Genomic DNA, 144,179 nt, shown 5'->3' with positions numbered 1-144,179 from the left:
GCGCCGCGCCCAGCGCCAGCGCCAGCGCCGCCAGCCCCGCCAGCGCCAGCGCGCCGCCCGCGCCCACGTACCGCACGTAGGGCGACGGCGACGACTGGTACGGAGAGTACTCGACGCGCACGCTCACGTTCACCGACGCGCTCTCGGGCAGCCCCGTCGTCGACACTTCACTTATCACCTCCTTCTTCGCCGCATTCACCGGCGTGTTCAGTCGCTTGCCGGAGCGATACTTCCGGCGCAGCTGAGTGACCTCCTCATAGTAGGACTTGTTGGGGTCCGCGGCGGGCGCGCCCGGGCCCAGGTCCAGCACGCGGCGGTCCGCGCGCGCCCGCACCCGGCCCTGCTCCAGGACGCGGGCCGACTCGCGCGCCTTCGCCGCCGCGGACTCGTTCGAATACTCATTCGATGATATTCGGTTGTCGATCCGCAATAGAAACGGATTATCTACGTTTTTGTATATCGTATTCTCCTCAATTGATTTCGTGTCAATGTTAGCTTTAGTAGCATTGCTTTTTAATTTAGAATTATCCGATTCGTTCTGAATCCTCTCAGTTTTATTATTCAGATACCCGTAGTATCTCAGCAGCTTGTTAATCATTTCAGTACTGTATAAATTAACGGGCGGCAGGCTGTCGCTGATCGTGAACGATTCAGAGAAAGTGCTGTTGTCCTTGTTCTCGTCGTCCCTCGGCTCCGACGACGAGTAGTAGCAGGTCTCACCGGAGGTCGAGCTCTCGTTCCAGGACAGCCAGTCCTTGAGCCACAGCTCCGCGCTGCAATTGATATTGTTTCCGTGCAGACGGAGCGTCTTGAGCTGGCCGAGGTAGAAGAGCAGGTCGTTCCGGATGTCGGTGAGGTTGTTCATGCGCAGGTCGAGGTACTGCAGGTGCGAGAGCGCGGCGAGCGCGGCGGGGTCGGCCAGCAGCGCGCGCGCCAGGCCGGGGCTGGCCGCCAGCTGCAGGCGCGCCACGCCGGCGGGCGCGGGGAAGCCCCCGTCCCCCCCCGCCGCCGCCGCCGCCGCCAGCCCGCTCAGCCGCAGCTCGCGCAGCCGCCGCGGGCCCTGCAGCGCGCTGCCCGCCAGCCGCCGCAGCGGGTTGTGCGACAGGTCCAGCAGCTCCAGCGCCGGCAGCTCGTCGAACGCGCGCTCGTCCAGGTACCGGATCTGGTTGTGCTGCAGCAGCAGGATCCGCAGGTTGGGCAACTCCTTGAAATCGGACGCAGTGAGGTTCCCAATAAAATTGTTGTTGATAGACAAGTACTTCAACTCCTCCGGAAGAGATTTCGGCACGGTCGTCAACAGGTTTCTGTTGAAGTTGAGGAACAGCAGCATCTCCAGCCTGCCGAGCGAGTCGTCCTCGACGGACTCGATGCGGTTGTCGGAGAAGTCGAGCGACTGCAGCAGCGGGTAGCTGTCGAGGTCGCCGCGGCGCACGGCGGCGATGCGGTTGCCGACGAGCGACAGGAAGCGCACGGAGTGGGTGAAGGGGTCGGGCACGCGGCGCAGGCCGGTGCGCGCCGCGTCCAGCTGCTGCAGGCGGCGGCCCGCGCCCACCAGCAGCGCGGGCGGCGCGCGGCCCAGGCGCGGGTTGTCGCTGAGCCGCAGCCGCGCCAGGCTGGGCAGCAGCTGCAGCGCGCCGGGCGCCAGCGCCGCCAGGTCGTTGTGCGACACGTCCAGCTGCTGCAGCAGGCTGTTGTCGAAGTACGACGAGTGCAGGAACCCGATGCTGTTGCGGCTCAGGTTCAGGTGCTGCAGGTTCTTGAGCGGCGTGAGGATGCTCGCCAGCGACGACACGTTGTTCTCCGACAGGTCGAGCGACTCCAGGCTGGTTAGCCCGTCGAAGCTGCCGTCGGATATGCTGACGATCTCGTTCTTACTCAGGACGAGCCGACGCAAATTCGTAAAGTTGTTGAAAAGATCTTTCGTAACGAACTGCAATTTATTTCGGGATATATCTAGGACCCTCAGCGTTTGTGGTTTTAGGATCAATTTTAATTTCACTATACTATTATTACTGAGGGTGAGCGAGCTGATATTCAATTTCGTGAAGTTCAGCTCCACATAACTTTTATTACATAAAGCAAATTTTACCGAGACTTCGAGTTGGGTTTTGTTTTTGTAATTCTCGTGCCACTCGAACTGTTCAGTGTTATCACAACATACACGCTCGTGGAAGGTCGTATTTTTTTCATTCAGTGTAACATTATAGGAACAAGTGTGGCACTCTGCGGGGTACGACCACGCGAGGTGGCTCAGCTGACAGCTAAACAGAACACCCACAAACAAATACAGTTTAAAAGCCATTTTCGAGTTTTTTGTTCCGCGCGGGATTAGGCTGGATTGAAATCCGAGCAGCGTTTCGGTTGTAACATATCAACACAGTCACAGTCACTGGCGGTCAGTGGCATTGTTCCGGGCTCGGGCGGGCGGGAGTGCGTCCGGGCCGGCGGCGCCCGCGGGTCTGCCGCCGCCCGCCCGCCGCCGCCCGCCCTCCGCCGCCCGCCCTCGCGCCGGCGCCCGCAGCCAGCCGACACAACACACATTTTTATATAGTCAACTGACTTCACTGCCACTATTTATGTCATATTCCTCGCTCCGTAATACGTTATTTTGGGGGACGAAAGTATTTGTAAAAGAACGATATCAGGTTATATTTTTGTAGATAGCTCCCCGCCGGGGCACGGTGGGAGAGCATGATTTAAACGATAACTTGTTATTGCTGAAAGCTCTACTTAGTTATCTCAGTATTAAATGAGACGAGCTTGCATTTTGGCCCTTCCCTTTATGCTTACGACTTGTTGCTATTATTTAATGATTGTTCCCTTTTCGCAATATGCCACACTAGATATACACGGTTTAATGATTAAAGAAATACATAGTTTTACAAAAAATTGATTGATCGTAATAACGGTAAATTGCATAATTTGCCTATATAATGCGCATTTGTGTTTACTGGTGTTTACCAAAACATGGCAATTCTGTCATATTAGGTACAAGTAGGTATCATAATTCGATTTATCTATGAAATTCTGCAAATACTTACGCGTGAATAATCATATAATTCGAGATGTCTATGAAATTCACAAACTAATAAACGATTTAACAAAGCATCTCGGCTGATATTAGCTCATATTATAGTGATGTTGATGGCGGCATTAGTCGGAGCCGCAGTTAACGACAGTTTATCCGGTCGGCTCAGGAATATGTTTATTGTTGTTATTGTTTAACCGCGCGCGACACAAAACCATATCAGTTGGAGTCTCCTAATCGTCAGGGGTGAATTATTAAAACGTAATTTGAACAATACTTGTTTGTTTTGTTGGTATATTAATTTAACTTATAGCATAAAATAGAGAAGTGATTAGAAATGCGATAAGTATAATATTTTATGATAGGTATTTTAGGATCAATATTATAATGATGCAATATTACAAAGCCGAATTTGGAAACATTCAGGCAAAATTTTAATAGCCTAGTTTACTAACCTTTAAAATGTTTTTTACCGAATTGGAAAAGACGAATGCTTTATAAATATCAGTATACACACGTAAGAAATATAATTTATCACTCGCCATAAATAAACATTAGCCCAGACAGTTCTATCCAATAATTAAAACTCTGATAATACTGAGTCCGACCCCTATCGTTACTCGAATGTCCGAACTAAGCAAATAACAAAGTTTCCACGGTATTGAGCCGGGCGTATTGAAATGAGTGGTCGCTAAAATCGGGACGTTACACTTTTATACAGCAATGAAAAGTTGGCCGTGGTTTGGGCAAAAAGTTTCCCTCTACCCTCGTTCACTGCGACGTAGCTAAATATTGTGGCGGTTTGTGCCAATATACCTGAAGACTAATTCATTTTATAACTTTTGATAAACACATTTTTATACTTTACTATAATACCTATTAATTTTAATATAGGTACGAAAGATAACCCTTTCGTTCCTATATTAAAATTAGTTTAAGTTTAAAAATAATTTTATTATTGTATCTGCGTAATTTTGTCTTCATATTGCACGAAATTTAATTTGATTTATAAAAGATACTTAATTACCCGACTGTCGAAGGAGGAGGGTAATGTTTTACAAATATATTGAATAATAATAATAATAATAATGCGGCAGGGCAGCTTGTGGCGAGCTGTTGGGCATTAGCGACCCCACCCACCCGATGCCGGGGAGAACCCCTGTTCCTCATCTCTGGCTTGCCTTTATTGGTTGTCCAGAGTGAACACTGACGAGGGACAGGATCTCCCACCTCTTGCTTGCCTTCACTGGCTGGCTTGAGTGGTGTACCGCTAGAGCAGAAATGCTCGGAGGAAGGATGTATATCCAGTAAGTGCTTGTAGGGGTCTTGACCGGCATCCGCGATTGCTCTGAGAGCCTTGGTATACCTCTCCATCCTCAGCACCTCATGCCATGTTGCCCCCTTGTTGCTACGTCACTGTTATGTGCTAGCGACTGTTTTGGGGGGCCCATTTAATGTGTGTGCGAGTCACCCCCTGCCTTTTTATCCGTATGTGAAATATATAGGTCCAGGCAGGGGCCATAGTCCTTCCATAGTCCCAGTTACCCAGTCCATTTAGCACCCCATACCATAACCCTGTATTATTTTTCTCCATATCCTACAATAGTCCTGCACTAACCGGGGATTTTCCTTGGGTTTACTTCTATAGTCTGCACAGGGAAAATCGTCGGTTGGTGTCACATTTCATATAGATTAATGTTGTCAAACGGGCCTCTACATGTTGGCTTCGGCCCCATGCACGCCTTCCAAATGTCCGGGACCCCATGGTCCCGAGATGGTAAAGACACAACATAATAATAAATAAATAATAAATAATAAACCTTTATTTCAGGCATCAGTGGCCCATATTATAAACTAAACACAATACATTTTAAAAATACAAAAATAATAGATAACATAATATACTTAATTATATCAAAAATAAAACTAACTAAACTCTAGCACTAGTAACAGGTGATTTAATAGTCTGTTTCGCCTCCCTGTAGCGACGGAAAACGATTCCCGCAGGCCAGAAGTCTTTGTCCAGTAGAACCTTCTGCTGGTCGGCGGGAACCCGAAGACGGAAGGCCTTGAAGTCCGTCTGCTTGGTGGACTGCAGCCTCTCGATTGCCAGCACCTGGACTGGCTGTTCGGTGCGGTCGACACTCCTCTCCTTAACATAGCGCATGATGTTGTCATGCGCCATATTCGCGTGGACGCGGGAGACGTAGATGTCGACCGTGGGCATGGCGGCCTTCAGCGAGCAGGCGGCCGGGGCGGTGCCGCGCTTGTTGCGGTTCCGGCGACGGGGGCTCCTCTTCTCCACCAAGATGAAGCCATCCTTGTCGACGACCACGTTGCGCGGGGCGCGGGGGGGCGCCGCCGGAGCTCCGGCAGCCGCTAGCGTCACCTGGGGTGCAGCTTGCGGCGCGGCTCGACGGCGGCGGCGGGGGCGGGGGCAAGGGCGGGGGGGCGCGGGCGCGGCCTTCTGCTGGCTCCTGATGGTGGAGGGTGCAGCAGCAGCGGGGCGCGGCGGCGCGGGGGCGGCGGCTCGCAGCGGGCACGCGGCGTCACGTGTCCGCTCGGCGTAGGTCGCAGGCGGCGGGTCATTTACCCGCCGCGAAACGGTGTCAGTTGCAATGCTTGCAGTCACCGGAACTCGCTGCGCTTGCACTTCACGCGCAGGCGGCGGTGACGCGGCGACCGCAGCGTCAGCATTGCGCATCGTCGACAACTCACGTTGCATCGATGCGCTGGCACGTTCCGAGGCTTCTAATTTACCCCGTATTTCATCTATTTCGGCCCTCAACAGGACGATGTCCTTGAGCAGCCGGGTCACATCGACGTGGTCAAATGTAACCGGCGGCAGCTTATAGAGGTCCCGAGCTACGTACGGTGGCCTGCGCCTAAAAGTATACAGGCGGCGATTTTAAAATAGCGATCTCAAGCTCACATGCTGCTCAAGCACATCCACATAAACACCACTGCTACACACATCACACACAACACATCCCCGGATTTATAACAGATGTAGTGGTCCCTTCATCATCAGGGATCGCTATTTTAAAAACTCCGCCTGTATACTTTTAGGCGCAGGCCACCGTACGTCGGGATATCATCCGGATCGGTCTCCTGGAACACCCGGATGATGTCCTGCAGGTCTCTCTTCATGGAGCCATCGCCGCGGCGCGGCACGAGGCGCATGGCGGTGGTGGCGGTGTCGGCGAGCAGCTTCTTGGCGGCGGCAAGCTCAGCCTCCTTGAAGCTGGTCAGACAGATCTGCTCGAGGCTGATCACGTCCATTGTGTCCAGCTTGTTCTGAACGAAGGCGAGCACCTCGCTCACCATGAGGGTGTCCGAGCGCTTAGTTGCGGTGGCCATGTTGCGGTCGTACTCAGTAGTGAGTCACACGTATTGGCTACAGACGGCGCCACTAGAAAGCGACCGTCCGCGCCGATGTCAGAGTTGCAACTGAGAACTTTTTTATGAACAATTAAAGAACAATTAATCATCAATTAAACAAGTTGAAAAAAAAAATTTATGAAATTGGGATAAACCAACACTTACCATTTGAGTACAACAGGTGAATTTTCCGAAGCTGGACCATATTATTCCACTCTATTGTTTTAGGGGTGACAGAGTGTACTAAAACGTATTAACAATAAGTATATAATTATCCTCTTAGGATTTGAACTTATACTTATCCATATTTAACTTTACTAATCTTGGTAACAGTTCTTTACATTAGTAACTTGCAACAGTCTACGTGTACATAGCAGCGCACTGCGGCTTTGTGATGCAGTCGGCCGACCAATTAGGAGTGACGCAGCACACGTCAGCTGACCAATGAGGTGGCAGCTGTCACCGCTGCAGCGCCGATTAGTTACAGTCTCAGGAAATTGAGTGGTGCTTGTGCTTGTACTGACTTGGATCGACCCCGATTCCCGATACATGACGATGACGTTTTCGTCTAGTTTATTAAAATGAAATAATGATTTGTACTGGTATGCACATTATATCTAAGTCTGAGTAGCTAAAAATACTAAACTATACTGAAATCAGTATCCCGATATTTTTCATTAAGAAGGCAGGTATCTGCAAATTTTGGATTGGCTGTTTATGTTTGCACATAAATCACACTCCAACTACAACTGAAACGTATCTAAACTGGTCCAATCAGAAACAAGAGGAACAGGAATCAAACGCAAAACACCCCTCTTTCTATTTCAAGGATATGAAAACGACTAAGCTATACGATACTATCTAAAGAATAATTAGGATTCTCGCAAAGCCTATTAACATGTATTACACGTCGCGACGCCAAATAAAAGGAAGAAATCCTTTGTCTTAGATAAATTACAGCCAGCCTAAGCCATTGTTCCCGTGCGAATGTTCTTACGTAAACGGGTGGAGAGGCTTGATCTAGCTTGACAAAAAAACCAACGAGAGCTGTCATGCAATCAGAACTTTCAAGTTAACGAGATAGAGTCGTGGTTAGCGCAGCAGCGCTTTGGAACTTAGTTTTACCGAACTTTCGTACGATGAAGTGACCCCCTAAGTTCCCTGCTGGCGCCGCTCCCACGGGCCACCATTGTGCCGACTTTCATTCAGCAATTAACAACAAATACATCGGGACTAAGCAGAATCCGGGGTTCTTGGAAAACGTGTAATAGAAGACTTTTTATCGTCATGATGAGTCAACATTCGTCCGTTGCGGGAGGTATATTTCTCACATTGAATTCCACAACACTCCAGCCTTCCTTATCCAACCTCAACCGGCTACATGACTGTATTTTATCCTACACTAGGCTTGCATGTTCGAAGTATCCATTTTCGATTTAGGTTTAGTGTCCGCTAAATTAAACTTCCAGATCATAATGAGATAATATTCGAATGAAAAAGGGTAATTTTAATGCCTCCTATACAGTATACATTTAAAGCAAGATTAGTTTTTACCCGACTGCCGAAGGAGGAGGGTAATGTTTTTCGATTGTATGTTTGTATGTATGTATGTCTGTTTCTTTGTTCCCTCCTGTAGCCTAAACGGCTTGATAGATTTTGATTTATGAGGTATCGTTAGAAGCGTATTGATGGCGCGATGGTTATAGGCTATGTGATGTTACATTAAAATGTATATAGCGCCCTCTAGAGGACATAAAGTCATGATCGAAAAAAATATATTTTTCCGACTATGGCGTGATGGATATCAAATGAAAGAGCTTGATTAGCACATTACAAAAATATGCATATTGGAGGTATTTAAATTACAACACCAAAATTATTGAATTAAAAAATGTTAATAAACTAAAACCGGACTACTGACATAAAATTTCAAAAATAAAAACAACTAAAAAGTTACAAATAAAGAAATATAATTATATACAAACAAAAAACCCGACTGCACGCTAAAAAGATGAAAACAAGCCCCAGTGTTAATGGAAAGTATCGCAGGCGGGGACCAACTTGACCGCCACACAAGGTATGTAGCTATCTACCTATCTAAGTAACATTCAGCTAAATGGCGAACCCTCTGCTGGTCCCCGCCTGCGGGACAGCAGACGGTCGAATGGCGTAGTGGTTAGTGACCCTGACTGCTATGCCGAAGGTCCCGGGTTCGATTCCCGGCTGGGGCAGATATTTGTTTAGTGACAGATATTTGTACTCGGGTCTTGGGTGTTGATATTTATATTTAATATTTATCTATCTATGTATTTGTGTAGATATATCAGCTGTCCGATACCCATAACACAGGCTCTGCCTAGCTTGGGGTCGGATGGCCGTGTGTGAGATGTCCCCACATATTATTATTATCTGTTACCGTGGTGAAAAGATTGGCCAGTCAGACATTGATTGGCCAGGGTGCTTCAGACGCACATAAGGAGCGTGCGATACGTCACTCGACGTGGCTCCTCCCGTGCACCCCACTCAGGGTATTCAGGTAAAAGGTAGTGATTATGAAAGTGTTCAGTTCCGCCGGAGAGATGAGTGCTCGGCGCTACTCAGTTAACTTCAGCCGAAATCTTATTTTTATTCAACCCCTTTGGCATAGAGTCCTGAAGAATTTAGATACTACCCTTCTACGGTTACTTTTCGAAATAAAATAGGAATTTTGTTTTTAAGCTTTTCATTATTTGGAAACTGCAAAAGAGCAAAAAAATTATTCTGTAAATGTTGATTTTATTTGCGTATGTATTGTGACTTCCCTTTTCAGGAAATTTATAACTTCAGCTGACTTCACGGCATGAAACTGAATACTTATCCACTGTTTTTAGTTGTATTTATCTATGTCTATTCAGTTCTATAACGATAGTCTTGTTTGTTTTCACATAAAAAATATATATCGTCTATCTTTATATCTATGTGCGTTTACTGTATGAAGGTACTCTGAGCGATCCGGGCCCGTGTCTTGGAGGCGTCCGACTGGCATTTTCATGAATTGGTCCCACATGGCTTTCCAAAGGGTCTCTTTATTGCGACCCTTAATTTAGGTTATTTGAACTTTTCTTGTCCCATCCCTAATGCTGTGACGTAAGCCGGCGAATTTGCCTCCTTTCTCAGAATACCAACCTTAGCCTTTCGGACCACTTAACTCGCAAATACGGGGAATAAAATGTTGATTGTAATCTGTCAATCGAAAAACTATTAAAGACGTGAGTGAGATATCTGTCTATCAGCCATTTTCTACTCAGCCGGGAATCCAAGCTGCGATCTTCGGTACCTATATCAAACAGGGCTGCTAACTGTTGCCCCATCCAGTTGACATAAGTGATGGTAACATCAATAAGATCTGATCAGAGTCTATATCGGAGTGCCATTGTTTTTTTCTTGTATTCTTGACTGGTGGTTTATAAGAGTGTAGATTACAAAAAAGGCTATGTATCACAAACTTACAGATACTATCCTGTTCTCGAACGTTGCTTTTACGAAGGTAAATAATAAATTATCTCATTTATCTATTTAAAAAAACAATGTATATAGACAGTACATTTTTTCCTTTCATCTATGTTGTTATTGTAACTCTAGAAGCTGCCTTTACGAAACAATATTTATTCCCTCGCATTTATTAGTCTAGACACACAACTGCTTAATATTTATGTTACAGAACTCTTGTAACTTTGCTTCGATTACAAAGACTTGTTTATTTGGAAAGTTACAAAAGTATATATCAAATAAGTTTTAGATAAGTAGAAAGAAACACATAGATTTTAAACAAACAATACAATGGATTGCAAATTAAAACATAAGGCCTAAATATAATAATTCAATTATTATAAATTATAAGAAACTGTATGTACTTTAAGCGCCGATAGTATTACGAAAAATAAACGGTATAAAATCGGTTTGACAGGTATTGTGTTTTCTTTTCTACGAGTACTTTATTCGGAGTATTGGGGTGGGTAAACCCCCTGTACATATTTACAATTGTACATGGGTATCTCTAGCGAACCTTGGAACATGTCCTCTTATTTTCAGCTCAGCCAGCCCAGCTCCTCTGTAAATTGGGTCTGCAAACCAGTGTGTTCCAATATCTGAGATAGACATTGTAATTGAATATCGGCAGCTCAAAGATTACCTAAGTTATTGTGTTTCTAAATCAGCCACAATTGTAATGTCCGATTATATTCACACAATAGCAGTAAACTCTCATTCATCTGGAGCCAGTCAATTCCTGAACATACATACACATACATAATGTCTCTACAGCCGTGTAGAACTGGGCGGGCGGGTCTTTACCTAATGAAAATATCGCCTCAGTAAGGGTCCGTTTCACTGCTGATTTATGTCGCTGAAGTAATATTGAGTAATCTTTATTTTGAAGTTTGAAGTGTAGTTTAACTCAACTCAAAGATGAAGGGTTTGATCTCTTTGCGCTAAAGGTCCAAAGGTTTTGTTCTCTGTACATATTTAAAATCTTTCATAGAGAACTAGAGAACAGAAGTAAAATGATGATGGGCACAAATATATGGAAGCTGGGAACATCACCAATAGAAATGAGTGATACGTCGTTGAAAAGGAATTTTTTGGCAGAATATGAATAACGGAACCGCTAGTCCTGATTTACTGACCAATTATAATAATCGTACCTTGAAAGTTTTTATATTGTATTTCTGTAATTTTAATGTTTTTGTTATTGTTTCACATTCATTTAAATTTTTTTTTTTATTTTTTTTTTTATAACAAAATGATCATTCATTATAATATTATATTTGTTTATTATCTCAGTCAATAAAACCAGTTGAAAGTAATTTCTCCCATTTTAATAATACGTGTTTACGTGTATTACGCCCTAACTGTCATCAGGCGAGAGAGAGTGCAATGCCATAGAAAATTACTTCCTTCCGACGAATATATTTCAAAATGGACAACTTATACGGATTTGTCGTCATAATATTTTTTTGCTCACTTGAAAAGAGCTATCCAACGATGTATGAATCATCTTTATTGGACATAGGTCCCAAAACGCCCATTGATTGAGGCTATATTATTTTGTAAACCAGTATATCTAGGTACTTAGCTACTCCTATTATCTATTCTACTACCACCTACCTACTGCTTGTTTCATGTGAACCCCTGTTAATTGTTGTCATTTAATTATTTGTTAGGTAAATAACGTAACGCTATAGTTAAGTTAAGTCAGATATTGTGCAACAGGCCCTAAGTCTCACAGCTTACTTCAACGCACATACATCTCGCGTGTATTAGGTTATTGCTCGACGCAGTCATCCATTTCTCGAGGCACCCCGCCGAATACATTTATTAAAGTGACCCTCGGCAACTCACATGAATCATAGTCACGGAAATGCCCCGAAAGAAACTGAGAGGAAGGAGCGAGGTAAACTACTCGATTTATGTGATTAAATTATTGTCTGCAGGCCTTTCATATTTATTTGGTTGGTCGTTGGGAATAGGCGTTTAGTATTTTGGGAAATGAAAATGTTGTTGACCGTGTAATTCTCGATGAAACAATTTTATTTATATACGGATATTTTAATGAGAAAAAAATGAGTTCCTCTGTCTCAGTTTGAGAACAAAAGAAACTTGGTAACTCAGAGTAGCAGCAGTCTAAAATGACAAAAATATTTAATATGAGTATACTGTACCACATCAAATAGATCTCATGGGCGCGTGTAGTCTAGACATAGCCTAATTATAACATCCAGTTGTGTGCTTTTACACTGCCGGGCAATGAAATAGTTCCACTGATATAACACCAAATTACTCCTAAACGGAAAATGCTAGCTTAATTACGCCTTCTGCAATATTGCAGAATATTTAATTGCGCATCAGAATATTCCCATGTAAAAACTTAAATATTGTAATAAAAATTTAAATTAAATGTTTTTTTTAAAAATGGGGCATTTGGCAAATAAAAATAAATCTCTAATTATGAGTTTATTATGTGTAAACGTGGTATTTTGATAACTCATTACTTGGTGTTTCCTCCATGTGCTCTCAATACAGCTTCTACGCGATTGGGCATGATGAATACCAGATTCTTCAGCATATGCTGAGGAATGTTCTCCCATTCTTTGATGAGCGCGTCTTTCAAGCCATGAAGTGTAATTGGAGGTGGATCTCGGTCTCTCACAGGTCTGTCAAGCTCGTCCCAAGCATGCTCAATGGGTTTCAAATCGGGGCTCCTTGCTGGCCACTCCATTTTGTGGATTCCTACGTCATGAAGATACTCATTTACAACTTAAACAGTGTGCGCCCGTGCATTATCGTGCATGAACATGGCATTCTCACCCATATTGGCCAAAAACGGACCAGCATGTTCATTGAGGACCTCATTGATGTATCTCACAGCAGCTAGGTTCCCGTTCTGGATTGGAACTAACGCTGTTCGACCCTCTGCAGAGATGCCCGCCCACACGTGAAAGCTGCCTCCGCCGTGTGCCACTTTTTCTTCAAAACATACTTGTGAAAAATGTTCTCCTGGTTGTCGGTATACTCTTTTCCTCCCATCATGATGGTACAGCATAAATTGTGACTCATCTGAGAACATCACTCTGCCCCATTTGTCCTCACCCCATTCTGTATGATTACGGGCGTATCGCAATCGGGCAACTTTATGATGCCGTTCCAGTTTTGGGCCAATTTCTGGCCTGTAAAGCTTTAATCTTCTTTCGGCAAGACGTCTCCGGACTGTCCACTCGCTTATTGGCTCCCTTCGAACATGTAGAAGTTGTTGTTGAACGGCTACTCCCGTCTGATGACGATTTCTTAACATGATTTCCGCAATTAATCGATCTTTTCGGACTGTTGTGCACCTTGGCTTGCCAGTACCTGGTCTTCTCAGGTTTAATCCAGTCTCCCTAAACCTTTAGACCACTCGTCGTACAGTAGTATGAGTCACACCCATTGTTCTGGCCACATTTCTTTGGCTGGTTCCCATTTCCACCATGGTGATGATAGCGCACAATCCTAGCGTGATACAGGCATGATTTATGGGTACGAGAGCCGTAAGACTTTACAATTTTGTAATTCTTTCACAACGACCAAAAAAAAGAATGAAATAAAAAGAAAAACTAAAAACGAAGCAAATGTTTTCCTAAATTTTCAAACCCGAAAATTTTCCTTCTTATCTTTTTTTAACCATGGCTTCGAAAAGAACACTATTATAAAGAGTTTGCATTTAAAAATGTTTGCATAATAAACTATATTTCATTAAACTTTTTAATTCATGAAGCTAGGTTCTATATCTTAGGAGATATTAAGGTGTTTGTCGGCATTTTGTGGGTGGAACTATTTCATTGCCCGGCAGTGTACAAGGGCGTATCGTATGTGTTATAATGCCACGCAGGGGACAACGAAAGTAAGTATATTTTTTTAAATATATTTCACATAATTAGAGCAATTAACCAATTAATTAATTTATCAATTAGCCGCCTGTTTGTACTGTTAAACATAACGTAATAAACAACATAGGTATGTGCTTATTACTAATTGAGTGAGCCAATTCCTGCTCAGCCGACTACAATACACCAAATGAACCGGAAATTTCTGGAAATCAACTCAATCTCCATGTTAATGTTAATGACGTACTCGCATTACCGCGCGTGTCGCGGTGCCGCGGAATTTACGGCTTTTTCATAAATGGCTACCTCATATTTTTATGTTTTTTTTGTTTTTTTTTTATGTTTTAATGTGTGAATTTATATCAGTTATTCTTGAAAGTGTAGTTAGAGGTAAAGTTAGCCTTATTATTCTCGTGTTTAAGCTAAGTATTAGAAAAACTGTAATTCGATGAAATGTTAATAATTTGATGAAAGGGTATAAGTCAAGTATTAAAAAAGAACATTAAATGTTTTATTCAAATATTTAACTGTTGTAAATTGAAAGTGTAAGTGGCTAACATAAATTATAAACCCATTCGTTTACCTTCCTTGCCTTTATCTCCAATATAATTATCTAGGTAAACAACAATACTTAGTCAACACCCCTCCACCGGTACCTACACCACCCGCACATACCATCACTAGTTGAATAATAGTGTACCATATTTTAACGCACAAACCTCCACACGGGAGGCAGTGAATCGTATTTCTTGCGGAACGGCGCGACGTCACTGGAAGTACCATTCATTTTACAAATAGTCTCCCAAACTCACTGCTCTCCGTATGTGGGCCACAGAGAGATAAGCTTGCATTTTGGAAATTAGGTATTCTATGCGGGATTAGTTTTTTATTGCAAATTATTAGTGTTACTTAGTAAAGTATATTATATTTTAATTAGAGTTACTTAGTAGGGTAACGTAACGTACTCGTACCTAGGGACATTTTCGACTACCCCAACTTTGAATGAAGCTATCGCAGCGTACAACTAAGATATTAATGTGAAATTTTCTTTATTCGGTAGGATATATAATCTATTATCACTAGTATTTGTGCTAAAGCTTTAGTGTGGCCAGATTTTATTAAATTAAGATAAAAGTAAAAATGCTTGTTTTGACCCAAGGTACGTTACACGTTTGTACCTTGGGACACTGTTTCCTATAGGTTTGTACTATGGAAAATGCTAACTTCTAAATAACGCCTTATATCTCTGTTCTTATTGATTTACTGCATCTCTCTTCCGTCTAGTATCACTCTGGCACTAATAAGAACAGAGATATAAGGCGTTATTTAGGTGTTTGCATTTTCCATAGTACAAAGCCATAGAAAACAGTGTCCCAAGGTACAAATTTAATCGTGTCCCAAGGTACAAAAAAGCAATATTTAACCAAAATTTAAATATCTTTATTTTTAATTAATAGGAATCTTTCAGATAATTGCCATGTCATAAAATTAAATAACTGAAAAGTTATACGTGACATCCATGTCTTTATTTAAAGCAACACAAAAAACTATACAAAAGCTACTTTTGACTCCAAAAAACTTCATATTGTCTTCACCACACACTCGATGCTGGTATGATCGCGAGACTCACTAGTTTTGCCAAGCGAGTAAAATACTATGCCTAGGGTAGAATTTTAATGTGTTTATTTAGCCGGTTTTAAAAATACAATCAATGTCCCGAGGTACAAGCGTCCCAAGGTACGTTACGTTACCCTACCTATTTAGGGTACAAATACCTCACAACTGGAACTGATAAAATATGAAAAATTCAACGTGTAAGTTACAACGGGTAACTTTTTTAGGAATTCCATTTTATAATTATGTCTAGGCTTAGGTTTCCAGTAACATGAGACTAAGGAAAGTGTATCTAGATACAAATGCCATGAAGATATACCTATGTATATGATATGGAATAGCATAGGGATTCGATAAAATTATGAGTGAAAATAACGTCACCTCCAGTAGAAATTAATTGTGTTACATGCATAGCTATTGAAGTTACAACTTACTGTAGTCAAAGATATTTAACAGAGTAGCTCTTAGTAATTTTCTAAAGAAGTCAAACTTTAATCATGAAACATTTAGTAAATTCAATGAAAAACTTAAAGTATTTTTCGAAAAATTAAACTCTTTAATCCTTTGTTAAGGGTGGCTGATCTTATATATTGTAAGTATGCCATATAATAAATACATTATGTATACTGGATCAAAAGCTACCTGCATCATGCAAACTTTTTTACTAAATAAATCCTTGCTGAAGCTAAAATTCAACCAATAGTTTTTTAACTGGTTGGACTGGGATACACGACACTTTAAGCTAGTTTAATTGTTAGTGAGTGATGTAGTTGTAGATGATATAACTAGCCTTAACACAACTCTAGCTACAGTTAATTGTACATATTTTGTAAACTAGAACTAGGTTTAGGATTTGTTGTTGTTTTCGCAATAAATTACCGTTGAATTTAATAGTATGCAATTGTATAGTGTGTATGTTTTGATATACTAGATTGACCCATTTACCTGACATCGTGTTTTTTTACACATTGATACTGGTCTAGGTTGTGTAGTTGACTTATTACTATACATCATTATTACAGGCACATCTTTGTACCAGTTTTCCTGTACCTCCTGTAGGTTGGTTGGTGGAAAATGCTCTTAACATTAAGCCCACTTTTTGAGGGTTTATTATAAATTTTTGTGCAATAAAGAATTAAATAAATAAGTAAATATAGTACTTCATTACCTTCTTCTATTAAGCTCGGACAAAATTCTAATTTTTCATAAAAAGAATATGCCGTAATATTACAAGAAATCATGTCTAAGACACGGTAGAGTTCACTTGGCTATAAAATATTTACGGCCGCTCACACGCGTAGTCAAATGCGCCCTTGGCCGGGTTTTTTCGCTGGCTTTTTGCACCCGACGAGGCACTCCGTAGTCGCAGTGATATATAATATTTCCACGCTCTAATCTAATGTCAGGGCGTACCCTTCTCACGCTGCCATTACTGCGTCTTACTGCGTGCCGGGTACAACCGGGGCAGTGCGCCAACGATTTTCAGGAAGCTTAGTCACTGGTTCAGTTATTTTTATTCAGTCTTCTGCTAAGAAGCATGTCGACTTAGCTTAGTATGTTCGTATATTGTTAATATAAGGGTGTTGGTGACGAACACGAGACACTAAAGTACGTCTAGGGTTTGTCAGGTGGAAGGACGAGCGGATTAGAATAGCGTCAGTTGCTGACTGCCCATGGTGCGGTAGGCGAGGCTTAGGTGTAAAAAGCACAAGAATGTATTGATACGTCACTCTTTGAAACTCCTGTCATGCACTCCACTTTGCTCAGTAATTATTTGTCTTGAAAATACTAGTTACGATTAATTTAAGCATTACATAGGTTGCTTATGAAAGTTATTGTTATACGCGTTGCTTTTAATATCTAAATAAAAACTATCACTATTTATTCGCCTCACTCTTTACGTATCTAACGTAAATATAATAACGAAATAACATTCTAAATCTAACATAATATATTTTCATAAGTGCGTTACTATTCCCATTTTACTTCTCTATCGGTTCTCTAATATTATCGCCGCCATATTATTTAATCTCTCGCCATTTCTCGGGCTACATTGACCTGAATTGAATAGGACTAACTGGATCAGCGGCGAAGTTCGACATTATTTCTATCGCTTATATTTGTAGATACTAAATTAATCTTCTATTTATAAGGGCCTCTGTATGGTATGAATATTCTTTTTTGTATGTAACTAGTTTTCACATTGCCTAGTTTTTTTTCGGGAAACTTCAGAATAGATACCTAGTCGCTTGGAGGAAAAAATGTACCATCGCATGTATAACATTCATGGTAATTACCAACCAAAAAAAATCAAACTCACTTAGATTCAAACGTCTTCACTCTATACAAGAAACACCTAATTATTTGCATAACCAACCATTACGACATAGGCTTCGAATGTGCAAACAAATGACAGTAGGTGTCGTCCCAACATCGGGCATGCGAGCGGCGTGCGGGTGTATGATTTGTCGGCCTCCGCGCACAATCTGTCGGCCGATAACTCACGCCTGTCAATACAACGACAGAATATAAAACATTAGTGCCGGGCTCACAAACTGGCATATTTCAGGCGTACGGGGGTTTTGAGCGTGGTGATGATTGATTGGACACAGCTCTAGAAGTTTCCAGTGTGGCACGCGCTGCGAAATTGAGTATCTAGTACGTGCTTCGCTGGTGTTCAGCTTTTGATTATAGGAATCATATAACATGACGGTTCACGGTTACTTGAGTTAGGACTAAAATAGCGCTAAAAAGCGACCGTTAATCATTAAATTCTGTAACTTTTTAAAAATGTACCCGCTCGTCTGTAATAACCGTACTTGAATTTGAGTTTAATTATTTAACCATGCCTTTACGAAACCATGATAAATTCTAGGTACTGTTATCAACAGGCCAGGCTATAAAGCGGCTCTGAAGAACTTATAAACAAGGGGCAGTATTAATTTAAACTTTGTATTTTAACTGAAGACAAAAGTCTGCAACCAGTGCGTCGTGTAACGACGTAGTGACGACGTATGGTGCAGAGACGTGGACACTGACGGTAGGACTGGTCCACCGATTTAAAGCACAGCGTGCTATGGAGAGAGCTATGCTTGGGGTTTCTCTGATGGATCGTATAAGAAATGAGGTTATCCGTCAGAGGACTAAGGTTACCGACATAGCTGTCAAAATATGCAAGCTGAAGTGGCAGTGAGCTGGTCATATCTGCCGAAGAACCGATAACCGTTGGGGTAGACGAGTTCTCGAGTGGAGACCACGATCAGGCAAACGCAGCGTGGGACGCCCTCCTGCCCGCTGGACTGACGAGCTTAGGCGGGTGGCGGGTAGTGGGTGGATGAGGAAGGCCGAGGACCGCGTGTTGTGGCGCTCCTTGGGAGAGGCCTATGTCCTGCAGTGGATGATTATTGGCTGATGATGATGATGATGATGATTTCAACTAAATGACTGACGTATTTCACCAGAAAATTGTTAAAGTAATTAAGATTTCAATGGAGTAACTGGTCATTCTAATCTGAATAACTGCTTCTACTGTAGTTTAAAAATAGATTTGTTTCTAGTTTTCTTATTTTTAAAAACCAGTGCGTTTAATGGCACGACGTTAAACTTATAGTACCTATAGTTATTAAAAAGTTATAGTTTAATCAAACGTTTTATTTATTCTAACTGACACGGTTGTGATATTCGCGTCGTGAAAAAGAGAAAGAAAATATAAAAAGCTTCAGCACCCTGGGAATACTGTCTCTTTCTATTTACTCGTCAGCATAAAGCCCCTGACACACATACTGATGAATGGAAACTTGAGTGGGACCAGCTCCTTACTTGTATCACGTTCTGTGATATTTTAGTCTTTTCTTTCTCATTCAGTAACATTGAAAACAACATGAAAAGTATTTTCTTTTCATGTGATACTTTACAAATTAACAAAAAAACATTTTTTTGTGTACTTTTGTTAATTACTGATGTGTTGCGATGGTATAACCTGTGTATTTATTTAAGAATGTTTAGACTTCACTTATTGCTTCCTTTCTAGCTCTGTTACTTTACTTCGGTATGAATCTTAACATTTGCATTTTTTTTCATTTAGGAATGCTATTTACACTAAATTACCGTTATAACACACCGTTTCAAACCATAGTCAATTATTGTCCATTACATTACTGCTACTACTACTAAACGTTCGAAAACTAAGCAACCGCAGCATTCGGCAACAAATTAAGAACAATCGCGGTACAATTTCGAACAGCGCGTGTCGATCCGTTCGGAGGCCATCATTAACCGCGCGGCGATTACGTAACAAAATATACGATACCAGGGGTCACTACGAGTACACTACAGAGGCGCGAGCATAGGATTCGATACTATTTTCGAATCTACACGAAGGGTCGCTTTTACCAAACGCTAAACGTATTTAAATCAAATTTTAAATACATTTTGTACTAACTGACAGACGTATGACAGGCTACTAAATACGTTTAGCGTTTGGTGAAATTCCACCTAACATGGAAAAAACAAATGCCACTTTTGGAACTAACAAATTTGCCTTACATTTTGACAGTGACATTTGACGATACGCAACGTAAACGGAGGTTTCGAATCCTGTGCTCGGGCAACTGTGCAATTATCACAGGATTCGATACTATTTTCGAATCTACAAAAACATATGGAAAAAACAAATGTCACTTTTGGAACTGACAAATATGCCTTACATTTTGACAGTGACAGTTGACGATGCTGTTCTTTTTCCATATGTTTGTGCAGTTTCGAAAATAGTATCGAATCCTGTGATCACGCCTCAGGCCTACTAAAACCACCGAACGATAGCTGTCATGCAATCGGTACGTTTATTAAAGATATACTATGCTACCACAAAAACTTTAAACACTGTTTAACAAGTGCTCAAAGCGAAATTTGACAGATTTTGTAGGCGATTGACAGCAGTAAACATCTGTTAAACACTGTCCAAGTTTTGTGGTAAGGCCCATAAAGTCGTGGATTTGGAGCGCTGCGCTGACCACGACTCTACCTCGCTGTCTCAAGCCAAGCGAACCGAATGCATGACAGCTATAGTTCGTTCTTTCTTCCTAAGCTATAGTGACCCCACATCTCCGGCTGTTTAACGATGGTAACAGTAAACTGGGCCCGCCCGGCCGAGGTCGAGCTACATCGCGCGCTGCAGAGTAAGGGGCAGACTATATTGTTTGGAGTGAGCGGGCAATTTATTCGCAGCATATTCAAAACCAACCACTGCAACAGCAGGGAGTCCAATCCGGGACCCTCGTTACAACAGTCAAGAAATTCTCATAACCGCGTTATTCGGTCGTCTTTTCGGAAACAAACAGTTAACTAAAATACTTCTAGAATTTTTTTACAAAATTTACTTTTAAGTAGAAGAAGTTATGCGGGCAGTTCTTCTTTTTAACCTACATAATGGATAAAAAATTATCCCGAATTTGAAAAAAATAACTTTAGCTTTTTGGTGAACTCTAATAATTTTTATGATAGCTACATTTCTATTCTATCGAAAAAGGTGGTTGGCCGCAAAGTTTAAGTATTTTTTCAAGATTTTCAGAACATAATACGTGGATAAGGCAAAGAAAATTACACCTTCGTCACAGAATCTTTTATTTTATTTTACCGAAATAGTCTTCGTCGATTAAAATGAAACTTTTTTGATACGTTAATAAACAAAATACCATTTTAGAAAACATATGAAGGAATGGATTTTTAGTAATAACAAAATATTTATTAAGTAGTTATTACCACTCTGTCACAATTTCAGCTAAAATGAAGCTTGTTTTTGCTATAAATATTTTTTCGCTACTAATTACAGTCAAAAATTAACAGCATAGACGTTAAAATCAATGACTAAATTTAATATGATTTTTCCAAAGTTGCATTATTTATAACAGAACATAATAAACGACCAAAAATAAGTTGATTACCAGGAGACACCAATCGTTACAGAGTGGTAAACGATGTGACATAGTTGTTATTCTATTAAATATGCGGCAGCGTTTTGGAATAAAACAGTTTAATTTAAAAATAATAATTTAGTAACTTACTTATAAATCATTATGGTTTCAAGTTAGTAAAAAAAATTACTGGAGATATCTTTATTATTAGTATAACTAATGAAATCACACTTGAGAACCTCTGGAGAGGGAAATATCCGTATTTCAGGAACTTAAAGGACAAATTTGTTCCAACTACATAAAATTGTGTTTATGTGCACAAATAATATTTTCGGCAACCTAAAATTTAAGTAACATAATGGAAAATTACGTAATTTGTTAAAGTTTTAACCAGCCATATTTCGAAAATACAGCAGTGGTTCTTAGAACTTGAAAAAAAATACTATTTCCTTTTTTAATTGCCTTTAATGGAAGGACTTTAATGTTATCATCAAACATCCGATAAATCACTCCACCATATTAAACAGTCTACCACATTCATCGTCTGTTCTTGAGAACAATAGCACGAAATTACCTTTTTCACTAACGAAACTTTTTATTAATGCAGCGCAAGTGTATTGGACGTTCCTTTCGCTTCTTACTTTAACCAAAACGTGTAGTTTCTCTTCAATTTTTCTTTGATGAATTTCCTCAGGTTGGAGTGTTTCGTAAGAATGTGACAGATTTGTCGTGTGACAGAGGGGTAAAATGTGTTGCAAAGTCGATTAGCATCTAAACAGTAACATAAAGTGTAATATTCACATGTTGATTGCAAAGTAATTGTTATTACCAATGAGTAAATAACAAAATAATAATTTAATTGTATTTTATTTTAACAATTACCTACGTGACGAAGCTGTCGCCGAATAAACACACGCACCTCCTGTCACACTTTGCGGGTGGCCGATACGCGGTGTCTGGATCTCAAAGGGGAAATCTTACCAAGGGGAAAAGGAGACCTTAAACTCTGATCGATGGCAATAAGGACGAGTGGCTCAAACAAATATTTTAAATGGCAACCTACGTGACAGAATGTAACTACTAAAACATTAGGTAGTAAGAGACAAATTTTCAACATTTTTTTAAAATATTTCTGAAATCATTTAAAAATATATATTTTGTTTTACTAAATAGGTAATATCTTCTGGAGTTTAAATAAATTTTTGTATTTTATGTCGTCATATATATTTTTTGTAACATTATCGAATATGCGCAGGATGAAGTGGCGGGAGACAGCCAAGATTCGTATGAAATACACCTCTGTCACGCGGATTTACCACTTTGTAACGTAATTTTAAATACAAAAATATAAATTTATATTTTTGTAAACGTGCACAGCCGTTGTGTTTTTATACAATGCACGCTGAAATATAAATAAATAAATAAATATTTGAAAAACTCATGATTTTTTCTTCACAACTGATGGAGACTAAGTTATGTAGGTTAAAAAGAAGAACTGCCCATGCATTTTGTTAATAATATTCAGAAATTCTACAATAAATACAAACAAAAGTCAGTAACAATGTATCCACCGCTCGACCAACGCCGCCGCCGCCTCCCCGCTCAGTTGGAAGAAGCGCAGAATTGCTGTCATTAGGGTAACGAGTGCCGACGGCGGCGGCGGCGGCGGCGGCGGCAGTGCGAGGCCTAATGAACGGTCTCGGCCACGCACCGATCCAACCACCCATTATTGAAACTACCCTCTAGTTCCTATTTTAAATCCAACGTTTCATACAAAAAAAAGATAGCTGACTCTAAACCCAGGAACGGTGCAAAACGAATCTCCCATTGAATTACAAATCAACCTTTCCGTAACTTTATAGTGCTAATATGCTTTTAGCGGTTCTAAAAACGGGTTGCGACGGTCCTTTCAGAATATTTCAAAGGTGTCCGACGGACGCAGTCTCGTAGAAAGAAATGGCGACTATAACCGTATCATAAAACTATATTTTTCGGATTAAGATAAGGAACAGAGGAATCAATCGCGCGAAAACTCAGACCTTCCAATATTGAGACGCTTAGCATAGGGAAATAAATGTGGGCCCAGGAAAATGGTGCAGAAGAGAAACTTAAGCTGTTACGTCTGACTGAATACAGTAAAAAAGAGCCCTAAAAGGTGTGCTTGGTGTAGAAATGATGAATAGGTTCATTGTTTGCCCGAACGTGTTGTAATAGTGTTACGAATCAAATTACTTGTGGCGGACTCCTAGCCACTAGTTCAGACGAAGATCAACAGATGGCGCTCGGAACGCAATACAGAGAAGATGTATGGGAACTACGCAAATTACTATGAAAATCCTACATCGCGCATTCGAAGTTTCTCACCTACTCTGCAATATATATAAATCCCCAACGCTAACCGTTGGGCAGCTGCCCGCCAGGCCACACCACCCGGCCTGGTCGGAGGATCCATACTGGTGACCCGGTGAAGAACATCAGCGCAGCCTTCTGAAGACCCGCAGAGCAGCCTCCACGCCATCTTCCATCGACTTTCTCTCCTCACTCAACAGCCGCGCAGCAGAAACCTCAGCAAGCAGCCCCTGGAGCCAACCAGCCAGCATCCGGTCTCAAAGGGCATCATGACCACCAGCATGCAGCGAACGCGCAGGCCTGGTCACACCCTCGACCCACACCAGCAACTTGGCACAGCACCACTGCACTTCGGCCGGTCAGCAAGCAGAGCCATCCTCTCCTGGTCGACGCAGCACCCTGCCACCATGCTCCACTGCAGGCTCATCCCGACTCACCGTGGACATCGCCACTGCAGCATCACCCCGACTCACTGGGGACTCCTCACCGCACTCACAGTCCCGACTCACTGCGGACTACGCGGCACTGGCTGGCAATCAAGACTCTCGGCTGCAATGAAGACAATCGCCCTCCGGTCTCGGTGGGGGAGTGATGTGGCGGACTCCTAGCCACTAGTTCAGACGAAGATCAACAGATGGCGCTCGGAACGCAATACAGAGAAGATGTATGGGAACTACGCAAATTACTATGAAAATCCTACATCGCGCATTCGAAGTTTCTCACCTACTCTGCAATATATATAAATCCCCAACGCTAACCGTTGGGCAGCTGCCCGCCAGGCCACACCACCCGGCCTGGTCGGAGGATCCTCCCTTTGCATGGGGATGCTCCAACACCTCCAGCATCTCCATATACTTGTGTTCATCAATCTACATAACTTGTATAGTTAATTATGTATGAATACTTATCAGGAAATTTTACATTTATATGAAAAATTAAAATGATAAAAATCTCATGAGATATTATTGTTCATGGAAAAAGTCTCAGTATATTTTTTTCTCATTTCCACTACATAAACACAATGGACTTAATAAAATCTAATAAGGAATTTATTAAAAAGTAAACAAACAAGAAAAGAGTTCAATTTCGCGTAAAAATAACTATCGATATAACTTTTGAAGTAATAAGTAGCTTAATTGGGATTTATTGTCGAAATTACTGACCTTTTCGTAACGGGCGCTGAAATATGAACCGATCCTTAGTTTGTGGAGTTCGACCTCTCCAGTGAGTCTGCGAAATTATGCTGTAACCTTGTCTCATTAATATCCATTACTGAGGTTTGCAGGTTTCAGTACTTTAAATAGTTCAAGTGAACTTGTGGCTTGAAAGAATCTCCAAAGATGGGCACTTACGGGCAATGAAAAAGTTCCACTCACAAAATTTTGACATCAGACAACCCCAATTTTTTCTAAAATTGATTTTTTTTTTAAATGAAAAAATATGATTGTTATTAGTTGGTAATATCCTGATGCTCTGTTAAATGTACTCCAATGTTGCAGAAGGCGTCATTAAGATAGACTTTTCCGTTTAGGAGTAATTTGGTGTTTTTCTCAGTGGCAATGTTTTCATTGGCCGTGAGTGTATTACGAATCTTACTGACAGATTATTTATATTGTTTATTTGAACTCAAAAATAAAGACACCGTCACAAAATTTAATACAACACACAAGTATAAATGAAGATATTACAATAAAATAAAATAAAATCTGCCTAAATGAGTTAAACCACAATGAAAAACATTTGCCATTTTAACAATTAAGTTCAGTTAGTAGTTATTTGTGTAGTAACGGTAGTATTTAATTGTGAATAATAGAACTTAACGAGTGAGCAGTAAGGAATCTTCCCAGTAGATACATACTTTACATATGAGTTTAGGTCTGTTTGTTCAACTAATGGCCGCCCGAATGAGACCCACGAAGGATCCATGGGATTACGTGACAATGTGGGGTAGGTACTTTAGTTATTAAAGGTTGGACTTTGACATATTCATTGAAATTTATATGTATTTCTACATGACTGTATAGGTAAGCTTTGACTTATTCTAATCTGTCCATCTTATAAATATTCTTTTGACATTCTAAATTCCATACACATTTGATGACTGCAAACGAAAACTAACTTTACTTACCAGACATAAGTGAACGTCAAAAAACCATTAATAAGATGGACAGAGTATAGTTTAGCATGATGACCAAAAAATTAAAAGTCACTTTTGATTTATATGCCTGATATCGCTCAAATTTAACGATGTTAAAATATTAGGTATTACATCGATCGATAAAAAATGCAATGGTACATTATCACATTACAAAACACGGATAAATATTGCTACAAAATGCTACGACGCTACGAAATGCTACGGCGCTACGGAATGCTACGAAATGCTACGCGGTAATAAGCCTACGACGCTGCTAATAAAGATTACGGTGCTACGAAATGCTACGAAACGCTACGACGCTACGAAATGCTACGAGGCTTATTAATGATAATAATATAATATCACTCATTGATATCACTAAAGAAACGACTCTACCTAAATCTTACCACGAAAAAAGCTACCAGAGTCAAGACGCTTCCAAAGGATTCCGAGCACTACATTAATACAGTCATGTTATATCATTGGCCATGCTAACTTTCTAAACAAGAATGGAATGCTTAAAACCGTTTAGAGGTATATACTTTCTGTACAATTTCTAGTTATCAGATTTTAAATTAAGTCTCTATTTTTTTAATTATTCAATAAAAACTGATAACCTTCATTTGCCTTTTCTATAATTATAAAAAATACATATCATAGATTGGTAGCATGGCCAATTGTTCGATATGCTATAATTATAACATTAAAATATTCTACAATAATACCTTAGATCTTGTTAAAACAAGTCATCATCATTGGCCACGACATCTTGATCAGATGATAGTTGCAGCGTCAATCCATTCGATGGGAAGAGGTTTGTGCGCATCTTTTTCTATGGCTGTAGAGTCCGATTGCAGCTCGACACCTTCTGCCACAGAGATCGCAAGTGTAGCGTGAGTCTGCGGACGGTTCTTGAACTGCACGAAGTCTTTTCTGCCTCAAGCCATCGAGCCAGGCTTCGTCGTGGTGAGCTACTCCATCACACAGAAGGCCTCGCCATTCCGCTCTTGCGATGGCTGCCGTTTCCCAGGTGTTCGGGTTAATGCCAAAGGATAACATGTCACGTTTGCAGGAATCCTTAAAACGGAGCATCGGGCGACCTACTGATCTTTTGGCGTCTGCGATTTGGCCCAGCATCACCGCGCGAGGAAGTCTGTCTGGGTCCATACGTAAAACATGGCCCAGCAATCGCAACCTTCGTTGTTTCAGTGTAGCAGTGATACTACAGGTGCGAGTTATGTCGAGAACTCTTTCGTTGGACATCCGGTCTTTCCAAGTGACATCTAGTATTGCGCGAAGGCATCGCATGTGGAAAGCATTTAGACGGCGTTCGTGCATCGAGTAGGTTGTCCACGTTTCAGATGCATACAAGAGAATACTCAGGACGCATGTTTTGTAGACTAAGACCTTGGTAGAGATATTCAGCTTGTTATTTCTCCATACACGAGCATGAAGCTTTCCGAAGTTGGTCGCAGCTCTGCCTATTCTGGTGTTAATCTCTTTGTTATTGCACAATTTGTTGGTGGTAGTGGAACCGAGATAGCAAAAGTCGTCCACGATTTGAAGGGTGTCCTCACCAAGCATTATCTGAGGCATATAGTCCGTTCCCTGAACCATAACGACGGTCTTCCTACTGTTCACTGTCATACCAAAAAGCTTGCATGCGCTATTAAATTTGGTTATTAATTCTTGAAGGCCACCTTCCGTATTTGCGACTAGTGCAGCATCATCAGCATACAGGAGCTCTCTGGCCAACAAATCCAACCTGTTCCTTTTCGATCTCAACAGGTTGATGTTAAAAAGTCGTCCATCTTTCCTTGTGTGCAGGTGAACTCCGACGTCACAGTTTTTAAAGGCCACCAAGAGAAGAACAGAAAAGAAGATGCCAAACAGGGTCGGAGCTAGAACGCACCCTTGTCTTACTCCCCTATTAACATTAAAAGGGCCCGATTCTTCACCGTCAAAGACGACTGTACCACACATGCCATCGTGGAAGGATTTAATGATGGCTAAGAGAGTAGGTGGACAGCCAATGTGTTCAAGTACACGGTAGAGCCCTTCGCGACTGACTGTATCAAAGGCCTTCTGTAGGTCAACGAATGCTGTAAAGAGGGGCATACGTTGTTCTCTGCATTTTTCCTGTACCTGTCGTAAGGTGAATATCATGTCCGTTGTAGATCTGCCAGCTCTAAAACCGCATTGTGTTTCTGGGTATACTCGATCAGCAAGTGATTCTAGCCTTTTCAGAACCACTTTTGCGAAGGCCTTGCCAGCGATGCTCAGGAGTGATATTCCTCTATAATTGTTGCAGTCCCCCCTGTCTCCCTTTCCTTTGTACAATGTAACAATATTGGCGTCTCTCATATCTTTGGGTATTGCTTTCTCATCCCAGCAGCGCAGAATCAACACAAAGAGTAGCGAAGACACATAACCAGTACGAAGAAGTTCTGCTGGTATCTCATCACGTCCGACGCTTTTCCCTAATTTTAAATCCAAGATAGCCTTATGTAGCTCTTCAAACGAAGGCTTTTCATCTAGATCGAGTGCTACTGGGAAGACTTCAAGGGATTCTAGAGCCGAAGCGCTGATTGAGATAGGTTCAGCGTACAGATCGGTATAATGTTGTGCCCATCTTTCCAACTGTTGGTTTTTGTCTGTGATTGGTTCGCCATTTAGGTCCTTTATGGCAGCACGCTTTCTGATGGTGGGGCCGATTGCTACCTTGATATTTTGATACATTCCCCTATAGTTTCCTACGTCATGGCATTGTTGGATTTTCATGCATAATTTTGTCCAGTAGGAGTTCGCACACTCACGAGAGATGCGTTGTAAATTCGCTTTTGCTCTTTTGTACCTGATTTCGCAGTGTGCGTCAGATGGGTTATTCAGGTAATCTGTGTATGCACTTCTTTTCTCCTCTATAAGGGGGTGTAAGACTTGCTCATATTCGGCAAACCAATCTGTTTGTTTGCGGACCTTTCTCCCGAGAGTCTCTTCAGCTGTCTTCATGACTGTATCTCTAAAGTTCGTCCAAGCGGATTCAAGACTTTGGGAGCCTTGTAGCGTTTCAACGCTCAGCTTACCCTGAACAACTGCGGAAAACTGGCTCCTAGTCGCTACATCAGATAAGCCTGTAATATCAAGTGGGGCTCTTAATTTGCGTCTTGGTCTTGCCGAGTATATTTTCTGAGGCAGAAGTTTCATTTTGGACAGCACCAAAGAATGATCAGTGTCGCATATTGCACTGTGATACGTTCGAGTGTTGTGAATTTCACGCAAGTCACGCCTTCTGTATAGGACGAAATCGATTTGGTGCCAATGCCCCGATCTGGGATGTCTCCATGAAACCTTATGAGCTACCTTATTTTGGAAAAATGTGTTAGTGACGCACAGGCCATGGGAGGTGCAGAACTCGAGCAGACGTTGCCCGTTATCATTCATATTCCCGATGCCGTGTGCTCCAATGCAATCAGACCAATCTGTTGAATTGCTCCCAATTCTAGCGTTGAAATCACCGAGCACAATTATTTTGTCCGAACTTCGTATAGACTCAATTAATAAACGTAGTTCATCATAAAAGCTGTCTATGACGTCAGATTTGGAAGCCAGTGTCGGAGCATACGCAGAAACCAACGTGACCGGACCAGTTGAGGTAATCAATCGCATGGACATCAGACGTTCCGAAGTGTAAGCAGGGGGTTCCATGCAGGCAAGAAGTTTATTGTGCACAGCAAAACCAACACCATAGTCGCGGCGCTGGCTCTCGTGTCTCCCCTTCCAGAAAAAGGTGTAATTTTCTTCTCGTAGGCTTCCTTCGTCAGAGAGGCGAGTTTCCTGGAGTCCAGCTATGTCAACCCGGAGTCTTAACAGTTCTCTATCGATGATAGCTGTTTTCCTAATTTCTGGTATATTGTCAGGAGTAGGGTCTTGACCGGGTATCATTGTTCTCACATTCCAAGTGGCGAAGCGCATAGTCTTTAAGTGCATTTGTTTATTTTTATTTTTCCTTTGTGTTCTAGGTGTTGAGAAAACCCATCCTGTTACAGACACTGTGACGCGCCTGCTGCTCCACACACCTATAGAAGCGCAAGATGAGGGACGGATCAGTACCTTATTGGCCGGGGGCTGCCCAGCTAAGGCAGGCGGTAACTGATCAATTAGCCGCGATGGGCTATCCTACCGTCGAGAGTCACCCCTGGCGCCCGCGCATCACGTCCATTGGCGCAGACTTATCACCGGTGACTGTGACTCCCCGTGTTGTTTCCCACATCTTTCCAAAAAGACGCAGGTGAAGTGACCTCTCCACAGGCCTGGCGCTGCATCGCCTGGGACACATTTAAGAAACACGAACTTGCCCAGCATTCATGCCTCTCTCTCGACCTCAACGTCTTTATCCACAGGAATGAGTGATCACTACGTGTGGAGACGCATCAGTTGCAGGAGTTGCCGACTTGTTCAGGTTGTACCCTACTGTCGCCTACGGTACCCCAGATCCGTTGCCTCATCCGCCGACCTACACCGTACCGAATTCCATCTTCTCCGCTGTAGCCGCCGCTAAGGTCTTCACCCGTATCCCTGGGCAGGGGTCCGCGATATACCCCGCAGAGCTGGGTCCCTGACCGGACTTAGCCACCGACTCCCTCCGGCCTACTGCAGCGAGTGGTGCCCACCCCCGCGACGAGGACGCGCCGGTCAGGATTTACCCCAGTGGGAGGCAGGGAAGATGACCCTACCTCCCCTGCGGCCGGGCTAACGGTTCGTATGATGCCGAAACCGAGGGCTAAAACAAGTAAGTAGCTAGTATACGAGTACATTTGTCATTTCATAAATACGACCTAAACCTACCCTGTGTGTAGATACAATAATATACGTTATGGTTTCAATAAAGCAGTCAATACGCCCATTCACTTAACGAACCTCCCTGGAATGGCGGCGGTGTATAAATTGACTAAGACCACAAACAGCAATCTTTGGCAAAAACAAGCATTTGTAGGTGATATATTCCGGGAGTCGGCACAGTAACAGCAGCAATAATATTATCATAACAACCCTATTCTTAGCCGCTGGAGTGGGCGATCAACTCGTAATAAAAATATATAGCCGTGACGGCAGGACCGCTAGGCTTGTGGTTAGGAACTCTAGATCTGAGACTTTTCCCAGGTTCGAATCATATAGTATTTTCAAGGTGCAGAAATAGTTTATTTTATGTTTTATTTTTAAAGAAACTAAAACTAATTTAACATATGGGTTTCCACCTTATTAGTGTATATAGTGTTGTAGTTTGGTGTTTGAATTTGTTGATGTTTACGTTGGTGACAATGACCAAATGTTTATTTCCATTATAGTTTATTCAGCGCGTAAACGTATACCGCGACATAGAAATTTCAATCCAAACGGAATTAACTTGTTTCAGGTAAAATTATCTAATTTTCCCGAAACTTTGATTGAGGTCTACTTATTACGGTAACGTGTGAATATAGCTTCACATCTGCACACCAAACTGTGAACACTACATTTTCAGTCCAAAATTGGTTTGCTTACTATAGTTTTAACACTAACGTGTTTACGCTCAAACCAATTACTGTTGTAGTCATGTTATGTGAATAACTTGAATGTAATCATAAATAAATTATCTTCTGTTACGTACATATTTATTTTCACAAAGTTTATTACATTTAAACATCACATCTAGCTAACGAGCATAGAGAGATACTTAATATTATATGAATATAGGGCATCCCACGCCGGCCTGTTAGTTCTTCGACAACTTTGTATGTTTTACAAAGTTTTAAGAGCCGCGGCGTAAATTGTCTTTAGTCTAGCTGTTGCCAAATCGAATCTTACAATTTCTGACTGTAAAATTTTACTGCATTTTCTGCTATAATATCTAAGATTTAAAGCTTCCCCTATAAAATATTATGTATAATTTGATTTAGGTATGTAGGTCAAAGATACCGTAGTTTTTTTTTTTCATTTATTTGGAGCCTGAATTGGAATTCCAACACAATTCACGTAAAAATTGGACCGTCAATTCCAGCAAAAAATAAAATAAAAATTACATGCAAGAAAGCGTTTTCCGTTGGTGAGGACGCAGTATCGATCCTCTTGGCTCGTGGTTCAAAATGTGAGCGATGACGTCATTTATTTATGTGAACATTCACCACCTTTGCAGTTCAGGCACCAATGTGACAGTGTAGTAGGCTAATTAAATACAATTAACAATCCATTATATAAATAAAAAGTATAAAGCCTTTTACAGCCGCGTGAGGCACTCGGGGCCGCTGAAAACACGAACCGCTTATGCGTGTGAAGTACCCCGGGTGACCTTGGTTCACAGCTGCCGGCCGTGCACTTGCCATAGTTTTAGTTTATAGTTTTTAGTTTTTATTTATAGTCAGTGGCATCATAAAGGGAAGCGGCTGAAAATCAGCGCGGTAGTAGGTAATATAATTATTATCTTCTACCGCCTTAGCTGAGCCGCCGTCCGTTTCGGTGCCAGACAACGCACACATATCCTCTCCTCTATTTCTTTTGTTTAGTCATAAGGTCTTTGTGTTCATTTATTACTGTTTTTCATTATGTTTTCTTTTTTTTTTTTTTCTGTGTGTGTGCGATGGCACGGAATAAACGTTTTTATTATTATTATTATTATTATGTAGATCAAACTTAAACTATCTATATTTTTCACCTTGACGGGTTTTGAACGAGTACGTACTTGATAGATTGAATGTTTTGTCATTTACAAAAAAAAGTAATTAAATATAAAGACACGCTTGGAAATTCATTCAATGAACATGTGAACACCGTCAATCGTGTCATTATTGTAATAACGTAACTAATATTAAAACTAAAGCATTCACCTGTCTATAGCACTGTATACCATTATATTACATTTCTGTTATTCTTTTACTTTGTTAAATTTAACCCTTTGGGATTTAATTTTTTGTTGAAATACACCCAGCTAGCTTCAGTGATCGTAACTGATCATCACCACTAACTCGTGGCACGGTCATCCATTGGATGGGTGACCGATTTCAAGTGGACGACGTTGGTAACTATTGCGTAACAACTTATTTTCGTACGTTTCGTCAGCAACACTATAAAATCTCTTAGTTCCTATGGCTGGCACCGCCGAGCCGCGTCGCCACATCTGCCGCCTTTCATTTGAAGCTACAGCGAGCTCGCAATGCCTACTCTATTACATCGCATCTGTGTCGCGACGGCTGCCGTAATTGGCGGCCTTTCCGAATTAGGGCGAGGCCCCATTCGTGCGTTGCGTTGTCGGAGCATCGCCGTTTCAATGACTTAAATTAAAATAATATATGTACCTATGTTAAGAGTAATTCCGAATATGCTTTAAATTAATTTACTATATGATAATAATGTATGATATTTTAATATATGATAAAAAATACGAAAGACTTATTTATGTTATAGCAGGATGATCATAATGCTATCACCGAATTAAAGTGTTTATCACAGAATAGGAGTATCGTAACGTTAGTATAATAAAAATAGCTATACTTAAATAACATGCTTAAAATTAACATGCAATTAATAATCAATAACACACACATAAGGAAGTTATATACCAAATACTACTTAATAAAATTAATCGTCCAAAATTATACACTTATGCACTTAACACATTACAATTTACATCCTGTAGGACGACGCGACACAACGCAGCGAACGAAACGAACCAATGAGGCCTCACCCTTATTCGCGCCAATTCAGTAAAGGGTTTAGATGGCTTGATTTATTATTTTTATGCCGTATTGTTTTCCGCCTGGCTGATCGTAATGGGCCCAGTGTCAATGTCTGTTAAAAGGGCAAAATGGTTGGGAAAATGGCGTGATTTCAACATGGTGTTTGAATTGCCTAACCAGAGATAATTAACACTGGGTTAAAGAAATTGTATTTGTTGGTCATTAAATTTTGACAAATGGGTAAAGTATTATGTTAGCAAGAATATGCAGAACAAAAGTAGTACTAACTAGTGAATCTGTATCGCGTAAAATATGAACGTAATACAAATTGAGGGAAAAGGTGCACTCACATCGGCTAACCGTAATTAAAACTCATATGAAAGTAGGAAAGTATAAATGTTTTATAAAACGTATTTGTATTTACTAAAGTTACACTTTATTCAGTATTCACATGGAATTAAAACACGAAAAATTTCACTACAAACTAGGACGTGAAACTTTTCCTGGGATAGAATTTGTTTTGACTTCATTTCCTACGCGATAAAATTTAAGGAGAATGGCCTCGACATTGTTTTGATTAAGGGAATTAATTAAAAGGAATGAGGGCTATTCACAAATGTTGCTGTTTAAAAATACTTAGCATGCACAGGTTGTATTAATTGTAGCCGATGTCGAGTTTGAATGAGATTAGTCGTTCGCATTCTGAATAATTATTCACTGCAAGCATCCACTTAAATACAAATTGGCCCACCAAGAAAATCTTTGTATTATCTCTCATCTTGAATATTAAACCGACGTTTATATTATCAAACAAATTAAGTACGCCTACTTAAGTACATCCAACTGCGAATCGACTTTCAAAATTTACAAACCTTTTCTACCTTTTACAACATTGTTGAAAGCAAGTAAGTATATTCTCATTAAACAACTGCAAGAATTAAATATAAATAACATAATTAACTGAGTCTTCTCGAGTTTTCTTCCATTTTGTTTCTCAGTTGGAAATGGAATTGTTCGCGAGGTACGAACAGTTTCCGTTATCATAAATCTAGCGCTACTTCAGCACTTAGCGCTTTAAAAACTAAAACAATGAATAAATTGCAGTTTTGCCGTCAAGCTGCTTCAGTTGAAATATGCTTTCGAGATTATCTGCTGAAAAAAGATACTTCATATTTTTCGACGATTAAGTACTAGGTACTGATTAAACTCATTAGACCCAAGAAGAATGTTATGAATTAAAAGACATGTCAAAAAAGTTACAGAACGTTAAGAATCGGGTGTGGTTGACAATAAGTAAAAGTTCGGTTGAAAACATAATTGTAGCTTAGGAATTATGCCTAATGCTACAACTTTTCATAAATATATTAAATTCCCATTGTAAATATCTATCCACAAATGAACAGAGATACGTATAGGCACATAATAAGTACATTATGTATTCTGCCGTTGACCTTTTCGAATTCCCGGGATCGGAAGAGCGCAGAGGAATGCCAAATCTATCCGTAGCTACACGTCCCGATCTTACAGTTGAGGCATGTTATTATTGCGTATGGTATCTGGGAATTCAATATAGAGAGACCACGGCCGCATGCCCGCCCGCGACTGCCATACCGATCATACGACGCCATTTTGTAATTAAAAGATGTCAATTGGAGGTTTACACCTTTTGTTTACCGGTTGTGTACTTTTACGGTGGTTGTGTTGGTGTTTTTGGAAGCCAGTGGCTAATTCCTGATTCTTATTTAGGAAATACACATTTAGTGTGTACTTAATAGGTAAATAAAAGCGGCTGAGATTTTTATGAAATTATTTACTTACATCATGAATACGGGAATACATAAATAAAGGTTTTTAAAGCGTTTGAACCCAAGCCCAAAATAGGACGCAACAGATTTTTCCTCAACGACATATCCGAATATGACCAAAAGGAAGTTGCGGAAAAAATGGGTCAGATATTTTCCCCGATAGTTTTCCATTTAGTGAAGAAAGTCGTCGTTTAGTCGACACAGTTGTCGCGTGCGACGTGCCGCCGACAAATATCAGCCGCTTTTACAGAACATGAGTCGCCCTGCGTCGCACAGCCGCCTGAGGGGTCACTACATATGACGAAAAACGTAGTATCAGAGCGATACTGTGCGAGCCACGACTCTATCTCGTTGTATTAAACGTACCGATTGCATGACAACAGCTCTCGTTCGTTTTTCGTCAGTAGGTATGGAGTAACCCGCCTGCCGCTGACTGTGTTCAACGTTCTGAAACTGTGATAAGTTTTGTGAATACAAGATGTTTTTGCTGTTGATTTCTTAAATATATTGCACCCATCATATCTTTTGGCAAGTTCAAAATAATGAAGAGTAATATCATATTAAGATACAGAAAGATTATTTTGAAGCTGAAGTAAATTCACATACTTATAACATAATATCAATATCAATCTATTATACGTTATGTTTATAAATACTGCTTATAATAATTCCAGTCGCTAGATAATTGACTATAATTATGTAGGTACCTTCTTGAATATTACATATCTTCAATATCTCTTCAATATTGATGTGCCGTCACATTCCACAAACTTAACTAGTTGATATTTATGTCTGATATTTCAACGAGCTGATTGTATTATAATAATTATCAACAGAGTTTCCTTTCCTCTAAACATATTATTTGGCCGCGACGTTTTTACTTATTATGTAAAATATTTGTGAAAATATCGAGAGCCCCATTCGATATAAAGTGCTCGATATGAAACAAAATTTCCGCCAAATATTGACTGTCATTTATGAAAATAAGCTTCCAGCAGAAGTTGCTCAAATGCCAGAGAATAAGTTTAAGTGTTACATTAAAGAGAAACTCAGTAAAAAAGCTTATTATAAAATTGATGATTACTTAGAGGACGTTAATGCATGGCTGTGATAAGTAGTTAGCTCTGCTCATATTATTATAATAATAATTATTAAGCTTATATGTATTGTATACCAACTAGTTTTAAGTCTTTTTTTGAAAAGATGGCTCAGGAGTTTCTTGCCTCCGTTCTTCTCCTTAGACAGAAAGAGCCCCCCCTTATCCGAACGGAGAGTAATTTGTAAAAATTGACGTTCATCAGAAAATTTTATATTTGTACGATGAATAAAAAAATTTGAGTTTGAGTTTGAGAGTTTGGCCAATGGAATGAAAAATATAAATATTTTTGGGTGAAGTTGACTCAATAACGCCTTTGCTCCCCGTAGTATTATACAGTGTGTGAGCAGGACCCGTGTTTATTTAAAGAATGATAAAAATATATTATATTATTATCGTCTCTATCTGTAATGTAACCATGACACTAATGAGTTGTGATGCTGTCAGATGAGAAGTAAATTAAGTCCATGGCATTGCAGAAAATTATTAAATACAATTTTTCATTTAGAATTTAATTGAAACTCTGTGAAATAATCACATTACAATAAATGGTAGTGTATTATTATTGTAGAGAGACGAAAACATTATCGTGGTATACACACGATTTCACGAAAGCTTCCTTTAGTTTGTTATATAAGTTAGTTATTATATACCTTTAGTAAGTTATATAGTCATCTTTCTGGTATGAATAAATATACGTGTGTATGTAACTTATTGAATATTAAGCTAAGCTTTTGGCAAAAACTGTTCTCTTTCCATATTGCGATTGTCTTTTAGTGCGTGTGTTTACGCAACAATCACGACTGCTAGGATCTCTGCCGTAACTCACTTTCACGATAAAGCTTTGAGAAATTCAATTTACTTTTGCTACGAAAAAATGTTGTCTTTATATTTTCTCGAACATTGTTCCGCTAACATAACTTTATTTGTACGAATTTCAAGTTACGCGCTCTTTGTTTATCCGATTACGCAGGCCGAGAGAGGTTCCACGGCGACAGTGTTTGTTCAGCTCACATACCAAGTGCTAGTGCGCCACATCTCTCCAATACATACAAGTTTAATTGACTTGTTACCTAGTCGTTTAAATAGAGATATTAACTCATTTCACTCCCGTGCGTTTTAGGTGTACAGCCCGTAAAACCTGGGGTTTGCTCTGAAGTAGCACCTATTACATTTATACTTACGTATATTTTTATGATAGTACATACCAAATGAGTGGTCGTCACCCCTTGTAACATTATACTACTCCATTACCATAACAAAATCTCTACAAACGAACACAAAGGTCATTATCCCGTTTTCTCACACTCAGAGTTTCAATCACACACACTCGTAATTCCTACTTTTATTCAGGCGATAAACGTCCACCGCATATTCATATTCTTCGCATCCACTCGGCATTAAATAGAAACGAGATTGAATAAGAGGGTAGTATTCAATTCTTTGCCGCCCCCGCCCCCGCCCCGCGCCCGCCCCGCGCTGACGAATTCGTTATCAGAAGGCTAATATTCCAATTGAACAGCTCTCTGAGGAGGGGAATTAAGTGATTTTTATAACTTCCGATGGCGGAGGCTGTGCGGGAAGTGTAGGAACCTGGTACTGGGGGTGGCTGGCGACGGTGTGAGAATTCGCCTTCTCTTTTTTTTTACTTAACTAGAGTGTGCCACTTGAAAAAATATTATATATGTAGGTACTTACTGTTTTTTTTGGATTATTACAGTTACATGTTTGTTATAACAGGTATCTGTATAATCGGTAAACCTGTAAAGATGGGAACAAAGACTGTTATGACATTGTAGTCTTTGGGTGAATCTAAATCTTCTCTTTAGACACGTACTTATGTTCCTTGATACCAATTTTCATGAATTTTCTGTAAATACCAAATATTAATTGTTTACATGTAACTTCCACGAACCTCCCCCTAGATGGCAGCACACGGGAGAGTTGCTGGAAAATCTCATTCCAACATCAAGTGGAAGCCGCACTATTACTTTCTCGGAATCATACTCTCCGTGGTCGGAGTTTATTACATAAAGGCAGTAAATTATTTACCCACCGAGTGCGGTAACACCTGTATTCTCGTTTTTTTATTGTACTGTTAATGTTTATGAAGTATTTTATGGTAGAAATAAAATGATATAAATATTTATAACGTTTATAGTCGTACACGAATTGACACCGATATGGGCACAGCAGGGTATAACTGTTTTTGTACGTTCTCCTTTAAATCGAAATTTATAAAGAAAGACAAAGGAATAAATAATTTGTACAATTCATTAAAAAAAATATACTTTGATTTTGATGAAATGACAACAATGACTCCCAAAAAAACTAAAAATATTTAATGATTATTATTAGTATTAATGACCACTAGATTATGATGTGTCATTTATCATGGTCATTTAATTTAACACCCTGTATAATCGTGTCTTCACGTGTAAAAGAGCCATCGCTCCCGAATCCTCTATATTCAGCGCAATACGTGGCGGCTACGGTCCTATATTCAATTTAATTTCAATACATAAGCAATTTCGTTTGTCGTCGGTGCCAAGCTACTTGCGTATTGGCATTATTATTGCTCATTGAAGCTTAGTTGCGAGTACTTACCTACCGAATGATATTTAATAAATAACTATAGTTATGGACGATAGACGTTCATTTCGGTATTTTGATTCACGGCCAATAGCGGTCCTAATTAACTTCCCGGGTGGAAGTAGTGTTTCGGCTGACTATTCTTCTTCAACGCCCTGTATAGTATAACCTGGCGGGCCAATCCAGATATTGTTTGCGCGGATGACACACAGCTCCTTAGGGCCCGTATAAAACAATAAAGAGTGGAGGACAATCGGCAATAATTGGGCCGAAGCGTCCGCCGCACGCCGCTGCAGTTGACACTCGGCCGATCTCGGCCATCGATCGCCCCGATCCAGCTCCGATAAGATTGCAACTGTTACGTAACATGTGAGAGGGATACATGCTGGATAGATGCTGCTGCAGTAAGTAATAATAAGATTATATAAAGTTCAATGTCAATAGTGTACCATAATTGGATGATTATGTGTTTTTTGGTAATGTATTAGGAGCCGAATAGACAGGCAGCTAATGTACCACTACACATTTGCAATTAACAATAACAATCCATAAGCAGCGTCGTTCGTCAGTCGCCTGCCCAACATCTGTCAGATCCCTAAAAATTATATCAGTAGAGCTATCCGGAAAAAACGCAGCACATTCTATTCGATAGTCTATTCGAAAGTGCTGTCAACCTGTCAACAACAAAATGGCGGTGTATTGCGGTGTATAGATTTGCGAAAGTTTGACAGCTATCATTCCATAGGTCATTGTCAGAATAATATTATGAACTCTGTGGTCATTCTTTTCGAAACTCATTCGAAAGGTAAAAAGTGTTCGAAAGTGCTGTCAAGTTGACAATAGTCGCACTCGCATTCGATTCTATTCGTTAGCTCGAATTTTCATGATACGGGTACTGATTTGACTGGTGCGCGACGCTATTTACTGACAGTTTCAACAAATCTATCTATCGATAGCTGACAGTTACTTTCATATGATTTTGGCAGAATGCAACTTTTTATAAATAATAATAATAAATATGTGGAGACATCTCATACACGGCCATCCGACCCCTAGCTAGGCAGAACCTGTGTTATGGGTATCGGACAGCTGATATATCTACACAAATCACAAATACATAGATAGGTAAGTACATACTAAATCTCTCTTTAAACAAATATCTGCCCCAGCCGGGAATTGAACCCGGGACCTTCGGCATAGCAGTCAGGGTCACTGACCACTATACCATTCAGCTGTCATTTTGTTATTATGTTCAATGATGGTAACAGGTGATGAGAATGAGAAGCGAAGGTCCACACGACTTCCGCCACCAACTCGCACTGGATCGGGGCGTCGTCCGGCCCGTGTCTGGAACTAATTGCCAGCGCGTGCGATTGGCAGCGGCGGCTCACGGCGGCACTAATTAATGTGGACCTCGCGTGACGGTGGACACGAGGTGTAATGAACTTCCAGCTGGAGGTTTGATGGCTTCAAGGGCCCTATCGCGAAGTCAAAACGAAGAAACATTTCATCATCATTTCGACCCATTACGTCCCCACATGCTGGGGCAAGGGTCTCCTTCCACTGAAGGATAACAGTTACGAAGTAATTGGTGTCAAACTCAATATACTTAATTTAAATCCGAAAATCGTTGTGAAAACAAGTTCGCGAGATGGAGCCAACACCATGGAGCGTGGGTAGTGGGTAGGCCTCCATCCAAAGGTTGTCTGGTAGAGATTACTATAAGCAATAATGCTGCCTTCTTGTACCGTGTTAGTTATAAGTTCGTGTGATGTATAATTATTTTATTTTGGTGCAAATTAAGTATATTGTATTTGTATTTAGGCTAGTGGAATTTCCTTTTCAGGCTGTAAGAGAAATTCAAACGAGTATAAATTCTGAAATCAATAAAAATATGCATCCGAATCATTGATACTTATTCATGTATTCGATCTCTATATTTCTCTGATATTCGGTATAAAAATGCTACATATACAGAAAATATGTAAATCCAGTTGCAACGATCCATACAAAGTAGATACAAAATACCGCTAACTCCACATAACCGGTGAACTACCGTCGATTTGTACCCTAAAGCGAGTTAACCCATCACATACTGGCGTAAGCTTGCCAATTTCTCACTCTAAGCGAGGGTTACCTTATAAAAGTCCATTTCCTACCCCGCAATGCAATAATATAACATCCTCTATTTATCAGGCAAACCACGCCTCAAAATATTCCGGGAAGCGTATGTTTAAAGTCCGTTTACATTTAGATTTTTATGTATTCAAAGTTTTTGTATTATAAGTAAGTATTCTTAAAGCGGATACATTTCTAAATATTACCCGTAGATACTTAAAGTGAGGAAAGAACACGTTGGAATAGATGCCAATAAGCTGCCATTGTACTCAACTTACACCTGTATTTAAAACCTTTCAAACTACACCTCCGATAAAATTGAAAATAAATTATTAAGTAAAGTAAATTATAAATAAAAGCGGATACCACGTCTGCTAGTTAACTCTGACTATGCCGATATTCTCACGATTAATCTTCATCGACACCGAATCAATTTGCTGCCAGCATAACTATGACACTACTGTTACATATAGCAAGTGAACTAAAAACCTAAGCAGCAGTGCAGTGCAAAGCAGTCGGTTTAAATTCCTCGGTAATATTAACAATAATTCTCTTCTAGCTCCCTCCAAGGTTTGACCCCATAAGATGGAAATTGACCTACCTTTCGGCAACGTACGCAACGAAAACATGGCATTCTGTATTCTTGGTACAGAAATTCACACAAGTGCATCCATTTCTACATACACTTATGAAAATGCGTTTAGTCCGATGCGTAAGATACCGATTGGTGGACGCTTACCTTAAAGAGACTACAATTGTATACGACTAAAAAAAGGTGTTGATTGTACAATATTCCTAAACTCGCCTCCTAATGTGTTTCGGAAACAGAGTCTCGCGGGCGGAGAGTGTTCGGCGCTGGTTCCGTAGGGGGTAGAACAGAAACGAGCCTGCTGTTTATCGAGCCAATGTTCCAATTAACCGCACGGCGTCGCAGGAAATGTATTTTCAACGTCATTTCGGAATGCAAGTTTAAATTCTGTCTCTGGGGGGTTACTCTTGATATGTGTGTGTGGTTTGCGTCTTGAGTACTTTTAAATTGGCACTTAATCGTAAAACCTGTGCATTTTTTCATGACCACATACGGTTTGTTTCTATTAAATTATTTATCATTTATCAGTTATCAGTAAACAATATTAGATAAATAAAGGTAAGGTAGGTTTTACATATAATTAATTATACGAGTTAGCAAAAGTCCCTAATAGCAATTTTTATTTATTATTTATCAATCAATGGCAATGTATGATTTTCTGCAAATGCACATAAGTAATAAAGTTTTCAATCAGTGCGTGTTGCCAGTGATGACTTACGGAGCCGAGACGTGGTGCTTCACCAAAGGGCTTATCCACAAGCTCAGAGTTGCTCAGCGTGCTATGGAAAGGGCTATGTTAGGCGTGTCCCTGCGAGATAGGATTCGTAATGAAGAAATCCGCAGGAGAACTAAAGTTACCGACATAGCCAAAAGGATTAGCACGCTGAAGTGGCAATGGGCTGGCCACGTAGCCCGCAGAGCCGACGACCGCTGGAGTACAAAGGTTCTGGAGTGGAGACCCCGTGTCGGCAAACGGCGTGTGGTCGCCCCCCAACCCGTTGGTCTGATGATCTGCGGAAGGTAGCGGGAAGCAGCTGGATGCAGATGGCGGGTGAACGTTTGGGGTGGCGATCGTTAGGAGAGGCCTATGTCCAACAGTGGACTACAGAAGGCTGAGAGAGAGAGAGAGAGAATAAAAAAAAGCAGCTTTAAATATCTCTCTCTCTCTCTTTTTCACTTGAATACAATTCACGAAATCTGAAATGTGAAATGCGGACAGATATAATTTCCACCCTGCAGGAAAAATGTTTCCCCCTTTCCTTTCTTATAAAACCTGCTATTTACTTCCGTAATCTTTATTATACAACGGGACTGAATACAAAACGGTTTACGACACTAACCCCATTTTGCAGAAGAAAAATGATAATTTCCTCACCGGAGCTCCAGTTTCTCAGACGTTCAAATGAAAAAAAAGAATATAAAACAATGATCATTCAGGCGTATTCTGTGATAAAATACGAGCTGCTACCTGAATGAAAGGATTTGAGTGACTTTGAGAAGGTAACTTACATTATTTTAGGCAAAATATTAGGTGGATTTATTTTTACTGAAATTAAGTAGTCTATAAAGTAAATAAATACTACCTGCAAAACTTAAATTGAGAACTTGGTTAATGATATAATAACGTTAACAGTTGAGACTGAAGTTAACTCTTGCGGATTCTAAACAAGGTACAAAGTATGAGTTAACTTTATTATGTTCTCAGCATATCTCTAGTAGTTTCTGTAAAAAAATAAGTAATAAATAGTTTCAGTAATTATTAAGTTATAATATATTGGCTCATCGATGGAAAATTTCATCATCAATGTGTATATTTTGTGAACGATAAACCTACGATGATTTTCTTCTTTTGTCACCGATTTTCTGGTCCCAAGTTAACTATTGCGGGCTGTAAAGATTGTGAACCCTAAAAGTACCAACTACCAACACATGACGGAATCAGGAAAGGGTGCAAAACAAAAAGAAAAAGATGCCCCCTTCTACCACTGCCCCATTAGGTACCTAAGCGGTCCCTGTGACTCGAGCTATGAAGCTGACGATATTTTGATGACATTTTCCTGAAACGAACGAAGGGACAGATCGCCAAAACAATGTCGTTTTTATGATCATTTGCTATTTTTTAAATGACATCGTTTTATGAGTAGATACACTATTAATGGGACAAAGAATTAACGGAGAGAGGAAACCTATATTTGAATAGTATGGATAAGTATTTGAAATTGTAAATTAAAGCGTGTTGAACACTGTGGCAAACCCTAAACCTAGTGTTTGTCGTCGAATGAAGAGAAGAGAGTTGAGGAGGATATTCTTTGGTTACCGTACCGTGTTTTCAACCATTCAGTTGGTTAAACATTACAAGCTGGATAGTCATGTAATGTGGAGCAAATGCCCTACATTTACAGTAAAACTAGAAAAGTAAAGTTTCAAAAAAAAAAAAGATGTAAGTACTTAAGTATCTAGTTACCTACAAAGATTTAATATTCCTATATATTTTATGGTTAGATAGAGTTTTCCTTATCCGTGGATAAATATCCTTTCCACATTGTAATTGTAGTTTGTATATTACCTATTTACCTACTGGAAAATGTAAAGAGTATAAATAAAAGTACTTATCATTTCCTAATTTTGGAAAGACTCTTTATAAATTACGTACTGTCCAATATTTACGTATGGTTAAAGATAATGTAAATAAAAGATAGTTACCCTATCGATTGACAAAATCTGTTGTTGATAGATTACTTGCCAAGAGTTTGTTAAACTTATGGATGCAATAAATGATTGAGTATTGAGTTCGTAATGACTGAACAAAGATTCATTACACCCGAATGTACGTGGTATGTGGACGCAACACTGCCGGCTCCACCGCCGGGTCACAAGTGTGATGAGCCGGGGGGCAGCAGGCTCGGCGGAGCTACATTTGTGGCTTCCCCTTCATTTGTCGCGACAGGCCACAAGGGTTACTCTATCTTGCCAAAAACCGAAAAAACTAACTAACTTTTTAATGCCTTGAGATAGAGTCGTGGTTCGGGCAAAGGAGCGGTGGTAGCTCAGTCGGTTAAGCGCCCGCTTCTTACGCCAGAGATGCGGGTTCGAATCCCGGCGCTGACATGTACCTACCTACCAATGAATTCTTTGAATTTAAGTACAATGTATACCATCGCTCTTACGGTGAAGGAAAATATCGTGAGGAAACCTGTATTATCTAGATTTAGCACATCTAGATATGTGAACCCACCAACCCGCAGTGGACCAGCGTGGTGGGAAATGGTCCAAGCTTAGGAAGGCAGTTTAGACCTTGGGGATATGCACAAAGGTTCCACTTGAGAGAGCCAGATGCAGGTACTTTCACCCCCACAGAGAATAGAATAAAATAGAATAGAGTCGTGGTTCGGGCAAAAGAGCTCCCAAATTTTGTTTTTAGTATGCTAGAGACCCTCCGTGGAGCCGTACGTCTGAGCATCCACTAATCTCCCTCGCTTAGCCACCACGGGACATAAGCTTAGAGGGTAGGCAACATGACTAATGATCACCCTTCTCACCTATACCTGTACCTGCATGTTATTCGAGTGACACAAATAATACGAGCAACCCTGCTTTTCATGTTAATCAATGGGGTAGGTTTGTATAAAGGGTGTTAAGGGAATACTTGTATTGTATATTACTTTAACTTAACACTGTTCGAATATGCACCAACTATCTTGTATGTTTGGCTGATGGTTTATTATTAAACTACCCTCTATTGTACTTATTTAATTAACGTGTAATATTGAATAAGTTTGTGTATTGTATAAAATATAAATAAGTATAATTAGTTATTAAGTACCTAATCACGTAGAATGATTCATCACGGACAAATCTCTGTGATTTTTGTGATGCAATGATATAAGTAATCAATAATTCTGTAAAATATTTTGATAAATAAATAATATAAGTATAAGTACCTAACCCGCATTCAACAAGCAACAAAAGTATGATATTTACTGTCGAATTCATAGAGAATTTGTCCACGTTAAAACAGCGTTACTGAGGGTTTACAAAGCAGAACCAAAAAAAGATGATTCATAGACGACAAATGACATTATAATCATACTATAACGGCATTCTAAACATCTCAAATTTACAATCAGGATGAGGCTTCTTTAAGCCAACTTTAAGCATATTTTACCAGCCGAATCTAGCCGAAGGTTAATAACGAATATTAACGAGATATTGACAACTGACAGCCGATAATTTAAGTTTCACATTGGTTTCACATTCCCTCGTGTTGTTTTCCCTATGTTCACTCTGCGCCTTCCTTGTAGTTTCCTCCCTGTGATAATTGTTTTCGGTGGTCAGTGATTCAGTGATGGATGTGATGAACAATCTCATTAACATACAGCTGATAGCTCGAATTGATGCCAATAGAGTGCGACGTAGGAGAAAGGTGTACCGGCGAAGAAAAGACCCTTTTACTCTGGACGACATTGAGTTTAAAAAAAGATATCGATTTAACAAAGATACTGTACGGCGTATTACCCATTTAGTTCGCCATGAAATTACGCGAGGGCCAAGAGGGTTGGCAGTATCCCCTGAGCTACAGGTGCTGACAGCATTGCGGTGCTGGGCGAGGAATGAGGTTAGTAGAGAAAGTGTGTTTCCATCTGAGTGAGGATGTGAATGATGTAATTATGCTGACCATTTCTGCCTCTTTATTTTCCTTGCCTCACAAAAGAAAATCTCACTATAAGGCGATAGGTATTACATAGAGGACATCTCGTGTGAAGAAAAGCCATGTACACCCTGTACAGAGTTCATATTTTAATGTAATAATTGTATACGTATTTCACCCACAATAACAAATTTTATTTAAATAATTTTAGGTTCAGGATGACAGTGGTGAGCTTCATGGCATAAGCCAAGCTTCTGTATGCCGCATTTGCGCTAGAGTAGCAAGAGCTCTTGCCCGATTAAGTGACCAGTTCATTGCCATGCCCAACACGCTGCAGGAACAAGAGCAGGTGATGAGGGAGTTCCGAGCAATCAGGAACTTCCCAAATGTAATCGGGGCAATAGATTGCACACACATCAAAATTAAAAAAACTGGTGGAGATATGGCACAATACTACATCAATAGGAAGGGATATTACTCATTGAATGTTCAGGTGACTAAAATTCAGTATACCTTACTACTGTTTTAATAATTATTTGTGGAATGTACCTACCCATTTTGTTTTCACTGAGCCTTTGTCTTGTGCTAATCAAGTTTGGGGCAACCACTCTTTTAATATCGTCTCATGTAACTCATAATCAATAGTAATGTGACTTAATAAAAAATAAACATTAATATGTCTTTCTACTTTCAGGTTGTGTGTGATGCCAGGCTGCGGATCACGGATATTGTGGCTAGATGGAGAGGGAGTACGCATGATGCCCGAATCTTCAATGAGTCCAGCATCAAAGATCGCTTTGAGCATAATGCTATGAATGGCAGATTACTTGGAGATTCGGGCTATGCTTGTACTCCTTATCTGTTCACGCCTGTGCCCAATCCACGCACACCACAAGAAGAAAGATATAATGAGGCACAAATCGCAACAAGAAACACCGTAGAAAGGTGTTTCGGGGTGTGGAAACAGAGATTCCGATGCCTCCTACATGGACTACCTATTTCATTGCAAAATGGAAAAGTGGTCATCATGGCACTTGCAGTACTGCATAATATTGCCATAGATATGGCTGATCATGTTGGTAAGTGTTACTAAGTTTTTTAAGGGGCTAACAGAAAATAAACTAATGTAATTATGGGAGTTTTTTATTTTTTTCAATCTAAATTATAACTAGCTATTAAATTATTAATTAAGTTTACTAAAATCACAGAATAATCACATATAATTGTTGTATAAATAATCAGTCTTATAAATAATTCTTAATTAATTATAATTTTTAATTACAATCTTCTTCCTCTGTTGCCGTCTTCAAATCTGGAAAAGAATTATTCATTAAAATATGCCTTGTATTTTCAGATATCATGGATAACATTGAGGCAGGCAGAAACAACCCAGAGGAGAGAAATGAAAATGATCGAAACATAGCTGGAAATATTGCAAGACAAAATTTCATAAGAAATAATTTTAGATAATAAACAAAAATTTGTACATACCTAAAGAACCACATTTTTTTTCCCAAAAAATTTCTTGTAAGTGGAGAATCCTAGATCTCTTTTCCTCATTTTTTAATTGCATCGCAATTAATGTCTCCATAGGCTTATTTAGATCTATCTGTAAATAATAATACATATTATTAATACATCTTCATCATTCTAACAAAAAATGCAAATGGTACCTGTATAATATCAAAAAATACACTTACATTTTCATTGTCCTCATTCAATTTATTTTGCCGTTTCCTCTTACTACCCTTTGAGCGTTTGGGGTTAGGTTGTTTGGGGGTAGGCGCTGTGTGTGTAGTCTCCGGCTGTGGGTGGCTCTCAGTGAGGGGTAGCTGGGTGGACAATAAGGTGTCCATTTCTATATTGTCATTATTCTGTAAGGAGCAAACAGTTGGGTAATCTTATAAATACATTTTTCACAATGAGATGGATGCAATAAGATTTTAAAGTAAATATGTATACATACTTCTACAGCTTCAGGAGACACCACATAAATTACTTCTATAAGCGGAGATGGTGCCTTTGCTGGTGTCTCTGCAGGTATATTAGCCTGAAAAAGAACACTAAATATTAATGTATGTTAATTTCCTAACTATTTCAGTGGTCTCTGTTGTGTGCAACTTAATATCTGCAAGTCAAAACATGCATGACACCACTATTTCTTTAAAAAGGCATTTCTTACTCTGACTGAGTCGCTGTCAAATTCATTTGAGTCGACAACAAACTCATTTGGCAGCCAGCTCAGTATCTCATCATCGTCGTGGTTGACTGGTGACTGGCTGCCACCCCCAGTTTTCATAATCGATTTTCTTTCTTTGGATAGCTCTTTTTTCTTGTCCATTTTTATCATAGACCACTGGGTCTTTAAATTCTTTACAGTACGTGGTAGCCCAGTGCTGTTCACTTCATTGAATCTGTAAAATATACATACTTATAAATGTCAGGCTCATTAGGGTTTTCTATTACATATCTCATAAAGATTGCTAAATTATTAAAGAGTAATTCCGTGACATACACATTCCACATGTAGATACTTACGTAGAACAAAGTTTGTTCCAGGCATCGGTTTTCTTTTTATTGGTGTTGGCATCCGTGTTTTTATTTTCGATCACCGATACCTGCTCCTTCACCAACGTCTTCAATAGCTCCTATAATAAAGAATAACAGGCTGTGACATCTCAACTGTTGGTAAACACAAATTTATTGAAATGAGTACGTAATAAACCAATCCCGTAAGTAGTAGAAAGAGTTCGTACCTTTTCTTCGGTAAGCCAGTTTGCGCTCCTACTTTTCTTTACAAGTGGCTTCGGTATTCCTTCCATTTTTCTAATGATAGTCGGGAGTCGGGGCTCAGATAATGTATAATAAATGAAGGCACAGCACTGAACAAGGCGATAAATCTATTTAATCTATAATAATTTGTAAGGAAACTGACGAAAACAAAAATAAGTAATGAAATATGAAATGAATGTCAATGTCACTATCAACTGTCAAATGCCAATTGTAATGCAGAAAAATTAAATATCCATAGCCTTATGGCGAACCACAATAAAAAACGGCTTTTCAATTATACAGCATTACAAAAAAAACAAAATATATTGTCTCTGGTGCAATGAAATGCGACGTTGCCGCTCATTCGTATTGTAATCTGTATAACAACGGTGTATTAGTTAAAACAGGATTTTTAGATGTCTATGAATCACCTTCACTTACAACACTCTTTTATCCTTAAAGAGTGTCGGAACTAAAATGCACATCAAATGTTTCTTAACTATTTTCTATGAATTTGACTGTTAGTTTGTTAGTAAATTACAATTCGTATCAATCACGTAAAAATAATTTAAATAAAAACACGAGTCCATCGGACTATAATTTGTTTTATGAAGAGGTTTGAATTTCGACAAGCCAAATCAAGTTTTTGATGTTTGGGAAATCTTAATTAGCTTCTGATGAAAAGTTTTAATTAATTTCAAAGAGTGAAATAAGTTGTTGGTTTATATTCTAGCCGCGCGCAGTCCGGTCGGGGAGGAAGTTCCGGTTTGTTCATATCTTTATTTTAAGAAATAAAATTTTACGTTTCTTTAAATGTGTTTTAGTACGTAGGTATATTTACATAAATACCTATAGGTAAATAATGTGAGCGAGTACCTACCTACTCCTATAATAATAATGGACCAATAAATGAATTAATGTTGAATATATTTAAACAAGGACTAAGTATACTTATTTTTATCAAGCGGACATCAACAATTACAGTTTATAAAACCTAAACCTGCATACATTTCACATACTTACCCGACTTAAAAACCTATGTAAGTATCACTATGTATATATAGATATACGTACCTCAGTATAACTAATGACTAGTTATTATTCTGTGGTAAGTATAACTTAACTTAATACTTTGTAAAATCAGAAACATAGGTACCTAGGTAGGTTTTCAGCGTTTTTCTAAATAACCGTAGATGCATTATTTTCTCCCACTCTTCCACCTAAGATAATTCAGTTGCACTCGCTAAAAACCAGCATTCGTTGCCCTCAGACAGTGAATCGTTGCTAAACTGCTTTTAAAAAGGGGGTGTCTCCCTGGTTAAGTACCTATAGTAAGTACCTTCGGGTGTTCAAGTAGCTGCAATTAAAGGCATTAGGCGGTGTCGTTACAAAACGCCTCATTTAACGTTCTGACTCAGCTTCTGCTCAAAGTTAGACCTTATACTGGGAAAAATAAAGCCAATTTTAAATTGTTCTCGAATACTTACACAATGGCTGCGATGAGAAGTCAAGGCACAGAGTCCTAAAAGAGGTAGTACTTAATCTTTATTCTAAAATATTTTCAGTGTTTCTTTATGTAGGAATTGTTCAAAGTACCTAGGAACTTATATTATAGTTACTTACTCATCTCCCAATCCTAATATTCCTTCATTCCATGCTAGGTTTCACATTTATCCAATAAGTGACGGATCCGTAGGGAGTACCTAGGTAGGTTCCTATAGATATAGATACTATTAAGTAGTATCAGTAGTGTGATAATTTTATCAATTAAGTATCTCTGCTATTGATAATGTTTTACAATGTACTAAAAGTCGTAGAACAAAAGTCGTTTAGAATGACTGCAATAATATAACCCCTTACCACTTAAACTTTAAGCACCTACACTGTATAAGTAGTTACAAACATAGTTACCTACCTACATACATACGACAAAAAAAATCCATGCCATTAAAACGAAATGGTTAGCAAAAAGCCGCGTTTTACGCCTGAAAGTGCCGGGAACAAAAGCTATATCGCTTGTGAAGAGACATGAAGAGCCGTGTGGGACCCGCGCCGCGAACAAAAACTGAATAGTGCCCTCGAACACCACTAAAGATGACGCTGCTCTTTACGTGACGTATAAAAGGCGCGAAATTCTGTATAGGTAGGTACTGGCTGGAATTTTCGTCTATTTTAGAAAAAAGTTTGTAGGCTTTTTGTCGGAGCGCTAGAAAATCTATACTACCGGCCATAGATCTACTACACCTAGCGGCGGTGGTGGTGAAAGAACGAGCGGTCAGCGTGAGAGCTCACTGACTGCCCAAGATGCAAGGGTGCGCTGATAAGTTACTCGCGGCTTCTCTTCCTTTTAAAATTGAATAATTACTTATCTCATATTAAATTTTATTTTAGTATCAATATTAGTTAGTAGTAGTAATATTACTTATTGAAAACTTTAGGTACGCTAGTAATTGATACTAAACTCCTCTTGACCTATACAGGTTGTGTCTTTCGTAGGTGCACATCCTAAAGTAGGTCTAAGAGCTCTTCATTCTGAACAATATTTTGCTGTAACTAACGAATTTAACATTATTCGTATGGGTAGGGAAGCATACCTGTGACCTAGGAGAGAGGGGGCAGTTTTGAATGAATTACATTAAATCAACTGTATCTTTTATTTCATTGTGTATTTGATGTTTTTGCACTAAAACTCGTGTAGGTTGCCACATTATGTATTACTATAGCAGATTACAGTTTTGTCTTGCTCAAGGAAAAAATAAACAAGAAATGGCCTGGAGCACTTTTAAAATTGCATTTTCTATAGACCAATTTTTTCTTGAAGGTGCCATTCACTGCAATATCCACAGGCTGGCAATTTTATGTGTTACAAGGACTATCCCATTTTCACAACAGTATCTTATTGCGTCTATTGTGCAGTGGCTCTCGATATATATCAATATTTGATCTTCATTTGTGCATCTTACTAACTTCTTAATATGGTCTTGAACTTTAAGAAACAATTTGCCAGTCATCCACTCTTGGGGTTATTTGCAAATCATAGGCTTCCAGAAAGTCCCCCAAAAAGCATGAAGTCATGAACCTTGCTCTTGGAAATATAAAACTGGAGGAAAAGTATTTCTGATGGCACTTACCACACATGGTTATCAACTGACCGCAGCTGTGCTTGTTGAAGTTAGTGGATCTGGATTTTTTTTTTTTATTTTCATGTTTCCTAAGTGTAAGTTCTCTGTGTCGTTTCATAAATCCTTTTAGCCAGTCAATACCTGCTTCTTTGTTTTCTGTCCATTTTATTGGGCATTTCTTTAATGCTGTTGCATACTCAAATGCTAACTCTCTGGCCTGTTTATATGTAAAACCGTAATTCATCTTAGATGATTTTAACAAATAGCCAGCAAGTACTCTTTCTTCCTGATTGTCGAATACTTGGTTGACTGTGTGTTTACTCGTAAAATCTTCAGCTTTAGGTTTGAACTTCTCCTTGTGACGCTTCACTCTATAAAACAATGTATTAGCTTTCACATTGTATACATTTGAAGCTTCACTTAGTTTCATAAGACCATTTATGACTTGGAAAACTGCTTTCGTAATTTTATCTTCATTTATTACGTTCTCTCGCTTTTTCTTATAGTTTCGAACCATTTTGCCTGTAGAAAATGAAAAGATGAATGATTATGTAGAACATGAAACAGACAAAAGTATGCTTGTTAACGTGAAGGGGCAGTTTTGAAATTCAAAAGTGCCCCTACCACCCAAGTCAAAAACATTGGCCCAGATTCACCACAACATAAATATAAGTATGAGAATTTGGGTGTTCACTGCAATCAATACTAACAACACTTCTACTTACCTACATCAGTCAGAAGTATATATTTTGAGTAAAATCCTTAAAACATTCCGAAAAAATATGGAGTTTTGACCACTTCAAAAACAGATATATAACCTCCAAATAAAACGTCAAATATTACTAATAATGACAAATGACAGTGACGTAAACAGGTGTTGCCATTATGAAAAACTACATTCTACCTATTTTCAAACCCATTCAAACCATTCCACAAACTTTTTAATATTCTAATCTTTCTCCATTCAAAACTGACCCCTTCTCCCCTATTTCATTATATGCACATACGAAAGACTCATTCACTGTATCCTAGGTATCTAACTAGGTAGGTAGTATAAGTAGGCAAGTACAAGTAAACTGGAGCAGCGGCCCCAAAATTATATTTTGTTCGCTTCCCACAATGTACAGAAAGCGGAAGACTATACTCATTGGCCATACGCTCATAATGATTCTTATCTTCAGTATTGACGCGTATTTATCCAGAAGTCAAAAAATCTTCATTCACACAGTGTTTACAGAGTAGATTTTTCAATAATTTCATAATATTTATGTCAATGTCAACCCGTCAGATGTCATTTTAATGCTGTTGCTGTCATTTGCTTGCTTTTTTTCAATCAATTTTATTCATGAGTTTATCAACAAAAGTAAACAGTTTTATGTAATCTAAATAGTGTGTGTACGTGATGTGTACAATGAACTCATTGTGAAATATAATAACGGCCCTTTAATATCCTGTTGTCCAAAATACTTAAATACCTTTAAAATTGGATAAATTTTGATAAACGTTGGTACGTACGCGTACTTCGACAAACTTTGTAATGTTTTATCTCCCGAAGTCTCTGCAGGACACGAAATGAGGTTTATCTTGAGGATTCTACTTTCAGAGCTACTTAAATGTTCTTATCAGCACAAATTTTATACTTAGTGATGCTAACACTTATCACATCACATGTGTCTGGGAATATACTTTACAACTTTTACTGTCTTCTGTCAACTATGTAATCTCTTTATTTTGATTTTTATCTTTAAATTACTTATACATAGAATTTTCTATTGTTTCAGAATTTGTTTGTGTACATAATATACAAGAATGGGTGAGAATACTGTTGGTGAAAGAGTACGAGTTGTCACCAAAGAAGGGCCTGTAATAGGAAGTTTAGAGGAAAGAGATGGCAAAAATCTGTACTCCTTCTATAGAGTTCCATATGGGACACCACCTTTGGGTCAACTACGATTTAGTGTAAGTATGTTTAGTAGTGTGTGAATAATTTTACAATACAATATTCGAAATATATGTATTTATTCATTTCCTGGCTATGGCAGATATTTGACTCTCGCATATCAGAAATGCATGCATATTGAAGAAATGGACACTGCACACACAGGACAGATAGTACACTTGCATCATCATCATCATCGGCCTACAATTATCAACTGCTGCACATAGGCATGATAGTAGCTAATAAAATATGTTTTCCTGTAAAAGAAATTAACAATTGAAATATTTTTCATTTATCACAATCATTAACTGCTGCACATAGGCATGATAGTAGCTAATAAAATATATTTTCGTGTAAAAGAAAGTAACAATTGAAATATTTTTCATTTATCACAGGCACCCAAACCAGCGGCTCCGTGGCAAGAAGACATTGATTGCACCAAGAAGGTGTGTGGCCCGGTGACTGGGGCCGAGCTGGTCACCAAGTGCTGCCTCCTCAACGAAGACTGTCTCTATGTTCACATTGTCACGAGAGACCTGAATCCAGTCAAACCAAAACCTGTCATGTTTTGGATCGGCTGTTTCAACTACTGCTGGTCTCTCAATATTCTGCTTGAACCATGCATCCTTGTAGATGAAGATGTTGTGTTTGTGACATGCAGTTTCCGAGCCGGCCCAATGGGCTTCCTGTCAATTCAAAATGTGGTTGCACCAGGAAATGCTGGACTAAAAGACATTGTTATGGGACTAAAATGGGTTCAAAGGAACATTAGTTTATTTGGTGGGGACCCTAATAATGTTACTTTATTTGGTAGCAGCACTGGCGGTGCTATTGTCCACCTGATGATGCTGTCGAGCATGACCGAGGGGCTGTTCCACAAAGCCATCATACAAAGTGCAAGTGCCTTGAACAACTGGGCTCTGACCAAAAACCCAGCAGCTGCAGTTGTAGAACTAGCTAAAGCCCTTGGGATTGAAGTTAAAGGTAATGATTATGCTGAAATTGTAGAAATATTGAAAACTCTGCCAGCAGAAGATATTGTGAAAGCATTTTTGGATAAAATTGCTGTAGTTGAAGATGCTACAGACATCTTCAACCCGATGTTCAGGCCATGCATCGAGGAAGACTTTGAGGGCCACACAGCGTTTCTATCCAAGAGTCCCTTTCTAATTTTGAAGTCTGGCAAATTCAACAAGGTGCCAATGATTATTGGGGGCGACAACATTGAGACATCCTTACTCAAGTTTCTAAAGTACAACTTCAGCGAGAATTACGAGCAGTTGAATCAGAGAAGTAGTTTTACATTGCCGAAACAGATGGCGAGTGGCATGAACAGTTTGTCAACCAAACTCGTGCAGCAGTTGATCAACTTCTACACCGGGGAGGACGCAGAGTTGAGCGACGGCACGAAGGACCAGTATTTGCAGATGATCAGTGACTACTACTTCTTGTACTGTGTGAACAAGTCGGTGCGGTTCCACGCGCGGTGGGCGGCCGAGAGCCCCGTGTACTACTATGTGCTCAACTTCTCCGGCGACTGGTCGGTGCCGCACGAGCTGTGCTACATGAACTGCGGGGAGATCCCCTACATGTTCCAGATTCGACTCCCGGCCGAGGACCGGTACGCGCGCGGCGGGAGGGACTCCGTGAGGGTCCGCAGTAGGGTCATCAAGATGTGGACCAACTTCGCTAAATACGGGTTTGTATATGACAATATAATATTGTAAGGTATACATTTATTTATTAGTAAATAAATAAATGTATACCTTACAATATTATATTTATTAGTAAATAAATGTAGTAATGTAGTTTTGAAACTGGTTCATTAAATAAATAACAAAAGAGCTGATTACTGATGATGCGCTAAAGAAAACTATTTCAAAGTAGCTTTCATTTAAAAAGATCATAAATACATATCTACATACCTAAACACTAATACATATCTACATCCCTATACCTACCTACTCTAAGCAAAGTTTCCATTATTTCAGGAACCCAACTCCCGACGACAACGACCCTCTATTCCACATAACCTGGGACCCAGTAGAGAACGAAGACAGGCTGAACTACCTCGCTATCGGCACGGAGCTCACCAAGGGACGGAACCCTTACTACGACCGAATGAAGTTCTGGGACCAGCTGTTCGTAGAGCAATCCTTCCTGAGGACACTCATGTATTTCAACGATATGGGCGTTCAGTGGTAGGTTAATTTGTGGTTGTTGGTAGTAAAAAAGGTGTTTAATAAGGATATAGTCAGCCGAAAGAAATTACACATCTTTTTTCCAAGATCTTTCTGTGGAAAAGATAAAAAAAAGGCAGAACAAAAGTTGTTCAAGGGGGCGCAAGACGTGACAAAAGTTTGCATTACGCTCACTCACATCGCACGGCCTCGAGAGCGAGCGCGACGAAGAAACTTTTGGAACGTCTTAACGTCTTGCGCCCTGTGCTAGTCTAGCAGAACAACCCCCTGAGTCACCCCATTCGGCTTAGTATCCTACTTTTGCAACATCCTGTATAAGGTTACTTACAAATAGGCTGTGAAGTAATATGGTATGGGTTATTTTATATTACATCAGTTTACAGTTTATTAACTGTCTGTAATTATTGAGTGAAGTACCTAATATGCCTCATTTGTGTCACAAAACTATGGTTTTATACGGGTTTAACTTTAAAGGTGCTAAAACCACAGTTTTAGTCTTATTGTTATTTTTAGTTATAACCATAAAAGTATAGGATAAGGATTTGTTAAATTTAAGATTTTACTAATGGGTTTTACTTATAAATTTATAGTTTTACGAGACATTCCGTTGTTAACATTCCAAGATTTTACAAATTGTACAAAAAATATTGTAATCGATACCAAATATATTTACTGATGTTGTTTTGATCAGTGAACTGAAAGATCGATGCCATAATTATGTGTTTATACTGATATGTTATGGACCATTTAGTGTAAGTATACATTCCTTTTTGTTGGACTACTTCTCTGGTTAAATATGTATATCTATATTTTATATTTTTATACAAAACAAATAAGTAAATGTGCCTTCTCCTATCATAAAATAGGTAAGTTATCTATAAATATTCATGTTAAGTTTCCAATAAAAAATACTGTTTTAGCAACTTGTTTTGTACTGCCTTGTAATGTTCCTTGGTCTTAATTGTCACTTACACACTCCTCGGTACCATCACTAACGCGACTTTCTTATAAAAAACATGTTTACCTTATGTTTTTATGTCATTGAATGTAAGCCTAATATTTTTAATACTTTAATTTAAAATTAGTTGAATATTTATATGTACAGAAATGAAACTATAATGTATTGGTACCAATTTTATTAATACATACATACATACAATTTAATAGTAATAACTAGTAACCAATACAAGTTATTTCACCAGATAACAATATACAAGTTTTGTCACAATATAAATAACGACCGTTAGGTGCCAACTAAAATAATATTTTACTACAAAATACACGTACTATAGTTTATATTTTATGTATAATAATATAGACGGCGATTATCTACACAAGCAAAAACAAAACATAAACGTTAGTTATTTGCTTCTCTTGCAAGTTAATTATATAAATTATTGAAATTACAATACGATAAGCAGATTCAATGTAACACAGCGACCGACGACACCCGCCTCGGCGACTTAGCGAAAACCTCAATTGCGAAGACGTTTTGTAGTGAATCTGAAAACAAAAACTTTGTTATTTACTTTTGTCGCCAAATTAGTATAAACAGTTGAAAGCAAAATGAAAAAGTTGTCTTTTAGGTCAGGAATAGCATGCTTCAAGACCGAGCGACTCCGTTGAAGTTGTGGCTTCGTCAATAAAAGCTGCGTGCTAAAATGTTTAAATGCTTGAGAGTACCGTTGTGTAGCCTTGGCACGATCTCGCCTTCGAAAATGACACGAGTTTGGCCATATGGTAGGTACATAGGTATTCATGTGGAGTACAAGGTAAATGTTTATTATGTAGTCTGAGCCTATCTGAAACCTAGTTAAACATTGTGAGATATGGCGTTTCGACTTTCTCCGTGTTCGGCATCATAAGGGTCACAGTGACAGTTAAATAAAGTCCATTTTTCTCTCCACCTTTAATTTGCAAGGTGCGGGTGCCTATATAAATAGAGTGAGTCGCCCGCGCGCCTCAGTTGGTTTTTGATTTTTGAAGTGAACACTTCGGCAAAATGGCTCAATGTAGCCACGGTTCTCGTCGGCTTCGCTCCGACGGGGAAAAATATAATATTGAATTTGCGGAGTCCTCGCTACCGGGAGCTGTAGCGTGATGCGGACCAGGCGGCGCGGGGCCTGCCGGCTGCTGCGCACGCAGAGGCATTGCTGAGGATTTCGCAACGAAGGTTTGAGTTGATAAGCCGTGAGTAAAATGCTATTATTTACTGCTTTTAAAAGCTCAGCCACTGGTCATAATGCTCTGGCGCTTGGGGTTTTTATCCCACGCAGTAGGGTCCGATTCAATAGTCGTGGTGATGATTGATCACATATTCCGGTCCTACTAGTGGCGCTTGAGCTAGATACTTACATTAATGACCGCTTTAAGTAAAGCATATGTTAATTTTATACAGAAAAAAAATAATAAAAATATATTTTTCTACCCTCAATTTCTAATATTTTTAGAAAACAGTTGATAAAAACTTTGCTATTACAATAATGCACTTGATTATAGCTTATGTAAGGCTTTATAAACAGGAGCTTACCAGGACCGTCATAGGATTTTTTACAGGAAGCACGTGGCTCCGAGTTTCAGTATGTTGGGATATTGTGGCATGTGCGGCGAGTAATGTGATCCGCCGGTACCTACCCGCTGAGGGTAGGCAGGCCGATTCGGTGAAATTGAAGTTTCGTGTAACCTGCACCCGGCCCTGTGCTCCTGCGCTGGCCGCCGTCTCGTGGCACCTGCATCGCAGCGTACACCCGGCCCTGCGCTCCTGCCCTGGCCACCGGTTCGTGCCACCTGCATCGCAGCATACACCCGGCCCTGTGCTCCTGCGCTGGCCGCCGTCTCGTGCCACCTGCATCGCAGCGTACACCCGGTCCTGGCCCTGGCCACCGGTTTGTGGTACCTGCATCGCGGAATAGACCCAGCCATGCACTCCTGCCCTGGCGGCTGTACACCCGGTCCTGGCCCTGGCCACCGTTTTGTGCCACCTGCATCGCAGCGTACACCCGGTCCTGGCCCTGGCCACCGGTTTGTGCTACCTGCATCGCTGCATAGACCCAGCCATGTACTCCTGCCCTGGCGGCTGTGTTGTCCCACCTGCATCGCTGCGCACACCTGGCACTCCTGTTCTGGTTGCCTGATCCAAACGCCCCCTGTCTGGGAAGAGATTTTATGCTCAGCGGAACCGCCTGCACTATTGCTAGCACGGTCATCATCATCATCAGCCATCATTATGAGTGACTTATTTAGAAGGTATCGAGTAACGTGCGCTATTCATCAGTGATTTTGGCATATGCAGACGAACGTTTACTTAGCCATACAAGGGCACACCAACGAAGCCTGAGTAACCACCTGCAGTCGCCGTAGCCGCATCGGCATGGATGACGACAAATCGGGTAACGTGCACCGCTTCTAAAATTGTTATAGCACAATTTAATGCCTCCGCTGAGGTAGGGTATTCTATTAAAGCAGCTTTCTTCTGAACTGCCCAAAGTGACCTGTAGACTGCTCCTGGGGATAGTTGTGCAATCAATTTTTTATTTCGATGTCTCTGCTGAAGAAACTGTCTAGTGCAGCTTTTGTTCTAAACTGCCTAAAGATCATTGGACTGCTCATGGGAATGGTGACGCACGGTAAGTACAGGAGCGTTACTCTATACTGATGAGAAACGAACGAACGAGAGCTGTCGTGCAATCGGCACGTTTAATACATACGAGGGCGATACCGAAATGATCGGGAATAGAAAAAAGTACAAAGATATCATAATATTATTTACTTTTATTGTTTTTCAAAGTAGTCTCCGTGACATTCAATGCACTTTTTCATTCGATTAAACCAATCATTGAAACAGTAATTCCAGTCTGAAGTGGATACTGTCAAAACAGCTGATTTGTAAGCTTCGACCGCCTCTTCTGGGCCGCTAAACCGTTGACCACGTAGCATATCTTTAATTCTTGGGAATGTAAAATAATCATTGGGGCTCAGATCAGGGCTATACGGAGGATGGTCCACCAACTCCACGTTTTCCATATTTAAAAACGTTCTTGTTTTGCGAGCGGTATGAGAGCTTGCATTATCGTGGTGAAGGATTATACGACGATTCGGGTTAGTTTTACGAAGTTCTCTTACGACTTCCGGCAAACAAACTGTTGTGTACCAATCAGCAGTAACCGTCCTTTGTTCTTGTAATGAAATCGTAGCCACATGGCCAGTTTTCGATACAAACGAAGCGACCATTTTTTTCGACACGCTGCGTGAGCGAATAACTTTTGTTGGCTTGACCTCACCTTCGAAGACCCAAACTGCCGATTGATGTTTTCTTTCGGGCTCATATGAATAAATCCACGATTCATCACCAGAGACGATATTGTAGACAGCATTTGAACTGCCTCCATTGAACCGTTGCAGAGCAGATCGACACCAATTAACACGAGCCGACTTTTGTTCCTCGGTCAAACGGTGGGGCACCCAGCGCGAAACTAACTTCTTGACACCCAGTTCTTCATGTAAAATGGTTTGAATGGCTGTCATACCAATGCTGAGAGAAGCCCGAATCTGCTCGTATGTCACATGTCTATCTTCTTTTATTAACTGGCGTACAGCATCGATGTTATCTTGTGTTACCGCTGTTTTTGGCCGACCAGTAGAAGGGACTATGGTAAGAGAGGAACGTCCACGGCGAAACTCAGAATACCAACGATATATAGTTGTTTTACTTGGTGCTTCAAGTTTATAAATAGAAACAAGCTCGGCGAGACATTGTTCTTGAGATAAACCTCGACGAAAGTTGTGAAAAATTATTGCACGGAAATGTTCCCGCGTAAGCTCCATTTTTTACACCGACTTGTCAAATTCAAATGGTCAATACTCTTTTATTTTTTACTTTTTTTAAAATTCAAAAATGGAATTATGTTTGAAAAAACACTACATTTGATACACCAAAAAGGTTTCACTCTAATTTATTCCTAAGTATTCTATTCCCGATCTTTTCGGTGTAGCCCTCGTACAAACAGATAGAGCGGCTCGCGCCGCAGTGCACTGAAAGTTCGTTTTTCGTCATATAAAGTGACCCCCCAGACACTATCTTAAGTGTCATGACACATCGGCAGATTCCAGCTTTGAGTCTTTTCTTTTCTCGGCTGTGAGCAAAGTGAATCCCACCGGCGAGTGTTCAACCTGAAAGCACTGAGCTAATTCCTGATTTCGTGAAAGTCGCTGTTGCTATACCATACCGCTTCACAAGTTACCGAATTTATTATGATCCTACTGTCGGGTGATCATGATCAGAGTGTCATCGCGGTTTCTGAGTGACACCATATAAGCTGTCTTCCTTATGTCCCTGTGGATTGTGAGTGTGTGTCAGAGCTCTTTGTTGAAAAATGCGTGAACCTCCTACGCAGCAGCTGTCTACTAGTTGTGTATCGAATAAATCGAGTAACGGTGCTCTTGCACGAGACGACTACCTTTTGGTAAAATTATAACTTCCACTATTCTGGGAACATGCATATACCTACTGTGTACTGTGTATCACATCACGTGTAGCCGTAGCCCAACTCAATTTACTGGGCTAGATAATAAACAATGGCAGTCGTCATTAAATTTCTATGAATTTCGAAGGTCATCATTTGGAGCACAATTCAAAGGGTGAAAGTACCTATTCATGCCTAAACGGCTTCTCTAATGAAAATGTATTTTTAATTCAATTCTGGCGCAAACGTTTCATAACTATTTTTCAACACTGTATCTGCTGAAACTACTTAGACTGACTGGTTAAGATGCAGACGTGCCGTTTTCACAATTCCATTTTGAGTAATCTGTTTTATGGATCTTTCAGTTAGTTACGTAACTAGTTACTTACCAAGTAAAAAATTACTTGTGTCATGCTCGTACTCGCATCTCATTTAGGAGCTCTCTGGCCTCTAGCTGGCGATGGAGAGGCACTATAAGAAGAAGGAAAACTTTCTAAATAAGTAATAATTATTAGTCATAATATTAACTCTTCGCAGTTCTTTCAGAATGCAATACCAGGTCGCTGAAGTAGGTAACCTTCCTTAGCTGGACAACAACAACAAGCCTTTTTGTTTTAAAGAGTGTCACAGTTATTCGCCGTTCCACTGTCATATCGATGTCCAAGGACTTTTTCTTGGGTATAGCTAACTACCTAAGTTTACCTATAGAAAGCCGCAAGCTATCTGCTGTTGGTCTGGTCGAACTGTCAGTTCTGATTGATAAGTCAGGCTCGAGGTGGCTCGTCCAACTGTCCATGTTCCCGCCACCATGATTGTTGATTCCACAGATTAGAGAGTATATGTTGGCTGTCGTTGCATCAGGTCTGATCAGGTACAACTAACATCTTTACGTACCATCTTTATTTAATCGAGCTATTTTATTTTGTTTTATCTAGGTTGACTTAATGGTTTCAAAATCGAACCTACAACAATGTAAGTAGGTACCTACCTACGTACCTTTGAAGTTGCAACAAGGCGAAGCCTTAAGGTTTTGGCCGAGACCTGCCCTAAGTGTTGACGAACATACGTAAAGGTGACCTTGTTAATGTTTTTCATATGAAGTACTGAACATTTTACTTATCCTGGTGGCATGACTGATCATTTACTTACCCAGTTAAGACATGTTAGCCGGGTTTCATTTATCAACTATTATAATTGTTATTGTGTGTTAATCAATCTTTATTAATTGATGTCATCTACCAAGGAATGCTGCCAGAGCTCATAATATTCACACATGATGATACAGAATGATAGTAGCCCACAAAATCGGTGCAAAGGCTTGTAAAATAACTTTCCTTCCTAGTAGGACTGCACAGGAACTCGTTAACCGCCGAGTTAGTTAGAATACAAAATTAGACTGTGTGTTACTTGTCAATCTAGAATATGAATATAGTTACCTGCATCATGTTTTGAAAAACTGAATACTTAGTTATCCGCCAGTGTCACAGCCTTCATCTAATCTTTACCAGTAGCTGATGAGGCTGAGATATTTAGTAAAATTATCTTCCCTTCAAGCACCACTCCTCGTTCCAAGGACTAGATGCCGCGCCAGGTGTTGCAGGCCGTGTCGTCGTACGGGGCTGACTGAGCAGGTCCTCGAGGCTCCAGGGTCGGCTGCTGCATTTCTGAGGTCAGTTCAGAATTACATACCCTAGTCAGCAGGTGCTGACCTGAGCCCCAGCGGCCTGGATCGATATTCTACACTTTACAACTTTTAAATATTGTTGCAAAGTATTTCACTGGTTCCATCCACTCGGCTAGTGTATGTTAAAAATATTGCCTTGACAATAACAAGATTTTGATCAATAATTACTTATAAGTATTGCTTTCGAAGAGGCACTGTGTGTATCCATATGTATAAATACCTACCTATATGTATAGGTACATACCTTCCATAACTTTCTGACAAGTCAGGAATAATAAGGAAGTACTTAAGTCTTATGTATACTTATACCTTTCTTTTTAGTATATCTATTACCTAGAAATCTATGCATTATAAATTTATAGATTCAAATATTTATCTACTGATATACTCATCAGTAGCTCATGGGTCACAGTTGGTTTTCTCTCCACCATGCGATAATAAACACATCTCACAATGTTTAACTAGGTTTCAGATAGGCTCAGACTACATAATAGACGCATTTTTCCTGAAATAAAAATGACATATTATGTATCTAGCCTATCTGAAACCTAGTCATTTCTGCATGGTGATATTACAACTGAGGCGCGCGGGCGACTCACTCTATTTATATAGGCACCCGCACCTTGCAAATTAAAGGTGGAGAGAAAAATGGACTTTATTTAACTGTCACTGTGACCCTTATGATGCCGAACACGGAGAAAGTCGAAACGCCATATCTCACAATGTTTAACTAGGTTTCAGATAGGCTAGATACATAATATGTCATTTTTATTTCAGGAAAAATGCGTCTATTTTTCTTTCTTGGAGTGCTGGAAACCTGGTATTCTACCAATTATACATATAATAAATCAATGGTCATACCTAGAACTGCAGTGGTCCGGCGGGCGCGGCGGGTCCGAACGAGAACTGGTCTCCAGTGGTGGTAGGCGTCTCCTCTTCGGAGCCGAAGTAGCGCTCGATCATCTCGAACGACTTCTGGTAGATCTCGAGGTTCTCGTGCGATTGCAGGAACTCGATCTTGTCGAGGCCTGCGGGTTGGGAAATGACGGGTTTTTATTTGGGAGTTAGTAATAATAATAAAATAAAAGCAATAATTGGAGTATGATTGTTTTTCTTTCACTGAAAAAAGGCTATTTTGACAAAATTACGTTTGTAGTAAGGTGACACTTTGGATTAACGTGTTGGCTACTTTTATCCCGGAGTTATCGAAGAACTAAAGTAGTTTAGAATGACCTGCTGAGTACCTTTCGCGGCTTACCATACCTTTTTTTGCATCACCCTGCTATTCGCGGCTGATTGCTAAATTCACAGCCATATAGCACATATTATTATTACCGAAGCAGTCCTCGACCAGCACTGCATACGGGTTGTCGGTGGCGCCCTGCCCCGCCTTCAGTATGTTCTCTAGTCCGTTGAGCGCGACCTGCACGGTCTTAGCGTCGGTCAGAGTCAGCAGGTCGCATAGAGGAGGGATGCAGTCTTGCTCCACTAGGTATCTGGAGAAATTAATTATGTTGTTAAATATGTAGGTCTAAAAATGTATATCTAGGTATCTAAGATAATATTTTATTTTTGTAGCTTCGTATAAAATTGATAAGCTGCCTTTTAGGGATTTAAAAGTAAATAATCATCAGACGGTCGAATGGCGTAGTGGTCAGTGGCCCTGACTGCTATGCCGAAGGTCCCGCGTTCGATTCCCGGCTGAGGCAGATATTTGTTTAAAGACAGATATTTGTACTCGGGTCTTGGGTGTTGATATTTATATTTAATAGGTATCTATCTATGTACTTGTGTAGATATATCAGCTGTCCGATACCCATAACACAGGCTCTGAAACTTGCGACGGGCGGAGCGACGGTGGGGGAGGCGCGACGGAGATGTAAAGCGTTGTGTACGAAACGGGAGACGACGAAGAGAAGACGTTGGATAGGGCATTCTGATGATATATTATTATTGTTAATACCGTATCTGCTGGTGCGAGCCTCCTTGCGCGTCTTGAACTGACTGCGCGGGATTGTGTGCCCTAACTTGAGGACACAGAGTGCACAGTACCGTATCTGCTGGTGCGAGCCGCCGCTGGTCGCGTTGGTGACGGCCCACGCCGCCTCCTTGCGCGTCTTGAACTCGGCCGAGCGCAGGATCTCTATGAGAGTCGGGAAGATGTTCGCGTCTATTATTGTCTGTGGAGAGAGGGGAATGGTCGATTACTAAAGTGTGATAAAACAGATTAACAAAGCTTCAAGCCGAATGTCCACTGCCGGCTAAACTAAGTTAGTTCACATAGTTCAGCCAGTTTTTCATACATAGTGCATAGTTTGCAGTGGACGCACATGTATGACAAAATGGGCTCAACTATGCAAACTAACTTAGTTTAGCCGGCAGTGGACATTCCGCTTCAAGTTCAGGGATTTCATGATGCGTACAAATAAGTATACAGAGGCATGTCGAGAGCGGATATTTTTTTTTGATATACCTACATATTATTATGTTAGGGTGCCTTTATGTTATGGCATTTCCATTTCCAGCCGAGTCATTTTACTGTGTCCAAAAGATGTTTGACCTCTATTACCTATTATTCGTAAGCATGATTTCGGCTGCTAAAACGAATTAAGAACCCTTCAAATAACCTGAAAACCAGTACAAATCCACTAAACTCCCACCTGTATTTGCGAGGCATTTCCAGCAGTTATATTTTGCCAGGGTCCAGCAGGCCTCCTTGCGCAGCGCCTCGGTGCCGGAGCGGAGCAGCGCGAGCAGCGCCAGCAGCGGGCTGCAGCTGAACACGGCTAGTGGCTTACATGCGAGTGTCCTTATTGCTTGTTATTTATGTAGATGTAGCTACTAGATAACCTCAATATAGACGCTAAATGAACACGAAATGGCTACCAAAGTGAATTAATTCGTAATAGACGCTAACCTAACTTGAAATAGACGAAAAATCACTCGAAACAGACGCCAAAGTAACTCGAAATAGCTACCAAAGTAACTAAAAACAAGTGAAAACACCTTGTTTATTACGCAAAACGGAAAGATTGTTACAAAGAGTACAGAACGCCTGCGCGAGGTTCTGCTTTAATATACCTCCGCGCGCTCATGTTACACCGTTCCTTAACCGTTCAAACCTGTTGAAGATTGCTGCGAGGTGGAAACTGCATCTGGCCACTCTCCTCTTCGGTGTGGTGAAGCACCAGTCGCCAGATTATCTGTATGATAAGCTGGCCTGGGCCCGTAATCACCACACTATTAATACCAGAGCTGCAACTTATCTCATGCTGACTCCCCAACATAAATCTGCCATGTTTCGCCATAGTTTTAAATATCTCTCGAGCGACATATATAACAATCTCCCACCGCCAATCCGAGGTCTGAAAACAATTAATTCTTTTAAGTATCGTTTTAAGTCGTATTTATTAGCAATGCAAAAATCTATTTTATAAATTGCACTTACCACGACCTTATCCTCAGTGCGTAAGGTAGGATTTCCATTGTTCCTGGATCTGCTTGATCACGGCGATGGCATGTGCAGTAATATATACAAACTTTTGGTTTTATTTATGTAATAATGTCCTCCTAGCCGAATTTCGACTACGGCGGCCAATCTCATTTGAGATCAGCCATCTACGCAGGAGTAGATTATAGTGCCCAAGTGTGTGCGCAGTACACAGGAGCACTCTCTGTTCCATCACTCTCATAACCCAATGGGACGGATTGACCGACACGACTGGAGAGAGCTAGGCGCAGGACCGACTGCTTTACATGCCCATCCGACAGCATGGATCGTTTCACTGTTTCGGACATCAGGTGATCAGCCTTCTATGTCCTAACCAAACTTAGAACCACAATTTAGAAACACAAATTGATGGTCCCACCCGGGAATCGAACCCGGGACCTCTGGGCCATGAAGCGAAGCTTCTACCACTAGACCACAGAGGCAGTTTATTTATGTATTTGTATAATAACTACTGTCTCCATAGGTAGTCTGTAAATTAAAAACATATTTATATGTTATTTCATTCTTAGCTACACACACACACACACTTTCTAGCATATTACACTAACACATAGGCATACTATACTCACTAACTCACATTTTAATTTCACACTAAGTACACAATATGTATGTATTTGATTAAACTAAGTAGGTTATAGCAAAGTGGTTTAGTACTTTAAGATATTATCTGTCACACACTCACCATTAATATTGCATCACAGGTTATTGTCAAGTTATGTTTTGTTTTTAAAATTATTCTGTTTCTGTTTTGTTATATTATCTATTTGGCACCTGTGCGCGTGCGACGAGCGCAGCTGGGCGGGCCTCTCTGCCCTGGCGGTGCGAAATCCCGTTTTCAGGAGAACACGTGATCACGCTGCGGCGTCGCTCGCGCAATAACTGTTTTTTTTTTTGTAAATATTATTTGTATTTGTTTCGTGCGTCACGCTGGGCATCCACTGAAACACCAGTGCTGTGTCCTTCGAGTTCCTCTAAGGCGCAGTAATAGAAAGAAAGAAAGAAAGAAAGAAAATGTTTATTCAGTGCACTGCAAACACACACCAAAAACAAACAGAAAAAAAAGTAAAAAGTACACAAAAAATAAAATAAAAACAAGGTAGGTACAGTACAAGGTCCTGAAAACGAAAGTGGATCCTAACTTTTAATCACAATGATAAATGCTTTTCAGTTGGACTGTACAACTACAAATGAAACAAAAACAATAGGTACTTAGGTGCGTGTTGCCAAGCACCGAAACGGACGGCGGCTCAGCTTATGCGGTGATAGGGGTTTATACCTACTACCGCGCTGATTTTCAGCCGCTTCCCCTGTGATGCCACTGACCTAATAAATACATTAAATATATTTATTATATGTGTGTGTACCTATGCATGTTCTGATAGTGAGCGTACACCACAGCTGCCATTGTGAACCCGAGGTTTGCAGGTACATTCCAGTTCAAACCGGTTCGTGTTTTCAGTTCCCTGTCCCCGGGCACGCGGCTTTCAGATACAGATCACGCGACGCTGCCGCGCTGCACACTCACTACGTGCTAAATTATTGAATAAAGTATGAAATACGATGTGAAAAATGTGAAATGTTAAACTTTAATAAATTATAAGTAATAAGAAGTTATGTGTATGAGGTAAGTAGTCATATATTTCATAATAAATGCTTACAGTCATGTTATTTAAATATTTACCTTCATGGAATTTATTTAGACACGGTGGTTTTATTCTTTTTTGACCTTGTGTACATTTATTCCAGAATTTATGCTGCGAACATAACGAACCACTACTTATGTAGTAGGTAATTACACAAATATGGAGGGATGTTGTTTGAATATTCTGTCTGCACGTCGCGAATAACACTGTAATAGCTGAGTGGATGTGCCTTTTTGACACGCAGCATATTGTTCATTGTTTTGTACTGGTACATTCTTTTTTTACAATATACCTATATATTTTTTTGTTTAATTTAATTATTACTTAAGTTCTCTTTATATATACTTAGCTGTTTTTGAAAGTTAATGTATTTTTGTTTATTCTTTTTTTTTGCTGTGTGTCAAATAAATGATTTCTATTCTATTCTATTCTATTCCATTCTATAAATGCTAAAAACACTATAAATTCACCTGTATTTGCGACGCATTCCCTGCAGTGATATTAGACAGGGTCCAGCAGGCCTCCTTGCGCAGCGCCTCGGTGCCGGAGCGGAGCAGCGCGAGCAGCGACGGCAGCGGGTTGCAGTTGAACACGGCTAGTGACCCCCTAGCCTAGTGACTAGTAGTAGTGACGCTAGCGACACACGCGTGGCCTCATTGTTTATTATTTATTAAAATATAACTACTGAATTAAGTCAAAATAGACGCTGAAATAGCTACCAAAGTGAATTAACTCGAAGTATACGCCAAATTTTCTCGAAATAGACGCTATACGAACTCGAAATAGAGCCAAAGTAACTCGATATGACCACTAAAGTAACTAATACTCGCACTAGTAGTAAAAATACCTGTATCTGTGAGGCATTTCCAGCAGTTATATTGGAGAGGGTCCAGCAGGCCTCCTTGCGGAGCGCCTCGGTGCCGGAGCGGAGCAGCGCGAGCAGCGACGGCAGCGGGCTGCAGTTGAACACGGCTTGAGGCTTACACACGAGTGGCCTCATTGTTTGTTATTTATCGAAATAGCTAATAAATTTACTCAAAATAGACGCTAAATTAAGTCAAAATGGCTACCAAAGGGAATTATGCCGAAAAAGACGCCAAGTCAACTCGAAATGGATGCCAAATGAACTCGAAATAGCTACCAAAGTAACTAAAACCCACGTAAACCAGTAAAAACACCTATAATTTTTTTACAAAATTACTAAAATACCTGTATTTGCAACGCATTCCCCGCGGTTATATTAGAGAGGGTCCAGCAGGCCTCCTTGCGGAGCGCCTCGGTGCCGGAGCGGAGCAGCGCGAGCAGCGCCGACAGCGGGCTGCAGTTGAGCACGGCTAGTGACCCACTAGCCTAGTGACTAGTAGTAGTGACGCTAGCGACACACGCGTGGCCTCATTGTTTGTCTAGATAAATAATCTAGATGTAGCTTCTAAATAACCTCAATATAGACGCTAAATTAACTCGAAATAGCTACCAAAGTAACTCGAAATAGCCACGAAACTAACTCGAAATAGCCACGAAACTAACTCGAAATAGCTACCGAAGTAACTAAACCCATGAAAACCAGTAAAACCACCTATAAATGCTTTAAAAATCACTTCTTACCTGTATTTGCGAGGCATTTCCCGCAGTGATATTAGACAGGGTCCAGCAGGCCTCCTTGCGCAGCGCCTCGGTGCCGGAGCGGAGCAGCGCGAGCAGCGCCAGCAGCGGGCTGCAGTTGAACACGGCTTGTGGCCCACACACGAGTGTCCCCATTGCTTGTTATTTATCGAAATAGCTAATGAATTTACTCAAAATATACGCTAAATTAAGTCAAAATGGCAACCAAAGTGAGTTATGCCGAAAAAGACACCAAGTCAACTCGAAACAGACGCAATTTGACACGCAATACCTACCAAAGTAACAAAAAACCCACGAAAACGAGTAAAAACGCCTATAAATTCTTTAAAAACACTATAATCACCTGTATTTGCGATGCATTGCCTGCAGTGATATTAGACAGGGTCCAGCAGGCCTCCTTGCGGAGCGCCTCGGTGCCGGCGCGGAGCAGCGCGAGCAGCGACGGCAGCGGGCTGCAGTTGAACACGGCTTGTGGCTTACATGCGAGTGTCTTCATTGTTTGTTATTTATCGAAGTGTAGTTACTAAATTACTCAAAATGGACGCCAAATTAACTCTAAATGGCTACGAAAGTGAATTATGCCCAAATAGACCCCAAGTCAACTCGGTGTAGACGCCAAACTAACTCGAAATAGCTACCAAAGTAACTCGAAATGACCACTAAAGTTACTAATACCCGCTCTAGAAGCAAAAGTACCTGTATTTGCGAAGCGTTGCCAGCAGTAATATTAGACAGGGTCCAGCAGGCCTCCTTGCGGAGCGCCTCGGTGCCGGAGCGGAGCAGCGCGAGCAGCGACGGCAGCGGGTTGCAGTTGAGAACAGCTTGTGTTTGGGCGTCGTCGCCCGTCACTATGTTGCCGACGGCGCGGAGGGCGGCCGAGACTACGGTGGTTTTGTTGTGCCTAAAAGGTGGTGGGATGAAAAATGTATATATATATATAGTAGGGTGAGTTATATAGGGCAGAGGTGACCGTAAATAAATAACTAAAGGGCTAGCACGGGGCGCAATTAAGACGTGACAAAAGTTCTCCATCGCACTCGGTCTTGCGGCTGCATTATGTGAGTGAGCGCGATGCAAAACTTTTGTCACGTCTTAAAAAATGCGCAACGTGATAGCCCTTCAGAAATTTCTATGCTAATTAGTCTATAATTTCAAGAATTCAGTGTAAATGTGTAGATCGCATTATAGGTTATCATTTTGTAAAACGTTAGGGGTAGATCTTGGGTCTTATTAAGTTTGTCACGCCTGATATAATAAGGTAGCCGTCAAGTCTGTAGGTGCCCGCGTTGAAGCTAACAAAGACTTCACTCATTTCACTCATTATTTCATTCGCGGTGACTCACATGAGCAGCTCCACGAGTCTACGGCACACTTGCGCGTCTATCACCGCCTGGATCTTCTCGTTGGGTCCGTCCGACAGGTAGGACAGCGCCCAGCATTCATTCACTCATTCATTCATTCATTCACTCGTTCACTCAGCAGTGACTCACATGAGCAGCTCGACGAGTCTACGGCACACTTGTGCGTCGATGACGGCCTGGATCTTCTCGTTGGGTCCGTCGGAGAGGTAGGACAGCGCCCAGCACGCGTCGCTCAGCACATCCGCGTCGCAGTGGTGTAGCAGGCGGGCTAGCACGGGGATACCTGCGGGTAGATGTGTGAGGTGAAAGATAGTCGCACTGGCTTAGGTTTTATGATATTTAATGGTACTGAAGAGAAGAAGCGCGGGCAAATTATCCATACAAAAAGCTACCGGCGGCGCTGGTAGCACACTTTCTCTCCGTATATGCCCTTAGATGGAAGAATATGGTAGTAGTGACGTAAATTAATAAAAATAAATTGCTATAAAAAACTGTAGATAGTTATGTATTTACCTGGAGCCACAGCCTCAAAGTTTGTCGGTGGATTTTTCCCTCTGCACAGATTCGACAGTGTCCATACTGCGTTTCTTGTCATGGATAACCTTGTGTATTTGTTTAATATTCTGGAACAATCAAAATATTTGTTAGCCTATACCTTAGAAAAGTACATATTCCTGGCCTTTACATATTGTATTTTACAGCTGTACAAAGGCCTTACATTGGAGTAGTTATTATAGGACAAACAAAAAAGCTTCCTTTCATCACAACACTCCTGAATCTCTTATTTAATAACCCCTTGTTTGCCATCATCTATTAAAAGCCGCGGCTTCAGTAGCTAAGAGGTAATACATATGAAAGGTGAACAGACTTCAACAGACTCACGTCAACAGCGGCGGCAGCACACCAGCAGCCAGCATCGCATCTCTGCACCGCGGGGAGTCCCCGGCCACGTTCCCGAGCGCCCACACCGCCTGCTCCCGCACGTCGTCACTGACGTCCGCCTCCAGTAGAGACACTAGCACTTGGACTGCTCCGCATTCCACCACTATGTGGGTTTGTTCAGAGGACCCTGATGCTATGTTTGTGAGCGCCCACGCTGCTTCAAACTGGAATTTTATTGAGGGGGTTTCTATGATATTTGTTTTGAAAATTGAGTAATGAATACTGAGTAAAAGTTAAGTAAGTAGAAGTCCGTATGGATTATCCATTCCATTCCATTTTCCATTTAAAATTAAACGTAAAAAATACCTCATTGAAAAGTGTTATTACAGTGTTGAGGAATATTTAAATGATAAGAGACATTAACTCAGTTCTTTTTTATTTGTTTTATAGTAATTTTAATTTATTGTGTCTTTTATTTGTGACTAAGCATATTATTAATTAATACTATTATATTTGTAAATTGGGAGGTAGCCGCATTGGATCGGGAGAAGTGGAAGATTAAAGGGGAGGTCTTTGCCCAGCAGTGGGAAAACACATAGACAATTAATAATAATAATAATAATAATAAAGCCTTTATTCAATATAAATTTTTAACATGCAATTGACATTATTAAATTAAATTCACTTTATAATTATTAAATTAAATTCACTTTATAATTATTCATGCATTTTTTAAGAATTATATAAATTTATATTTTTTGCTGACATTAAATTACAATAAAATTAAACAAAAATCAATAAAATTCCTACAATTCATTTAGTTATACAATAACATAAAATTAACATTAACATTATAAGTACTTATAGAATTGATGTCAGAAATAATAATTTAATTTTCAAAATAAATAAAAAATAATAATAATGTCAGACCAAGCAACACAAAGCAAAAAAAAAAAATGATGTTAAATTTATATTCCAAATGTCATCTTATTAAAAGTCCTTATAAGGACAGGTGAGGCCTCTCACTTACTCAAAAATTTCAGTGAGGTGTGGTCTGTATCACCCTGGCTGACCAGGCTTGTCTGGGTGATTGATCATTTTGCAACGATTTTGAGCAATGAATATTTTTGCCATCTTGTTCCACGCAGCTCTATTATGGGCAAATCTCCACCACAGCGGATGGAATGCTCGTAACTCATCAGACCATCTCATGAGTGGTCTCCCGACTCCTCGCCTACCGTCTCTAGGTATCCACTCAGTAGTTAGTTTAGTCCATCTCTGGTCTTTAATTCTCATTACGTGACCCGCCCATTGCCACTTCAGTTTGTCTATTGTGGTGATGATGTCCTGAATCTTTGTCTGGTGCCTTATTACTTCATTTTCAATTCTATCCTTCAACTTTATACCCAGCATGCTGCGTTCCATTGCTCGTTGGTTCACTAGCAGTTTCGTTCTTTGTTTTTTGGTTGTTGACCAAGTCTGAGCTCCGTATGTCATAGTTGGTAGAACGCACATATTAAATACCTTTCTTTTAATAAATATGTGGAGGTTTGACTTAAAAATGTACTTCAGTGACCAATACTTTTTCCATCCCATGTTCACTCTTCTGTCGATCTCTTTATCTAAACGATTTTGAAATGAGATAACTTGGCCCAAGTAGACGTAATCTTCAACATATTCCAGTTGTTTCCCGTTAGCTATCACTGGTATCTGTGTGTAGTTTGTCATAATTTTGGTTTTTGATTCATTAAGTTGCAGACCAGACTCAGTAAATGCTAGTTGAAACTCGGAAATTGTATTTTGTAGTTCATGGGATGTTTCAGCAAGAAAAACAATATCATCTGCAAATCTTAAAGCTGTCATCCTGTATCCATTGATAAGAATTCCTTTCTTTGTCCAATCTACTGCTCGAAAGGTTTCTTCAAGCAGGCAATTAAATAAAATTGGGGAGACAGGGTCTCCCTGTTTCACTCCTCTCTTCAATGGGAATATAGGACCTTCGGACTCTAACTTTATTCTTGCGCTACCGTTGCTGTATATCTCACCGAGCAGTTGAATATATTTTGTCTCTATACCTTGTTGTAGTAAGGATCTTTGTAGATATTCGTGACTAATGCTATCAAATGCTTTGGTGAAATCTATAAAACAAATGTATAGTGGCTTTTTCCATTCTGTATATTTCTCTATTAGCATATTTAAGGAGTGCAAGTGATCCGTTGTCGAGAATCCTTTTCGAAATCCTGCCTGGTCTACCGGTTGGTTTTCCTCGATTTTTTTGTGGATTCTGTTTTTAAGCAGTGTCATAAAGAGCTTGTAGAGACAAGAGGAAAGGGTGATTGGCCTGTACTGATTAATATCTCGGCGACTGCCCTTCTTGTGTAGTAAAGTTATCATTGATACATTCCATTGCTTTGGTATTTTTCCTGTAGTTAGAATATTATTGAAAATTACTTGAATCGGTTCTATTAGTTCTTCCATGTAACATTTAAGGGTTTCATTAGTAATCTTGTCGGATCCCGTTGCTTTTTTGTTCTTCAAATTACTAATAGCATTCCTTATTTCTGATTTTAAGAAAGGTAGAGTTTGTTCCTGTGTTTCGGAAGCAATGTTTTTTATAGACATAGACAATTAGTCTAAAAAAAAATAATATATATTTGTAAATGTTATAAATTGCTAATAAATCTAATTAATGTCATTTTATTAATTCTGTATTGAGTAATGATTTTTGTAATGATGTATACTATAATAATTTATTTATATTGTTTAGTTTAAGCTGTAAATATTGATTATGTAAATACTTTTTTCAAATACAATGTACATTGTTTTATGAAATAAATAAATGAAATGAAAATATCACAAAGCTACCAAGTAGAGGTTATTAGATTCCCACCTTTTGTCTGTGTTTTGCTTTGCCTTTTATGGTTTTCTAGAAGGTATTCTAGGATATAAAGTAGCTATCTATGCCAGTCGGGAATAATGTCGCATTATAATGTAATGATCATAAGTAAAAAAAATATATGATATTTTACTTTTTATGTTACTGTTCCTATACCCTTATCAAATAAATCAGTCTATAAAACTTCAACTAGACAATTTCTTACAGATATTATACTCAGTAAAAAAATATGGACTTACCTGAAGTGTTGGGTTTGCACTGTTGGTTAAGAATTCTACAAACTTGGGCACTATTCCTGTTCGTATAACTTCATCTATAGGCGGATTTGGTTCTCTACTGAGCAGTTTCCGGAACCTCTGGGTGGCCATGACCTGGTCTTGTGGGTTCTCACTGTACAACGCGGCCACCATCTGAGGTGTGATGTCATCTGAAGACGATACATTGAGGTCATCCTGAAATTGCATGATCAATAGGTTAACTAAATTGGTATTAAAATAGAGGAGTGGTAATAGGCCATACAAATTGTTTCTTTGTACAATCGCTATGAATTTTAATGGAAACTTGGATACTATAGGCTTCAGCCAGCTAGCTCCACTTGTTAATACCAAGCCCATCAATCACACCGAGTACATTTCGTTCTTACAGCTGAACAACATTATACAAACCTGCAATGTAATGTCTGGAGCATTCGCTAGAGGGAGGTTTACGTTTCTTCTTTTGAATAGTTGTTGTTCTCTCTTCTGCTTCCGCAGCTGCACGCCCTCCTCCTCGCGGCGGCGGCGCAGCTCGTCCGCGCTCAGCCCCGCGTTCTTGTAGCGCAGCTTGTGACCTCCAGACATCTACAACACAATTCACAAATGAATGTTACTCTCACCATTCGACAGACAATCATACACTCTCTGTAGAAACTACGAAAGTAAACCAGTATTCAAAGAAAAGGTATGAGTATCTGGTACCGATAAACGGAAATATCAATGATTAAAACGGCGATGAAATCATTCATCAACAAACGAAAATCAAAACCAGCTGTATCGGATTGGATAGAACACGCTATTTCTCGTAGATTTCTGTAGGGATGAAAGTTTGTATACTCACATCGGACGCCACTTTGAAAGTACTAATTAGATACTAATCAAATTAAATTAAATACACCATGGAATCAATTTTATTAATTGCAAAATTTTATTTGCGATCACGATACATCAATCAAACGAAAACCTAAAACTGAAACGTCAAAAAAACTTTTTTTTTACACAGATTAATTAATTTTAAAATTTTCAAGTCATTACAATGGTCAGTGCTACTGCAAATGTCCAGTGCATAGCAGTAGCACAGTTTTGTAGTGCAGTAGAAGTTTCCATACTTTTTATGCCGTTTCTGTATCATCAGCCAACCACCATCCACTGCTGGACATAGGCGTCTCCCAAGGAGCGCCACAACACTCAGTCCTCGGCCTTCCTCATCCAACCACTACCCGCCACCCGCCTAAGGTCGTCAGTCCAGCGGGCAGGAGGGCGTCCCACGCTGCGTTTGCCTGTTCGTGGTCTTCACTCGAGAACTCGTCTACCCCAACGGTTATCGGTTCTGCGGCAGATATGACCAGCCCACTGCCACTTCAGCTTGCATATTTTGACAGCTATGTCGGTAACCTTAGTCCTCTGACGGATAACCTCATTTCTGATACGATCCATCATCCATCAGAGAAACCCCAAGCATAGCTCTCGCCATAGCACGTTGAGCGACTTTAAATCGGTGGACCAGTCCTACCGTCAGTGTCCACGTCTCTGCACCATACGTCATCACTGGCAGGACGCACGTTTCTGTATAGTGTTACCTATTTCGGTGTTTGCTTTATTCGTCGTGAACAGCTTCATACAAATCTATAGTGCCACAATCTTATCTGTTCCGGTGGTCAAAATGTGCAACTAACGAAACGTCATTGTCAAACGTCATTTCATACTCTGTGCGTTATTTGAGTTGTCAATTTCAATTGTTGTTATTTAATTTGTTTTGTGATTTTCTGGGTGAAATACTCCCAAAAGCGCTGTAATGTAATGCAAGAAAAGTAGTACTATATATATTGGCTTTTATGCAGGAAGAATAACGTATTTAGGCGCCTTTAATTCCGTTTGAAAAATTGGAAGAACGAGTTGCAGCGGCTACAAGTTAGTGTTGCCAAATATGACGAATAATTTTACCCATATACTCCATGTAATTTTATGTAATATTTTCCAGAGAGGCCCGTGCCCCAGCAGTGGGGACGGGATGAGTAGTGATGATACTCGTGATGAAAAGTATATAATCTTTATTTTTCTTTGATTGCAGGTGTGATGACATGACATGATACTTTAAATCTTAGGCAGTATACCAAGAAGAATTTCGCGCACCTGCAGCGATTTTAGACAAAATAATGATGATTTATGACATGTCATTGTTTTCCCAACCAATCAAGAGTTGGCTGAAAGAAATTGCTTTTTGGCAATTAGCCTTTGGAAGGAGACCCGTGCCCCAGCAGTGGGGACGTGATGGGTCAAGATCACAAGACACTGTCTGAATTTATTTTAATTGTATGCTCTTGTTTCTTGTTACTTTAGAAAATGTAAAATAAAGTGTTCAAAAATAATAATAATACTTAATTAATTGTTTTTTTAAGTCTATCTATCTCGTTATTCCCACGACCCACATATATTACCTATACCATTATAATCTAGATTTAATCTCCTATATCAGAAGCAGAACATAATCAGAACATAATCAGAACTAGACTGAAACAAATGTCGTTTGATATATTAAAGAAAGATAAAGATAAAGATAAAGAAACATTTATTCGACACATAGACAGCAACAACAACAAAAAGAAAAATACAGACTTAAAGAAAAGAAAAGAAATACATATACAAGATAACAAGGCCAAAAAAATAATAATAAAAAATTAACATGAGGCAAAAACAAAAATACAGGCAAAATATAAAACAATAACACAACGGGTTGCTGTCCGGAGTGTCGAAACGGCACCAGCTCAGCATGAGCTGTGGACAGTAAGGCCACAGCGCTGATTTTCAGCTGGCCCTTTTAAGTGACCTCAGTCACGTACACGAGTACTTACTTAACTATGTACAAACAAAAAAATAAAAAATAATGATATATAAGTATAGGTATATGGGACGTGTGTGTATTATATCCACTTTCATTTACTATCGACCCTATATTTTGATTTATCTATATTACTATACTTATGAATGTACCTAATTATTACAATAGGTAATAGCAGAAATGCATTGTCGTTTAAACCAGAAATAGGCAAAATTTAATCGAAAGCAACACTGGATTCGATCACAGCTATGTCGCCACCGGAACAGATAAGATTGTGGCACTATACAACGCTCGCCGTGGTCGAATTTCGGCTAGGAGGTAGGAGGACATTCATTCATTCATTAATGCACTAACGAACGCAACCTCAACACAGATTAGTTTTTGATTTTAACATTGAGTGATGAGTGATAAGTGACATTTGACATTGACGTACTCACAGAGTACCATAAAATTTTCCGTAGTCCTCAATGATTTCTATTTACCAACGAAAATAAACAATAGAAATTAACTTACCTCACTATCACTACTACAATTACATCTCTAAGGTTAAAAATGAACAAATTAATCCTATCAAGAGCATATTTGGGTCTCATACGAAGAAGTATGAGTGCCCAAACCCCGGCGCCCTCAGAAGGGTCCGCAGCAGCTCGTGATAACATGGCTCCAAAGTACAGACCTACGGAGCTACAAAAAACTATCTTAGTCTGGACCAAGAAGTATAAATCTAAGGAGGAAATACCCAAATTTGTGTCGTAAGTAAAAATCATCTTGAAAAATGTTATGCAACTCCAATATTGTTTATACCTACTATGACGTGATGTGATAATTGCAATGTTTTCAACATTTCAGCCCAGAACTGATTGAGAGGAGCCGTAGTGAAGCTCGGATTAAAATCTCCAATGTATTGATGTTGCTGACTGTACTGGGGAGCATTGCTGCCATTTTCCTTGGCAAATCAGCAGCCAAGAGAGGTGAATCCATTCACAAAATGAACCAAGACTTCCACAAACAGTATAGGGAGAACTTTGAGAAGACACATTCTGAAACTAAGTAAAAGCCATAAAACTATAATTTGATGTCTCATTGCACATAAGTAAAATATTTATTTTTCTGATGTAAAAATGTATTAGTAAGTAAACTTTGTTAATGTATAGAAATTGTATTTAATAAATCATTAATGTTTTTTATATTATTTTTAATGTAGAACCACCCATTACTACAACAAAGTTAAGATTTCCCTCCACTACTTGTAGAGGATTAAAATAAAAGCAAATGACATCTTTCTATAGCTAATTTATATTATGTACATTAGAATTCAACAACAATAACGGGTGAAACATGATCAGTCTTCATAAGTCGCTGGGCTTGTAGTACATCCTGCACTTCTCAGAGAACAACTTGCTTGTCTTCTCTTTTATTACTTCTTCTACACTCAACTCTTGTTGCAGCAGTCGTAACTGTAACACAAAATACCCTTATTCAGGCTGCAATATTATTGCCAGTTATCAGAATGTAGATTATACTACTGATCAGTTTATGTCTTCCAGTTTGCCAATAATAAGAGGGGTCCTTCCACTAGTCAAGCTATAAAGAGTAGTAGGTGACCCTCCTTAGCCATTTGAAAAGAATTGAATTATAGGGTAAGTTATATGCATGGTAAATTACCAACATACCTCCCTGTTTTACCATACCCTCGTTAAAAAGGTCAAACAGGATAAAAGACAGGAGTCTTGCACCAACTTTTAATACCGCAAATACACTACACAGCCATAATGTAAGCAGCCACTGAAACTAAACATAATTATATATAATTATGGTGTTACATACCTTTCTCTGTTCAGATTTATAATTCTTCAAGACATCAAAATCATTAGGGTTTTCTTCTTTAGCAACCTTCAGTTTTTTCAGTGTGTCAGCTGTGGCTACAATGCAGTTTTTAATAGTAGCTTCTCTTTCAGAGTGCCCCTTTGTTATTTGGTTATGAAGATCTTGGCAGACTGCTGCAGCATCTATTTTCTTTTGAAATGATTCAGTTGGGATTGATGTGTTTAATGTGTACACTATCTTATCATCAAGCACACGCATCTTCTTCAATATGTCCTATAAATTTACAAGAATAATAGGCGTAAGATAAATATAGATGAGCATCTTATCAACTTAAGTAGGTAGGTACTGCACGAAATATTATTTAGAAACCGGGTGCTAAACACTACAAATTTCTGTTTTCAGCATACAAACCTGAAATTCTAGAAAGTCCGGGCAAATCATATTTGATTATTTAACTAGATGCGAAGTCAATAAGCCAACAATGCAATTGATTGTATTAAATAATTAAATTTATTATAATCAACCAACCAAGTCCTTTATTTTGAGGTTAGAATATTTATTTTTTAACCAAGATCGACTTGAAGTTAGCAGCGAGCAATCAAGCTTCAGAATAATAACTTAATATATCCAGTACAATGGCTAGTCCTAAGGACAGCAGATAAAAAGCACTGAAGCTTACCCAATAGGGATACCGTACAAAAACTTTACAATCGACAATAAATAATAAATATGGATTCCAATTCTTGGCAAAATATAAATACAGATGCCTGGGAAATAAAGTTTATTTTCCCTTGAAAACCAACAAATGACAGATAAAGTGAATAGACAGCAGTTATATGATTCGTGCTATATTTTACAAAGTACCTATACTTACATAAATATGTATTTAATCATAGATTAAATTAAAACAAACGTACTTATATTCTAAAAAAAATGTTAGTTTCTTACAGGTTAGGTAATCTTACATTCTTTGGAAATATCTACTGCCTTTTGGTGATAAAGCACTAATGTTGTAAGTCTAGTGCGAGCTTTTTTACGCCCTTATAACTAGAAGTTTTTGAGCGATAGTACCTACATCTGATCATTCTATGTATAGGTATATTTTTATAAAGTGAAAAAAACTAGTTACAGTTACACCTAGCTCATGAAATAAATGATATCACTGACGTTACAGTCCGTCTTACTCTTCTTCATTCATTTAAGGCTTTCAGTTAAGAACATTCTTAATGTATTTAACCAATCTCTTATGTTCACACGCTTTGATGTTACCTTTCGACGGCACGGTTTGGTGGCGGTGTAGTGGTTAGTGACCTTACTGCTATGCTGAAGGTCCTGGGTTTGATTCCGTCTGTGTAGATATTTGTATAAAGACAGATATTATTTATAACTACTCGGGTCTTAAATGTAAATGTTTATGTGGTGTGGTGTGGTGTGTTGTAATATCTCCAAACTGCCTAACTATAGTCTTGGTATAAGCTCATATCCAGCGGTGGATTATTAATGCGTAATTTATTATTGTACCCGCTGTAAAGTTAACGTTTTATTCGGTACCTATGTTTTGTCGATTGTGACATGTTGTGTCGATTGTGTATAGGTAATAAAAATATTTATATTTGTTATCATAAAAATTTCAGCTGGCAACACCGATTATTTCTTTTCGTATTTCGACAAGTCAAAATGAAGTACGTTTTTCGTATTAATCTTATTAAATCTTTACCAATTCGCTATTAAATAATGTGTATAAGTGCAAGTTTTAAAGAAGTGTGTTCATTAAATATGATGTGTGATTTATTTCCAGGATCGGACTTTGCGCCTACAGTGGATACAAGATCTATCCTGGCCATGGAAAGACCATGGTTAAGGTGGACGGAAAGGTACAAATACTGACTTATTGCATTGTCCCTACTGAATTTACCATTTTAAGTACGTCCGCCTTTTCCGGTACAGCCTTCTTTCCCAAAAACCGGCCTAAGAACATAACCAAAACATAACCTCTATGGCTGCCTAAACAGTCTTACTAATTTGTTCATGTAAATGAAAGAAGCTCATAAACCTCTACTAAACAGTTAATTATATGTGACTCTGATCTGTGCTTAATTGTTTGATACATTTTCCTTTCAGAATTTCACATTCTTGAACTCCAAATGTGAAGCTGCTCACTTGATGAGGAGGAATCCCCGTAAAGTGACATGGACTGTCCTATACAGGTAATAACGTACTTCTATACTATTATACAGTGGAAATATCATGATTATTTAGGCTATAAGGCCCATGGATTGGTATGTAATAATGATAATCACATAAGAATGTTATTTTTCATGAATAGCAGTATAAATTCGTATCCTTTCTAATCCATACCACAATTATTTCTATGAATACACAAAAGGCAGATGGAATATTGACAAAATATACTGACAAAATATGTTTAAATGTACACACAAAAGGCAGATGGAATACTGACAAAATATGTACATTTAATCAAGAAATGCTTGTAATAATGGAAGTGAAAAGGAATTCAATGTCATCTATAGAATTGTATTGAAATTCCAACAATCAACCAGTAGTTTTCTAATCAATAAATTCCACATCTTCATATTATACTTTGCAATAAAATTGGTTCTGTGCTGTTAAAATTGCAATAGGCCTGTCTGCGATAAAAAATACTGTTCTGAATATCCAGCGACAACACAAGACTGCTTACCTTTATTGTAATGTAATCTAATACAATTGTTGCCTGTGACTCCAGGCGCAAGTTCAAGAAGGGTCAGGAGGAGGAGCAGGCCAAGAAGCGAACCCGCAGGACACAGAAGTACCAGCGAGCCATCGTTGGTGCCTCGCTCAGTGACATCATGGCCAAGAGGAACATGAAGCCCGAGGTCAGGAAGGCACAGAGGGAACAGGCCATCAAGTAAGTTGATAGTTGGTTGACATTGTAACTAGGTTTTGTCCTTGCCATTGATATACAATTATACATACATGTTATACACATTGTAATAAGGCTATGTTCTTGCTATTGGTACAAAATCCATGCATAGATCGGTCCAAATAAGTTATTTTAAAAAGGCTTTAAAAAAGGGGTCCTCAGTTTGATCTGTATGTATATGTATACATGTTTGTAAGCAATTATCTTGTGTTTGGCTGAACCTATTTTTGTAGCAGCCATTAGAGAACTCAGAATCTGAAATAGCTTTTAAAATCTGCTACTAAATCAATTACTGGTGGGGTTAACAAATTCTCAAACAACAAGCATAGTGTGGGATTCCCTCCAGCTTGCTAGACCGATGACCATTAGTGGCTGGATGAGGAATGTAGAGGACAGTGTTTTGGCACTCCTTGGGAGAGGCCTATGCAATATTAATTCTTGTATTCAATAATGTGGTATCCCTAGTGTAATGTGTGACTGACTGAATTTCAATATGGCATGTGACTGACTGAATTTCAATTAAATACTTCCTATACCTTTACTACTATGTACTAAAATATTTAGTATTATTTATTTATTATCTGAAAACAAGGTGTCATTCTTAATTATTTCTTTCAAGGCATTAACTATTGTTCTTTTTTCTTACCAGGCAAGCCAAGGAACAGAAGAAGAGCACAAAGGCCAGCAAGAAGACCACAGCTCCCCCCACCAAGGCGAAGGCCGCCCCCAAGGCCAAGGCCGCTAAAGTGAGTCAGAAGGCCGCCCCCAGGGTTGGAGGAAAGCGATAAACCTCTACAATAAATATTGGCTAAGGCATTTGTTGTGTTTTTATTTCACATGAATAATCTTAAAGTGTAGTTTAGAATCGATTTAATAGACCACATTTGATAGGTACATGTCTTAATATTTACATTTTGCGTAATGTGAAGCACATAGCCTAGTCCTTTAGAAATTGAAGCGCGAAATAGTTATGATAGATACTTTATTATGCGTCGACACTATCGATAGTACCTATAGGATATACATTGACTCGTATAAAATATTATTAGTGACACAAGAGCAAATCTACATATTATGATATTTGGGTTTTGCCATGGAAGTTACAACAGATTGCTGTAGAGCGCAATAGGTATGCTTCCTCACATCAGCTACCCAGCAACCCTCAGTAGCTAGCAGCCACCTCGTGCAACCAGCCAGTCGGTCTCTCAAAGAGCATCATAACCACCTCCATGCAGTGGTCACAGTCACACTCTCAGCTGACACCAGCGACTTCACACGGCACACTGCGCTTATGCACTGAAATAATAACATTATCAAGGGATATTTATACTTTATTGCACAAATATAAAAAGTGTACAAAGGGTGGACTTAATGCTACAAGCATTTTCTACCAGTAAATCCACAGGTTATGTATGTAGGTTGTAGCTTGATAAGCTGCACATTTCTTCATACTATAACTTTTTTAAAACAAGTTCAAATAGTTTACATATTTGTCTTGGCCTCCAATGACCACAAGAAAAGACCCTAGGCTCTGCTAGACTCGCTGCCGTTTGCACAGTCCTGACGAAAGATGGCGCTATTTAGAATTTAGTTCTTATGGAACTGTTCTGTCGAACAATGAAAAAACTGTTAACTTATCTATGGAGCGCTGTGATCGCTAGATAGACACTAGACCAAAGTTGCCATATACGAGCCATATACCATGTATTTACTGAATATTGCGGCGGCTAGGTCTAGGAGCACGCATTCCGATTTTAACATTGTACGCCCGTTTGGTTCAAAATCAACGTTTGGTTGGTCTTTCACGGTAATGTCACTGTTGATGTACCTAGGTTATAAAGTGTGTCTAAGACTGTTGTAAACTCGTGAAAAAAATCTACAGTGTACTTACCTACTTCCCTCCCTCTCCCTACCCATCCATAGTACTTACCTACCAATAATATAATTGTCACGTGACCAACAAAGTTTCTCTGAAGTAGGTACCTACCTACCTAGGAAAAAATAATGAGCTAAAGTTGTTAAGAATGACGACTTGTGACACTATACTCACTATCCTTCGGATATGCACATTAGACATTAAGGGCGAATTCGTCCAAACATCATCTTACACTAGAATAACTATACTGGAATAAAATTTATACGCGAGTAAATATCTAGGATAAGTACATTTGCATTCTACCAAGTTATACCATGGGGTTCCGCTCATCTGGCATAATCTTTATTGACCAAAACTCATTTCGCATAACTCGTATGGCCTAAACTTTTTTGCCCGAACCATCACTTTGCCAAGACTTATGTGGCATAAGGCTCGTTTCGTCTAAAACTCTTTAGGCACAATCTTTAAACACCTAAGTTTCGTTTGCTCAAATTTATGTTCGTCTATACCTATGTATAATCTTGTTTCTCCTAATGTTATCTTAATAAATAGTATATTAAGTATGTAGTAAATGTACAAATTGTGGTATTTTTCTCCTACATCCCGAAAATCACGATATTGTATGATCAAAAAATCGAAAGCTAACGACCAATATAATTATTACAAACCCCATGTGATCGAAACCTAAAAATAGGTGCGACGACGAGCAAAGCGAGGAGGAGCGTGTTAGGTGCACATGTTCATCAAAACCAAAGCGGAGCGCAGCGAAGCGGAGCGGAGCGTTTTCCAAACAGCGGAAACAATACAAGGCACCAGTTTGCGCTATGTAGGGAGACGCTCCGTCAAAGTTAAAGCCAAACGAATATTATTACTTTGTATAAACCTATGCCATAGCATTATTAGGCTATTCAAGATTTGGCCATACCATTATTAGGCTAAACAATGTTATGCGAAATAACTTTTTACTAAACGAGATTTATGCCATACGATTTTCGGCGAAACGAGACTTTGACCAAACGTTACTATGCAATACGAGATTAGGCAAAAAAATCTTATGCCAAAAAAGGTAGAACCTATACCATGATTAATTGAATGAACGAGGAACGAAACTGTAATGCAACTAAAATAAAAATAGTTGCGTTTCAAAGCATGCAATAGAAATGACATGCCAACTTAGTTTGAATGGATTATAATAGTATGAAATTGTTTATATTTCAATATTTTATTCGCTGTTGTTATTTTGAGAATTTGCCTATTAACTTACTTTTGTTTATGTCGACCCTTAGGGCGGATTCGACCAACGTCGAGTAACTTTTTACTCACGAGTAAAGTACTAGTTACTCGCGAGTAAGCAGATTTTGCATTCTACCAAACCTGAAACCAAGATAAGTAGCTTATCCCAAGAATAAAATGTTATACCGCCAAAATTGACCGTGTAACGAGCTTATCCGAGAGTAATTTTGTAATGGCGGCAGCACATCAGCTGATTAGAAAACCGTCATAATGACATATAAACACATCTGTCAAAACATAAACAAAAGTACGTTTAAAGGCAAGGTCTCCGAATAACAACAGCGAATAAAATATTAAAACATAAACAATTTCATACTTTTATAATCCATTCAAACTAAGTTGGCATGTCATTTCTATTGCATGTTTGGACGAATTCACCCTTAGGGTGAATTCGTCCAAACATCACGTTACACGAGAATAACTATACCGGAATTAAAATTATACGCGAGTAAATATCTAGGATAAGTACATTTGCATTCTACCAAGTTATACCATGATTAAATTGAATGAACGAGGAACGAAACTGTAATGCAACAAAAATAAAAATAGCTGCGTTTCAAAGCATGCAATAGAAATGACATGCCAACTTAGTTTGAATGGATTATAAAAGTATGAAATTGTTTATGTTTTAATATTTTATTCGCTGTTGTTATTCTGAGACTTTGCCTTTTAACGTACTTTTGTTTATGTTTTGACAGATGTGTTTATATGTCATTATGACGGTTTTCTAATCAGCTGATGTGCTGCCGCCATTACAAAATTACTCTCGGATAAGCTCGTTACACGGTCAATTTTGGCGGTATAACATTTTATTCTTGGGATAAGCTAGTTATCTTGGTTTCAGGTTTGGTAGAATGCAAAATCTGCTTACTCGCGAGTAACTGGTACTTTACTCGTGAGTAAAAAGTTACTCGACGTTGGTCGAATCCCCCCTTAGGGACTTGCGCGTAGGTCACCCACATACCCACATAGAACATCGCGGACTCGGGTGTTTCGTGTTTCATACTCAATGAACACTTTTAACAGTTTTATTTTCTCTATGACTTATGCATAGACTAGAATATTATTATGAGATATGCATTATGTTTGTCATTGAGTTATTTACCTAAGATGAGATTTACCTACATGGATTTTTATAGTGTTTTCCGTGTTTTCTATTAAATTTTGAAACAAAATTACTTGTTACGCACGTTTCCAGTTGTACCTAGTATTTGAGTCAGTATTACTATTTTGTTCTACAAGATGAATTTGGGCAATGTTGCTAATTCATCACCCACATCACCGCGGGTTAGTTCAAAGAGTGAAGAATTCAATAAATCTGAAAATATTCCGTTAGATAACGTATCCGCTGAAAGTGAGACTTGCTCAAAAGAACATTCGTTAGCCTTAGACGTATCGTCGAAATCTGTGGAAGTTAATAACAAAAGCTTAGATGACCGAGTTTTACAGTGCCGAAAAATACTCGAATCTATAAAGACTGAAATGCAGCAAAACAAAAATGATAAGATTATAGAGACCAAGTACTTTGCCCCTTCTATTGAGGATCCTTATTCGTCAGACATTGATGTTGATTTGGCTTTAACACCAAGCTTGGTTAGTGCAAGTGTGGATAGCATTCTGACATGCGATGAAAATCTCATGGCTTATGAAAAACAGTTGGAGAAATATCAAAACACATTGAAAATGGCCCAGATAGAGAAGAAAAATGCTATTAGGAAAAAGATGCTCGCGAAAGCTTACAAGTCAAAACTACTGGAAATCGAAAGCCAAATAAATGTTGAACTATTGAGGGTGAAGCAAAGCCTTCAGAGCTTAGAGCCACTCCGAATGGTAGCTTATAACTGGAAGATTCCTGAAAATTCTGACTCATGTTACGCTTTGAACAATAATTGTAACATTGTGCCCAGGGTCCCAGAATTAAATTCTTTTTCAGAACGTGAAATCAATTCCTTCAGTACTGAAGGAACCGTCGCCAACAATTTATTAAACATAGAAGTTAATTGTTCTACAGCAGACAAAGCTGTTGAAGACCCTTGAGGCACAGAGCATTAGAGGAAAGTGATCTAAATTTCTGTGTCTTAAATTTAAATAAAGCTAGTAAATTTGGCCCTAGAAAACCATTACGAACCATAGAAAGATTTTAATAAATCTTAATTAATTACAAGGTTTCTGATTTTCCCACGTCTAAAACGTTTCTAAACAGCTCCTAGTTTGCGAAACATTATACTTTTTTCAAAAAAAGTGAGAGCTAAACACGTTTCCCATCAATCTAAAAGGCGGGAGACCTCCAAAGTGGACCACACACATGGAGGCACGCGCTTCGAATGCTGCGGAGCTGCCGATTTGCCGCCGACTTTTTATTATCGCCGCCTTTACTGACGCTCGGCCTTTCTCGGGCGCTCTCGGCACCTGTCCGGCCGGCCGTGACGTCACACGCGTCCCTACCTCCCAACTCCAAGTCACCGCTCCGCCTGTTAAGTGGACTTGATTTATAATTAGATTCCAATTTGTCAATTAGACTTGAGCCTTACACGCCACGAACTGGTTCTGCATTTCCAATGTTTTGGATAAGAATGCTTAAATGTGTGAAAATTATAGGCTTGCGATCTTAACGAGCAAGCCGATGAAGGTCAGGCGGATTTCTGGAATTCAAAAGCCCCTTTCCTGTCTTGTAAATGATAAAAGAGATATGTAGGCGCAAATATAAGACCACGACTATACTTGGCTGCTAAGATGAAACTTTTTTCGAAGTTTCAAGAAAATATATTAATGAAAAACAAAAGAAATATGTTTCTGATATTTTTGATACCTAACTACTAACTACATATTTAAGAAAGGTACTGTCGTAATAATTTAGATTACTGCCATGGAAGTAGATCTACTTCCTTGATTACTCCAATAGATTTCTTACTTAACAGTGTTACTTACTTTTCTTTAATTTTCCCTACTGATAAACTGACAACTGATATTTTCTGACTGATTTTAATCGTTTCTATAAGTTAACAGTCATGTTTTGTTACCTTGAGGCCATGCAGGTGTAGGTGTCTGAAAATTGAATAAGTAGGTACCTACCTATATCTTACAATGTAGGTATATCTATCTACGTAATCTCCTCGCCCGATGGCTGCTGAAGTTCCCACAGTTGAGTCACACTCACACCCTTTTGTTATCTTTTTAGCAAATAACAAAGGATCAACTATTCACATAGATAATAGTTACAATAACCTGACAACGGAAAGCTGTAAAACTATTAATGGTCGCGGTAAAGCACCTCCCTTTTGTTCTACTCCGATACACGTACTTACATGTTGAGCGCAAAATACTTATTGCCTATAGCCATTTGGCCATACACAATAAAGTTCTGAAAAAGCAAGATTAATAATTAGTTTTGAGAAGAGCGGAAAATAAAACTTGCTGATGAAGTAGCCTGTTCCCTTGTAGGTAAGGTATTTACTCTAGTAAAATGGTTGCGATTGTATCGGAATACTGCTTTAATGAAGTAGGTGCTCCTCAAGGACCTATTTTAGGATCAGCTCCTTTTCTCATATTATCTGAAGAAAGTAGTGCAGAAATGATTGTATAAACAACAAATATAAGATGAGTATGCTGTAGGTATGTAGGTCATATGTTTAAGAGCGTTATAGGTATTTTGTAAAACTTATTCAAACAAAAAATAACGACATCGGTATGAAATAAAATAGGTACAGCACATAATATTATGTTAAAAACTAATATTCATATTCACACATTGTCCGATTACCTGCATCTCGCCTCTAAAGTAAACCCATGGAAGTGTCGCCGGCCACCTCCGGCCAGTGAAACACAAATATTAATTGGGATTTTTGACAAAACCCGACGCGGTACCGATAGTCCGAGAGTTCGTTACCATAAAACCCATAGCCACGATTTTACATGGTATAAAAGGATGCCCCTTCTACCTAAGAATCTTCTTATTGGTTTCGATTGACTAGTAAATAGGTATATAGTTTAGGTAATAAGTGTTATAGTGTTTTACAACTCCTACAGATTCTACTTCAACTTTTGGTAGGGGCCTACTGTCAAAAGGATTCTTGTTTCGAATGCTCTGAAGTCCTATTCCACTGCATCCTTCCCCCGGCCTACCGCGATCGGTGGTGTCGGCGACAGCTAATGGTGGCCCGAGTGCTGGGCCAACACGCCCGCTCCGAGTGTTTTAAACTGTTTGTCCAACCATCAGCCTGTCGGTCCATGCAGGCCGCCGCCGCCGCCGCCATCGCCGCCTCCTGTTTACAGATGTCATCGCCGCTGTTTTGTCTACGATTTTCGGAGGGAAGGAGGGAAACATTTAGTGGTAGTCGGCATTCGTTTTGGTAAACGGTTGTTAAAGGATGATGGGTAGGTACCTGTGTGGGTAGGTATTGTTAGCTAAGGATGTCAAGTTTCAGGATATTATGAAAAACGTTTGTCCTAATAATTAGTTATACGTTTCTGCTATTTCATATAGGAATATAAATGCCTTTGTATCTAGATAATTAGGATTAGCCGATAAAGATAGTTTTAATGTACATTTGACGAAAAAGCTGGATGTCGATCAGCCTAGCACCTACATAACAAGGACCGGATGGCGACGCGGTTGCTAACACTCTTGTTCTCGTTCCTAAGGTCTTGAGTTCAATCCCCGGCCGAGACATAGTAGGTACCTAATTATTTTCAGGTTGTCAAGTCACCATATGTCAGGGACCAGGACATACATTTGGAGCGCTTGTGTTTGGTTTCTGGTGATGATGATGATATCTTTAAAAACCCTTCAACAAATTCGTATGACTCATCAGCAACAAATGCAGATATTCTAGGTACCAACACATCTTCCTGTACACAAAAACTTAAGTAACGTGTAGATATTTATACACAAATTCTCTTCTCGCCTGAGTCAACATGAAACTTGCCGGCTTATTGTGTACCTACACTCAAATCTTTACCGTCAATTATTGAGGTGGGTAATACTTAGGACCTGCCATTTTGCGTAAATCCCTGAAGTTATGAATGAACCGCTCATAAAAGAGGTTTCAATTTCGGTTTTAGTTTCTTATTTTATTTTGAATTAGGATACGTACCTACTTTGTACAGTATATTAGATATAAGTAATAAAATTATCAATACTTTGCATGACTGAGGTTCCGGTTCATGATAAAATTAAGGTTGATAGTTTAATTTCTCTACAAGTTATTAATAAAATATTCAGGCAATTCTGTAGGTTGTCGGTGACAAACACTGGGCTGGATTCTAGTTTGTCACAATAGGGAGAGGACTATACAGTTAAACTCATAAGATAGGCGTTACTTACTGACAGTTATAGCACCTTTCCCGATAGCTTTCTACGAAAGTATTTATAAGGTAGGTACCTTTCAGAGAAGGTTTTTTCAATGTGTCACTGGTATTTTCAGTGTATATTTCTTCATATAACTACTTGAGTACCTGTTTGAGTAACAGAGAAAATTAGGATTGGTGGATACTTTCTTTATCATCCTTTGAGAGAAACAGGTGGAAAAATACAGAGAATACTGGAGGACCTCTCTATAAAACTAAAATGGCTGCGGGAAACCATGAATGAAACTAGTGACTGACGTACTGTGTCAACAGACTTGGCGCCATAATATAACCAGCAATAAACCAATAATAAATATTACTCTATTCTTTGTTACGTTACATTTAACTACTTGCTAACCGGATATGGGGCAAACCGAACAATTCATCATTGCAAAATGTACCCTTAAGGTCCTAAATTTAAGGGTGGTTTTAGGGCAGTAGAAGGGGTTTTCAAGCCGGGTTTCATGAAAGGAAATGTTATCAGCAGTGTGAAGTTAAAGCAGGAACAGATAAGGAAAGTCACGTCGTGTTTCGCATCTCTATTCTTTGTTGGGATCTTGCGGATGTTGACGTGTTAAATGCAGTTTAGGTTTCGCACCGAGCGAGTTATCTACTTTTTTTTTGTAATTCGTACGGTGCTTTTTTGGGTTTTAAAACAGATTATCCAACAATATTTTAGTAAGAAACACGAGATCAACTTACAGAATCTTCGGTCAAGTAGTGGGAAATATGGGGAAGGTTTCTATAACAATTATGGAAGGTAGGTATTTTGGTTGTTTGGTTATGTAAAATTTACCTAAGTATTAACTTATTCAACAAATTCAAATACATATGTACGGTGGCCTGCGCCTAAAAGTATACAGGCAGAGTTTTTAAAATAGCGATCTTAAGCTCACATGGTGCTCAAGCCCATCCACATAAACACCACTGCTACACACATCACACACAAAACGTCCCCGGATTTATAACAGATGTAGCTGGTCCCTTCATCATCAGGGATCGATTTTAAAAACTCCGCCTGTATACTTTTAGGCGCAGGCCACCGTACCTACCTACATCGCGTATTTCTGTCTAGATATGCGTTACAAGATAAGAGGAACTACTTAATAAACTAATTTAAGATGTTCCCATGATAATAGGTATCATACCATGGCATATTATGCCAAAAATGATTGGACAAAGCCAACAAAGAAATTATTTCATGCAAATACTTATATTAGATATTTTTAGGAGATGGCAAATATGCTTTCTTTGTCAAGTAGGATGTCGTCATATTTCAGAGCCAAGGCTAGAGAGGGAAATGTTCACGATCTCTTTGTATAAAATATACTCATGGTAATTTAGTCCAATAAATATGCCATAGTAACTTACATAAGAACATACATACTTTTATTACTAATATTACAAACATGGATGGATGTTCTCTACTTTTTCAGGAAAATATGGCATATGTAGCGCCTAAGCACCCTGGAGTACCATACTTAGACTTCTTATTATCCCGAAATTCCCGGTGGAAAACCAAAGGCAATGGAATGCGTACAAGAAAAGTTAGTAAGTATGTATGATAGTATATAGCTGTTCCCGCGAGCTTCGCTTCGCCTTAAAAAGTTTTCCCGTGGGAATTCCGGGATAAAAAGTAGCCTATGTTCTTTCCCAGGGTCTATACCATATGTATACCAAATTTCATTCATATCCGTTCTGTAGTTTTGGCGTGAAAGAGTAACAGACAGACAGACAGACAGACAGACACAGTTACTTTCGCATTTATAATATTATAGTTAGGATTAGGATAAGGACCTACACTACCTACCTATGTAGTATGAGCAAATTTGAGTGGGTATTGATGATGGCAATGGTTTATTCATAGTTCTGTGAATTTGCTGAAAATAGATTATCTTACAATAACGCATTGTTGAAAACCATCGTACATGTGTGACGGAAGCAATTGTGTACAAGGTGTAATTATAGTTCAGGATCTGATTCAGCTGAGGTGATCTGACTCATCAATACTCACCAACAGTACCAAGATATGTTTGTTAACACCCATACAATGCAATAATATCTTCGGTTTCTTGCATCACTAGCTTTCCGCTGATTTTATGTTAGTGAAATAATATGGGGGCGCGCTTACAACCGAGATCAGATGTCCTGTGCTTAGATTACGTAATTTTCACTAGGATTCTTTAGAGATTAGTCGGAAAGCGAATCGTTTGGATTCAGTCTTCACGTGCTCCTGCTAATTTTAATACCATCCTTACTATACTAATACTAATATTATAAATGCGAAAGTAACTGTGTCTGTCTGTCTGTCTGTCTGTCTGTCTGTTACTCTTTCACGCCAAAACTACTGAACGGATTTGAATGAAATTTGGTATACATACGGTCTAGACCCTGGGAAAGGAAAGAACACTGGGAAGAAAACATAGGCTACTTTTTATCCCGGAATTCCCACGGGAAAACTTTTTAAGGCGAAGCGAAGCGCGCGGGAACAGCTAGTATTTAATATTTTTTGAAATTTTGGTTTTATACACAGTCATCACCTCATCACAAATGAAAAAATATAAATTTAGATAGGTACTTAGGTACATACTATTAAAGACTCGGATAGCCGATATCTTAACATAATATTGAAACTTTGATACTTTGGTACCTAGATGTTTTTTATACTACCCGCAACCTGAAATTCGATGAAATGGAAATCTTTAGCATAGCATCGCTGCAACGTGATAAGTATTACAATATTTTCCTCGCATTATTCCAAAATGCGGCGGATTGTTACTGCTAGACCACAGACACGTAGAATCCACGAGTCTACCATTCTCACTCAATGTGCTATATAGAAACACAAAGGGCCACTCATCATAAATCGCAATAATGACATCATTCTGCGGTGATTCTTTGTCTTTTAATATAAAAATTTCTTGTGAATTAAAATGAGCTGAAGAGTATAACTACGTGTAGGTAGGTATTAAGTACCTACCAAGGTTGCCTCTCAATTGGACGTTAACTGTAAAGAAATTATTATCAATAGAACCGAAAATAAATGAATAAGCACGAATACGAATCAACGAAATAGAAAATTTTCATTCCTTAAGTTTACTATTTGTACCCACTAAATTACCCGCTTTTAGTTAGCACGGTGTTTTCCCTGTACCTATATTATACGGTTCCTAACTAGCTCCTCAACTGCCTTCCATCTCCAGTAGGTAAAAACCAAATAAAATAGCCATGTATATCTACAATACGAAGATTACTAAGTTCTACCTCGGCTATATGTAGACTATTGTAGATATTGGCGCCGCTATGACACATTTATACTGAAGCTACCTACCTGAAACCTAGATGTAGATAAGTATAAGTACGTAATTTGTTAGCTATATTATATTAAAATTAAAGTTACGTATCTGTTAGTGAACGCGTTTTTTCTAATCATAATATAGATATATTTATGTAAATCTCTTAAAACATAAGTACGTACTTATATATTTTTTACAATTTCCTCGACATAATATTTTATTATTTTTATGCAAGTAAGTACATATTTGTTTGGATAAATATAAGTAAAGAAGCAAGAAAGTCCCTATAGTTAGACCAAATTTTGTAACAATGAATATAAGTTAAGAGATGTTATTAGGAAAGTTTCAGTGAATAGGTAAAGTTTGGAATTAAACTCGCATTATTTTTCAGTTCAGCTCAGTAACTGTTTTGTTTACCAACCGTAACCTCCACGGACTGCAAATATGTATAGGTACTATAACTACATCCAGGTATAACATCACAGAAATATCGAAAAGTAAAAAAATACGTAAGTAGACAAATAAAAAAGGAGTTAAGTATCCCCAAGGTACCAAAAGGTAGATAACCTAAATCTATTCCAAATCTAGCTGAAAACAACGTAAAACCCTATGAGTCAAAAAATACATCTATGCAATATCTATAAATAATCGTCAATATATCTTATCATAATAATACACCTAAATTAGGAAATTTCCCGGATCCAATGATATCTTTATTAGTTCCTATTGCGAACGAATTCAGCCTATTGTTGTAATGGGTAATCGTACCTATTTACGCGCGCCCTACAAACCAACTAAATGAGTACCTAATCGCTTCATTCATAACAATGGTGCGGGCGCGCGGGGGGCGGGGAGCGGCCGCTGAAGGATCCTGAAGCGCGGTGGCGCGGGTGGTGCCGGCCGCAGGGGATGGCCAGTGTCGTTGTAACCGCGGCGCGCAACGGACGTGCCTCGCAGCGCGGGTGAAGTGATGACCGAGAGATGAGGGCCGCCTGGCTGATACTAGTGTGGGCGGGCGCGGCGGCGGCGTGCGGACCGGGCCGCGGCTTCACCGGCCGCCGGGGGCCGCGCCGCCTCATGCCGCTGGTCTTCGGCCAACACGTGCCCAACCACGGCGAGAACTCGCAGTCCTCCAGCGGGCCGCCCGAGGGCCGCATCACCCGGGACGACGAACGGTTCAAAGACTTAGTGCCCAACTACAACCCGGATATAGACTTTAAGGACGACGAGGGCACCGGCGCTGACCGGCTGATGACGCAGGTGAGTCCCGTCCTGGCCATGCGCCTCTGTTGTGACAGCCCTCCTCGCGGCCAGGCTCGGCTCGAACAATGGACACAAATTGCGGGCGTTACGGTAGCTTCGTAGCGAGTGTCTCGATTGTAGCCCTGCAATTACGCAGGCTTTGTCAACAAATATTTTGGCTCTGTGACTAATTGATGAATGATGGATTCCTTTCAATGTTGATGCTAGTTCTGGTGGATATATGGCCGTCGTAAAAGTTGGTGTCGAAGACATTGAAAGTCATTGAGCGTATTGAAAACATACGGTCAACGGGAAACGTTTTGTTGTCGTGTAATAATTCATTGTTGCACTAGATGTTTAATGCACCTCGAACTAATCGCTCGTGAATAGATAGAATGCGCTCTGTCACTTTCAGAATGCAAACTTTTGTAAGTTAGCCGCTACTTGGATTTTTTATAAGTTGTTTGGATAGATAGTGTCTTGCATTGTGTGTGGATGGTTGTTTCAGCCGCTAGTCCGTGCGCGATTGCGCATTGTGCGCGCCGCCCGGAGACATGCGTGTGCGCGTCGCATTGTTTCAACTCGCTTCTGGAGGAATTTTCTCGACCATACATAGACCCTGAATGGAACTTTAATGCATTTTTACATGAGTGTTAACTTCACTGCTTACGGTGGAAAATGGTTCTACCTTTTTTGGCATAAGATTTATTGGCATAATCTCGTATTGCATAGTAACGTTTGGTCAAAGTCTCGTTACGCCGAAAATCGTATGGCATAAATCTCGTTTAGTAAAAAGTTATTTCGCATAACATTGTTTAGCCTAATAATGGTATGGCCAAATCTTGAATAGCCTAATAATGCTATGGCATAGGTTTATTAGGTTTATACAAAGTAATAATATTCGTTTGGCTTTAACTTTGACGGAGCGTCTCCCTACATAGCAGAAAATTGTTGCCTTGTATTGTTTCCGCTGTTTGGAAAACGCTCCGCTCCGCTTCGCTGCGCTCCGCTTTGGTTTTGATGAACATGTGCACCTAACACGCTCCTCCTCGCTTTGCTCGTCGTCGCACCTATTTTTAGGTTTCGATCTCATGGGGTTTGTAATAATTATATTGGTCGTTAACTTTCGATTTTTTGATCATACAATATCGTGTTTTTCGGGATGTAGGAGAAAAATACCACAATTTGTACATTTACTACATACTTAATGTATTATTTATTAAGATAACATTACGAGAAACAAGATTATACATAGGTATAGACGAACATAAATTTGAGCAAACGAAACTTAGGTGTTTAAAGATTGTGCCTAAAGAGTTTTAGACGAAACGAGCCTTATGCCATATAAGTCTAGGCAAAGTGATGGTTCGGCCACAAAAGTTTAGACCATACGAGTTATGCGAAATGAGTTTTGGTCAATAAAGATTATGCGAGATGAGCGGAACCCGTGGAAAATACATAAGTAATTTTTTTGTCGCATGGGTTGACTGGTAGAAAATGTTTTAGCATCCACCAGTCCACCCTTTATAAACTTCCTTATGTAATAATGAAGTGAGTTAATTGATTAAATATTTACTCGTAGGTATAAAATATCGGTTATATTTTATTAACATCTGAAAAAATCAGGAAAAATTGTAAACTCTTCAGGAGGATACTTTTCCACTTATTCATTTGCATCAACGGGTTACAGGAGTAGGAGTAGTTAGAAAGGTTAAAGTAAGTACATTATACATAGCTATGCACATAAGGAAAATTATAGTAGGTGGGTACCTTTAGAAACTTGATGATATTATTAAAGGATTAGGGAAACATTTTAGGTTTTAGGGCTGTTCACCCTTTTAGAAATTGAAATTTGGGTAAGACTTGGGATCCACATTTAATGTAAAAGTTATGACATTTACTTAATTTTTTTTTGTCATAAACTTAATATGCACTCACCTTCATAATTTGAAAATGTTAGCAAAGGCATAGATTTGCTTAACCGTACCGTAATTTTTAAGTGGCTTATGCAATTCACGCATAACATATAAAGTAAAGATTAGAATTTGCATAAGCAATCCGCATTAGCTGTTAGCAAATAAGTTTGTCGGACGTGTGTGCCTTTAGTTTGCCGATTAACTTAGGTTAGTATTATTTATCTCACAAAGTAATACTACTTGCTTTGGAATGTAGAAGGTGTATTTTTTCTGTATGTAAATATGTAAATACGAAGAAAATTAATGGAAATTTTTGTATGTACAAATGTCAGTTGGTTATTACTACTACTACCCCTTGAATATTTTTTTTTGTCATATCATATCATATAGTTATTTTCATATTTTTTAGCCAATTAGTAGGCACCTACAGAGAAGTCATTAGGATGATATACATACCTATGAATACAAGCTTAATGAAAAATGGTTGTAAGCCGAAAAGGGGTGTCAATCTGAAGCTGAAGTTCATTCAATAGTATTTTATTCTTGTGTTTAAAAATCGTCCTAAAATTTGATGTAGGTAATATGAATATAAATACACAACACCGATATAACAATGAATCTAGAGTTATTTATTATTATACTAAATATTATAAGGTACATACTTAACCACTCATATAGGTAATTTGCAGCAAATGGTATGAAAGGTCCCTTGTGTGATTATGATAAAATACATTATTTTATAGCCGATTTTAACAAGCTACTACTCACATAATAATTAATATTTATGTAGTTAGTGAGATAAGCTAATTCGTTCAAGGACTTACCTATAAATATTCCATTTAAAATTATAGTATTCAACATAGATGCTATAAAAATAACCCAATGATAAAAATTAAAAAGTATCCTTAAAAAAAAGTAACTTAGAAAGTAGGTAGGTACGTAAATAACGTTTCTTGATATGATACTTTAAGTATTTTTTATAAATTTTGTATTCAGCTTCTTGGTGAAAAATACAAACTGTAGACTCCGTGGATTTTCCATTTATCCCTTATTGCCGCTTCAATCAAACAAAAAAATGTGGGTTTAGATATTTTTTTTCGTTCTAAAAGTAAGTATATTGAGCAAAGCCTGGCAAATAAGATATCTAACGTAATTCAATATTTCGTGGATTCTATACTGATACAGTCGCTAAACAATAATCTTATCTGTTAATGGCTAAGCACATAGTTACTGTAAATACGTTATATAATATTGGAAAGCACCCCTTTAAGCAGTTAATATCGTGCCAATTATATATTATAAAGATAGATATTCTTTGTATATCTTCGTTGCTATAGTTTGGAAATTGCTTATATTATTTCAACATTAACAGACCTATTATAAAACGAAGCAGTAGTAAATTATTTTAACATAGGTATGTCAAAACCTTCACTTCAGACATTCATTCTTATAATAATCGGTAAACAGATTCCTTGTTGCGTGAGGACACTCACACGACAATGTACTCATTAGGTGTGAGAGGTACCTCAGTATGTACTTGTTCTTGTACCTACTACATGCTGTAAAACAATACGCATCGAGAAATACTTCACTTTGGCCGTGTTGTGAAATCGAAAGGTAACCGCAAATCAATCTTATGTTTGCGTCAATCGCAGTGACCTCTTTCTATTTGCGAATCGCGATTTCCATTCCATCACCAATTGATGGACTAATCAACCGATTTGGGTTTAGTTCGCAAAGTCAGATGCCCGTCTGTTTGGCCTCACATACGTAATATACCCACCCGTTGTTATATGTACATACTTATATCCGTCACCAAACAATCGTAACAACCAATCAAATAACAAACTTACTAGCTCCCCAAATAGAGAAGCCATAACTGAAATAACGATGTCAACACTGACCTACTTGAAACGCCGAAACATAACACATTTAACTACTGTTGTTAAGAAGTACTTACTAGTACTTAAATACATACGGTTATGTACCACAGAGATGTCAAAGCCTCGTAGTTTAGTTGCTAAGACAGAGTGAGCGGCGCGGCATTCGCAGACAATATTTGATGCGCAGCCCCAGCTCATGTGGTGAATTTATCTGTGGTGCGTGCGTGTGCGTGCGTGTGCGTGTGTGCGTGGCGGGCGCAAATCCCGCGGAGGCAGGCAGGGCCGCTGCGCCCCGCGGGTGCCATGGCCGCCGCGCCAGCCTTGCATTCGTAAAAATCTCCAAACCGGTTAGAAGAACTTCCATTACTTTCTTTCTACCTTACCTCCGCTGCCTCCCATTTAACTGGGCCCACTTTTTATCAGGAATCAGTATCTCTCTAATAGTATTATTTATTTATAAACAACAGGGAATGCAAGTAAAGTGAGCGCAGGAAGCGGTTAGATGTTTTTCAGAGATATAGGTTTTTCTGTTGCGCAATGTGGCTGCGGCTCAAAGATGGTTTCAGAACCGTCATCTGGCAGACGATTATGTACAATTCACATGATTTTTATCGCATCGACAAATCGCGGGCTTAGCTGCAAATCGGCTTATCGAAGTTTATGTCTGGGATATTATTTATTGTGTATGTGCAATAGGTTACATTAATGATAAGTGATCACAGATGCAAGAGTTATTACGATGGGTCGAGTTGGAGCTTCTTCTTAACGACTGCTTTCTCGAATTCATTTTAAAGTTTCAGAGATAGTCGCACGATTTCTTGCTTTAAACAATTTTAGTTCAAAAATAATATTAAATAACAACCTCTAAATTTAATACCGAGCAGAAAATAAGTAGAAGAAAAATCTACGTTTCTATCAAAAGTAACACAATGTTGACTGAAATAAAAGGACGGGGGAATCTTTGGGCGAGCGCCGCGATGGTTTTCCATTACGTGGGCAGTTATAAAACACACGTCAGTAAACCCTTGTTGACCGTGTGAACCGCAGATCGCGCGGTCGCTTCGATTCCAATCCAAATTATTGGCCGTTTTATGTAGTTTTTATTTAATATTTTACATCCTGAGCGCGAATAAGCCTCGGCGTGAGAGGGGCGCGCGCGGGCCGCGGGGCGGGGACATAAATATCTCAGTGATTTATGGTAGAGGCGGTCGCGGGATAGGTCAGCATTATTCAATTTCGTATTTGAGAGTCGAGTTACAATGAGCTTTTACTGCGGTGCAGGCGCGGCGGCGGCGGCGGCGCGGCGGAGGCTGTGAGGCGCGGGACAGACGCGATGCGACTCACTTAGTTATCTACTTTTACGCCCCCTTGTAATCCTTTGATTACCCGTGTTTAATGACAAAATCTAGGAGATTTGTACGGTTTTAAAATGAATTCCTGGAGCTTAATCACCTTAGCCTAAACAAACATTTTTAGGTTTTTTACGGCTGAGGACTTATAATTATCGATTGTTTATATTGACTTTATAACGACCGATACGCTAAAGTGGTTTAATTTCTATTAATTAAAGACACCGCCTACCAAATTAGTTATTTTCGGCTTATTAGCAAAGGATATAAAACGAGCCTTGGGTTGTGAATAATTGAGTATAATCAAATTAATCCCAAAATTCTACGGTGGGTTTACAACGTTGTAAAATGTCATAAACGTCTAACAGCCTTCTTATAACATTGTGTGTTTATTCTTGCAGTAAACGATACAATTATGATTAGTTAATTTGTAGAAAAGTCTGGATTTTGCATCAGATTTTATTTTTTTATTTTCAGTCGAGTTCAGAAAGTAGAAATCGCCGAACATAAAATTTTACTGAAACTACTTAGCAGATGTTTTCGGACATATACCGCAGAATACTGATGAAATAAATATTTATTTTATTAAAGCACTTGGTTCTCACAGATTTCTGGATAGAATATAAACATTGCCGACCACTCTATAAAAACTACTAGCGTTTAATTTAATATGTTTAAGCACCTAAATTACGCAAAATACCCGTGTGTGTACACTGAGATTGGTTTTCAGTCCGTCAATGTGATAATCAAGGTTTCCACAGTCGATTCAATCATGCTGTAAGTGTTTATGTTTGATGTTCCGAGTCAGAATTACTTACACACATGCGGCGCCCAGAGTTACGGCAACACAATGTAGCACTCTAGAGGTATAATATCGAAATCTATACGGTACTACTTATTGGTATACAATTATTGTACTCGTTGATATTTCAGAATAAATTAAAATACATAATTTCCATTTAGGAACATTGTTGTTCGGGTCGTCAAAATCAAGGAAATTATGAACAATTTCAGAACAGATTTTGTATAGGTCAGGCAATGTTTCAAACTTTACGTAATGAGTACACATGCAATGTATGTGCAAATAAAATCTGTATTTAAGTGTACACTTAGATATTCTAAGAATATAATACATAGTAGTGATGTAACGAATGTGTGTTTTTGGACATTCGCGAATGCGAATGCGAATGCGAATATCTGATATCGATATTCGCGAATGCGAATGCGAATGCGAATATTCAGTTTGTGTTCAAATTTGACGTCATTTGTATGGTTTCGTGGCAGTCTTGTTCTGAACGAGGTACGTGCCGTTCTAGGCGCATTCCGAATGAGACTAGCCAATACTAGTCGCAGTTTTTTTTTAAGTAGTTACACTTTATTTAGCTCCGTAACTGTTACGACACATCGCGACTGTGTGCGGTTTCTGAGGGCGACTTACACGAAACATTTAAACGTAAGGTACGTGCGCCTTGTAAGGCCCATTTTTTGCAATAATTAAATAAATAAAAAAATTGAAACAATGTATAAAATAAACTTGATTAATATATTCTCCATTTATTTTTAAATATTAATCCACAAATAAATCATCAGATTAAATCGAGCTTCTTTACGGAAACAATCATTTTCGAAAACCTCTAATGTGGGCCTTCTTAGGAACATAGGCACTTATCATGGCCCGATATTAATCAAGTAGGTAATTTATAAATTCTATCAGAACAAAAACCATGTTTTTAAGTAAAAGTTAAACAAAAATATGAGCTTCTTTGTTAATTAATCAATTACTATCGATTTTTTGGGCGTTAATAGTACGGTGGATTAGCAAAACTAAATCTACATTCAATACAAAAGTCTGTAATGATATTAAAATAATAAAAATGTTTTTCTGTTATTATAACAATTATTTAGAGTGAAAAACAATGCTTCAATTTTTGGTGGGCTTTATTAGGTTTATTAAAAAAAATATTTTTGAATTTTTGTTTATTTTATAAGTATTTAAACTGGAAAGTAGGTACTTAAGAGACCGTAACTACGCTTAAAGTTTAGTTTCAGTGTTTGAATATAACATAATAATAAAAAATATAGTCAAAATTCTATCTTTCATGTTCCAAAGAAACTATGATATTGTATAGTCCTGTAAGACCCGGGCCATCTTGGTAACGCGTGTGGTGGGCCTTCATATGAAGTTTTCACGGTGACAAAACCTAATGAAATTTATTGAAAAACAAAAAGAATACAAACAACGCTTAGCTTCTTCAGAATGCCCTTGAACCTACGAAAAAAATCTGTCTGTATCGAAAAAAAAACGATAATAGTTTGTTATTTTAAAGAAATACTACTAAAAAGTTTGTATACATTAGGTTGTAAATCGTAGGCCATTATTTCTATGGCACTAACCAAACATTAGAGCGAAATTTCAACTTATCCGGGCGTTTAGAAGATTTAAATTTTGTAAGTGGGCCATTTTAGGAATAGGGCCATCTTTGGCGCACGTACCTTATTTAAATCTATGGCTGCCTTGCTGTGACACTATATTGTGAAAATACGCTTTTTGATTGCTTAAAGAAGCTATTTATGTTTAGGTCTTATGAAACTATTAACTACCTATATCTAAAGTTTCATTTTCCAAAGTTAATAAATATGATAAAGTTAGACTGTTAATTTGATTAAGAGAGTGACTTGTAATAAAAAAGTTACTTATCGACGAATGGATTTTGACTTTGCTAACCTTTGTTAACCATTATTTTCAAATAGTTTTTTCTAAAAATTACCCTTCTGATATTCGCAAAACATTCGCACCAAATTTTGCGAATGCGAATGCGAATACGAATATCCAAAAAAGTGCGAATATTCGCGAATGCGAATGCGAATGCGAATATTCGTTACATCACTAATACATAGGTAGTTTCCTATGAGAGGTCATCGGCCCAGGGTGTGCTCTTACCTATGTTTTAGTTCAATCGGTGGCTGGGATAGTGATAAATTGCCGATTCTACAATGTAAACTCTCAAGATAAACGCACGGTCGGAAGCCGGTATCAAAGTGCGCCTGGGAATTATCTTAGTGTTATGTTATTGTCTGGTCTTAGTGTAGATTATTTTACAAAATTAAAGCAATACGAATCGAATGCTGATGTTTCAGTGAACTAAAGTTTATTTGGCTCTTATCTTCAAATAAGATCTGTGTTGATATTAAACTTTTGCCATTGTTATGTCGTGCATGTTGACATTTAGCGTCGCTTCAAATGAGATATTATATCCGTAGAATGTCAACAAGCGTTGTAAGTACAACAAATCTCTAGTTTATTGTTGGTGTTAGTTTATTAAGTCGGTGGTCGTGTGCCGCCTGTCGAGTCTTGGTTTGTTTGTTTAATTAAAAAGTAAATATTTAATTTGACACAGCTGTAGCTTATCAGCATGTTATCTGTCAAAGTGCAGTCAATCCTGCGCCTGCGCAACCTGTCACAAGCAGTGAGTGAGTCTCCGTGTTGTTCGCTGCTCGCGTCCATCTGACATGTGTGTCAACACGCATAGCTACCAATAGCAGACGATAGTAGAATATGGTAGAATTAAAGTTTGTTTTTTGTTAAATGGTTATTTACACAATCATGCAGGCTTAATACAAATAAAAAAATAGTTTCATGAAATTTTATGAATTATTGCGCCACATCGTCGTTATACATATACATCAAACACCATCTTAAGTAGGTATAAAAAAGTTGCTTTACATTAAAACGTTATTTTCTCTCTGTACAAAAATGATGAAACATTACACAAAATTCCATTCCCGCAAGTCGTTGACTTTCAGCGCGATGTAAAGAGCTTCATAATGTATCTCTTCGTTTAAAGATTAGTTTTACAATCGATAAATCGTACAGATTTAGGTTCAATAACAATACGGCATGCGGTAGAGAGTAAAAATAATAATGCGCATTTACAAAATCGTATTAGGCCCGTGGCACACTTTCAGCAAGTCGTTCATCAGGCGCTATTACAGTTTATTTATGATATTCAAAGTGTTTTAGGCGTTTGTGTGTTATCGTCTGATATCTGTTATTTATTGTCAGTCTGTTTCGCAAGTTAGCGTCTACAAATAAGTGTGGTTCAGGTGATTCACGCGGCGCATTCATTGCGGAACATTAGTAGTTTCACTCACTCTTATTTGTTTATCACAATCCGTAGTACTGAACTTCTCTTTATAATAAATTTTTCATCAACATTTCAACGTTATTGGCCCAGAATAGAAAGGCGTGTACTCAATTAATGATCAAAATCGTAGAGAAATTCTACCGGAGCATTACCCCTGGTATGCGATTATAATCTTTAATGGTCCATAAACTTGTGTTCTACACCAGTACCCAACTGTATCCACCAATCAGGCACTCATACCTGATTGTATCGAAATTAGCTGTGAAACACCATTTACATCACAATCTTTTAGTAGGCGGTTAAAAGTGGTTTTAAAAGGCCCCTTTAGTTTTAGACGAGGAATCGCATTGAGAGCTATTTTTCACTGACATGTCAAGTTGTCCAGCCACACTGAAGCCTCGCGCCAATAGCAACCACTCCTGGTCACGGACCCTCGTCATTGGTCTCGCGAAGTGCGTATATAGCTTCAGTCTCACTTTACGATTCACATTGGAGCCGTTTAATGACGTGTGACAATGCGGCCCGGGAACAATAACGTGTAATTGTAATCATACGGTATGTGTAACTTGTTATTTTATTGGATCTGTTACGAGCAGGCTGCGCCGGCGCCGCGGGGCGCTGCCCCCGCCCCGCCCCGCGCCCCGCGCCCCGCCGCCCCACAGCCTCACCTCACCTTTATTTATATTTATTTACCTTCCCTTCATTCAGCCCGGGCCGCCCTTTCGGCCCTTTTTGCCGCCGTCCCGCTGTACCCCGATACAAATATTGTGAAAGGGCCTGCGGTTTGACTGAATTTATTGTGCTACAATTGATTTTGTCGCGATGACGGCCGCCCGAGCGCATTCCGTTTAAGGTTTTTTTTGAGGATGCGCGGTTTTGATTTATAAAACCGTTAGTATCATTACCGATATTGTTGCGCCCCCTTTACGTATTTGGATACTTTTGTGGTATTGTTTGATGATATTTTTGTTTGTATACTTTTAAAGCAGCCTGTTAAAATGCAGATGTAGCGACAAGCGCCACATGCTGCTATGGGCCCCGGCGCGCGGCGCGGCGGTGAATTAGCACCCAGTTAGTGGCGTCCCCCTCCCCCGAACCACTCGCATCAAATACTGCTATTTTGCGCACAGATATCCCTCGCGGTTGCGAGTGTAATACAAACCGTAATTAAATACTAATAAATCAAACCCATCCAGGCTTCAAGCCGATCAAAAGCTAATATAATTTAGGCATTACATCGATACAAAGTAATGATAAATAGCTACAATTTATTGAAGCCAACAGGCAATCTACACCCAATCTAATTTTGTGGCAGACGCGTTGTGGCACCTGTGTCAGTTATCATGATAAATGGCGTATTTATTTATCCGAAGAGCCTAAATAGCTATGGTAATATTGGTCGTACAACAGGACAAAAGGTAACAAAACAGAGAAGTTGAAAAAGGTAAACCGCGCTATTTACAAAGTGGCTAGCGACCTGTGGACCACACAGCCACAATCGCGCCGCGCGTGCGCCGGAGAAAAAAAACATTCCCAGCATACGATGTTTTTTCGGTTATAGATCTCGCATTTTGGCGACCCATCGTTTAGTATTTACGATGGTGGTGTGATTTGTGACGTTCGGAAATGTTAATGGATCGATTTCCTTTTTGTCCCGCGAGATGCGCGCGGTGTCTTCAAATTTTCGTTTCGTGTGGTTTCTGATCATATGGTATCGGTTGCGTTGCGTGTGCAGACATAAACATTGCCTACGTTCAAGAGTTGGGTAAAAATGCGAATAGTGAGTCGCCCGCGCCGGCGCGTGTTTACCCGCGCGGGGGTCGACGACGGACGAAGAACAAACGCGCACTGTTTGACACCGCGCTTCTATCTTATCTCTAGCACGCTCACAAGCAAAAAACATCATTAACACGACGCACGAAGAGCCAATCTGTCTAACTTCACAGACTTCTGGCATTGGAAGTATTCAGATATTTATAGTTCTTCAAGATCCATTGTTGTAATTTTGTATTGATATTTCGAATGTTTGATGGGAATCAGTTGGGCCGCGAACTTCGATTTTAATGCAACGCGTTGATGTCTTTTGTATGGAGCGCGACAGTGCCCGAGCGCCCGCACTTATACATTTTGTTTTTAATTTATTGGTGCCTGTACACAGAGTCAGTTGAAGAGCCACATACTCGTAGTATTATATATATATAACAAGGCCATCAGCCAATCAGGAGGGCTATACCCTCTGCGGCATGTGTACGTTTAGTTCCAGAATTTTAAGTAGCCATTAAAAATATGCGTATCATTTGGAAGCTCCGTCTTACAAAGTACCGCCGGGGCAGTGTTGGGTGGAGTTCATAAACCATTTGTGTAAGAAAAAACTACCTTGTTGACACTGTCGGTTAGCACCTGAACAATGTTGCTCATTTGCATTCATGTATATTTGTAAATTAGGTTAGGCAGCGCCTACTTTCAATTAGACATGCCTAAAATAGTTTCGGCGCACACTTCATGTGTGTTTTACCATGTTTGATCATGTTGGGAGTTATTATTTTGTAATCATTTCAATATTATCAGTTACTGTTTTGTGTTTGATTAGCATAATTAAGGATTTGGGCGGCGATATTAATTCCAAACAAGCTTTTAAATGTTGTGAAATAATTCGAATTCTTTAGATATTTAACTTAACAGTCGATTTCTCACGAAAGCAACGACCTAAAAGCCTAAAAAGCATTTCACGTGCATTTTATTGAGGTATCCGGGTCTATTTTACACCTATACGAGTATAAAGTGCCATCGATCTCACGCAATTCGCAATAAAATACGTGCAATTCCACCGCCAGATATGTGCACAACACTAGCGGTATTCGACGTTATTAAAAGAATGTAAGTATAAAGTTGAAAAAAACTTTACATTAACTTGTTCTGTTTAATTATGTCGAGGTCATTGACCCGCCAGGGCTGCGGTCTGAAACTGGAGCCTGCGCCCGCTGGAGGGAAGTCGAGTCTCACTCATAGTGGAGACAAAACCGCAGTTACCGTAATGAAAAACACTCGTTTTGACCAACTCAAATTCAACTTGCCTCACATCCTATCGTCAATATTGGGTGCTTAATATTTACTTAGCCAGAATATTATCATGTCGGTTGATGAATATTAATACACCTATAAGTTTATCCTCTATTTGTCGTAGGTAATCGCTTTCCGCGAATCCTCATTACATATCACTCTGTCAATATCGGACACTGCCGACTTTACCCAATAACAAACAGTAAACGCAAACAGTGATTGGTATTCAATAGAAAATAGCCTTATTCGCAAAACATGCAATAAAGCGCAGTCGCTTCATAAGAAATATCGTGGGCTAAGGAGTTGACCCGGTATTAGGTCCTTTATATTATACGCACAGGCAATTCACAAGTGTTCGCGAATTGCGCGTTTACACAGATATGCACTTTACCCTCACAAGCCTTGGATTCTCATTTTTTACGCCAATGAATGATATAAACCGATACTCAGCCAGCAGAGATTAATAATGCAACTGGCACAAGTGTCACTTTTATTTATAATCGTCCATTGTTTTTGCAGTGACGTCATACTTTTGCAATACGGATTGTTACTATGTGTCGGACAGAGGTTTTGCTAAGATCTTTTAAGAGGTTGATTAATGGAGTGGAATAAAGTGAGATTTAAATTGAATTGTTATGGAATTGCTCGTGTTATTTTTGAGATATGATTGTGATAGTGGCTCGTTTATTCAGACACATATATTAGTCATGTAGATCTAGATAAGTAATTCGTTTTTACGTTACTTCGATGGGTGTCTATGGTTGTCGGGTTTTGTTGGAATATTTGGCAATAGGAAGCGTGGTGCGTGGGCGCGCGCCGACAGTGGCCGACACGTTTATGTCGGTACTAATAGTGTTTTGATCTCACGCCATATGGGTATTGTTTACTCGTTCACAAAAAAAAGGATTCTAGACTTTATTATTTATTTATCAATTAAAAGTAACGAAATATGTTAAATGTGGACTTTAATTGAAAGTGTTGAACTCGCTTGCGTTTAACTGAAATTATGGCCGTTTTATATATCAATAAATTAAATTGAGTTTTTTATTACATAAATAGCAGTACTTTTTGTTATTTAAACCTGTGTTAATACGATTATAAATAATAGTACTTAGAATGTTTATTTTAATAACGTTCAAGTGTGAAACATGCTTTCTAAAACCATCAACTATAAGATTATGCATTTATTCATCCATGCTAGGTAATTTAATATCATAAATATATATAGATGTCTAGTAGCTAAAATATAAATTATGGAGAACAATAATATTGTTTATTTGTGTCATAAAACAGTATTATTGATCCCTCTGAGAAATGACAGCAATAGTAGGTACCAGACACCGTAAAGACCTGTTTAGATTATTCAAGTAGCTGGCCATTTCCCACTCGTGCTATTCGAGTACATAATGGGTCCTGTCTTCTTTAAACAACTAACCTCATTTGTTTACACAGAGATTACAGGTTTGCATTTAAGAAAATTCCACAGTTTCACCTAGGTACAGCTAATATTATGCTGGACAATTTTTTTTTATAAAACTTTCCTTTTACTTTTAATACTCGTAGCAAAAAATAATATTCCTTCAGTTGTATTTAAGTTTGAAATTATGGTTTTCAACCTAATGTTACTTGCAAGACTATGATTACCTTGTTAAGTAGCTGTTTCTAGACAAATGACCGACACTCTGCTCAGTCGAGTAATTAACAGCTGCGAAATACGACAGTTAAAATGAGCAGTTTGTCTAAACGAGCCCTGAACTGTCCGAGTGTTTGCCGCGTGGCGACGTCGGCTGTCGGTCAAGTTCAATGAAACTACTCGCTCGCCGCTAACAAACGATTCACTAAGTGATGTAAACGAGTCATAGCAACATACAATAGAGGATTTTTCCTACAAAATACAGTTTTTGGCTGACGTAGAAGCTTTTCCTTTAACTGCGGTTTTCATTGCTAACTCACTTTGTAATTACAGCTAAGTGTTGTTTGTAAATTTTCAGGAAAACAAATTTGTCAACGATACATGGCGGATGTTGAGAGCTGGCCAACAGCAACATTCATGTTGAAAACATTTCCGAAATTTCCAAGCATCATAAAACTTGTTTCCTTCATGCTATGTTGCTCCTGAAATTGTAATGTGGTTTTGATCGCGGGTTTGTTTTCGTCAACGGCAGAGCCGTGTAATTGGTCCTTGTAGCCGGCTGTAAGGCGGCGAGTGGCTGGAGAATGTTCACAAGTGGTTTCTCCGCCAATCATAGCGCGTTAATACCGACCCTTCAATAAATAAACCCGATTGTTATCGAACGCACCAATGACGGCTAATGGAACCGTCGAACCTGACTGCTTTTTCATTAACATTTTGCACGCGTACCTTTTTATGAATTACGCCGCAATGTTGTAGAAATGGGCGAGGCATTGTTTCTCTAATACAGCGTGCCCCGAGGTGCGCCGCGGCTGCGGTCATCCTATGTGGAGGCTCACCGCATATGATTTGTTCTCACGAAGCTTGTTTCTTCCATCCTCGTCGCTCCCGCGGGAAACTCTCCTGCCGTCTCCGTCTTGAGATCCGACATCAGATATTTCTTTTTGATCTTCCACATTTATTTACTCGTTGCGCATAATACTCAAATGCGTTTCGCGAGCTGCATTTTGAGGCGATGTTTAAAAGATTTCGTTATTAAATGTCAACCGGTCATAATTTTAAAACAATGAGCCGATGGTAATGGCGGCCACTGTATTATTGTAATTGGTGCTGTAATGACATTTTGACTTCTAGCCGAGAGGTTGCCTTGAGAATTCAGTGGCGAGGTAATGTGATACCGGGAACGACATTAATGAATATTTAGCGTGAATGTTGGTCACCGGAGCGGGTATTTGGTCTAGCGGGAACAATGCCACTGATACACATTATTATAATAACTGAGTGTGATGGCGATGGCCGCGTATTGTGGCTAGGAGCCGCCGTGATAAAGCACACACCTATTGTTCTCACTCGCTACAGAACCTCTGCGAGAAAGTTAAACTTCTGTTTGCAAATCGCTGATAAATTGATATTTCGTGATCCAACTATTATTGTAATGTAACCAGAGACTGCCGGTTAGTTTAATGTTTGCTTTGAGTTTCATTTGTTTACCGTGCTTATATAGGTAATAAATATTATAACATACAATAACTTCTTATGTTATGGAATTACAATTATATTTGTTTATTGACGGCAGATATGATAATAATGAGCAGCTGCAGGTTCTTCCCAGCATTTTGAATCATCGACCACCACAATAACTACAATAGGAGGAAAATGATTTTTCATTGGTTTTCCTATTGCATTAAAAATATCTACCAATATCTATAAAATTTAACAGACTGTTTAATATTCAGTCGCGTTTTCATTTCAATATTCTAATCCTCTATTCAGTATCAGGACCATCAGTGATCTTAAATACGGTGATTTCAGTTTGCAAAACTTAGCGCCAAATCCCATCACCAAAGCGCTCAGTAAGAACCTTAAACAGTACAGTAGCTCCAAACACTGTCCCCAATACTTCAGACGAAGGTGCTAGGTGTAAAGATTCCTCACAGAAGCATACCTCGATATGGTTGTATGCGTGATGTGATGAGTTGGATAAGCCAGGAGGGTTACTCTATACTGACGAAAAACGAACGAACGAGAGCTGTCGTGCAATCGGCACGTTCAATACTCTGAGATAGAGTCATGGCTCTCCGAAACTTCTATTTTCGTTATATAGAGTGACCCCCTGGAGCGCCCGCACTGCCTCGCGCGGCGCACCGCGACACGGCGCAGGCGGCGGCGATGTCGTTTTATGTCCAATTAATTTAAATAATAGCGGCCACCCAGTCTACCTGCCCCGTGTGGACCCTTCCATAAACAACCTGCCAACACCACAACCCTATCGCTTCGACATTAGGACGCCAATCGCTCACCAAAACCGCACCAACAAGTTGGCCGAGAGACGGCCCGGTCGTCCGTTGAATGTTCAAGCTTACGTTTTATCGCGAAATGTTTTCAAACAAAATCGGTCACATTATGTGTTTTTTTGGTTCCACTCGCCTCAAATGTTGTGTGTGTTTTTATTGTTGACGATTAATTGATATTTGACATGCATGGATGTTGTCCATGTTGAAATGATAAAAATACTTAGGTAGGTATTCACGTAAAGAATAGAACTTTGATAGCTGCTTGTGAAATGCTGCAGTCTAGATTAATTTAAATTTAGATTTTTATTTCAATACAGTTCGTAACTACATGTTAACCTTTCATAAAACATCAGGTAGTAGATATCATTATATTAATTTATTAACCTTCAAACATGATTGCCAGTGCAGACGGAGTCCATCAAACGCAGCTATATTATGTTTCTGTCTCGTCTCAGCTCGAACGCGACACAAAAACGACAGAACTGACAGCTAGTCTCATTTAACTTTCAATTTAAAGCCCAAAAAAGTCGTAGAGGTTTATTGTGACCCACGAAATTAGCATGTTTAAATGTAATCGGCCGCTTAAGGCCAGGCCAGGCATTGTACGGGCCGTGGCCACATTTGTCTAGCTTTATATTCGGGGGCCGGTTTTTTCAGCATAAATAAGTGTGCTCACTCACCAAAGGAGATTGACTCCTAAATTCGAGCTACTAGAAGCGCTTTCCTAAACCTTTGTTAGAGCTTACTCGTGGCGCCTGTCAATTGATTCTTATTCAAATCAGTCATTTGTAACGCTAAGAAGTTATTTACAGATATGTAATCCTTTCACTTCGCTATAATTGAGATAAATTACGCTCACATAAATCAGGTGTTTGAGGTGACATTCCTTAAATATTCAATTTTTCATACAAAAGTAACTGTTGTTCAAAAAGACAACCGCTTTCTGGTCAGACTCGGCCGCGTCCTGCGCAGGCGAGAAATGGAAATGGCGTCAGATGCAGGGCTAACGTATAATTATCGGCCTCAGCATGCGAAATTGGGGTCTCACCTCGGCCGAGTGGTATAGGTAAATAAAGTAAAATGGCCGGCGATGGGAGGAACGCTGTAAAGGCGAAGGCACAATGTTAAATGTTACAGGTTTCTAAAGTTACTGAAGATGATTTGAGTAGATAGCCAGTTTCATAATCTAGATAGATTTGCCTAGACATGTGTGGAGCTTTTATACTTAGCTCAACCCGTTACCTTAGACCGCAAGCACCTATACTTGTTATTTACGAAGCAAAATAAAATAAATTGGTAAGCCGAAACAACTAGGAGCCTACTTCTATAGCCATTTCTTTTCTACGACCATCGACAGTGGCAACAGCGGCATAGGCTTCACGGTAAGCTCAGTTCCATTGAGCACGGTGTGCAAGTACCCTTACAGCCGGAGCGGCGGCGGCGGCGGCGGTCGGTGGGAGGACCATCGCGCTAATGAATAAGCCGAGCCTCCGGCGCAACCGCGAGCCCTCCACTCCGGCTTCACCACTACATTCCACTGAACATGCCAACATTACCTTCAACACAAGTCAATGCAGACCCGCAAGATTTTACCCCAAAACTTAATAATCGCAAAACCGGAGTAGGCCGCCAGGGACTGCGCTACGCCCCGCGCACTCGTAAACGTTATAGCCAATACACTCCGGTACCCTTTGTTAACACACCTAACTCCGTGCGATTGAGATTTAATTGCGCCTCTCGGGGTTTGCCGTGAAATGAAGCTTTCGATTATGTAGTAGAAAGTAAATGGTGTTCAACAGAGTTATCATTATCTATTAGAACCGTTTTGTAGCCAATCACTATTATGGTTATTACATACTTCCTAAACTGATAGTGAAGTAGGTTCGAGTTGAAGTAGAGATGATTTTGACAAAAGGTAGCATTAAAACTTGACGTGTCCATGATAAGTCGCCATCGAAGCATCTCGAACAACTTATCCTTCGTCGAGAATAGAGTATAATTCTTATAAAATAAACATTCCGAGACAGAGTCCGTCCATCAGAGGTGAGGGAGCACAGATTATTAATGTCGGTTATCTGTGAACAATGCGCGGGACGGACGCCATTGTTGCCTGCGCCTGCGCCTGTGACTATGACACTAACGACCGTTTTATGAACCCTATTTGTAAATAGAATGCGCTAATTTTGTACTAGACAAGGTATTACTTAGGTTCTAGGTCAATACCTATAGTAAAAACTAAAACTATATTAATTTCATTGAATTGAATCAGGAAGAAGTTAGGTATAAATGTGTAAGAATAAACTAAGGGCGTCTTGCACAACAAAGTTAATCAAAATTAAATAGTTTGTCTCTTGCTTTAAATTTATTTAACTTTGTTGTGCAAGACGCCCTAAGAGTAACAAAAAGGTAATAAAATAAAGTGACTTTAAAGAAATAAAAAAAACAATTGAATTAATCGAAATGGTAGCTAAATAGCGATCAAATTAATCTCGCAAATAATTCGGCGCGATCAAAAGGCTATCAGCTAAAAATTAATTTTCAATTTGTCTTGGTGTTGGGTGCGCGACATAAATCGATCGTGTGTATCAGTGAGGACGCATTAGCCACGCTCGGGGCAGATAAGGGTAACAAATGCTCGGTTTAAGGCTATCTCGACATCGGACACGAGAGGGCTTTTTGCCACCGAGCCCCTTTATTTGACCTTTCCGTTTTTATTTTATAGACCACTTATCGATTGTGTTCGTGTCGATCTCGTTACGGAAAAAAACGATTTAATGTTTACCGTTTCGAGTGGCTCCGATGATCTGATTCATTGCATGTTTCCACGACGCGCACCGTGTTGTGTAAACTACGTCCGATTGTGATTCGATTGCTGATATCATGTTCACGTGACACCTGCGTATTAGTGGAAATGTTATGTAGATGAGTCAAGAACCCGGGACTCGAGTCTGAAGACACAGATTACTCATGTAAAGTAAATGGCGTCGCGCGCAGGTTCCCACGCCCGCGCGCCGCCTAATGGAGCACCATTGATAAAAACTGTTACTACCACAGCATAAATAACAACAACTTTTGATACATGGACGCTATAAACGGTTTATCATTAGATTAAGAAAAATTTTTGCTTGTAACGTTAACTAAATCAACAGTTTGACTGTGCGTCGCAAAATTCCGCAAAAGTAATGAAGTGTGCAACCGCAGCATCCCATGTCAGGAACGTCGATAAAGAATCAATAGTCGCCAGGCGCAGGCTCGCAGGACATGTAAACCAATATGATCCGTACAGTTGGTTAGTAAAAAACTCTCCCCTGTCATCGGGTAATCGTCGAGCTGCGAGTATCGACCGCTGGAAACAATCCGAGGACCTTTTACGTAACCCGACACTAACCACGGCCGAGCCCGATTTTGCGGTATTTGTGTCCCAATTATGTGACACCGCGATTCGGAGCTTATAAATCACTTTTGGTCTCGTAAACTGGTCAAAAATTAAAGGCATGTCAAAAAGAAAAAGAGTTGGGAGGTGTTATCAGCAGCTTACGACACGGTAGTCGGTCCACACTGATTATTTCTGTTAAAGTTAAGGGGCATGTGTCATTTAAATATGCGCAGTGACGCGCGCCCCACCGGCCGCGGGCCGCCTTAAGCGCCGGTAATCCTCTGAAACAATGCTAATGGACCTGCGCCGCCTTAAGACCTGTCACCGCACTTAACACTCCACCGATCGCCTTAACGCATCGCTCGGGCCCAATAAACTTGACACTAAATTAGGACTCTTCTATTTTTTCCCAGTGTAAATAAATATTTTATTATACCGAACGCATTTTAGTGTGAGCGATGAACACGGATTCACGTCAAAACATCTTTATCGGGTTATTTGTCTTATAAAATATAATCGAGAAGGGTCCTCGTGGGGAGCGTCAGCAGCGGAGTGACGTGGTGTTGACTCTCCGCCCACGGCGCTCGGCCGCGCGTAAACAATGATAGCGCCGATTACTTGTCAATGGGTAACAAATAACGTTTATTTTAGCTCTTGTATGATGGGTGGCTCCTCGGTCCACTGGCGACTTGCCGCGCTGACGGTCCCCGCCGCGCCGCCGGATTCAGGAACTCTTGATGATCTGATAAATCAATAACGCATTTTATCATGATTAAACCGACGCGCACGAACATGCACTTTAGCTCTCGTATCATTACGCATTGGTAATGCGACTTGGCGTGATTGGGCGTTATTTTTTTCTCTCGTGATCATGAAGGCATCTTGCTCTGGAGCGCTTTATGGTAATCTCAGTTACATAGTAAGATAACGACGTAGAAGCTATCGTGCGTATGCGCATAACTAGCCGCGTGCAGTACATTCAGGAACACTTACGGTTGCCGGTTGTGGCGCTGGATTTTTTCATCTCTTTCTGTCGTGCATCGGTGAAGAGTGCGGCGGTGGAATGTTCTGTGATCATTGCTCGGGTGGAAGCAGTAAATGAGGTGAGGAGGCAGGGGGCGGGGGCGGCAATCACGCACTTGTCGCGTTTTCATCACCTCCTCCCGAAGCGAGAAGTAACGTAATTATTGATGCAAATCGATCACCAGCACTTATCGATCGACTCGACACCGGCACCGGTTCCGCCGAGAGATTGCGAAAGTACTGTTACTGATGTCCCGCCCATCGCTTGTGCACCTGTCCCGTACGCCTCAGTAGTAGCTCCAGTCTCGCTATTGTAAACTTTGATGTTTCAAGCGCTACGAAAGTCTCACCGATTTTTGTCGGTCACAGACTTTGATTGGTGTCATTTGAAGGTTACTGAGGTACGCTAGCTCCGCTACATGGTAGTTCGTCGAAGGCTGATGCTGTAAATTAGTGAGACACGCTACTTGTAGTGCGTTTTTAGCGTCGGCAAATTGCATATGAGAACATGTCGCCGGACCAGTCTGCAGTGGACACTTGCTGCGTTCACAGCTAAATTGCTTTGATATCGTTTCTCACCTCAACATACTTATTTGATATAAAAAAGTATATTTACTCACACACTTTTTGACCGATTCTACCAATACAAACTAAAACAAACGAAACTTAGTTAATAAAACAAAAGTGACATATTTACGTTGATACCAAACCCCATGTCACTAGTTAACCAGTCATCAGTGGCCCATGAGCTGGTATCATGAGATCGGCGCTCCGGGTCACCTGGGATCTGCAAGTCATGGCGGGGGCGCGGGGTCAACTGAGCGGTTGTTTTGGGGTATTTTGTACATTTGGTTCGGAATCCTTTCGTTTCTATCTAGCGCAGGTATTTTAGGGTAGTTTCCTGTAGCTATCTTCTAGAAGACTATCTTAAGATATAAGATGATGCGACTGAGTCATGCCTTTTATAAAATTTGTGATTTTGTGACAGACACCTATGGTTGTAATTTAGCTGTAAAATAAAAAAGAGGTTTGTTACTAAATTAAAAATAGTTCAACATCCCATAGCATCTATAATCTAAATAAAAATAAAGTTAATATAATATTCCGGTGTTACTTCATCCTGCAACATAATTCCTGCCCATCCCTTGAGTATTAACAGAAGTCAATGAATGTAGCACGGTGGTGTATGGAAAACATGGGTTTTTGGGTTAATCGATGAGTCCCTGGGGGTTGAGCTAGAATATCTTGAATGGGTGTAACTTGGAAGTAAGCGACCAGCTTACAATCGTATTGTGACTATTATTTAAGTGTCATTGATAGAGTGCTTTTTTGCTTTTTAGAAACCGGCTATTTTTAACATCGTGCAGTTAATATGCTCCTGATTCGGTCACACATGAAATTAATATGAAATATATTTTTTATGCAACGATCCACTCCACATTACCAGGTTAGGATTTTCCCTTATCTCTTGTATGTGCTCCACTCGTCAGTATATAAAAACGGCATTGAAATAAACTTAATTTGTTAAGCAGTCACGTCTAAAGTGGCCTACACTTAACAAATAGGATACAGGTAAAACAAACGCATCTCGAGACGCACCCCATTATTGAAACACTTGTCCGTTGAATGAAGTGTAACGTTTCATTAACAAGCAGCCCCTACGCATACCGGCCTGGTGCAGCCACCTAATTAAATAACAACCTTATTTAGACGTGCTAAGGTACACAACAAAAGCGGTGTTGGTAAATCTGTTAACACAGTCGGTATAGTGTTTCATGCGTGTTTTTTTAAACGGAGTGAAAGGCGCCCGCGTCGCCTAAAAGCCTTGTAGGCTCTATTTGTTAGCGTCCCGAGCGGAGGCAATAGCGGCCGGGCGCTTTTAATGCGTTACGGAACATTTATGCGAATACCGAACACTTTGGGTTATTATTTTTTTACATTTAATTAACGTTTGTATTTACTTATTTTTTTAATTAATAAATTGATTTTAAAAGCTATTTGTTTTTTATACAGTTTTAACTTGTACATTAATAAATTATATTACTTAAAAAACTTAAAAACTAGTGTGCATGACCCTAGCAGCCTGCCTCCGCATTCGTAAAGAGATTACACTGTGCGTGTGGAAGGCAGCCGCATTAAGACAACAAAGGGTGATATTTTTCGTGAACAAACACCGAGGCTGTTCACACACGTATGCAGATGCATATTTATGACCAACTAGTTCGACACTAGACCGCGTGTACCAATATTTACACCCTCGCTCACTGAATGGGTAATGACCTAATGACGACGGCTAAGACTCCCGGGCTAAACTAATTAGTTACGTCTCTTTCGAAGCACCCTGTGGAATGTGCGGTGAGGCGATGTAGTTTCTTTGAAAATAGGGCTGGGAGTGTCACTTTTAGGTTACGAAAGTAGTTACTTTGACCGTAAATATAGGTGATGTGTGTGTAAGTTAATCAGGTACATTTATGTATCTTTCAGCTCTAAATTAAACTCGTCTGAATTAAAATCGTATGTACTTACCTACCTCATAGATATGGAGTATTATCGTAAGAAAACTGATCAACTTTTGTTCAACCATTGATATGAAGAGTTTTAGTTTATGATTACGAGAAACCAGTTATCTTATAAATTTACATAGTTATAAAACTTCGTTAGCAGGTCATTGAGCTGTGACAATCAAAGCTGACTTATATTTATCAATCAGTTATTCAACTTCCAAATGAAATTATGATTGGATTTTATGTGTTATAGGTAGAAGGGTCACGATTTTATTGCGGCTGATATCAATAAAGTAAAAACTATTTAGTGTTGACGTTAATACTATAGCTAAAGATATTAATCTATGTTCAGAATCCAAGATGGCGGGTCATTAAATGATTCACGCGAGGTTCCTGTAACCGTCATTCGTCCTGAGAGACCAACCTTCCACCAATCAGAAAAAATATACCAATTTATGGCCACAAAAAAGGTGTTGCCCTGAATCCTGAGATATAATATCGCCTAATTCATACTTTGTGGCCAAAATTAAGCTTATGGCTGTGAGTCAAGATGCGATGACGCACATGTAATTTGGACAGGTAGCGGACACTTAGGTACACGTTAAACATTTATATATGCACAAACTTGCTTGTAGGTACTTCTGTTTTTTGTTTTGTTTAAAAAATACGAGTGTTACTTTTTATTAATTAATCAAAAAAAAAATTGTGTAATATGTATTTCATTTAAGTTAAACTATTCAGTGACAGTTTCGCAAGCGTCTGAAGAAAGCTCGCGCTCACGGGCGGAGGCGGGAGGGACCGACCCGACGGCGGTTCTCGAACAAAAAACCACCCTTAAACTATTTGTTGTGGTTTCCACAAAAAGACAAAAAATATTACATCTAAAACCAGTCAGCACTGGCCGCTCTTGACTCCCGCTTCAAAAAAACTACGTGTTAAGGAATTTAAAGAGTCTTTTAATTATCCTAATATATTGTTATGGTCACGAGGGTGGTTATAAATTAAAGGTGGCGACGATATTTAGTCGGTGACGAGACGGTACCGACGTTTATTGGTGTTCACCGGCCGGTGCTCACAAATTGAGGGTGAAGATGATCTCGACGGCATCAGTGGCTCTTACTGCATCACTAATACAACGACTAGGCAACTAATGACCCCGCGCCGCCATTCAGGTAGCTTTCCAAGTTTTGCATCAAGATTGACCTTAGGTATTCGATACGCTTGTTCTTTTTTATATCGGATATTATGAGCTTTTGATGTAGTGTAATTTGATAATTTGCAGAAACGAACTGGTTTACGAAAATCGAGTCGGAGACAAAAAACACTTTAATGTTTCGAGAGGACAGTGAATAGAAACTGATTGAATCTGTCGTGTCGTGTGATAGTGGGTTATGTACATACGGAGGAGAGGTGTCGGGGGCCGGCGGGCGTCCCACGGCGCGGCCCATTGTGATCGACAGCTTGTTTACTAAAAATATGCATAATGAATGTATAATACTGGTATGATGGTGTCCGGGCGTGTCCCGCGCGGCCGGCCGTCCCGCGCTGCTGCGGGGTCGCGGCGTTGCCCCGCGCTGCCCCACGTCGCCCCACATCGCCCCGCACCGCCGCCGCCATGTTCCCACGTCCGCGTGTTTGCGCGCACAATTAGCGTTCGATTGTTTTAGTGCGCACCGAAACGTCTTCGAGAAACAAACACCAGCTTCCTCCGACTCGCACCTTCGATCGCTTTTTATAACACCCCAAAAGCAGCGTGGAACGGAATTTACGCATGCATTATTCTGTGACTCGTGTCTTGTGTGTCTCGTCTTACAAAGGACACACTCGAACATTGCACGCCGAGCGTGATGAATTGGAGTTATTTAGCGAAGTAACATTTGTACAGCTGTTGTTGCAACTCTTTATTAGGTGGTTGGAGTGTTCGTAGAAGTAATTATGTACGGTGCGCGGGGCGCGGGGCGGGCGGGGCGGCGCCCTAGGGCTCGATTCGTTACGTCAATCTCTCAGTTTTTTCTCTATGAAATCTGCATAGAGAGTGAGTTGACACCGCGGCACAAAGCACGCATGCGGCGCTTTGTTCGCATTTCTTTATAAATATTTTGACATTTCCTTTATTTGTCCCGCGGAGTTATTTCACGAACAAATTGTGTCGATCCCTTTGTGTGCGCGTTTTAATTTGATTTATTCGTCGAGGAGGAGATTCCGACATCCTGTGTCTGTCTGGGCGGCGACGTTTGTCCATTTGTTAGCACTTCTATTGGTATTTTCTTAAAAGGTGCAAACAAAGAGTCGCGAGTCTTTTAAGAGTGGAATTGTTTCGCCGCTCGCTGTGCATTAGGCACCACGCAGCGGCCCTCGCGCGAACTGCGATGCAAATATTAAACTATTCATTGACATTCATTGCGTGCGTTAACGCACGCTTGTTAACTGAAATATGTTTAGAATAATGATGATCGATGTATTCATTATTTGAGTGTTTAACTAGAATTAAATCATGATAAATTACGATAAGAGATAGATGTAGATAACTACATTGAACTTTTCCTAATTCAAGCAACTGTCGCTTAAATATTCTTTTGGTAATTCAAATTTTCTCAAGTAACATATGTAAAGATCTACTTAACTATAATAATAACCTCTATCAACTCCAAAGAGCAAGTTGTAACTAAACTTTACTCTCCTTTAATGATTCCAAAATTGTGATGTCCATCTTCATCTATAAGTAAGTCCATATTCAGTGTAAATCTACCGCTCACTGTAACTACCTCTACCATCCTTTAATTTTAGTGAAATTCAACATCAAACAAACACCATCTCAATGTCACGCCCTCACAACCCTTCTTCTCACATTCCAGCGCTGCAAAGAGCGCCTGAACACGCTGGCCATCAGCGTGATGAACCAGTGGCCGGGCGTGCGCCTGCGCGTGGCGGAGGGCTGGGACGAGGACGACTCGCACCTGGACCGCAGCCTGCACTACGAGGGGCGCGCGGTGGATGTCTCCACCAGCGACAGAGACCACGCCAAGTATGGGATGCTGGCCCGCCTGGCGGTGGAAGCGGGCTTCGACTGGGTCTACTATGAGAGCCGGAGTTATATACATCTGTCGGTTAAGACTGGTGAGTTTTGTTTTTTTTTGTTATTTATTTTGCTAAAAAAAAAGAGTACCTACAGACGAATTTTGTTTTAAATAATATTTATGTGTAAGATTTTTGAGGTGTATCTTTGTGAGGGGATGGATGTAAATGTGCCGATTGGAATGCGCTCCTGTCTGTTAGTTGATAAAAAATATATAAATAAAAAAAGTATTTTTTGAATCATAAATATAGGTTTCAAACCGTCTGTGTCTATTTCTTATATCATCACTGTTGTATAATACCAAAATAGATTTCCAAGATGCGATAAAAACCGAAAAGTTAGGATAAGTAGTATTTTTCTCTCAAAAACTCTTCAAAATAACCGCGTGCTCTACAAACAAGGAGTATGAAATACGTAATAATATCAATTGAAAAACTTTATAAAGGTATTTTAAAAGTCAAATAAGCATTACCATAACAATATAAATGCTAAGTATCCAATTGTGAGGCTTTCTTCTACGCGCATAAACTGGCCCATCACATGGAACTTACAAGCGAGGCAGCGCGTTGAAGTCTTTTGTATGGACGCGGCGATACCGAGCATTTACATACCTCGACCCGCCGAACAATCACTCCTATTCAATAATGCCTACTTATCATCACTGTTGATATAAACTACCAATACTTATAACAGTGTTTAAGTAAATATTTTCAAAAATATCGTCCGAATCTTCCATAAACTTTTTGCTTGAAAGATTTCTGTTTCTGTATCTTTCCCATACGTCGTCGTCGACCGGAAACCTATATCAAATTATCACCAGGCCATACATAACTGTGCCCTAAAGTGGCCGATGGCCCGGCCGAATATATAGTTGATGTTCACAAGAAGAATGCACCTCGGGCTGCTTCCCGCCGCCGCCGCCGCCGCCGCCGCCCGGCGGTGTCGATCAAACGAGCCTCTTGTTAGCACCCGTCCCGCTCGCGCGCGCGCCGCCGCGTCTCGCCTCTCGCTCGCACCCGCGGCATCCAGCCAATCCCCCACTTCTATAATTATGCCGGTGATTCAATGGCCACAATATATCTATATGTATGAGCGTGTGTGCGTGCATAAGTACGTTACTGCTTATGTATGTATTTTTTTGTAGGCATTCCATAGTTTGGTTGGATTTTGCAGATGCGCTGCTTTGTCGGTTCCGATGATGAGGTTTAGTGGAAAATAGACTTGTTTTGTGTTCACCATAATACTTTGAACATGCTATTACAAAAAGAGTCTACCGGAGTCCGAAGCTTTTGTCTTTGTGTGGTTAAAACTTGATTAAAACGGCTATAAAATAAAATCAGTGTAGATTATGGAGAGGTTCCGAGTGTGCCACTCGCAGCCATTGGCTTCTTAAGTAGTAGTTTTACTGTAACTCGTGTAATAAAACTAGATGCTTGTTCACTTCCACCCAGTCCCGTTCAATTCAACTTTTATACAGAGATCGACATTAAAATCTTTTCTGATACATCTCGTTTAAGACTGTATGAGGTATGAGGATCACAGAAATATGAGAGTTTTGCAGTATTTTCTTAATACTACATTAATACTTAGGTACTCCTCATGATTTCATGTTAAAAAATGCCAATAGTAAGTCAAGCGGCATACGCATTTTAATAATTTTAACATTATAAATAATTAATGCGCTCTTTTTAAATAATCTTGATGTATGAGGCGAATCTCTTTGTTGGGGTCAAGGATAAATCGAAAGGCGGATTCGTTCCCTAGAATTTCACTTCTTCCACAAATATTATATTATTCAATACAAAACATTATATGACTACTTATCAATAAATCCGTTAAATACTACTGATAAATAAATGAAATACTTATTTAAATAGATTAAAGTTATAGGTAGGTACATTATGAAAAGTCCATGGGTGTATGTGATACATACCTACATTTTGCGCCTCTGCCTGCTCATCGGGCCTGTGTGCGAGGTAAATAGCCGCAACCTGTTGCGTGTAGCTTTACGAATTTCATAGCAAATTTAATAATATACACACACATAATAATATAATGTTCAATAATATGAAGTTTGTCAAATACATAACACCTATATATTTTTGTTACTATTGCTATTTCCGATTCAAATCAGGAAAATCCACTTACACGTCCATGACCTCAGGCGAAAACTTGTTATACGTATACTTACCACTTAAGACGCCCAATTGCTTATTCAAACGGATGAATTATTGCACATTGCATAAAAAATAGACTAGACAGGAAGCCTCCGTGGCTCCCTATTTAATGTCTCGGGTGATATTAAATTAAAAGTATCGCACGAAGTGATCTCTATGCGACCAATAAAAGTAGAGCCACCGCCAGCGCCAGCGCCGGCAATTAATTCCCGAGCGCCAATGCCGGAGCGGCTAACGTATTGTTTTTTTAATGGATGAGTAAGCTTTTACTGATTTGCAACGCAAATAAATCGCTTAATGGATCACGTTCATTTAGAATTCAATTATTTTTATTCAAAAGCATGCGATATATAAATCACAACTGGTAAATGACCTATTATGCTAACACATGCTCGAGTCTTTCGCTACAAAAAGCTTTAATGCGCCCTTAAACATAGCATTTAAACAATTTGAAGTGATGAAACGGGCAGTTAAGGTTTACATCGTGAAGACAACTCGTAATGGGCCATGACTGGACATCCCGACCTGTCTCGTCCTCTATCCTACGCCCGCTACTTTCTCGATTAACATAGTTCGTCCCTTTCTTTTTAAAAAAGTTGAGTGAAACGGAAAAAGAAAGTTCGAGGGAAATAAGGAATTGCGTCGTTTCGAAGGAAGAGCTCGTCACGACCCAGTGGGTCGGGCACGAATCTACATATAAATATGATTTTTAGAGTAGCTCAAATGGGTTATAGTTACAGTACAATGCCAGCTACGCTTCAGTTCAATGTTAATATTAATGTTTGTTGATGGTGTTTAACATAGACGTATTATAGAGAGCATTCACTATTTCAGTGAACCTACTTTATTAATTAAATGTTATGTAATAGCTTATTTAGAGTGGTTTTCTACCAACCAAATCCAACATAAAAATTGGTGTAAGTACGAATTTATTGTAATTTTATCATGAAGATTATTAAGTCTGGTTCAGAGATTTTACCTCTTCTTTCAATCAAAACTAAGCTCCGCAACCTATATATTTTTTTAAGTAGGTAACGAAAGGCTGTAGTTCCCAACACGGGTTCAGTGACAGGACGTAGGAAGCTTGGTGCGGCGGTGCGCTCGGGCGCGCGGGCGGCATGCGCGTGCGAATGTGTCGCCACATCCCGGATGCACCCGGTCGCACGGTGGCTGACTGAGCCGGGGCTGACTGTACTTTCAACTACCAAGTTTCGTCGTTTTGATGACTGTACTTTCAAGAGATGTGTTGGGAAGTAGCGTGATCGGTGGGTTTATGTTCTTGGTAATCATTTCAAGATGAAACGAAATTGATTATTTAAATACTTTAGCGTTCAAGAATGTGCTAATTCACGGTTATTTTCAGATACGAGTATGTTCAGTAGGAACTACTTCAAAAACACTAGCGTCAATCCAAAATACTTATGCAAAAATAATAAAATATAAATTTTTGTTTTACTAATTCTATGCTAATAAATTGTGTAACAGCATACAAAATAGCAAAAGCAGCAGGGAACAACTAGTGAATACGACACCGTGTAGGTACATCATTCGAACCTCGCAAAGAGATCCTCTCTTTTTACCCGGCGTTCCCCGTAGGCAGAAACAAAAGAAGCGCCAACGTCATTACCTGCCATTACTTGGAAATCTGTCGACCAATAGCCGAGAGTTATCGATACAAATTAGTCATAAAGTCCGTCGGACGCGTGACCGCTGACCCCGACATCCTCTCGAAGGTCCCTCATAATTGAAACCATTCGTTTGGAAGAAAGAAGCGCTCGTGTCTACGCGAGTGCCCTTTTGTCTCGTAAATATCGCTGTATGAACTGTTGATAAGTTATTGAGTAGATGGATAGAAGTTCTCTTATTGATGCAAACAATATGAACATACAATATGTATAACTGAACAACTTTTCAATACGTTGCGGCAACATTTAATTATGATCTATATCATATAAGAAGCATTTTATATACCTTCAAATACAGCATTCGTTTAATACAACATTGGATTTTCACCCAGGGCTAGTAAGCTTCGCAGGCGCATATAGCCAATAGCCCATCTATCCAGCATGCGAGTAAAGGGGGGTTATCGAGTGGGACTGGTGACCAAAAAGGCAGTGCCCACGAGCCGGCATTAGCATACGTCTGCGCAGCCAGACTGCCTAATTGCTATTCCACGTGATATAAATCAGCTGAACCGAGTTTCACCGCACAACCGTTTAAGAGGGACAGGGCCGGATTCAGGGAGGGGTACTGGAGGCGCGTTGTTTAAGGCATAACCTGAATGTGAAACAATTGACATCTTATGAGATTTAGGATTAAATGAAGATACAATAAATTATTTGTTTTGAACAGTATCCTTTCAAGTACATTTTACATGTTTTATAAAAATAGTTTACACTTTTAATTATAAGAAAATAATTTGCGATACTGATGTAAATGCGTTTAATTTGGTCTACGCATTCGTAATGAAATCTTTATACTTTGGTCGACCGGACTGGCAACAGTATAACATGTCAGGCGCAACTTTGTCCATGTACCCCCTGAGCTTTTAACCTTAAGCCGGCACTGACCGGGTTAAATCTTATACTTATTGTCTCTGTCTGTCTGTATGCATATAGACAGAGATAGAGGATCTTCATGTGGAGAAAAATAGCGTAGGTGGCGTTTTATCTTGTATTTAAACGCTCGCGAAGTTACATAATTGATCGTAGAGGTTTATTTATAACCTATAAGAGGTGTTCTTTAGGTGTCATGCCTGCTTATTAGTCAATTTATAAAAATGATATTCATGCATTCCAATTCTATTTATAGGTAAATGTGCGAAACATAACTATAATTTTGTTTTGAATAAAAGTTAACGACATTTTCAAATGCCTCGAAAATTAAAATATGGTTTATTATACCTAGTAGGATTATAAATAAAAACAAAGGATAAATCTCTTGAGAGATGTAATTGATGATGTAGTGTTTAATTAATTAAATAATTAGCAAACCTTGTAACCTACAACATATTCCCTTTCCTTGTGGACTATTCAAATTAATCGGTGTCTCTAGATAATTACCTATATACAAATACCAGCATTAATTATCCAGCTTATACTAATTAACGTGATTTAATCGTATACTATACTATATGTACTACCTACCTAGATTGAAATCTTGGAAGTATTTCGCGCAAATAACTTAATTCTATCAAGCTGATTCTATTACATTTTTGATGATTGATTTTATCAATATTTTTTATAATGACACAAATGATAACCGCGTCATAAAGGAGTCCAATGATGCAGCCTATGTACTCCAGATACCAACGTGAGTGTAGTAACGAGGTCCCGACGTGTGTTATCTGCGGCTGGCGGGCCGGGGCAGCGCCGGCGCAGCGCCCGCCTAGCGCTGCCGGTGGTCCGGGGGCGGGCCCGCGCGCCCCCGCCCCCCGCGCCGCCCCACCGCCGCCGCGCGCACAGACCACGACAAATCACACACGCTCTCCACTACTAGCCACCAAATCGAACATTCCATTAGTAAATAGGTATCAGAAAAAAAAAACGTAAGGAGACACCGGAAATCTCAACAAGCTGCGGTGGGCTCAACTATTTATATTGATACAATTGCACGCCCAACGCGAAAAAAAGCGCAAAGCTGGCCGCAATTCAATGGGTCGTGTGATGCGCTCGCCAGACAACAAACAAATGGCCGCAATAACCGACTTGACTTTGGTACGGAATCTAATATCATTGTGTAATGGGATAGACGGGGGCCTATTGTGCAGATCAGACGCCTCGCCGCTCGGTTACACAACAAATCAACATTTCACGAGATCGCATAAACCTGGCTTACGAGCCGGGCGGCGGTTGCACAGCCCGCTCCTCTCTTTACATACGCGCCTATGCGTGTAATTGCCGAGTTAACTTTAATTGTTAAGGAATACTCGAGTTCTTTCAGAAATAAATATGAAGTAACAATCCTGCCTCATCTTTTTAACTTGTTAGGAGCGGTCGCCTCTCAGAAACATCTCCGGGAATTCGCTCAGAATGCAACCGACGAATCCGACTTATCTCTAACAAAATATTAGCTTCACGTAAATAGATTTCCTTAATCTTTTGTAGGGACAAGGTACAGTTTAAGCTGACTTTGGCTAGCTTAAATAAATACCATTAGATAATAAACAAACTTTCATTTCATAAAGTCAGGTTCGTAATTTTTTAGACACACAAAGGCGATTAACTAAAAGGGATTTAATTTGTTTGCTAAAAAGTTTGTCTAAGGCTTATTGCGCTTCTTCGAAAGGCGAGGATTTCGACGTGAGATACTCGGGACAATGCACGGGGGCAGATTACGGTGACAAAGACTGTAGCGAGCTCGGGGGAGGTGTGCCGTGAGCTGCAGCAGGACCGGTGTGAGGCACTCACGTGTGTGTGTGTGAGTGTGTGTGTGTGTGTGTGCACGTGGAGGGTGAGCCCCGCACGCCACCGCCGCCGCCGCCGCTCCCGGCGCTCGCGATGGCGCGGAGGATACGCGAGGGCAAGCCTTTTGTTTCGCATCTTATCGGATTTTAATTACAACCGTAGAGAAATCTCGTTATTCCTTAAAGGGATATGACTGGTCAGGGCTAATTTACTATCGTCCCTCGTGTTCGGTTTTATGTTCTCGTATTTATTTTATTGCTTTTCGGCCGCCTTATGTATGGGCAGTGGTACGGCACGGCGAGCCCGGAATTCTCCTCTCATTTCATATTTTATTCCACTCGATGGTAATAAAGTATTTTGTACTAATCATTTGCGTTCGATATGTAGTTAAGTTTAAGTGGCATTCAATGAAATTGCTTGAGTAAATAGTTGTAGCAATTTTACAACACCTTAAAAAGTTTACAGAGTCTAGTAGGGTTGCTAAGCCAACTACCATTTATTGGGAGATGTATCAGAGTAATTAAGAGATTCCCTGTTAATCCATAATAAAGACAATGTACAATGTACACGCTATATCAAAGGCTCATAAAACTTGTTACGAGGCCACAAAGCACGAAGAGGTACTAATCCTTTTAAACTCCACTTCACGAGCTGTTTTTTGCTCTCCGTGGGATTCAAGCCATTCTTTGGATAAATCTATATACAGTACTTACTTACTCTTGAATAATATTATGTAAAAGGAATACCTACATTAATTTCATTCTTTATTATCATAAACAAATAATTTATACATGACATATATATAATATTATATACTTTTTAAATAACTTTTGCAGCTTTGAAAGACCTTACCTAGTTATCATCAAAGAAATCAAAGCTCATGCTTTTATTGCATAAAGCAATCGCGTCGATATTATGGTAATATCCATCCATCCAGTCTTGGAGGCCCATGTCCTGCGTGGACTACATTTTACTTCTGCCATTCCTTATAAAAAATAACCTTTATGGACCTACATACCGTATCTAATCTTCTACAATACATCTAACCGTCTCTTTCTCTCTTCTCCACAGAATCATCTGGTTCAGGCGCGGGCGCGGGCTGCTTCCCGGGCGGCGCGCTGGTGCGGACGCGGCTCGGCCCGCGGCCCGTGGAGCTGCTGGCGCCCGGGGACCAGGTGCTGGCCGTCGACGCCACCGGCAAGGTCGTCTACTCTGAGGTGAGTGCCTGTGGAGTTATGCGCTCCTGGTACCTTGTATGTAGCTAGTGGTGGAGAGAGTTTAAAGTTGGAAGTGTTGATGAGCACGTTGCGGATGCTTTTTAGATGTTATGGTGCCCCGATATATGCACTAGTATCGGAAAAACACCATAGATATAAATATCGTTATAATAAGTTATTAGATATATTCATCAGACTAAACTGTCCCATTTGTTCCAAATTGTACCTAAAAAGCAAAAAAAATAAGAATCAAGAAAACATAGGTTTTTTAAGTAGTTATAATTTGTTTCATGAGTCGTTAAAGGTAGATCATTATTCTCTATCGAACTCTTTTCCAATTTCTGAACTGCGATATAAACCCTACCGTTCCATCTTCCAGGTGTTAACCTTCCTGGACCGGGACCCTTCAGCGCGGCGACGCTTCGTGCGCGTGACGGCGGAGAGCGGCGCCGTGCTGACGCTGACCCCCTCGCACCTGCTGCTGCTGGCTGCTCCCGACGCCTTCCGCTCCGCCTTCGCCGCCGACGTGGTGCCCGGCGACGTGGTGCTCACCCGTGGCTCCGGCGCCGTGCTAGTACCCTCCAGGGTAGTCGCCGTCGACTACGTGGAGCTCAAGGGAGTCTACGCGCCGCTGACAAGCGAAGGAACCATCTTGGTGGACGACGTGCTGGCGTCGTGCTACGCGGTGGTGGCGAGCCACGGCGCGGCGCACGGCGCGCTGGCCCCGCTGCGCTGGCTGGCCGCGCTGGGCGCCGCGAGGGACGTGCCCCGCGGCGTGCACTGGTACGCCAGCTTCCTCTACTCCACGGCCAAGTACCTCCTGCCCAAGTCCTACACCTATGGGTAAGCGAGTCTCGAGACTCTCTGGAGACTAGCTGCTGTTTCACCTCGTGGGACGACCTCGCGCGCCGGACGTGCCTCCTGTACATAGACTGAACAAACGTGTAAATATTAATTTTGACGGACAATATTGTACATAGAATTAGATGAATGTTCTTCCTATATGAGCTCGACGACGATATACATCACTGGAAACCGTCGGGTTTTATTTATTAAGTAGCCGTAAGGAGATCAGTTTAGCGTGTTTGCATATTATTTAGTTGACGTATTTACGATTACTTGTAAATTGTGTCTGTATTGTTATTCTGCACAATGCAGAAATACTTAAATGTATGCGCTTATGTACTGTTAAGTCTTACCTATGTAATTGTATCTAAAGTTAATGTGATAAGATATATTTTTAGTTAAGTTAATCTGTATAAAAATCTTTACTTGTGTAAAATTACTATTTTCTTTAACTCGAAACAGTATTGGATTCTTCTATACAATTTATTTCTCCGTGAATTTTAGTCGCAACTAAACATTCCAATTTTGTATTCTTTTTGCATGTTTACAAATAACTAGACGACATGAGATGTGATTGCGGCGCCACTGCAGTGCCTTAACATTATTATTTATTATAAATAGTATTTAACTCTTATGAAATTAAGTATTTATAAATTAAACCTCGACGTAGTTCGTACTTGAAAAATTTATTATCTTGCTTGACCTGGTGTTATTTTTATTTATTTACTTTTGTGCGCTGTTCTTCCTAACTTTTAATTTATTACTTATTTCTTTTTGACTTTAACTAAAATTAAACGCTTTATAACACGAACTTGAAATTATGATTAGGAAACTTTGAAAGTGTGAAGTCTAAAGGGCTGAAAGATTGTGAACTGTAAAATTACTGACTTATTGCTGTAAAACTGAGAATCAAATTTTCCTGAAACTATAAATTCAACTAACTCTTTCTGATCCAATGAGTTTTGATCGAGAACTGTAGTTTAGGTTCTTAGAATGACCGACATACCTACTATTATATTCGGAGCTATACATTATTATGGACTTTGTCAAAATAACTGAAACATAGTAAGTAAGCATACAAATTACCTTTCAGTAAGCCATAATTTTGCCATAATACATGTTTTACATTATAAGTTGACGTCAGAATAACTTCCCGTATATGTACCTACATCTCCAAGGAACATTATGAGTAATAACAATTTAAATATAATTTAATTGTTCATGTATTTTCAATATAAATGTAGTATATGTGGGATATAATGTATGCTATAATAAGTACTAAATATTATGTTAAATGAATTTTCAATATCCTGCGAATGTAAATATTCTGCAAAGAAATCAACACTATAGAATATCTCTAAAAATCTGCTATTTCCAAACCTGTTACAATTTAATTAAATATGGTAAATGGAGCTCTGCACAAAGTTTAAAATAAAATAGTTTCAAATTGGTACCTACCCTACCAGACCAGCCATTTGTGTAAATTAGATACCTACTTAATGTAATTGAGCTTTTTATATTATTTATTTATTGATGTTATTTTTGTATCGACATAAAAAAGCCTTCAATTTCAAACAGTGTTTTAATTTCTCACATTATTATGCCCCTAATGTCACTACACAAATTTAAATTTATTTGTACAGTCTGCCACTGAGATATATCACCACCCGCACGTAAGTCAATCAAGATTTACACTGTTGAGAAGCACGCAGTGATTCAATTCAATTCAAGTGTCCAGCCGTAAACATTGTAAATGTTTGGCATTAATATACCTAAACCAAGGAATAGTACTCGTACATTTCCTGTAGTCCCGCTGTCCCCGTAATTCTTGTCCCCGTTAAGGGGGGACAACGGTACTTTCAGAAAATAAATAAAATCAGGCCCGTTGTCCCCGTTGGACGTGAGCTCCTCAAAGGGGACAGCGGCACTTAATAAAAAATAAAAAATCAGACCCGTTGTCCCCGTTCTGAAAATAAACATAAAAAAACACAAGTATATTTTTTATTTCATGAATTTTATATAATATTTTCACATCAATAGCTTTTTTAGCTTAGATCAATTCATAACTAAACTGGATGATAATTTGGCAAATTTGATGAACGTGTAAATTTTAAAGGATGCGCTAACGGCACGAGGAAATACTGCCGCGAAACAAAAGCACAGATAAAAAAACACACACTCACGCCTTGTACTAATGTACTCCCTCGCGGGGTAGGCAGAGGTGCATTGCTGCACCCACTTTTCGCCAGAGTGTTATTTTAGTCCCAATATAATAGGGGGCGGGCCTATTGCCATTTTACGGGCACATCCAAGACCCGAGAACAAATATCTGTGTTTAAACAAATATCTGTCCCGGCCGAGAATCGAACCCGGGACCTTCGGCTCAGTAGTCAGGGTACTCACTGGTCACTAACCAGTAACCACTACGCCATTCGGTCGTCTAAGATAAGTTTCATTTTATTTTGTCCTTTTCGTGCTAATAGAATTCGGAAGGGACAACGACACGTAAAATTTTGACGGCCCGTTGTCCCCGTTCACTATTGCCCGCAAAGGGGACCACGGAACGAAAATATAATGACGTCCCGTTGTCCCCGTAACGGGGACACAGTTACGGGGACAACGGGACTACAGGGTACATCCTGATTTGGAGCAGCCCGAACATTCTATATCATATTCTATGAGTCATAAATAGGGTAATACATCTTATAATGAAGGTGACATGAGTATACATTATAATAAGGGTGCCTGTCCACCTTAGAAGTGCTATGCAGCAGCTAAGTATAATCTGCGAACACAAATACGTTCCACAACTCTGGTAGAATAGCACCCTAAAGCTTTTACCAGTTTCAATAACTCTACCAATCGATGATGGTAGTTATGTTCATACTATTTTGACACATTAAAAGTTACAACATGTCAAAATCGTATGAAAGCAACTACATAAGTACGGTCAGCTGCATAAGTTGTTATCAAGTTGTTATACACTTCTGTACCTTGTCAAACTGACAAACCCTCAATGCTTCAATGAATGGATAGGCGGTTTGTTAGATTTACAAGGTTCAAAAGTGTATAGCTACTTATGCAGCTGACTTTACATACATAATATGCTCACGACTCGACTGTGATCCCCGAAGGGGTAGTCAGAGGTGACTAAAGCGCAAGCGAGCCGTATCGCCGTTTTTGAATGAGTACAATGCCCTTAGGCCAAGATAAATAGACGAAACTAAGACGGAGTCTTAGCTTAAGCACATGCTAAGAACACGAATTCACTAAAATAGACACTACTTGAGCACATACTATGCCAGTAAGTTCGCACTCTGACTTAGCCGAGTTCGAGTTCACATTTGTCAAGACTTGGCCCTTGCTTAGCATACCCAAGTTGTCACATCTGCCACACTCTCAGGAAATTATTATTCTATGCTCTCAGGCTATCCACAGACCACATTTATACCAAATTTGCTAAAAAACTACGGAATGAAACTATGACCACAGATAAATAAATATACATTTAACGCAGATTTGACATAACAGGTTCTAAGCCAGTGACTTAGCCGAGCAAACGCTATGTAGTGTCTATTTTAGAGAATCATTGCAACTCGACTTAGTTCAGGTGAAGTCGTACTTGGTTAAGCATTAGTTTGAGCAAGTGCTAAGCAACGACTATTTATCTTGACCTTAGGGTACACATCTAGACTCTAGATTAAAGTAACTACCAGTCATCAGTAGGTAGAATTATTGAAACTAGCAGTAAGGATCTACAAAATGAACTCATTGGTAAACCATCAGGGGGTCTAGTACGGTTTGGCAGTTTGGCTAAAACTATAAAAGCCTACGTTTTCTCGCATACCAAGCGCCTCTTGCGGAAACTATCATGAAACTTTTGATAAATAATGTATGCAGATGACAGGAGAAAACGTAAACTTTTTTAGTTTTCAAAAATAACAAATCTCGTACTAGAGGCCCAGCAGTGGCCGTAGCCGCATCGAAATGTCATCACCTAAAATGGAACATAACTAGGTAATGTTTCACTCAGGCGATCCACTAAAGATCAAGCCTCAAGTACCTATTTAGCCACTGTTTTGATTCCCAAAATGTAAAATAATATGAAACTCATAAAGTCGTTATTCCTTACATAAACGCTATAATTAAAACTTCTGGCAAAATGCAAGAGATGGCGCTATGGGACACAAATTAGAAACATGTTAAAATATGAGCAGTACTAACATTAGAGTTTAGACTTAATCAAAATGTACAAGAAAATATATGAGCTCAGAGTCTTAATTAGGAACCTACTTCAATCATGTGATTAATGTATTATCAGTATTATTATGAATGGCAATTATTAACTATCTCTTACAAATATACCTAACTACCTGTGTAACAAAAAAATATACTACGTACCTACATATTTATAATTAGCTGCCTATTGCTCACGATTCTCGTCTGAACACCTAGGTATGTAGGTACATAGATAGGTAGATACCTAATCAATCAATCTCGACGAAAACGAAAAAGCACTAAGTCATTTTGAATCTCTTTTCTTATCAGAATATTGGAGACTGGATTAAAGTGTTTATTAAATACTTTCTTTTTGTAAGTACCACAGGGCACGTATCTTGGTACATTTTGAATTCTTTATAAGTACCTATTATTGGTTAACAATACTAAGGTTATCTGCTCTCATCTTAATTATTTTCTTTTGGTCAAACACAAAACACACACATCTTTTTAATCTGTTTCGTTCGCTCTACAGCTTACTTAAGCTTCAATTATTCACAAAAAAGCTACCCAGGCCCCATACTAAAAAGTAACCTGCATACTTCATAAAATGTTCTTTAAGATATTTTATTTTTTTATTTATTTATACAAAACATTGTGTAACATAGTTAGGTTTTTAAATTAACATGCCATTAAACCTAAAGGGTTTGTCTTGACAGATATATAAATAGTTTAGGTTAAGTATAACACATATTTTACCAAGCAATAGAATTCAAATTTCGTATGAGGTACGTTTATAAAATACTTACCAATTCAAAGGCAGTTCGAACTTTATCACCACCATTACCGCTGAAAGCTGTTGTGCGTAAGTAAGTTTAATTTCAATACTAAACTGCAATTTATTCAAAGCGGCACGAACACCACTGCGTAGTTAGTTTAAAGAATACTTTACAAGCTATTTCCGAGACACGCAATGGAAAAATAACAACGAAATTCCTTGTTCCTGCTTTTCATCGCACACAATAAACTAACGTTTACACTTTACATGTTTAGTAAATTGCACCTTAACGCGCATGAGAATAGAAGTGATTCTGAAAGCGGAGTCGCGATGTCCTGAAAGCTGCAAATGGCGTGTACTCAGGAGGGTTACACTAGTTTGACAAAAATCGAACGACCGAGAGCTGTCTTCCAATCGGGATGTTTAATGCAACGAGATATAGTCGTGGTTAGCGTAGCCGTGCTATGAAAGTTAGTTTTTCGTTAGCTGGAGTATTCCTGTGAGGCGGCGACAGTGTTCAGGGATACTCGGAGGGGAGCACACGCATTTTCCAACAAAATAACCGACTTATTTATTCGCGCCAATAATTTTAACAAGAACTTTCCATATTCAAAAGTTTTTTGTAAATAAAATTTGGTAGTGTTCAATTGATTTTCTCTTGAAATCGGGAATAGTAACGAAATTGCTTATAAGAATTTCCAGTGTCCAGTTTCATCAGAAGATAATCATCGATGACTGCGTTGAGGTATGTTCTAATCAGATTTTAGAAGATTTAAATGTAATACTTATTTAGCACATAGCAGGATAAGCATCTGCAAACTTCTCAATATATATTTCCTTTGGTAGGTAATTGTACAGGAATTTGACTAGGTGCGTATCTATTTATATTGGAAATTTTGTATGGGAATATTAATTTTTATAGAAATTCTTTGAAAAAGGATTTTTTACACCCTTTCCGAGAAATCAGAGTCGTTACAACTTATTTTTTTAATATCACGCGTTACTCACCATTTAGTACCTACTGAAAAAGGCTCGGTCAATGACTCTGACCCTGAGGTCAGTCGTTGTATAATTATACCTACTACGTGACGTATATAGTCCTCGGAACCCTACCCGTGGCTTCGTTATCTCTAATTGATGCTCCACGACTGGACGACAATCATCTGAATCAGAAACCTGTCGTATACTACCTCCTCGATGAAGAGATAAGGGTCGGTGCACACTTACTTTTTAACGGCATGGTTACGGGATAATCAATGACCGTGAATAAGTGTATAAAAATAAAATAAACATAAACATAAACATAAACATAATTTTATTGTGCAATAAAAACTTAACTTAAATGGTGACGCCCTGACTCCTAAACTAGGAGCACCTGTATGTCAGGAGTCAGTGCCTTCCCAGAAATTGTACAGAAGTTTTGACGCTCTATGAATAATTAATTATTAATTAATTATAATAAAAAGTAATTAATATGGTAACTAAACAATTTAACAAAGTATATTGTTAGTTTAATTATAATTAACATGCATACATGCAAAATTAAATAAAAAGTAATTTAATCTCATTTTGACAATATTTTGTGGTAGGTATAACAATAATTTGCGATTGTATGTAATGTAGGTATATGTAATTATCTTTACTTTAATTATAGGTAAGAACAACAGCACTCTCTATAAAATTATACATAACAAAACAAACTAACAGTTCTGAGCTTTTCTAAGTGAGTACAAGAAATTACTTAAATATGTATACAATATAAGTATGCAAAGAAGTTAAACAAGCACGACACTACAACTTCTTGCTTATTAGATTCTCGAGACCCTCATAGTCAAACGTCCGCAGCCACTCGATTAATATGTTTTTTATTGCATTGTTACTAGCTGTCTTCACCTTGTATATAGAGTTAAATATATTGTAAATAGTGGGGGCTAGGTAAGAGTAGTGTCGCTTGGCAAAAGCACTTTTTGCCCCGGGTACTGGACATCTATCAACTCTTCGTCTATTGGGAGGCAAGAATGGGACGTCTAATCTGTGATATCTTCGCAGACATTGATACACAAAAAGTTTTCGAACACTTAGTACATTAGCTTTTTCATACAAAGTAGTAGTGGAATGTTGAAAAGGCAGGAAAAGAAGAACTTTAAGTATCGCACGTTGAGCGCGTTCAATTTGTATGAGGTGAGTTTTACATGCTCCACCCCAGGCATTTATTCCGTAGCTTATTACACACTGGCAGAGAGCTGTATAGGTTTGAAGGAGAAGGTTGTTATCGGCAACTAAGCGTAGGGCTTTGAAAACGTATATTAGTTTACGGATTCTCTTACTCAACGCATTTATTTGTGGAAGCCATTTGAGTTTGTCGTCAATAATGATTCCTAAGTATTTTATTGTACTACTTTTGGCCAGTGTGGGACATTGGCAGATATGATTAACGGTTCGGTTTCTATTGCAAGGGTATACATGAACCTTCACAGCAAATTCGTCAGGGGGATTCGATATAGAAGTTTTTCCAAAACTAAGGTACTTGGTCTTCGATGCATTGAGACTCAGCAAACTATCTTCTAGCCAAGAAGTAACCACTTTTAAGCCTTCTTCAGTGTTTTTTTTAACTTTGTCCCATGTTTTGCCGTGAAAAACTATGGCTGTATCGTCCGCGAACATAATGATGCTGGCCGAGTTTAATTTAAGGTCACACAGGTGATTAATATATATCAGAAATAGTGTTGGGCCTAGTGTGCTACCCTGTGGTACTCCATATACACAACCAGCATCATCGCTTGAGTGTTTATTCACGCGCACGCACTGGGTCCTATTGGTCAAATAGCTTTCAAACCATGAAAGAGAGTTACCTCTAACACCTATATTACTGAGTCGACTTAAAAGTATAGGTATAGACACTGTGTCAAATGCCTTTTGCAGATCCAGGAACACTCCAATGCATTTGTCAAGTTTATCAACATGATCAGTTATACAGGTGGTCAGTTTTAAAATAGCTTCTTCAGTTGAGCGCTTAGGTCTGAATCCGTATTGGTTTGCCGAGAGAATATTGTTAGATTCAAGATAATTTATGAGCCTTTTGTTAACAATCTTCTCCAGAATTTTTGAAACACAACTTAGAACTGAAATCGGTCGGTAATTACTGGGTGACTTTTTATCATCATTTTTATGAATAGGTGTTACTTTGGCTTTTTTAAATATATTTGGAAATACCCCTGTCTCAATGCTCATATTACAGATGTGTGCTATCAATGGTGATAAAACAATGCTACACGATTTCAGTATTTTAGTGGGGATTTCATCAAGCCCTGGTGCACTATTAGTTTTCATATTCATTATTGTTCTGTTAACCTCGTGTGGATCAGTTGGAGTTATGAACATTGAGAAGGTGACTTCAGGTTTTGAGGCTTCGTCTGCTAGTTCTTTGTCGGTTTTATTTGGTTTTTTTAGCGTTTCATTTGCTAAGTTTTCGCCAATAGAGGTGAAGTATTTGTTAACTACGTCTAAAGATTCTTTTGGATTATTATTAATATTTAAAAGATCTGTAGCTATGGTATTTTTCTTTCTATAATTGCATACTTCCTTCACTATCCTCCATGTTTCTTTTGTGTTACCAGTGTTTTGAGCTAATTTATCTTTATAGTAATGCCTTTTCAAAGATTTAATTAAGTTATTACAAGTGTTTCTATATCTAATATACTCTATTTTCAGAGTTTCGTTAGTGACATGTTCCCTTAACTTTTGGTGCAATTTGTCACGCTTGCGTATCGATTTGATAAGAGAAGTAGTAATCCACGGTTTTAACGGCCTTTTCCTATTTGCTATCTTTTTAACTTCGCTATTTTCCTCTATAAAATTTTTAAGGGTAGAGACTAGGTATGTTGCTGCGTCATCCACGTTAGCTAATCCATAGAAAAAATCCCAGTTTTTGTTTGCTAAACAGTTATTCACTCTAGGTATATTCGTCATAATTTGATATTCAATTTTGTTTTTTGTTAATGGTACATTATTAAGATATAATAAAATAGGAGCATGATCAGTGAATTTTTCAAATACAAGTGTTTGATTTCAATATAAATGTAGGTATAATGTACACATTCTTACTTGTAAGTATAGAAAGTAAAAGATGCCGGAATTGAAGCTAATGGATGGGATGTCCGTATTCTCTGCATGGGATATAGTGTTTAGTAGGTACCTACTTACTTATCAACGAGTAGGTATATCGGATAATACGGATTTAATTGCAAATTTTACATAGGGTGTAAGAAAAAATGTTCTAAGCCGAAAGGGGTTGACTGAGGTGTTTCATTTTGTAGGTAATAGACAGTCATCAATATTGATCAAGCGAACTCTCAAACCAAAATGAAGTTCATCACCACTTCAGTTGCTGCTAATATCTTCACCTGTATATTCATATTTTCATTTTCATAGCATCGTTTTCATTTATAGAAAACAATTCCGTTTTCATAACGGCAGTGGACCTTGCTATGACAATATGAACACATATTTTATGCAGGTGAACATCTCTAGTAGACCTAAAACCTAAACTGTCGGCTCCCCGTAGCCAAAATGACGAACTTGGAATGAAACGACTGCAACGGAGCTTACAAAGGAATGGCTTTACAAGCTTTACAAAGACGGCTATACAGAAACAATGAAACTATAAAGAAGGCACGGTACTGTGGATGCGACTGTTTGCCCCGGAGTCAGCGTTAACCCTCGCTGTGCGTCATAAAATTGCCGACACATTTTCTGTCGTCTATCCGTCCACAAACAGTTGTATATTTGTATAATATATTACTTATAGGGTTATTCCGCTCTCGTCGTTCACGCAATATTTCCTGATTCAATTACCACTTCGGGTTCTTTATTACGCTGTATATCAATGCCTGTAATTTCGTTTTTCATGAGTAAAATGTTTGCAGACTGTTCAATTGTTCATCCTTACAAAAAAATCATATTGAAAATGACTAGTTATCAAAACTTTTTATAAACGTGACCTAGGTTATGGGTTTGAAACAGTTGATCTTGAAGACTCCCTGGCGAGTCACCTCTGACTACGCCTTCGGGGATTACAGTCGTGAGCACATGTACTTACTTAATAATATGTATGTTTGTATACTTAACCTATAAATTACGTGATGTAGTGGTACATTATGTATGTGTTTCCTCGTTGTTTGCGAAAATTCTACATGATGTGATGGATTTTGCCGATGATGTAGCATAGCCAACACAATTTATAAAAGTTGAAAGCGGAAAGGCTGTAGAATAGTTAAATCAGTTGAATTCCCTCAGTCCCATAGCTCACTTGTTTACACGCCGAGCTGACTACAGTAAAAATATAACATAAACAGTATTTCAAACTACAGTGTTCCGTACAAAATACAGTTTATTGAATTTATCCGCTCCATCTCGCTTCGCTTTATTTCAGGGTTCAGATGGTACAGAGTTGAACCAATGACTTGTAAACGTAATCCCTAGTTCAATACCACTGCTATTGTATCTAGGAACTACCTTCAATCAGGCTTCTTATTTGTTACTTGAGGTAATAAAACAAATTGGATTCATTCCTTTATCTAGGGCAAGTGATCTGATTAGATAAATCTAACTTGATGAAGAGATTTATCTTGTACGAGTATACTTAATGGAAAACAGCATGAGTACTATTATGGATGTAATTGCACAGGATCGAAGGATGTGAAAGAAAAAGAGGAACCTTAAGTCTGAGTGAGAAAACAAAAAGGATGCATTCTTCAAATACACAATATCCCTAATTAATTAACATCAAAGCTTTACTAAAACGACCCTATAGCCATAGTTAAGTATGTCTAACAACATAACCAAGTCCCTAAATATAACGTCTTGTAAATAAATTAAAATAATAGAGATTAGGTGAAAGTGGATTAACCCGAAAGTGTTATGCCCATAAAGATGAACTACATCCATCATTTAGAAGAGACAGTTTTGTACAGGAAAAGTAAACAACTTTACGCACTAATGTGAACCAGTAAACCTACTTATAATGCTAATCTAGCCATTTTTCTGATTGGCTCAATATAAATGATCGTATGGAATGTTTAAGTAAATGCACCTGCCTCTCTCTAATAGAACCTTTATGCATATCCCCAAAGCTAAACTCCATTCCTAAGCTTGGACCATTTCCCATCACGCTTTTCCACAATTAGAGAGTTAATTTATTACCTAGATTTGCTAAATCTAGGGTTCCTCACAATCATTCCTTCACTTATATAATCTCCAAAAACCGGCCAAGTGCGAGTCGGGCTCGCGCACAAAGGGTTCCGTAGTTAAATCAACCTATCTCAAAAACTATAAGAGATACTTTGATCAAACCAAAAATCGTTGAAAGAGTTAATTAGCATGCATCACCTCTATTTTTTTTAGAATTTTATACCCCGTAGTTATAAAAATAGAGGGGGGGGGACATACTTTTTACGACTTTGAGAGCTGATATCTCAAAAACCGTTCACTTTAAGAAAAATGTTTTTTAGAAAACTTTATATCATTTTAAAAGACCTTTCCATTGATACCCCACACGGGTATGTACATCGAAAAAAAAAATTTCATCCCTCAGTTACATGTATGGGGGGGCCCACCCCCAATTCTTTTTTTTACTATTTAGTGTCATATTTTTGTAGCGGTTCATACAACACATATTCCCATCAAATTTCATCACTGTAGTACTTATAGTTTCCGAGTAAATCGGCTGTGACAGACGGACAGACGGACAGACGGACAGACGGACATGACGAAACTATAAGGGTTCCGTTTTTGCCATTTTGGCTACGGAACCCTAAAAATCAACTAACTAATGATAATGCATCATGAATATTGAAAGTATGAACAAACAGCCCTCCTCGATATGTTACTGTCGCAGTGAACAAAACACTGTGTTGTTTCACTTAGTTATTTCCACTTAGTTTTTTCCACTTAGTTTCAAGCAGCGAAAACAACCTGCTGCGATAAAACACTTCGGAAATTCTATTATTACTTATCACTTTTTTCCGTTCGTTCAGTTTCTGAAAGACTACTTACTGGTAGTTAGGTTAGTTAGTTATCATACGATTTTGACAGATTGTAACTTTTAATGTGTTTGTGTGATGATACGAAAGTAACTACCAGTCATCGGTAGATAGAGTTATAGAAACTGGCAGTTAGTGCCTATTGTACTTATTGGTTGACTTTTGACACATCTGTCAAGAATTTTATATGGAGATGACGTATAATTGATCAACCTTTCCCTGGTTACGATCTAACCGACTATGGAGAAATTGGAGCTTAATTGAATGTTTACATCCAATAAACAGTAGATATACATAAAAATAACGAGTGTGTTCTGTGTTCATTAATGTTAGGGAAAAGTAAAAATAAATAATGTACATTCATTACTAGACACATAATTTTATGAGTATCCACTAATTATTTAAAATTCTCTGTAACTGTTACTTATGAGTGCTCTAATGAAATGATTTTATTTTTTAAGGAAATGTTTTATACACATTTGATTAAGTAGTATATTATTTTAAATATTGAGTTATATTAGCCAATATTTTCATAGACGGAGTGCTGACTTGTCGTCAATGCGGTCGCAATAAGTTAGGCTATAACAGCCACCAGAGAGCACACAACAGAAGCTCGCAGTCACACTGACCGAACACGGTCTGGAGTATATATATATATATATATATATATATATATATATATATATATTATTTTAAAAATTTAAAAATTACATTACAAAATTAGTGATTAATTAATTATTGCCTCTGCCTACCCCCCTGGAATTGAATTCTATGCACATTTATTATTAAATTGTTTACCAATATAAAATAATTACGAATGATAAACTTGGTTTCTTACTCTTTTGATAATCCAATTTCGGTCTTTCGATTG

The 144,179-nt window shown here is 39.3% G+C and overlaps 10 protein-coding genes and 1 long non-coding RNA gene across 15 annotated transcripts in view; 6 read left to right on the top strand and 5 right to left on the bottom strand.

Annotated features, from left to right (window-relative positions):
- The window catches only part of LOC119691446 (protein artichoke), a 9,345-nt gene extending 6,899 nt beyond the window's left edge, over positions 1–2,446 (bottom strand). The window contains exon 1 of the mRNA XM_038108874.2: positions 1–2,446. This exon is cut by the window's left edge and continues 147 nt beyond it. Coding sequence (XP_037964802.2) covers positions 1–2,302 — 2,302 coding nt within the window. The 5' untranslated portion in view covers positions 2,303–2,446.
- A 43,264-nt stretch (positions 2,447–45,710) lies between these two features.
- On the top strand, positions 45,711–47,871 carry LOC105384837 (putative nuclease HARBI1). The gene is made up of 4 exons (XM_048623188.1): positions 45,711–46,342; positions 46,587–46,868; positions 47,070–47,454; positions 47,730–47,871. Exons 1-4 carry the CDS (start codon positions 46,073–46,075, stop codon positions 47,843–47,845), a joined length of 1,053 nt encoding a protein of 350 aa, XP_048479145.1. The 5' UTR covers positions 45,711–46,072; the 3' UTR covers positions 47,846–47,871.
- Positions 47,451–49,668, bottom strand: LOC105385195. The gene is made up of 7 exons (XM_038120573.2): positions 49,132–49,668; positions 48,914–49,023; positions 48,558–48,789; positions 48,342–48,425; positions 48,076–48,249; positions 47,867–47,984; positions 47,451–47,687 (listed from the first exon to the last, which is right to left on the bottom strand). The coding sequence occupies exons 1-7, from the start codon at positions 49,195–49,197 to the stop codon at positions 47,650–47,652; spliced, it is 822 nt and encodes a 273-aa protein (XP_037976501.1). The 5' UTR covers positions 49,198–49,668; the 3' UTR covers positions 47,451–47,649.
- A 2,119-nt stretch (positions 49,669–51,787) lies between these two features.
- On the bottom strand, positions 51,788–53,129 carry LOC125489005. Its single transcript, XR_007266658.1, has 2 exons — positions 52,999–53,129; positions 51,788–52,791 (listed from the first exon to the last, which is right to left on the bottom strand). It is a non-coding gene; the product is annotated as an uncharacterized LOC125489005 (long non-coding RNA).
- Positions 53,130–53,578: 449 nt separating this feature from the next.
- Positions 53,579–57,328, top strand: LOC105381931 (acetylcholinesterase). 2 transcript variants are annotated; one of them, XM_011551778.3, is made up of 4 exons: positions 53,579–53,776; positions 54,051–54,228; positions 54,604–55,907; positions 56,200–57,328. In XM_011551778.3, the coding sequence occupies exons 2-4, from the start codon at positions 54,079–54,081 to the stop codon at positions 56,411–56,413; spliced, it is 1,668 nt and encodes a 555-aa protein (XP_011550080.2). In that variant the 5' UTR covers positions 53,579–53,776; positions 54,051–54,078; the 3' UTR covers positions 56,414–57,328. The 2 variants fall into 2 exon arrangements, with proteins under 2 accessions (XP_011550080.2, XP_037961814.1); XM_038105886.2 differs by having other exon boundaries at positions 53,579–53,846.
- Positions 57,329–57,530: 202 nt separating this feature from the next.
- On the bottom strand, positions 57,531–76,716 carry LOC105382033 (importin subunit alpha-7). 4 transcript variants are annotated; one of them, XM_048622961.1, is made up of 12 exons: positions 76,567–76,716; positions 76,137–76,310; positions 75,711–75,923; positions 72,576–72,799; positions 72,207–72,316; positions 71,876–71,976; positions 71,676–71,728; positions 71,029–71,233; positions 65,608–65,735; positions 64,891–65,051; positions 64,418–64,583; positions 57,531–57,914 (listed from the first exon to the last, which is right to left on the bottom strand). In XM_048622961.1, coding segments are annotated over exons 2-12 (1,536 nt in total). In that variant the 5' UTR covers positions 76,567–76,716; the 3' UTR covers positions 57,531–57,913. The 4 variants fall into 4 exon arrangements, with proteins under 4 accessions (XP_048478918.1, XP_048478919.1, XP_048478916.1 ...); XM_048622962.1 differs by having other exon boundaries at positions 71,676–71,739; positions 71,887–71,976; XM_048622959.1 differs by lacking the exon at positions 71,676–71,728 and having other exon boundaries at positions 57,531–57,919; positions 64,417–64,583; positions 71,823–71,976.
- A 2,291-nt stretch (positions 76,717–79,007) lies between these two features.
- On the top strand, positions 79,008–79,751 carry LOC119691425 (UPF0389 protein CG9231). Its single transcript, XM_038108752.2, has 2 exons — positions 79,008–79,316; positions 79,414–79,751. The coding sequence occupies exons 1-2, from the start codon at positions 79,117–79,119 to the stop codon at positions 79,616–79,618; spliced, it is 405 nt and encodes a 134-aa protein (XP_037964680.1). The 5' UTR covers positions 79,008–79,116; the 3' UTR covers positions 79,619–79,751.
- A 91-nt stretch (positions 79,752–79,842) lies between these two features.
- LOC105382241 (protein MIX23) lies at positions 79,843–80,967 on the bottom strand. The gene is made up of 3 exons (XM_011552124.3): positions 80,803–80,967; positions 80,392–80,664; positions 79,843–80,021 (listed from the first exon to the last, which is right to left on the bottom strand). Exons 1-3 carry the CDS (start codon positions 80,830–80,832, stop codon positions 79,914–79,916), a joined length of 411 nt encoding a protein of 136 aa, XP_011550426.2. The 5' UTR covers positions 80,833–80,967; the 3' UTR covers positions 79,843–79,913.
- A 1,095-nt stretch (positions 80,968–82,062) lies between these two features.
- LOC105382338 (60S ribosomal protein L24) lies at positions 82,063–84,130 on the top strand. Its single transcript, NM_001309135.1, is given in 5 exon segments — positions 82,063–82,073; positions 82,190–82,265; positions 82,513–82,598; positions 83,138–83,299; positions 83,964–84,130. Coding segments are annotated over 5 exon segments (468 nt in total). The 5' UTR covers positions 82,063–82,068; the 3' UTR covers positions 84,103–84,130.
- A 3,433-nt stretch (positions 84,131–87,563) lies between these two features.
- On the top strand, positions 87,564–89,166 carry LOC125488947. Its single transcript, XM_048623054.1, has one exon. It carries the CDS (start codon positions 87,726–87,728, stop codon positions 88,518–88,520), a length of 795 nt encoding a protein of 264 aa, XP_048479011.1. The 5' UTR covers positions 87,564–87,725; the 3' UTR covers positions 88,521–89,166.
- A 6,744-nt stretch (positions 89,167–95,910) lies between these two features.
- LOC105392709 (desert hedgehog protein) lies at positions 95,911–132,847 on the top strand. The gene is made up of 4 exons (XM_011564414.3): positions 95,911–96,385; positions 122,406–122,667; positions 130,281–130,426; positions 130,806–132,847. Exons 1-4 carry the CDS (start codon positions 96,107–96,109, stop codon positions 131,271–131,273), a joined length of 1,155 nt encoding a protein of 384 aa, XP_011562716.2. The 5' UTR covers positions 95,911–96,106; the 3' UTR covers positions 131,274–132,847.
- The last annotated feature ends 11,332 nt before the right edge of the window (positions 132,848–144,179 follow it).

This window comes from Plutella xylostella, chromosome 9 (assembly GCF_932276165.1).
Source record: "Plutella xylostella chromosome 9, ilPluXylo3.1, whole genome shotgun sequence".
NCBI classification, from domain to species: Eukaryota; Metazoa; Arthropoda; class Insecta; order Lepidoptera; family Plutellidae; genus Plutella; species Plutella xylostella.
This window is presented reverse-complemented; position numbering and strand designations above follow the sequence as displayed.

Bases quoted from the DNA above. Each gene is read 5' to 3' on its own strand.
- LOC105384837 (XM_048623188.1), top strand. From the start codon at position 46,073: ATGGATGTGATGAACAATCTCATTAACATACAGCTGATAGCTCGAATT. The intron at 46,869-47,069 runs GTGACTAAAATT...TTCTACTTTCAG, and splicing joins ATTACTCATTGAATGTTCAG to GTTGTGTGTGATGCCAGGCT. The intron at 47,455-47,729 runs GTAAGTGTTACT...TTGTATTTTCAG, and splicing joins AGATATGGCTGATCATGTTG to ATATCATGGATAACATTGAG.
- LOC105385195 (XM_038120573.2), bottom strand. From the start codon at position 49,197: ATGGAAGGAATACCGAAGCCACTTGTAAAGAAAAGTAGGAGCGCAAAC. The intron at 48,426-48,557 runs GTAAGAAATGCC...GTTCTTTTTCAG, and splicing joins TTGACAGCGACTCAGTCAGA to GCTAATATACCTGCAGAGAC. The intron at 47,985-48,075 runs GTAAGTGTATTT...TATTATTTACAG, and splicing joins TGAATGAGGACAATGAAAAT to ATAGATCTAAATAAGCCTAT.
- LOC105382033 (XM_048622959.1), bottom strand. From the start codon at position 76,310: ATGTCTGGAGGTCACAAGCTGCGCTACAAGAACGCGGGGCTGAGCGCG. The intron at 72,800-75,710 runs GTAAGTCCATAT...ATAAAATTCCAG, and splicing joins GTGCAAACCCAACACTTCAG to TTTGAAGCAGCGTGGGCGCT. The intron at 71,234-71,822 runs GTGAGTCACTGC...ACCACCTTTTAG, and splicing joins AGACTCGTCGAGCTGCTCAT to GCACAACAAAACCACCGTAG.
- LOC125488947 (XM_048623054.1), top strand. From the start codon at position 87,726: ATGAATTTGGGCAATGTTGCTAATTCATCACCCACATCACCGCGGGTT.
- LOC119691425 (XM_038108752.2), top strand. From the start codon at position 79,117: ATGAACAAATTAATCCTATCAAGAGCATATTTGGGTCTCATACGAAGA. The intron at 79,317-79,413 runs GTAAGTAAAAAT...TCAACATTTCAG, and splicing joins GAAATACCCAAATTTGTGTC to CCCAGAACTGATTGAGAGGA.
- LOC105382241 (XM_011552124.3), bottom strand. From the start codon at position 80,832: ATGATTTGCCCGGACTTTCTAGAATTTCAG. The intron at 80,665-80,802 runs GTTTGTATGCTG...GTAAATTTATAG, and splicing joins CGGACTTTCTAGAATTTCAG to GACATATTGAAGAAGATGCG. The intron at 80,022-80,391 runs GTATGTAACACC...TTTGTGTTACAG, and splicing joins ATAAATCTGAACAGAGAAAG to TTACGACTGCTGCAACAAGA.
- LOC105392709 (XM_011564414.3), top strand. From the start codon at position 96,107: ATGAGGGCCGCCTGGCTGATACTAGTGTGGGCGGGCGCGGCGGCGGCG. The intron at 122,668-130,280 runs GTGAGTTTTGTT...TCTTCTCCACAG, and splicing joins ACATCTGTCGGTTAAGACTG to AATCATCTGGTTCAGGCGCG. The intron at 130,427-130,805 runs GTGAGTGCCTGT...TCCATCTTCCAG, and splicing joins GCAAGGTCGTCTACTCTGAG to GTGTTAACCTTCCTGGACCG.
- LOC105381931 (XM_011551778.3), top strand. From the start codon at position 54,079: ATGGGTGAGAATACTGTTGGTGAAAGAGTACGAGTTGTCACCAAAGAA. The intron at 54,229-54,603 runs GTAAGTATGTTT...CATTTATCACAG, and splicing joins TGGGTCAACTACGATTTAGT to GCACCCAAACCAGCGGCTCC. The intron at 55,908-56,199 runs GTTTGTATATGA...CCATTATTTCAG, and splicing joins ACCAACTTCGCTAAATACGG to GAACCCAACTCCCGACGACA.